Raw genomic sequence first — 144179 nt, forward strand, 5'->3', positions numbered from 1 at the left:
ACCATGATCAAGTGGGCTTCATCCCAGGTATGCAAGGTTGGTTCAACATCAGGAAATCAATAAACGTTATTCACCATATTAATAGACTTAAAGTCAAGAATCACATGATTATTTCAATAGATGCAGAAAAAGCATTTGATAAAATACAGCACCCCTTCATGCTCAAAACACTAGAAAAAATTGGGATAGTGGGAACATTCCTTAACATTGTAAAGGCCATTTATGCTAAGCCCATGGCTAATATCATTCTAAATGGTGAAAAACTGAAAGCATTCCCCCTAAAAACTGGAACAAGGCAGGGATGCCCTCTTTCACCACTTCTATTCAACATCGTTCTTGAGACTCTGGCCAGAGCAATTAGACAAACCAAAGAAATTAAAGGGATACGAATTGGAAAAGAAGAACTCAAACTATCCCTGTTCGCTGATGACATGATTATATATTTAGAGGAACCTGGAAATTCCACCAGAAAACTCTTAGAACTCATAATTGAATTCAGTAAAGTAGCAGGTTACAAGATCAATGCCCATAAATCCAACGCATTTTTATACATAAGTGATGAATCTTCGGAAAGAGAAATTAGGAAAACTACCCCATTCACTATAGCCTCGAAAAAAATAAAATACTTGGGAATCAATCTCACAAAAGAGGTGAAAGACCTCTACAATGAGAACTACACAACACTAAAGAAAGAAATTAAAGAACACCTTAGAAGATGGAAAGATCTTCCATGTTCTTGGATAGGAAGAATTAATATTGTCAAAATGGCCATACTACCTAAAGTGCTATACAAATTCAATGCAATTCCAATTAAAATCCCAATGATGTACCTTACAGAAATAGAGCAAGCAATTATGAAATTCATCTGGAAGAATAAGAAACCCAGAATAGCTAAAGCAATCCTTAGCAGGAAGAGTGAAACAGGGGGTATTGCAATACCAGATCTTAAACTCTACTACAAAGCAATAGTAACAAAAACGGCATGGTATTGGTACCAAAATAGAAAGGTAGATCAATGGTACAGAATAAAGGACACGGACACAAACCCAAATAAATACAATTTTCTCATACTAGACAAAGGTGCCAAAAATATGCAATGGAGAAAAGATAGCCTCTTCAACAAATGGTGCTGGGAGAATTGGAAATCCATATGCAACAGAATGAAACTAAACCCATATCTCTCACCATGCACGAAACTAAACTCAAAATGGATTAAGGACCTCGGAATCAGACCAGAGGCCCTGCATCTTATAGAAGAAAAAGTAGGTCCAAATCTTCACCTTGTTGGTCTAGGATCAGACTTCCTTAACAGGACTCCCATAGCACAAGAAATAAAAGCTAGAATCAACCACTGGGATAGATTCAAACTAAAAAGCTTTCTCTCAGCAAAGGAAACTATCAGCAATGCGAAGAAAGAGCCTACAGAGTGGGAGAATATCTTTGCCAATCATACTTCAGATAGAGCACTAATCTCCAGAATCTATAAAGAACTCAAAAAACTCTACACGAAGAATACAAATAACCCAATCAACAAATGGGCTAAGGAAATGAATAGACACTTCACAGAAGAAGATCTACAGGCAATCAACAAACATATGGAAAAATGTTCAACATCTCTAGTAATAAGAGAAATGCAAATCAAAACTACCCTAAGATTCCATCTCACCCCAATTAGAATGGCGATTATCAAGAATACGAGCAACAACAGGTGTTGGCGAGGATGTGGGGAGAAAGGTACACTCTTACATTGCTGGTGGGGCTGCAAATTAGTGCAGCCACTCTGGAAAGCAGTGTGGAGATTCCTTAGAAAACTCGGAATGGACCCTCCATTTGACCCAGCTATCCCACTCCTTGGCCTATACCCAAAGGACTTAAAATCAGCATACTACAGAGTCACAGCCACATCAATGTTCATAGCTGCTCAATTCACAATATCCAGACTGTGGAACCAACCTAGATGCCCTTCAATTGATGAGTGGATAACGAAACTGTGGTATATATATACAATGGAATATTACTCAGCCATAAAGAATGATAAAATTATGGCATTTGCAGGCAAATGGATGAAATTGGAGAATATCATGCTAAGTGAGATAAGCCAATCTCAAAAAGCCAAAGGACGAATGATATCGCTAATAAGTGGAGGATGACACATAATGGGGGGGAGGGAAGGGTTAGTGTTAGGGTTAGAGTTATAGGTTAGGGAGGGGGGCAAGTATGGAGGAAGGAAGGACTGTATAGAGGGTAAAGAGGGGTGGGAGGGGTGGGGGAAGGGAAAAAATAACAGAATGAATCAAACAACATTACTCTATGTAAATTTATGATTACACAAATGGTATGCCTTTGTGCTGTGTACAAACAGAGAAACAACATGTATCCCATTTGTTTACAATAAAAATAAATAAATAAAAAAGTCTGTCACAGATTATCAGGAAGCAGGTGGTGCTGCATTCCATTGTTTCCCTGTGTCATTCTGGAATATCTCCCCTAAGAGAATTGCTTCCCTAACTCCACTCTATCCTGTCAATCACAGAAGATGCTCCTCCTGGTCTTAAACCCCTTTACCTATGTATTCAGAATAAGAGTTGGGTGAGTAGTAGTTGTTAAGAGGCCAGAGATGGTATGGCCACAGCCGTCATGCCCCCTCTCATTTAAAGAGTACTGGCTCTTGTGTGTTTCTTGAGTACATAAGTTTTTGGAAAATAGACTGAAAAACAGCCAACATCTTCCTCCAGCAGTTAACCCTTTCCTCATCCATGTGGGACATGGCAGAGAGGATCTCCACACTAGGCAGATCCTGAAATGGAATTCAACTCCTTTATCGACATTCTCAATTTAAACTGTTACTGAAACTTAATGTCACTTATTACCATTTCACTTTTTCCTTTCTATATATTTATTATGTTTAATTCTTCAACTATTAGAATCTACTAGTACCCATGTTTTAAATAAACATTATAGCCAATGTTATTTTATAATATGTGGTTTTTACAATCTATAGGTCCTGCTATGCCATGTGTTTCTCTTTGATATGCATCACCAGATAAATGACCAATGCATTTCTAAGGAATATTCAGCGAGATGCCCTGGCAAAATTAATATCAATAATGAGGTGTGTAAATAAAACCAAGAATCAGGAGTTGGAATGGCATCAAATTCAAAACCTTCCCCACACCAATGGAAAGAATTAATAACATAGAAAGTAAGCCTAAAGAATGGGGGAAGATTTTTGCCACCTTATTCTCCAATATGGGATTAATATCCAGAATATGTAAAAAATCTTACAACACTTATCTCCAAATAGCAAATGACTCAAGAGATAAATGGACAAAAGAACTACAGAGATACTTCTTTAAAAGAAAAATGCAAATGACAATAAGTATATGAAAAAAAATATTCAACATGTCTAGCAGTAAGGGAAATACAAATCAAAAGTACATTGAAACTTTATTCCAGTTAGAATGTCAACTATTAATAAAAGTTAACAGGAATGCAAGGAAAAGGTTCACTCATCCCTTGTTGATGGAACTGCAAATTAGCACCATCACCCTGGAAAGCATTATAGAGAAACTTCAAAACAATACTAATGGGACCACTGTATGATCCAGCTATCTGAGTTACTGATACATATTCAAAAGATCTAAAATAAGCATATTATATATTGGTAGAAACATAATGTATATAGCAGCACAATTCAACATAGTCAATGTAATCAGTCAAGGTACCAGATTAATGAACAAACAATATAAATATATATACAAACACACACACACACACATATACATATATGTATATAAAGGAATGTATATATATGTATGTGTTTGTATGATTTTTTTAAGAATATTTTTATTTGTAGATGAACGCAGTATCTTTATTTTGGTTTTATTTAATGTGGTGATGAGGATCAAACCCAGTTCCTCACATGTGTCAGGCAAGTGCTCTATAACCAAGCTACCATCCCAGCCACTATAATGAAGTTTTACTAAGTCATAAATGAGAATGAAATCATGGCATTTGCTGGTAAATGAATAAAACAGGAAAATATATCATGCTAAGTAAAATAGACAAGAGACTTAGAAAGTAAAAGGTTTCCATCATTTGAAGAATGTTCTCTGTCACTTGAAGAAGCTAGACAAAAATAAAGGATAAAAATGGGAAATTTTATGAAAAATAAAAGAGAAAAGATGAGTAGAGGAAATGCATTAAGGCTGGAGAGAGGAGGGAAAGCAAAGAGAGCAAAGGTGGAACGAATCTGAACAAACTTTCCTGTGTACACATGTGAGAAAACCACTGTGACTTTGACCTTTATATATATCTGTAAAGCACAAATTAAGACAACTATAAACAAACAGAAGAATGATCTGTGGAACAGAGGAAGGTAATATCAGGAGGGAGGATGTAAGGGAATGGGAAAGTATTGGGTACTTAATTGGAGAAAGTTTTATTCCATGCTTTATAATTATGTCAAAATTAACCCTGATCTTATGTATAATAATGAACTAAGAAAAAGAATTAAACCACAATAAAAATCTACAAAAACTGTATGAACACTTGCATGTTTGATGGATCACTGATGAACTTGTGGTAAATGTTTAAAAACCTCAGAATGAAATGAGAATAGCAACACGGCATCCGAGAATCAATGGGATACAATAAAAGCAGTCCTTTTTTCCCAGTGTTTTATTTTCTTTTATTGAAGCATATTTATACATAATCTTGGGATTCTTCATGACATATACATAAATTTGCATAGTAGTACCTTTCTTTTCCCTTCCCATCTCTCTCCGCTGACCTAGCAAAAACAGTTGTAAGAGGGAACTTCATAAAAATGACTCTCTACATTTAAAAATACGAGAGATTTAAAATGAAAAACCTAATGTTGCAACCCGAGGTATTAGAAAAACAACAATAAATCAATTTGAACAAGTGGAATAAAAGAAATACTACTTATCAGAGTTTAAACTATAAAATAGAAAATAAAGGAAAAGTACAAAGTAATAAAGGAACAAGGTTTATTTTTGAAAAGGGAATCAAAATTGATAAACCCCTAACTAGGGTAATGAAAGAGAAAGAAGAAACAAATAAATACACCTAGAAACCAAAAAAGAAATATTAAAACAGACATCACTGAAATCCAGAACACTACTGGGAATTATCTGGAAAAACTTATTGTTCAATAAACAGGAATATCTAGAAAAACATTATGAAGACTTACATGGTAAAAAATGGAAAGCCTAGAATATATGTATGAAGTAGTAGATATGAATCTAAACAACTCAAAATATAAATCAAAGGAATGCAAAGTTCCAATGTAATAAGAGGCAATTATATTGAAGCAGCAATAAAAAGCCTCCAGGAACAGAGGTGAACACAGGGCTGAATTTTATCAGATATTCAAAGAAGAACTGATACCAGTGCCCCACCATTATATGTAAGAGAGAAGGAAAGACAGACACTTCCAAAGTAATTCTACAAAGTGAGTATTACACTGATTGAAAAGGAAAATAAGGACACAACAAGGAAAGAAAACTACAGGCCTATATCCTTAAGGGTTGTAGTCTAAAAATCTTTATAAAATACTTGCAAAATATATTCAACATCACATTAGAAACAACAAACACTGCTGGACAAAGTGGTGTATTTTTGCATTCTCAGAAATTCAGGAGGTTGTGTCATGTGATTTGTAGTTTTAGTCAACCTGGGCAATTTAGAGGCCACCTTGGTTAAGTCTCTGGGGTCACTCTCTCTCTCTCTCTCACTCTCACACACACACACACACACACACACACACACACACACACACACACACACACAACCATACACCATGAGCCAGCTGATTTTATTCAAGGGATGCAAGAATGGTTTAATATATGAAAACTAATAAAACTAATACACCAGATAAAGAATCAAGGGCAAAATCATAAGTTAATTTCAACAGCTGCAGGAAGTCTTTGACAATATTCAATGGCCCTTCATTACAAAGCCCTGAGGAATTAGAAAGAGGAGGAACCTACCATAACATACTACAGACCAAGTGTAACTTTTCCTTCATAAAATAATTCTTTTTACTTATATTAATCAAGCTGTGCTTTTGGCTCGCATTCTGATTCTTTTCTTATATGATGACTTACCACAGAATTGACTACTCCCACCACATTCTACAAATGTTGATTCTGTACATAAACCACAAATGTTGCTCTCCTTGTTATTAGGACCCTGAGGCCTTAAACTTATATCTAGGTTGTTTGGCATCATTATGTGCATATGATAGATGATATATAAAAACAACTGACAAAATCATTTCTCTTTTAATTTTACCTTTGGGCAAACTAATGTGAAGAGAAAACGTGGATTGTCCTTTGTGCTGCAACGTTCTACAAGACTGGTTTCAATCACCTTTTATAATCAGTATTACAGTTGTCAGCTAATGTTCTGTTTTCTGGTTCCCTACTGTCAGTAATTGCTTCTATAATAATAAAAAATGTAGAGAGTATATGAAAAAGCTTCATAATTTCAAATCAATGAGCAGCTCAGCAATAGGTAATCTTTAAATAGTTTGCCCTCTTTCCTCAATTCATTAGAAGCTTGATGTGATTCTCCTTCTTCAGGGACATTCTAAAAGGAAAAAATATTTAGGTGTAAATGCACCAAATATGAAAAATTATCATAATATTTTCCTTTACTGCAGGATACAAGAGGAAGATAACACATTTCTGAGTCATTCCAATATAAAATCAAGCTTCAATTCTTCAACTTACTAAGCTATGTCTTCTCATGGGGGTGAGAATGATTAGAGATAAGAGAAAGACCTGAAATATTACTCCCCTTACCTCTAAGATAATTGCACAAAGACATTCATAAAAGTATTTTATTAATCCAAATTACCTAGGATAAATTATAGCCATCTGTAGTTTAGAGTGCTTTTAGAGTGCTTTTAAAAAAGTTAGAAATTTAAATGTGATATTTTAAATGACCTATTGTGACTTATATTGGCACAAATTATATCATGAGGTGAAATCATGAGACCTGAGCTTTAAGAGTACCTTATAAATAAAATCGGTTTGAATCACAAAGAGTGTATGCTCTGTCAATCACGTGTGTCAAACAGCTAACAATAAATATAAATATATATGTTTATCCTTCTGCGAAAGAGAAGAATAATGCCACAATCTTGAGGGGGCAGTGAATGGAAACCACACACAGTTACTAAAATAAAAGATTTACTAAATAACCAAAGAATGGTGACAGAGATTGCTCAAAGAACAGACATTGGAGAGATGTTTTCTGCAATGGAATACTGAGTCTTGGAGTAAATCATTTTAAAAAATTAGCAAATCTTCATCGTAAGTCTAAATATATGCTTCATGATTAGAGGATGCTTGGAGGATATTCTGGTTCCTACTTTCATATTTATGACATTTCTCTAACTTGTTTGCTTATTTTATGGCACCAATTTAACATAACACACCTGAATTATATATCCCAGACATCAAAAGTGAATACAAACTTGAAGCATGATTTTTAGAATTCAGTACAATTAAATGATAGTCATTTCTTGCATGTTATTTAGTACAATTCATTATATAGCAACTTTTTTCTACAAATTTATTCATTTTCAAAAAATTATGTAGTTTTTTACATTTGAAACCTGATTTTAGCTGCTCCAGAAAATATGCAAATATATTTATTAACTTTGAAAAACTCATCAAAATTAAAAAGCTCTAAAGTGAATAGTTACATAACTAAGCAAATAACTTTTAAAATTTGGGATCTCAGAATGTGATGTAAGGGCTTGGATACCTTTAGGCACTATGATACTGAAATTTATGGAAAGAGCCAGAAAGGATGGTGAAATCCCTTTTAAATGCAAATATTTTACAACTTTATTATATTTCATACCTTTATTTATTTACATAGTTTTATGTGATGGTGAAGATTGAACCCAGTGCCTCACACAGACTAGGCAAGTGCTATACTATTGAGTTACAACAGCAGCCCCTACTCCATAAATTAATATACATATTCTAAATTTCTATGTTTCCATAATTTCTAACATCATTTTAGTGTAAAAATGGGGCCAATAGAAATAATGAAAAAGTTCTCCTAGAAACGTATGGTAGTAAAATATAAAGGGTCCAATAAAACAAAAAAACTGCAAGCAATGTGCTTTACTTATTTCAAATTAAACGCATGAGGGAAATTCCATGATTCTACAAAAAATAACTTGAGCATGAATGTTAAAAATCATGTATGATATAAATTTCACACTAACGTACATCTAACAAAAAAATCCTTGACCAAATGTCCTATTTCTTCTGAAATGAGAAATTCATTCCTAATACAGTTTTACTGTCATGTATTTTTCAGCTCCGTTTCCTCCAGTCCCCCTACACTAAAATACTCAATGGAACACTGGCATTTATACATGTTAAAAAATATCAATGTAATTATTTTAATTTTTTTTTTTCCTGAGTGAATCTGCAAAAAATATATCAGGGAAACCATTGCTAAGTTTCAGGTATTAATACCTCAAAACTCAATATTAAGAGCAAGAAAATTAATTGCACAAAAGATCACTTTAACTTTAAATGAGATTGATAGTAGGGCTCATTCAATGTAAGACAGGCACCATGAGGATCAGTTTCAGTGGGATGACTTTAGAGCAAAAATGTATAATAATGTGGGTAGGTAGGTTTTTCTCAATAAATGGGTAAAAATTTGGATTCACCTATATGAAATGCTATTTCTTGACTGATGTGATTAAAATATAAGCTGTTTTATAAAACTCTGCCTCAACTTTTTCAAACTATGAAAGAATCGATGAACATACCCATTTTGTTTGTGGAACTTTAATTCATTTATTTATTTATCTATGTGTGGTGCCAAGAATCTAAATCAGTGTCTCACATGTCAGGCAGTGCTCTACCTGATCCACAACCAAGCACTTCAATGAACACACTCTTAATTCCATTTCAGACTGACAGCCATTATGATGGCAGAAGTTGAGAACAGTTTATTCTCAGAAACTGCCTGTCTTGAAGTCTGAACTTGAAATCCAATTAATAGCTACCATAATATTTTCTTTTTACCTGAAGTGGAACAGACCTTTGATAACCCAAGAGAAGGTAGCAAGATGCAGACTGCCCTCATTCTTGGTTATCCATGGATCAATGACCAAGTAAGCTAGTGTGAAAATTGTGATGCTGGTTATTCAGCATGGCTATCACCTACAGAAAACACCCCATTGTTCAGGGTGTGGTGATGCCTTCCTGTAATCCCAGCAAATTGGGAGGTTGAGGCAGGAGCATTTTAAGCTCAAAGCCAGCCTCAGCAAATTGGTAAGGACCTCTACAACTTGACAACACCCTGTCTCAAAACAGAACATAAAACAAAAGGGCTTGGTATAAGTCTCAGTGGTTAAGCATCCTTGGGTTTAGTCCCCAGTACAAAAAAAGAAAGGAAAAACCAAAACAAAACCAAAAATAACTCAGCACAAGCAAGGTCCTAAGCAACTCAGAGAGACCTTGTCTCTAAATAAAATATAAATAAGACTGGGCATGTGGCTCAGAGTGTGAGTGCACCTGAGTTCAATCCCCAGGACCCATCAAAATAGATAAACAAATAAATAAACCTATTTATTCCCTTTACCCACAAACAGCATAATGAGTTTCATGAAACCTTAAAAAATTTTAAACACTGAAAGTATACATACATGTTGTTATTGGGAATACTATTGTCAGGCACACTGAAATATTATAAATCATAAAATACCTTTTTACCTGTGTAGGTCACACTTTATTCAGATCCACATGAACTAGCAAGTACTTATGTTTATAGGCAAGCAAATAATCAAGAGGAAAGATTGCTACAAAAGCAGAATACTGGTAATTGTGCCTGTGTTTCCCTAAATATTATTGAAATATCATTCTTCCTCTGGGATCCAAATCCCCAGTCTCTCATTTTCATGACTCAGTGGAACTCTCCATCTTTTAAATCTACATCCTGTGAAGATGCAGATTCCTGACACAAGGTTACACTCAAAGGACCAAGGCTCAGAGCTCTTTCTGTTTTTATTTCTGATTCTGGAAAATAAGCCAAATGGGATCTCAATCACAGGCCTTAGTATAAACACATTACCATCTACTGAAATGAAGCTCTTAGATGACTTGCCGATCAGTTATCTCCATGATCTACCACACATAAACATGGGAAGGACATCAGTGAGTTGGGAAAAGTGGAGGAGAATGGACACCTTCTGGAGGCTGTAGATCCATGTATTCAACAGATTCTAGTCCCCAGTGTTTGTCTCTAAGCCACTCTCACATCTCTGTAAACTCTGGAAACTTTTCCTATTGTCTCAAATTATTTTAATATCTTTCAACAGAACCTTGAATTTTGTCACTTATTTTAATTAAACAAACAAGAGTATAATGGAACTATCAGAACTTCCTTCAAATTCTATTTTAATAGGCCTTTCTAGAGAGCATCCCATATTCTATGTCCTGAATATCTGTTTTATGTTAATCAAACTGGTCATAAACCCCAAGGTTTTGGTCTATTTTATATAACCCTTATTTCTAGCCAATGTAGTGATGTTCCTCCTCAGTCTTGCCCTTCCCTTGGTTAGTTTCACTCTGATACTCTACCACTAGGCTCACATAGTAATCCCATTCTTACTCACTTCATTTGATTTCCACAGTCACTCCTACCCTGTTATGTCTGTTGTAAGCACACTCACTACACATTGATAATCAGGAAAAGCACTGAGTTTAGAATTGAGGAGCCTCAGTTCAAATCTCATTGCTAACCTTTTCAATACTCAGAAAAGTCCCTTTAATATCTATAAGTTCAAATTCACCATCATGACCAGCACATCAAACACATATTGAAGGATGAGTGGGTACACTGATTAGCTGCTAAAATTTCTTAAAATTCTGAAATTTTCTGAGCTTTTGATTCAGTCAATAGAAAAAAAGAATATTCAATTGAGAGAATAAAAAAAGAAACAGCAAGAGAGCACAACAGAAAGTAAAAATAAAAATTAAAGATTTTAATCAGAGAAAAAGAAAAAATAGTATAAAGAAAAAATTTCTTCATAAAACTAATTATGAATAGTAGTCTGAAGGGAAATATAACCCTTGATTTATAAAACAGCTTTATAAAAACAGAACTACATGGGAGTAGGGTATTGAAGGAAACCAAACTGGAAAATCACGAAGTAGAGATATCTCTATACAGAGGGTTAATATATCTAATATAATAGTCTACACAAAGGTATTTTTTAGTTCAAGTAAAATAATTCCTCTACAGAACTAACCTGATCTAGTTTATGAAGAAAACATGTGACCACAGCTCTGTGAGATTTTTCCTAAAACTCTTTAAGCAGGCTGCTCAGATAAATAATGAATCATAAATAACATGCAACTGATTTTGCCTTTCTGAACTGATGATATAGACCCGCATCTTGATTCTAGTTCTGCACTGGCATCGACCTATACAGTGGAGGAATACAATGGAGTTGTCAGCCAGTCAAACTTACAGTCTAATTGCAGGTCTGGTACTTATTAATTATGGGAACATGGGACAAAGAGTCAACTTCTATTAATGATAGCTGCTTAATTAGTAAAGAACAGGTTATAATAGCATAGGCACTTTCAAAGTCACCATAATGACTTTAATAAATAAGTGTTAGGAACAACTGTCTGTCCCAGACTGGAACACTCAAAAAATCTTTATTCCTTTAATCTACATTTTCTAATCAGTTAGCATACTATCTTTTAACATATATAAAATCCTACCTGTTTAAAGTGTAATCTGTAGAATTTCCATCCACTATTAAAGAAGAGAATAAAATGTTTATTTAATCAACAATAGAAAATATGAAACATTAAATGTGTATGACTGTGATTCCTTATTACAGAGTATTCCTCTGGGTCCCTATGTGGAGACTTTTCTATAATAGATACTAATTATATTTCTGATAGGCAGTTAATGAATTAAGAATTCCTATGTCCCATACTTTATACTTTTCAAATGCAAGGAAGAAACATAGAATTTATCCAAAATTTGATACCTAAAAGTAAACAGTTGGTCCCATGACTGTAATTTTAACTAAAAATTGCAAGATGGACAGAAAACAATATAAGCAGATTCAGGATCATAAAGAAAGTGTCAAATAGTATAATTTTTCTGGACTAATTGCAGAAGGAACAATTATTGGAGAATACTCTTATGTTGTTATGACACACAACAGCTTCAGATAAAGAGAACACAACATAATAATTTGGAAATATTTTTCTTATTTATACAAAAATGTAAGATTTCAGGGACCAAAATTAAATTAACATAAAATTTCTTTAGACAATATCATTTCAAATTATGAATTTCCAATTATTTGCTTAAAAATCATGAATTCTAGACTATTAAGAAAGTAATGAAGAACAATATGAATGTAACGTGTGTGTGTGTGTGTATGTGTGTGTGTGTGTGTGTGTGTGTGTATAAACTGCTCCTTTGCCATCAGAACATACTTATTCCTATTTATTTATTTTCATACCAGGAACTGAACCCAGGGGAGCTGAACCACTGAAAGATATCCCAGTTCTTTTTTTTTGTAATTTTTGAGGTAGTGTCTTGCTGAGGTGCTTAGGGCCTCAATAAGTTGCTGAGGCTTTAAACTTGCAATCCTCCTGCCTCAGTCTCCTGAGCTACCAAGATTACAGGATTGCTGACACTGCACCCAGCATACTCTTACTTTTGGATATTAGCCATGAACACCAAGAAACATTCACTTTTAGAAATCTTACCTGGATTGATATTTTCAGAGTTTTTAGGTTCTTCTTTTATATATTGAAGAATTAATTCCCTATGACTATGTATGAAAAATTAATAAAATTAGAATTTCAATATTAATATGAAAAACAAAAACCATATTCAATACATAAAAATGTTTTAGACAACATAGATATAATATCAGACTTAATAATATGCAGTTCAAATTTGTAAGCCCATTTTGTTAACTTGACAATTATTTGTAAATTGTTCTATTTTCTTTTGTTTTTGAAATGGGATTTCACAATGATGCCTAGAATGGTTTGGAATTCCTGAGCTCAAGCAATTCTCATGCCTCAGTCTCTCAAATAGCTGGAGTGAACACACACATGCCACTGCCCCCATAAGCTTATATTAAGAAAAAAGAAAGCAAGATGTAATGATCATGCATTGAGGGCAATAAAGTAAGTATATTAAATGATAATAGCTGGAACTCAGAAAATGCCATGTCCCTATAAACAATTGATCTTTCTTCTTCCACATTTAATTTCCCTTAAGATTAAGGGCTTCTTCCAAAAATAAGGGTTGAACCCTAACTTAAAATAATATTGTAACTTTTAAGTCTAAGTGTGTATTACCATGAATACTCAGGGACTGGAATCAATAAGGGCATTTTGTAGTAGAAGGTAATCATCACCAGACTGCAGAGCAACACAACAGCAACAGAATTGACAGAAACAAAAGCATTTTACAAATCCTCTTCACTCTCCTTAGACTTTAAGAAAATCCTCAGGTCCTCAAGAAATTAAAGGATCATGGAAAAGCTAATTTTCAGGGGAGAGTATAAAGATTTTCTGCTCAACTGCGCATTGCAAGACCCAAATAGCTGATTAGGAAAATCCAAGTATGACACAGTTTATACCCCATGGTCAGAAATTGCACTTGGAATGACATAATGCTGGGAACCATGATGATAAAATCTCTGAAACCCTAAGATATTGGCTAGTGATTCATTTCCATGGTACAGCAATTCACTTGCATGTGTAAGGAGATGAGGGAAGAAAAGGAGAGGTGAGGGAAGAAAGGAACCTTGGAGAAAACTCACATTCATCACCGCTTCTCATCTAGACTCTTGCAGGACTGCTGGCTCATGAACTACTCTAATGCACTATTGTTTCATACATTTCTGTACCATGAAATTTCACCTCATGTGTAAAATGTAATAGCTGTTATTATTTTGAGCCTCCAATCAAGGTTGATTAGTATTTTAATGTAAACACTTACCCACTATGACCACTAGCAGCAGCACAAGGTAACGCCATCTGTCCATAGTTATCTGTAGCAGAGACATTAATACCATTCTGGAGAAGCAGCTCAGCTATGTGTTCTGATTAGTGTTCCATAGAAAACATGAGGGCTGCTCTACAATAACAGAGATCATTTCAACCTTAAGTATTTTAATAGAGTTATTTGAACAGCTAATTTATAATACTTTTCCAATTCAACATCTTACTTTACAGATACTAATAAACATAAGCACGTTGGGACAGCGAATGTTCAGTTTTGCAAATCACCTCAAAGTCAAAAAGGAAAAAAAAAAGAAACTTCTTTTCCCAATGAGGGAGAAGTCACAAACTTAAAATCCTTCAATGAACAGTAACTATGATTAAGTCATTTATCAGAAAATGGTAAAGATTTCAATGAAGAAAGTTCCATTTCTTTCCTAGTATGATGCAATGTATTGTAACTCACAATCAGCTAAAGATCAAACAAAACAGGTTATATCCAGGCTGCTAATAAAAATAATAATAATAATAGATCAGGAAATATATTTATATTTAGTCATAAGTATTATTTTCAAGGTAATGCACTACAAAAGCTAGGAAAGAAATCTAGATGTGCATAAATCTAAGGCTTATCTTTTTTCTCTTTATTGACTATATCTTATCTTTATTAAATAAAAGAAACACTTATCTCATTAAAACTATTTTTCTTCTCCCTGCCCCTTCAATTAAAAACAAAAAAATCAAAACATGTTAAAAATTGGCAGCTTCCGGCAATAGAAATTAATAATCACTTAGGAATAATATAACATCAATATTCTAAAGGGAAAGCAATTTAGAACAGTCAACCAGCTGACAAAATAAATTTAAATGCTTATTTATGCTCAATACATCATTTCAAAAAGAACAATATATCAGAAGTTAAAAATACAACAGAAAGTTTTAGATTTTCAACACTGAATCAAAATGTAAATGTCCATACTTTACAAAACTAATAGGAAAACGCTAACAAAATATCACATGACCCCAAACCAAATAACAAACATCTGCCAATACTTTTGAATCATATTCACACTTATTTATATTGCTCAGCTTGAATAATTGATTTTCTACCCTAACTGTGGTTTCTGTTTATATATATCACTCTATTCTAAATAACTATATTTATATTGTCCTTCGTATTGAGCTAATCATTTTTGCTTGAATGATTTTTACTATACCACTAAGGTTTTATAAATGAATAAAGTATTGTACCTTCCCTTCAGGTCAACAGCATGTATATTTTCTTTCCTCTAAATTAAAGTCTCTACCATAAGCTCTTTTTTATACTTTATGGCAAGTAAAAGTGGTGTACGGCCATTCTGGAAAACAACAAAAACAGTAAATTTGCAAAAATTCCACAACTGAACAAAACTCTTACAAAATGCTGTCTGAAGATAAGAATATGATAAATAAGTAAATTAAGGGTAATTTCTTCCTTCTTATTCCATTGCACTTCCATATGTGGTGATACTTCTCTTTGCAATGCTGCTCCTCTGCCTAGAGTTGCCACATAAACTCTAGTCATTTCTTGAGAACACAGACTGCATCTTTTTTCTCAATAGTCCTATACCCTAAAATATATTAGTAAAGGATTTAAGTATTTTATTTAACTAATAAGCCAAATTTTCAACTCTATATCAGGATTTATCAATCTACATTCCAAAGAATATCTACTTTTCTAAAAATACCAAGCCTTATCAGAAAGGTACCTTGATTCACTGTTAGAGAAAGTTTACAAAACTGCATTATGTATCCTGTATTACAGGCATATCTTTGCCACTGCTTAACAGTTGTTTCACATTGATTTTTCATAGCAAACATTTAAACATGAAGAACTAAATTTGCAGGTATAGGCTTTTCAATAACATGGAAGTTTTCTTCATGTTACTCAAGTCCTCTTGATTCTCTTCCATTTATGGTGTCAGAATTCCAGTTATCAGTATCAGACACTCATGCTCCAAATGATTCACAAAGAAATTGGGCTCTGAATTGAAAAGATAAGACTAAGTAGACTTTTGCTTTTCCTCAACTTGTTCTTGTGTTTTCTGTTATTATTAGATGGAAGATATTTACCTTATAATTTAGAAAGCTGAATACAAAAATATATTCTCCCTGGAGAATGGGTGGAAGTCTTTCCTAACTACTCCACCAATAGGGTTAAATATCCAGCATACATAACTCAGAAAACTTCATGCACCCCTAACAAATAAGTGGGTAAATATACTGAGAAGAAATTTTTTAAAAGATGAAACACGAATGGACAACAACCATACAAAAAAAGTTCAACATCTCTAGCAATCAGGGAAATGATACAATAAGATTTAAGATCACTCCAGTTGGAATGGTAATGATCAAGAATACAATGATAAATGCTGGCAAGACTGTGGAGAGAAAGGAAACTTGTGCATTGTTGGAAGCACTTTAGACTAGTACAGTCACTCTGGAAAGCAGTTTAAAGATTCCTCAGAAAACTAGAGATGGAACCACAACATCCCACTCCTATTTATTTTTGTAAAATAACAAAAATCAGCATACTACAGTGATACAGCTCCTTCAATGTTTATAGTAGTCCAATTCACAAGAATTGCATTATAAAATCAATCCAGATGTCCATCAATGGATGAAAGGATTAAGAACTTGTATACATTCACAATGTCATCCTACTTACCATATAGAACAATTAAACTATGTCAACTGCTAGGAATTGGTGGAAATGGAGAACATCATGTTAAGTGAAAGAAGTCAAACTGAGAATCTCAAAGGTCAAATGTATTCTTTCATAATTGGAATCTAGAGTAAAATAAAGGAAAGGAAGAAGAAAGGATATAATTATGAGAAGATATAGGGAAGATCATGGTGTAGAAAAATATTGAGGGACCAACTGGAAGGACTAGAAAGAAAAGGCAATGGAGAATGAACTCTTCAAAAATGATGGTATGTGCATGCATAAATAAAGCACATGGAATTTCACTGTTATGTATAAGTAAAAAGAACCAATAAAAACTAAATAAATACACAAGAGAAAGAAAGTCTATCAGAGAAGAGGAAAGAGAACAAGGGAGGGGAAGAGGGACAGAGGGAAAGAGGACAGGAAAGGGATTGAATTCTGAACTAAAATCAAATTCCATGCATGTGTAATTTTGTTGGGATAAACTTGACAACACTACCGTGTACAACAATGACTATCTATATATTATGTATTCAACTCCTATGTGTAACTATTAAGATCAAATAAAAATAAGGCTATGAAATATGTTCTCAGTCTTAAAGCAATTCTAGGACTCTAATACAGATCTACTTTTCCCAAAATTCTTTTACTCTGATGCCATTTTAGTTGCTACTTAATGTGATTTAGAAATTTAGGCAAAACATAATTCAGAAATTGTGCATATCAATGAGCTTAATACTAATCAATATTGATTAAATATTGTTTGCATAATTAAAGACACTAAATTATTTTTATTTTTAATGGATAAAGCTGAGGAGAACGAGAAGGTGTTGCTTGCAATGGACATAATATTTCAATTTCTAAAAATGTGTAACCTAACAAGGCTTAAAATATTACAATGGGAATATGATATTTGTAGTAAACATGAGGAAAATGTTTCTTAGATGCTAATTTCTGTCACTGGGAAGACAGCAGAGTAGAGGAAGCTGCATTCCAAACTGTAAGACCAAAGCAGTGGGTGTGAAGCTTCTCAGCCTAGGTGGGTGAAGGAGAGATTTCACCAAAATTAAATACTGAACACTCAAAGAGCCTTATAGACTCTTTGAAATTTGAGTATGAAAACCAGGGGGAAAAACACCATAGCCCACCACCAGTGACTGCTGGAGTGAATTTGGCATGGCTTTGTCATTTACAAGTGTGAATAGAGGAGGCTAAATTATAACCTGCGCCTTGGAGTGTCTTGGTATAGAGAAATCTGACACCAAAAACACTTCCTAAACTTACACAACTCAGAGACTGCACTATATAGTGGTGCATAAAAACCATACTTTGGTGCTTAAAAAATCAAGCTCTTTGTCTGAACTGGTCATGAAGAGCTGAGGTGGAGCCATTTGGGGATACATGTGCCACTGTGGCATCTGCAGGACCTGTGACATTAGGAAACACACATTATGCATGTGTGCACACACATACATGAACATGCACACACACACAAACACACACACACACACAAATGCACAACTGCAATATCATAGAGGGTAACTATTAAGGGGCCTAGACTACACTTGACAGAACACAAGAGAAATGGACAGAGTAGACTGTACATAGGGGGATTCAAGTTGAAAGAGGGATGGGGGGGTCTACTCATTTCTCCTTTGTGTTTGGCAGCTCAAAGACCATCTCAAAGGGGCCAACAGTATGAGCAGGTAAGGGTGAATTCACTCAAGGCTTAAATCCAGAGAGACTTCCCAATGGGCTGCAGTGAGTGGTGAATCATCCCCATGAGCCATGACTGGATTTCATGGGAGGCTCCTGAGTACCAGTTCCATAGAATTGACTGGCTGCTGTGTAACCCAGGAGCAGGTTGATTAATTCTCTCCAAATAAGATCCCATCCAGCAAATCCTGATTAGACATGAAGCCAATTAGATCTCACTGCCAGCTGCTGGAACATCCCTTAAATAAACCTGCAGAATAGGTACCCTGGGAGTGCATCAAACTGGTCATAATGGATAATAAGACAACTGACATTAAGCCCTAACACATTCCACTACATGCAGGAGAAGAAAGTCTGTCTTAAATAAAAGACCTTCAGTCTTAGAACACATCAAATGGTAACACAAAAACAGGAAGGAGTTAACACCTCCTTCCCTTGCTCTATCAGTACATAACTCAGGAAAAACTGAAAAGAAATATTATTGGAAATAGAAAAGGACCATCCATTCCAGTCAAATATTTGACCATCTCAGTGGAGAAGTTTTCTTCATTTGTCTCTTAAGACTTTGGATATATTATCCTTTGTGTTATGTCTTATTACTTTTTATTCTGTTCATGTGTGTGGGTGCCTCTGAGTTTCAGCTGTGTTAAGAACATACATAAATACATGTATTTGTCTCTTTTTCTCTCATATATAAGTAATGTAACATAATTATTTGATTTCAGCATTTCTTGTGAGCGATCAGTTTTTTGGATTGTATATCATGATTTTTTGTATTATTTTTGTTGTTTTTCAGCACTCATTCTCTTTTTAAAAGATAATAGTTGTAGATGGACACAATATTTCTATTTAATTCATTCTTATTTGGTACTGAGGATAAAACCCAGTGCCTCACATGTGCTAGACACATTCTTTTTCCCTAATTAACTGTATTTTTATATTGTAACTCCTGCTTCCACCATTAATGATACTACAATCATTACTGTTGGTGATATGGCTGACACCTGCTATTGGCTTTAAAGCCACAGCTACTTCATGGTTATTGGTTTTTCTTTTAACAATTACTGAATTCACTGTTCTAATTTATTGGCACCAACTAATGTTTAAGACATCACTGTAGGATCTCAGAATTTATTTTAAGTCTGTGGTATGTCTGCAACAGTAATCACTATTTTCTATTTCACCCCTATTCCATGACAGCTGGGAACTCATAATGACACCAAGAGTTCATAGGTGGAGAGAATCTGCTGCTGAACTAAACATTCCCTGACATTACTTCAACTCAAAAAAGGGAGGAAACAAAATGATCAAACCATTAGCCATAATCCAAGGAGGAGAAAAAGAGAGGAAAATCAAGGCCAACTCCGTGGCATCTACTCATATTAAAAACAGAGATGTCCCAGAACAAATAAATAATTACACATAAAAGGACATGTGGAAAAAGATAATAAGGAATCCACCATAATTGATACATAAGACCAAGATCTCTGAAAATATGAGAAAACAGACAACTATAATCCCTCCAAATTCACAATCCCCCAACAAAGATCCCACTGATGAGGCAGACTAAAACCCAGGGAAAGAGTGTTTTAATAAACCTTATTCCCAAAATGAGCAAAGAACTAGAAGAAAATATAAGGGAGGAATTAAGAGAAATTACAGGAGATGAAAGACCACTTTAATAAAGAAATACAAATATTGAAAAGAAACCAAACAGAAGTAGAAATGAAAGGAATGATCAATCAAGTTAAAATTTCACTTGAAATCATCACTAACAGATTAAATTGCAAAGAAAATAGAAACTCAGTCCTTGAAGACAGGACTTCAGGCATTGAAGATAAACAGTATGTTCTTGAGGACACAGAAGGAACTACAGGGAAAAACTGTAGAACATGACCATGACATGTAAGAACTCAGGGACAACTTTAAAAGACCAAACATGATAATCATTGAGATAAAAGAGAATATGAAGATACAAACTAAGGCCTAAATAACATTTTCAAAGAGGTAGTTGCAGAAAACTTTTCCCATAGGAGAAATGAGATAGACATCCACAAAAAGAAGACTTACAGAACCCGAAAGAGGGGGCTCACAGTAAAAAGAGAAGCTTGCTGAGAAATATCATAATCAAAATGCCTAGCATATAGAACAAGGAAAGAGTATTAAAAGCCACAAGAGAGAAACATCAGGTCACACATTATAGACAACTCAATAAGGCTCACTTCTGATTTATCAGTTAAGACCTAAATATCAAGAAGTCCTGGCATGAGATATTCCAAGCCCTAGAAGAAAACAACTGTCAGCAAAGGCTACTATAACAGTAAAACACAGTTTAACATTTGAGGGGGAAATAGAAACATTAAATGACAAGAATTTCTGTAGATTAAACACAAGTGAAATATTTTTACAGTAAAAAAGAGAATAAACAAAAAGAATTCATGGGGACCAACCAAGCCAGCATTACAACGGGAACTCAAAGATATACTACACATAGAGGAACTAAAAAACAATTCTCAATGACCATGAACAGAGGAAGTTAAACAGAAGAATAATCCAGTAAATGAGAATCAAACTGGGATAAAATACAACAAAAATTATGACAGGAAACAACAAACACATACCCATAATAACAATAAATGTTAATGGTCTTAATTTCTCAATTAAAAGACAAGGATTAGTAGAATGTGTCAAAACCAGAATACAACTCTGTGATGCTAAGAAAAGACTCAGCGTATAGGCAAAAACAATCCCAGAATAAAGTTAAAAGGATGGCAAAATATATATATCTATTCCGGACATATGGTCAAAGAAAACCAGCAGGAATGGCTACTTCTCAATTCTGATAAAATAAATTTCAAGCAAAAATTAATCAGAAGAAACAAAGAAGGCCACTTTATCACAGTAACATGAACAATCCAACAAGAAGTTACAAGAATAGTTAACATTTATGCCACAAATGTGAACATACACAATTACACAAAAGAAATATTACATAATAACATAATATTACATATTATGCTAAATGAGTTAAATCCAAACCCCAAAACAATGGGTGATTTCAACACATCCCTGTCACCAATAGACAGGTCATGAAAATATCAAACATACTTTAAGCCTAATCAAAACTATAATAAAGTGGACCTGATAACCAACCTAATATTCCAATCTCAAAGAGCTGAATTTATCTTCTCAGCAACACTGAAACTGTTTCCAAAATAGATCATATTCATGGCTAAAAATCAAATATTAGAAAGTCAAAATCTGATGTAATCCCATGTATTCTATTAGAAAAGAAAAAAATGTAAATGACATAAATACAGGGAGGTTGAACAATGCTCACCTAACTGAAGAACTAATCAAAAAAGAAATGAGAATAGAAATTAAGAAATTCTTAGATACTAATGAAACCAAAGAGAGCGTATCTATGTATCTGGGATTGTATAAAAGCAGTCCTAAGAGAAAAACTTATGGCACTATTTGCCTACATTTAATGACTTGACAGATTCCAAATAAATGAGCCTATATTCCACCTTAAGGCCTTGGAAAAAGAACAGACTAAACTCCAAAACCAGTAGAAGACAGAAAATAATGAAGATCAAAGGAAAAAAATCAATCAAATTGAGAATAATTGAACAATAAACAGGATCAATGTAATGAAGAGTTGGTTCTTTAAAAAAGAGAAATAAAGTTGACTAAAGGGAGAGAAAAAAATCAACAATATCAGTAATAGAAAGGAGATCGCACCCTATATCCTTCTGAAATCCAGAGGTTTATCTGAATCGATGTTGAAAATTTATACTTCAATAAATTCCAATATCGAAAAGAATGACAAATTTCTAGACACATACGATCTGCCCAAATTGAAATAGAAAATGTGTAAAATCTAAAGAGATCAATACCAAGTAATAAATTGAAACAGCAATTTAAAATCTTCCACAATATGAAAGCTCAGACCCTAGTGGATTCTAAGTTGAGTTCTACCAAACCTTTACAGAAGAACTAACAGCATTCTTTCTCAAATTATTCCATGAAATTGAAAGGGAGTAAACTTTCCCAAATATATTTTATGATGCTGGTATAACCCTGATACCAAAACACACAAAGACGTATCAAGGAAACAAAACTACAGAGCAATAGCCCTGATAAATATAGATGCAAACATCCTTAAAATATTAGCAAACCATATTCAAAAGGATGATGCACCAAGAACAAGTGGGTTTCATCCCATTTATGCAAGGTCAGTTCAACATACACAAATCTATAAATGTGATTCATCCCTTAAACAAAATTATGGGTAAAAGTCATGCAATCATCTTAATAAATGCAGAAAAGACCTTGGATAAATTCTACCACCCATTCATTTTAAAAACACTGGAGAAGTTAGGGATTGAAGTTACTTACCTCAACATTTTAAAGGCCATTTATGACAAACCCAAAACCAATAAACTAAACAAAGAAAACCTAAAAGCATGTCCACTAAAGTCACAAATGAGACAAGGCTGCACACTCACCATTCATATTTAATACAGTCCTCAAAACATTTACTAGTGACCAGGCAAGAAAAGAAAAAGAATACAAATAGGAGAAGTCCAACTGTTTGCTGAAAACATGATTCTATATCTAGAAGATAAAAAAAGTCTGCACCAGAAGATTTTAGAGCTTATTAAGGAAATTAGCAAAGTAGTAGGACACAAAATCAACACCCATAAATCTGTAGTTTTCCTATACTCCAACAGTGATTCAGTTGAGGAAGGAATTAAGAAAAAACATCTCATTCACATACCCTCAGAAAATTAAATATTTGGGGATTAATTTATTACCAGCAATTAGAGAAATGAAATTAATACTACAATGAGATTTCCTCTCACTGCACTCAGAATGGCAATTATAAAGCCTAGAGTAACAATAGATGTTAGTAAGGATGTGGGGGAAAAGTTATACTCATACATTACTGGTGGGCCTGAAAATTAGTGTAGTTCATTAGCCAGTATGGAGATTCCTTAAAAAACTAGGAATGGATCCAACATTTGACACAATTATCCCACTCTCAGCATAAACCCAGAAGACTTAAAATTGGCCTTCTACAGTGATATGGCCACATTGATTTTACAGCAGTTCAATTCATAATACCTGAGCCTCGATGCCTTTCAACAGATGCATGGATAAAGAAATGTGGTACATAAATACAATGGACAATATTCAGTCAAAAAGAAGAAACAAAATCATGGCATTTGGCAGTAATTGGATAGAATTGGAGACTATCTTGCTAAGTGAAATAAGACAATCCCCAAAATTTTAAGGCTACATGTTCTAACAGTGGATGCTGACTCACAAAAGGCAGAGCAATGGAGGAGAGGAGGTTCACTGGACTGGACTGTGTGGAGTGAGGGAAAGGAGAGAGAATAGGGGTGGGAATGACCATAGAGTGACTCAGACCTAATCTTTCTATGTTCATATATGAAAGTACAACCAGTCTAACTCCACATCAAGTACAACCACAAATATAGGAAGAGACAGTCTATGAAAGTATGATATATGAAAATACATTCTACTCTCATGATAGCTAATAACAACCAAAAATAGGCATATGACCACAACGTAATCCAACTATTTCACTCGTTCCTATTTTCCTGAAAAATCTAAAATTAGCATACTATGGCCACAATATTTACAACAACAAATTCATAATAGCTATATTATGTAATTGACTCAGGTATATTTTACATATATACACATGTAGATGTATATGTACACATATATGTACATGTGTATATATGATATATAATATATATTACATATTTGTTATATAATATGTATTATATACGTAACAATATACAAATTAATATATACTACATATCAAATGATATATACATTCTACATATAAAATGAATAAAATAATTTCATTTGTTGGTAAAAGTGTGGAAACAGAGAATATCCTGCCATGGAAAATTAGCCAAACTCGGAAACTCAAAGGTCAAACATTTCCTCTCAAAAATGGAAATTAGAGTAAAATAAAGCAAGGGCAGAGGGAAAGATAACATGGGTGACCAATCAAATGCAACTCACGGATGAGCAAAACTATGTCCAACAGAGGAGAGGAAGGAGAATGAGGCAGGGGAGGGAGCATGAGAGGCAAAGAGGGAGAACAAGGGGGCAGAACTGAATTTAATTTCCATCCACATCAGTTTGTCAAGATGAAACCATGTCCCATGTATAACTGTAAAAGTATCATAATAATTTAAAATAAATGCCAATTTCTAAATTCTAAACTTTAATCCATTTCAAAGAGAATTATAATTTATTGTATAGGCTAGATTCTTATAAATTAATAGAAACTTTCAAGAGAACCATGAAATCTGTATAAGAATATACTCTGAATCAGGAATTGTATAATTATTTATTGAGAAAAATTAGGTCATCTGAGTGAATGCTACATTTTGACAGCAGCAAACAGAACACTCCTCCAGGCTATGCAGGAGGCACACTGCACACCCTTAACACACAGTAATGGGGCACACTGGTTCTTAAGAGAAGCTTGAATTTCATATTTCTGAATGAGTCTCTTTAATTTAAAATACAGACAACTTTTAAAGGTAAACTAAATATATTCATGCATTTAAAAAATGAAAAAGAGGAAGAGACCTTTCAACAACTGTTTGTATTCTAATTAAAAAAAAAAACTGCATAAAAATCCACATTTGTCAACCAATGTCACAGTCAAAATAAACATAGTTAAAGTATTTTGGAAATAATGATATCTGGTGTATACCTTAGTTTTGGCTTCCAAATTCAAAATTAGTGAAATCAGTTTTTCCACTAAAGATGGTGACCTCAAAGCAACAGCCAGGTGGAGAGTTGTTTCATTCCTGCTCTTGTGAGCATGTGGATTAGCACCATGTTCTAATAGGATATCTGCACACCACTCTTCCATGTACTGTATTGTCTGTTGGTTTTATACCAAGAAATAAACTCTAAATTTTGAGAATCAAAAAAAAATTCGAGTTTTATTAATTAGTCACATTTAAATTGAATTAATCAATTTTTCTCCTAAGTATTTCAATCAAATTTTTTCCTATAGAAACCCATGGCTACCTCTACCTTCATCAATGGTGTGTTGCCATCAAGATCACTTAGGTTGATCTTACAATTCTTCTTTATTAAAAAATCCGCGATTTCTTCTTTGCAAAAGGCACAGGCATAATGTAGAGCACTCCTATGAAAGTAAGAGGATTTGTTAGGACCTCACAAAATATCTCTCAAAAATCTACAATTATTAATGAAATTGTAAACATTAAATAACAGGCAATTCCTCCACTGTCTTTTGAGGAAAGTACAATATTTACTAGCTGTTATTACATACTAAATTAATGAATTAGCAGCCTATTTTATTGACTTTTTCTTTTGCCTTTCTTTTTTTGGTACTTCTAGGATTTGAACCCAGGAGCACTCGATCCAAAAGCCATATCCTTAGTAATTTTTATTATTACTACTTTTAATATTGAGGCAGGGTCTCACTAAATTGCCCAGGCTGGCACTGAACTTGTAATACTTCTGCATCAGTCTCCCAAATCACTAGAATTATAGGCATGAGCTACTGTGCCTGGTCCCACTGATCTTTTATTTTTGTTTATTGTGTTTTAGTGTTGCTAGGGATAGACCCCAGAGCCTGGAGTCTCCTATATAAGAGCTTTACCACTGAACCATATTCTAAGCCCAGAGCATCCCACTTGCCTATAAAGAGCATGGCCCTTGAATCTATTTCAACATTGGCTGGAATTCTACTTTAACCTCTGTGACTCACTAGTTAGCCCTCCTATCACTCAATTTTATCACCAATAAAATAAGGATTAACATTAGTAGTTCCTCCAAGGATAGTACAGTGATGCTTAAATGGGAATCTATGCAAAAATTTGAATAGTTTATAGAACAAGCAACAGTTCAATAATTGTTGCCTTCTTCGCTACTGTAATCATTACTGTTACTATGAATCAACAGAGTATTTCAATTAATAAGATAGTACTATTATAGTGAATTTACAGATATCTTTCAGGACTATGTATTCAGTCAGGCTTTGATGCTCTATTTTTCTATCATTGGAACATCACTGACATTGCGATGCCATTAAAGTTTAGGCCACATCACAAGTACAATTGGGAAAACTCAATTATTTTATTCATACAGCAACATTTCTATGACTGTAATTCCATCAGAAAATTATTAAACTGCAATCAAAACATAGCTTACAAATTAAATTAGCTTACAAATTAATCTTAAAATCCAACAGTATGTAAATGTGGCTTTCCCGCAATACAAAATTGGATATGATCACATTTTAAAGATATTTTAGGGCAGATGTAGAGATGTTAAAATCATAAAATTTCCAAAATGTAACTAGAAAGACAGTTATTTTATTTAAAGCATACATGTAAACCAAATCCATAGCAGTCTTTTTTTCCTGCCCACATTTTAAAAAACACCTTGGGATTGGGATGTAGTTCAGCAGTAGATCACCTGCCCACTGTTCTGAAGATCTAGGTGGAGCACCCAATACTGCAAAAACTTAAATAAAATAAATGCCTTGATGTTTTTCTAACCATAAATCAAGTAAGAAAAAATCAAAACTCTAAAATATTTCACCTGTTCTATCACAGAAAATGCCCTAAAAGAAAACACAGAGTATCTTTACCAACAATATCTGCATTTCTATTTTCATTTAATATTAAAGAGCTTGTTGTTTAATATCAACCATCTTCTCCAGGCATCTTTGGCATCCTGTAATATAGGGTTCAATAAATCTGTGTTCTTCATTATGATAAAAGATCTTGTAAGAAAATCTGACTCTAACTGTGGCATGGTAATAGAGGTATGTCAGCTGACTTCAAAAGATTGAGATACAAAAGGATATTTTATTTTATTGAATCAAAATGGGAAGTCTTGAATAGGTTTCTTTGACTGGAGTGAGGTCCCACTAGCAATTAGGGTGTTGAGGCTTCACTTCCAGACAGCCAGCTTGAGAGGATGCATCATCCGTCTTCATCTAGAATACCACAGAGTCATCTTCAAACTGGCCTAGTTGTTAAGGAACTTATAGTACCTCCTTTCTATGCTACATCTTCACCCTTAAAATAAAAATCTACTAAGTTAAAGAAAAAATAGTAAAGTATGACTTCAAATTTTAACCTTTCAAAAACACAAAGTTCTTTGCAAAAATCAATGGATAGGGGCTAGGGTTGTGGCTCAGTGGCAGAGTGCTTGCCTAGTATGTGTGAGGCCCTGAGTTTCATTCTCAGCACCATGCATTAATAAATCAATAAAAATAAAGATCCACTGGCAACTAAAAATGGATAAATATTATTAGGAGTTTTACTACTGTCATTTTATTTATGCAAAAGATATCATGAGGGCTGAGGGTGTAGGTCAGTGGTAGACTGCTTGCCTAATATACATAAGGCCCTGGGTTTTATTCCCAGTACCACAAAAAAATAAAATAAATAAAAAAACCATGAATCTACTTTTTACCACATTTGCCTTTTTATTTGTTGTATATGATTCTGATGCTTCCTTATTCATTCTATAACTATTATACACTTGAGCTGTTTCTAGTTGTTAATAATATATTATGCCACTATTTTTATAGAAATTTTTTTCCACCTTCAGAATAGATAAATTAAATGAATTGCTCATGCAACAGATAAAATAAAAAAGATTAAAAATCATAATATTAGAATATTACCTGGGCACGGTGACACACACCTGTAAACCCAGTCACTCAGCAGGCTGAGGCAAAAGGATTGCAAGTTCAAGGTCAGCCTCAGAAATTTAGGAAACCCTGCCTCAAAATAAACAAGTAAAAACAGGTAGAGATGTAGCACAGTGGTACATTGTCCCTGGGTTCAATTTCCAATAGTGTAGAAAAAGAGAAGAGACCTCATTAAGAAAATATCAAGTAGGACCCATGCAGTGGCACATGCCTGTAATCCCAGTCACTTAAGAGCCTGAGGAAGAAGACTGAAAATTTGAAGTCTAGCCTCATCAATGTAGTGAGATCCTGTCTCAGAATAAAAAATAAAAAGTGTTGGGGATGTAGCTTAGTGGGAGAGAACCCTGTGTCTAATCCCCAGTACCAAAAAAAAAATAATAATAATAGAACTCAACACTAAAATTGGCACATTATATTCTATATAAGTTTTACTTAGTAAACATGACTTAAAAATGTTTCCAGCTGGTCATGGTGGTACATAGTGGAAATCCCAATGACTCAGGAAGCTGAGGGAGAAGTATTCCAAGTTCAAGGTCAGACTGGGCAATTTAGGGAGCTCCTATCTAAAACAATAATAGAGATCAGGGCTGGGGAAGTAGCTCAGTGGTAGAGTACTGACCTAATTGGTGATTCACCCACTACCCACCTCTGTCTTGCTAGAAGCATAAGCTCCATGAAGGAGCTTTATTAGCTACTTTCCTACTCTTTAGCATTCCTGCAACAGAGACTGATAAATGCCTTCTGAATACACGTGAAGATTCGGCAAGCAGAGTGCATATTGACCAGGCAGCGATTTTATTAAGTTTTGATACTATAATATGGACATCATGTTCCCAAAAAGGCCACAGGCATGTAAAATAGATTATCATTTTCTACAAATGCACAAGGCAGATTTTATATTTTAGATTTGGATGTTATAGTATGGATATCATATTAACATAAAAGGCCACAGGGAAGCAATATTATTAATTTTACATGCTACTGATATCAAAATAGTATTATAACCCAAATAAGTTATATTAATTTTACTTGCTAAACTATGGTTATTTTACTATGTTATTATTAAAGGGCATGTGGCAGCTGTTATATTAGTTTTATATGGTTATTAGCATTAAAAGCCACAGGTCATATATTATATTAGTTTCTTTTCTTATAGTATGGAAATGACATTAATAATTAAGCTCAGTACACATGAAACATGGATTATCATTTTAGTGTGAAAGGCTGCCGGGTAGTTATTTCATTAGTTTTGGAGGCTATGTCATGTATATTATATTAACATTAAAGGCTCCAGGGAATCTAGCATATTAATTTTACATGTTATATCATGGATGTCTTGATAATAGTAAAACTACAGGGCAGTTATTAGCTTTACATGCTATGGTGTGGATATTATTTCAATATTAACAGCCACAATTTAGCTCTTATGTCTCTCTTAGATGCTACAGTATGGATAGTTTATTAATAATAAAGTTCACAGGGCAGCTATAGTATTAGTTTCAGAATTTATAGGATGAATAATATATTAGCATTAAAGACAACAATGCAGTTACTATATTACTTAAGAATATATACATTACATAAGTGTTAATAGCCAGTAGACTGCTATTTTATTAGTTGTAGATGCCATAGTTTGTATATCATGTAAGTATTACAGGTCAAAAGGGAGCAATTACATTTTAGATTGGCTATCATGTAAGATGGTCATAGGCAAGCTATTATATTAACTCTAATTGCCATAGAATGGATGTACTATATAGTATAGTATTAAAAGATCATAGGGAAACTGCTATTTCATGTTCAGGGAGTAAGTTTTGATACATTTTTAATATTAAAGGCCACAGAACAACTGTAATATTAGTTTTAGAGGTCACATTGTGGATATAATATTAATATTTAAAGCCACAGGATAGCAATTATATTTTAGGCTACCTTATGCACATTGCATTAGTCATAAAGGCTACAGGACAGCTATTTTATGAGTTTTAGATGCTACTGTATGGATATTATGTAGCATTAAAAGGCCACAAGGCAGCTATTTCTTCAGCTTTTAAGGTCATAATATGTATTCATACTAATATTAAATGCCACAGGGCATCTCTTACAGTATTTTAAGATGCTATCATACACATAATTCATTAGTATTATAGTCCTACATTCAGTTATTGTGTTTGTTTAAAATGCTATAATGTGGATATTATATTAGTATTTATGTCCACAGGGCAGCTATTATACTAATAATCAATGATATAGTATTGATATCAGGCTAATATAAGGCCCTGGGTACCTATTATATTAATTGTAGATACTATGGTATGAATATACTATATACTATACTATAATATACTATATTCATATACTATTAAAGACTATAGGGCAGCTATCATATCACTATTAGATGGTATAGATTGTATATTATATAAGTATTAAAGGTCACAGTGTGACTATAATATTAGTTTTAAAAGAATACAGCAGAGTTGGATGCAGTGGCACAGGTCTGTAACCCCAGTGGCTCAGGAAGGTAAGGCAGGAGGACCACAAGTTCAAAGTCAGCCTCAGCAACTTAGCTAAGTACTAAGTAACTTCACAAGACCCTGTCTCAAAAAAAAAGAAAAAGAAAAGAAGAAAAAACAAAAAAGAGCAAAAAATGTGGTTCAGAGGTTCAATTCCCGGTAACAAAACTCAAAAATGAACAAAGGAAAACTATTCTTTATTATAGATAGGTATGTTAATATTAAATATCACAGTTCAGCCATGATGATATAGTATAAATGTTACATTAATACTGAAGTCCATATGACAGTTATCACATCAGTTTAAGAAGTATATTACATATTATTTAAGGCCACAGAGCAGATATTGGATCATATGGTTATGCAAGGATTCTATATTAATAGTAAAGGCCACAGGACAGCTAATATGTTAGTACAAGATGCAGTAGTATACATGATATATTAATACTAAAGGCCAAAGTTCAACTATTATATGTGCTATAATATTGCATCAATATTACTTTAATGCAAAGGCCAGAAGACAACCATTATGTTAATTTTCAATGTTATTCTCTGTGTACAATATTAGTTTAAAAAGATATATGGCAGCTATTATATTAATTTTTAGATAGCAAAGTATGGGTGTTACATTGATGTTAAAGGTCAAAGGCAGCTATTTCATCAGTTTGAGGTACTAATGTCTGGCTACATATTACTATTAAAGGCCACAGGACATATATTAATGTAAGATGCTACAGTATGCATACTGTATCTATATTAAAAGGTACAGGGCAGTTGTTATGTTTATGTTATAGTATGGGCATTATATTAGTACTGAAGGTCACAGCACAGCTATTTGATTAGTGTTAGATGTGACAACATGCATGTATTAATGTTAAAGGCCACAGAGCAACTATCAATATTCCATGATGTAATATGGCTATCATATCAAGAATAAGGGCCAGAGGGCAGTTGGTATATTAGATATAGAGGCCAGAGAATGGATATTTGACTAACATTGAAGTCTAGCAGCAATTATATTAGTTTTAGATGCTATTCTATGAAGATTATATTAAAAGGCACCGAGACACAATTACATTAGTTTTACATGCTATAATATGAATATTACATTAGCATTAAAGGCCACAGGGAAGCTATTAGTTTTAGATGCTGAGGTATGGATTTAAATTAATAATGAAAGCCAGAGGACACATATTATGTTACTTTTACACTATATAGTAAACATGTTATATTAATATTAAAGTTCAAAAGTCAGCTATTATGCTAGCCTTGGATACAATAATATGGATATCATATTAGGATATAAGGTTACAGGACATATATTACATTAGTTTAAACTGTTTAAGTAGAGATATTACATTAAATAAAAGCTACATATCACATTTTATGTTAGGTTTTGATTCTATCGTACATTAATATCAAAGGCCCAAGGTATCCACTGTATTAATTTAAGATGCTGTAATACAGATATTATATTACTATTAATAGCCACAGGGCAGCTATTCTATTTGCTTGAGATGATAGGTATGGATATTATTTTTCTACAAAAGGATACAGGTCAGTTATTACAATAGTTTTGGATTTTATAGCATGGATATTATAGGAATATTAATAGTCACAGGACAGCTATTATATTAATTTTAGGTGCTATATTATGGATATTACATAAATATCAGAGGACACAGGACAGGTATAATAGCTATTATATTGTATTAATTTTAAAGAATGCAATACATTTATCATATTAACATTATAGGCCACAAGTCAACCCTTATACTAGTTTTAGATCCTACAGCATGGATATAATATTAGTACTAAGGGCACAGGATATAGACGGTATTAAGATGTCATATTACAGATATTATATTAATGTTTAAGTCCACAGGGCACTTATTATATTAGGTAGACATGCTATTATATTGGATATTAAGTTAACTTTAAAGAACACATGGCATCTATTATGCTAACTTGAGAAGCTGTAGGATACATAGTTTCAAGGTCACAGGCAGCTAATATATTAGTATGAGATTCTGTAGTCTGGCTATTACAGCAATATCAAGGGACACTGGTCAGCTATTACATCAGTTTAGTTATAGAGGCTATGTAATGGATATCACATAAGTATTAAGGGCTGCAGAGTAGTTATTATGTTCACATTAGACACTTTAGTATGGACATCATATTAGTATTAGAGGCAAATATATTGGATGTCTGTGTTATCGATGGACATTACATTAGTAGTAAAGGACACATCTATTAGATTAGATGATATGAGACAGTTTGTATAGTACATTAATTTTAAGGTCCACAGGACCCTAGACTGAAATAGTACATTACATATGTAATACTACTGTAAAAGATAGTAAAGCAGCTATTATATTAGTATTAGATCCTATAGTATGGATATTTAGTTCATATAAATGCCACAACACAGCTCTTATATTAATCTTTGATACTATGGAATGAATACTATAATACTTTTAAAGTCACAGGACAACTATTACATTGGTTTTAAATGGCACAGGATGGACATCTTTAGTATTAAAGACCAAAGAATATAATATCTATTCTATTAACTTTAGATTTTAGAGAATGGATATCATAAGTATCAAAGATCATGGAGCATACATTGTAATATTCCAGTACCACAGTGCATCTCAATTAGTATTGAAGGTCATATGGAAGCTATCATACTAGTTTTAGAGGTCACAATATGCATACTATATTAGTATGAAAGGCCACATAGCAGCTATAACAGCAGTTTTTGATGCTGTAGTATGGATATTATATTACCATTAAAGGCTACAGGACAACTATTATATTAGTTTCTGGGAACACCTTATTGCTATTAAAGTTAAAGGCCTCAGGGAAGTTATTACACTAGTTTTAGATGATATGGTATGGATATCATATGCTTATCATAGGCCACAAGGAAATGATTTTATTAGTTTTAGATGCTACACTATGGATATTATATTAGCACTAAGCCAAAAGCCAGGTATTATATTGAATTTAGATGCTCTAGTATGGACAGTACATTATTATTAAAGTTCACAGACCAGCTGTTAGAATAGTTTAAGATGCTATTACATTAGTTTTAGATTATATATTATAGACATTATATTACTCTGAAAGGCCATGGGGCAGCTATTTTATCAAGTATAAATGCTCTACTATGGAGATTATATTAGTATTAAGTCCACTGGAAAAATATTACATTAGCATTAGCTGCTACAGTATGAATATTATATTAGTGTGAAATGCCACAGGCAGCTATTATATCAGTTTTAGATGCCACATAACAGATATCATATTTATATGAAAGGCCACAGGACAGCAAATATATATGTATAAGATGCTATCGTGTACAGATTACTTCAATAAATTAAAGGCCATGGGATAGCTATTATATTAGTTTAATGTGCAATAGCACTGATATTTCATTGCCACAGAGATGCTATAAATTAGCTTTAGATGCTAGAGTATGGATATCACCTTAGTATTAAGGGCCACTGGGCAGCTAGTATAACAAACCCTTCATCCTTTTCATGGGGTGACACAATTCCCTTGACAGATGTGCTCCACTCGTCAGGTGACTCCCAAACTCTCTTCTAAGTCCATTCCTATTTTCTTTTTCACTTCTGTGTGTTTTCCTCCTCTTGTTCTTTTCTATGAGTAACATTTTCGTTTAGATTTTGAAAACATTTTGAGCCAGGTGTGGTGGTACACACCTATAATATGAGCTACTCTGGGAGGTTAAGGCAGGAGGGTCACATGCTTGAGAAACTTGCCTGGGCAGCTTAATGACAAGTCTCAAAGTAAAAAGGGCTGGGGATGTTGCTCAGTGGTGGAGCACTGGCAGTGTGAGGGAAGCCCTGGGGTCAAAACCCATCACACAAAATAAAGTAAGACACTATTTTAAAATAATTACAATCTTCCATGAAGTTGGTAAAATAATACATTTTGTATACTCTTCACCCAGTTTCCTTAAGTGGCATTGTTTTACATAACTAATACTAAACCAGGATATTGACAGTGCTGTGACTCGTTATAAAACGGAAACGATCTTGTAAAAGCAAACTGGTTTTACCATATGTGTATTGACAGTGATTGGACATGGCCTGGAAGGAAAAGCAGGTCCTGATCTCACAATCTATAGGTAATTGTAATCCTGTTGATGTTATACTTCAGGTACCCTGAGAACGGAGATCTTTGGAAAGGAATAAATTTAAATATGTAGTTGGTACTTAAGCTAGGTTATGGCAATCACATCTTTTAAGCTAAAATATCAGAGGAATGAGACTAACACCTTCATCTTGCAGGTCTCGTGCTAGTTAATAAAATCAGGAGATGAAACACAGAAGAAAAAAAAAACACCCGATGCAATGGGCAGGAGTTGGGGGTGTAGCTCAGTGGCATAGAACTCACCTAGATCCTGTGATGCACCTGTGAGTTTGAGCCTCACCACCTCATGAAAATAAGGGAATCATGTCTGTCCACAGCTAAAAATAAATAAATAAATAAATAAATAAGAATGTAAAAAGTATATATATGTATAAATATATATATATGTACATATATATGTATATATATAAAACATCATTCTAAAAAATGCAATGGGCACATTTAATTGCCAGATGAAAGTTTTTTTTATAGAAATTTGTGTATTATTAATTAATTAATTTATTTTGGTACCAGGGATTGAACCCAGGGGTGCTTAACCACTAAGCCATACCCCAGCACTTTTTGCTACTTTATTTAGAGATAGGGTCCAAGTTGCATAGGGCCTCACTTTGAACTTGTAAGCCTTCTGCCTCAGCCTCCCAAGCCACTGGGATTACAGGTGTGTGCCACCATACCCTGCCAGAAATAAGATTTTGATATCATTCTCTAATCCAAAGAAAGAGTCAGGGCTCTTTGAAGAAGTGGCAGATACTAGAACCAAGAAAGTAAGTATAAAGCCAGGGTAACATTTAAGTATCAGAAAGAACTTTGGAACAAAACAAGAAAATATGCTAAAGAACAACAGGAGATAATGGAAAAAAAGATCCCAGTGGAAAGACCCCAAAGGTTAAACCAAGGATGAATTGAGAAATGAGGAACTACATAATTGGATAATAAATAACAGCATAAGGTAACAACCCAAAGTCCACAGTGATACAAATAAGTAACTGAATACATAAATAAATGGGTTGACTGGAAACCACTTGTGCAGAAGAATTTCAGATAATTGGGGCACACACTCCATCAAGGAGGTGGAGCAAACTCCCTGTTCCTTATGTGCAGGCCATGCTGGGTGACTTCCTTCAGAAGATCACAATGTAGACACACAGAGACAGAAACTTCCCAATGAGAAACCTGAAAGGCCCTGCCTCACGCAGGTGACCATAGTCAGTACTAACAGGATATTCCCCTTTTGGGGCCTGAGATCACAGAGATGCTGTCCACCTCTGTGACAGCATCTAATAGACCCATAGCCCCAGGATAAATATAAAAATAAAAAGTAAACCCCAATAGAGAACAATGTAAAAAGTACCTGAAAGGCCCTTCTCAATGTTATTAAGGTCATCAAAACAAGGAAGGTCTTAGAAACTGTTCACCACAAAGTGAAGTCTATAGGGTCAGGAACTGAATGTCATCTGGTATCCTGGATGGGGTCCTGTAACAGGAAGAGGCAGAACTAATAATCCAAAGGAAACGCAACTGCACTTAGTGATAGCACATTAGTGTTTGTTCTTCATGACACCTTTTCTAGGACATTACCCATCTGAGACAGTGCACATAAATCATATCAAAAGAAAAATGAGGATGAGGCTACCTGGGAAATCTCTGTACTTCCTTTGCAATTTCTGTATAAAGATAAAACTACTCAAAAATAAATCCTTAAGACACAGTTATAAGTTTTCAAACGCCTGGCTGTTATAATTGTTGCTAACTGACATTCTATTGGAATCACAAAAAGCAACTGCTGTCTTGTCTCTTAAATACTATAACGATTTGAGTCCTGAGGAAATTTCATAGTGGTTTTAAATACTATGCCATATAATAGCTGACATTAAACATATCGCCGTTCTGCTTCTATCTTCTAAAAAGGATTTGAAAATTTTTATTAGAATAAAGTCATCTGAACTACAAAGATTTATTGTGGTGTGTGTGTGTGTCTGTGTGAGTGCACGTGTGCGAGAACCAAGCCAGGTTTTCTCACATGTTAAGTGTTCTGCCACAGGAATGTGCGCACAGTTGAGGCACCCTGAGGAGCCTTCTGGTAATGCCCCAAGTCGCTCCACCCTTCCCTGCCACGCCCCAACCCTCCCAACCCACTCTGCCCTGCCCCACTACTCCTTGCCCAGCCTTGCACTGCCTTGTCTCACCCCACCCTGCCTTGCCTGGCCCTGACCCGAGGGTGGCCTGACCCAAGGGCGGGACCTTACCAAGAGAGGGTGCATCACCGATGGCGGTTGCTGCCACAGAATGGGTTAAGAACACGGAGTCCCTGGCCTCCTGTCTGTTTGTGCCCAGTCCCGGAGGACTCCCTGTCCTGGATCCCACACCTCCAGGCCCAGATCCCTGGGGTCGGTCTCAGATCGCGCTTCCACTGCCCCACTACACACCAACCTGAGACCCCATGGAGGGTGGAGGCCTTCCCGGAGGGCTGCCTGACCCAAGAGAGGCAGGCTTTCCCTAGGGCAGTTGCATTGCCCAGGCGGATTTACCTGAGGTTGGTGGTAGGCAGCATTACCCTGGGGCAGCAGACTTACTGGAGAGAAGCTGCCTTTCCCCAGAGCAGACTTCCCTGAGGGCAGGGCGGCGGTCAGGCGACCACAACAGCATATGTCCAGGCAATATGTCTCCATCAGCACTGAAGAAGCCAGACGCCAACACCAGACACAACCAGGAGGCCTCCAAAGCGCAGGCGCAGGAGGAGTGGGCGGGTCAGGACCTGACCTGTGTATCCGCCTGTCCAGCCCCACCTGTCTCAGCAGCCTGAGAGCTGGGCATGCACAAAAAGTAGCTTGGCCTGGGCACACCCCCGCCTGGCTCCGCCCACTGTGGACTCCCTGCAAGTGCCTGAGTCCTAAACCACACTAGGTCTGCTTTAGGGGCTGGAGGCAGCCGGGGGGTAGAGATCTCTCCAAAGCAAAGCACTGCCTCCAGCCCTCCTGCCCTTGTCTGGGCACTGGCAAGCACAAGGTCATGGTGTAGTCTGGAGAGAGTCCCTGCGGAGGTCCTGGGGATGCAGACCCCTCCACGCCCCCACAGCACCCCAGGGATGGGATCTTATTGCTGGGTCTCCAGTAGGACAAAAGGCCAGAAGGACACGAGGGGTCATGACTGTGGAGGCAGGAGTGCCAGGCATAGGCCACCACCCAGGGGAAAGCCGAGCCTCCAGGTGACTCAGGTTGGAGCTGGTCCTGGGTTCAGAACCCAGCTCTGCCATCTCCTAGCTGTGTGACCTTGGATAAGGTACTTAATTTCTCTGGGCCTGAGCACCCCCATCTGCCAACTAGGGATAACAGCAGGACCTTGCTCATGGCACTCCTGTTTGGGTCAAAAGGGTCCCCATGGGTTAAGAGATGGGTCCAGGGTCTGGGGCAGGGAAACCACAAAAAAAAAAAAAAGAAATTAGAAAAAGAGGCTGAGTGAGCATGTGTGGAGACTCTCAAGGTCCAAAGAGGTTTGAAAGGGGGTCTGCAAGGGCAGCGTGATCCTGATCCAGTGCTGAGGCCACAGGAGATGTGGGCAATTGGGAAGTGGCCGAAGGGTGTGAAGGAATGCTGCACTACTTTTGCATACTTGGACTACTTCAAAATAAAACAATACTTAAAGCTTATAGGCAGATTTTGATGAGGAATGGGGCACGGGCAGAAAGCAGAGACTGAATGAAATGAACCAGATCCCAGAGCGGCAGAGCAGCTGAACACTACAGGGAGACACCCTGTGGCTCACTTCAGGGCCTGCAGGGGCCCTTGTGAGGGTGCACATTGGGTCAGGCTTGGTGCTCCCAAAACAGAGTCCTCAAAAGCAGAGCAGGGCCTAGGGAAACACCAGGGGTCTGCCATGGTCGATGGTCCCCTGGAGGAGGAGGGGCAGGGGGCCACTCACCATGGTGCACCCTGGGGCATCTGATCCATGACTCAGGTTTTTGGCCAGAATCTCCACTCTGGGGCCCTGGGAGGAAAGAGCTGTCAGGCCTGGGGCCCCTAGAAGAGCTCGGGACATGCAGGGCCAACTGACTGAGGGGTGCAGTTCTCCAGAAGTTGACACCCTCAACCCCCAGGCAGGCCAGGTCTGGGCTGACGGTGCCCAGTCCCAGGTGGCCTCACCCCACACAGAGTGCATGTAGCTGCCCTCAGCCCGGCCTGGCCTCACCTGCTTTTGCATGATGTCTGTGGCCTGCATCATGCACTTGGGCAGCAGCCTGTGGCTCTGTGCCAGGATAGCTGCCTGCTCCAGGGACACACTTAGGATGCTCCTGTGGGGGGGTGGAGAGGGCATGGGACAGCGGCCACCCCTGCCAGGCCTCACCTCACCTACCCCGCTACAGCTGTGCGGGCCACTGGCCCTGCATCCTCTCTGTGCTGACCTTCCCCACCTGTCTGCTCCTCCCTACCAGCCCCTCCCAGCAGCCTCCAACCCTTGGCCTGCGGGAGGTCTGCACCCAGGATAGCAGCACTGCCAGGTAGGGTCCTGCTCTCCATCAGTTGAATGGAGTGACTCCCGAGGCCTGGCCCCTGCTCAGCGGCCCTGGCACAGCCCCAAGGCTTAGGCTGTTAGTACCCAGCTCTGTGCCAGGCCTGGGATTCCAAGCCACCCTGCACCCTTCTCCCTGCGGCCCTGACAGATGAGTCGACCTCTGGGCACCCTGGTCTCCCTGACAAGAGTGAGGACTGTAGTAGCATTGACCGGGGACCAGAAAGAGGCTGTCCTGTGCACTGTGGGATGCCAAGCACCAGCCCCCAACTAGGTGCCACGGTCCATGGCTGTGATGACCAGAAATGTCTCCAGACACAGCCAACATCCCCTGGGGAGCAAAAATGCCCCTGGCTGCGGACCTCTCAAACAGACCCTTCTGCACCAGCCCACAGCAGGGGACACAAGGCTGGGGGCACAGACACCACAGAGTGCCTGGACACAGGAGCCTGTCCACCACTCGAGGAGATGTGACTGGATGCCTGTCCATCAGACCCATTAGTGCCAGGCACTAGTCTGCTGGGCATGGCAGAGAACAGGCCCCACCTTCACAGGCAGCCCTTGCCAGGGTGGCAGAGCCTGTTGGAGCCCCATGAACAAGTGGCATGAGTGGCAAGCATGATTATGCATAGCCAGGAAGGGCTCCCAGGAAAGGAGCTGTCTTTCCCTGGGGCCAGCAGCCGGGCAGAGGACAGAGGAGGAGTGTCCAGGGAGGCCAGAGGCAGTTCTGCCCTGCAGGTGAGCCATCCCACTTGCAGCAGGGATGAGGCTCAAAGCTCAGTCTCCCTCATGCCCTCTGGCCCAGGAAACAGGAAGCCCGCAGCCCTCCCACCTGCCCAATGCCACAGAGGACCCCATTTCACAAACGACCTGGGGTCCAAAGCGGTGAGGCCCTGTCCAGGTCCAGAAAGCCAGGAGGTCCAGGACATGGGCGCAGCCTTCCCGTCTCCTGTCCTGGGTGCTGGCATGGCCCACCTCTGCATGCCCGTGCTGCACATGGCCATCTGGCAGGCCCCCAGGTGATAGCAGAGCTCAGAGGAGATGGGAGGAGGCCAGCACCCAAACTCCTGCTAGTGCTAGTCTTGGAATGCACGAAGGACTTCATGAGGCGGTAGAGCTCGTCTAGGGCGTTGATGGGGCAGATCAGCTGCAGGCATGGGACAGACACATGGGATGTTTGGGCACAGCCAAGGGCAAGTGCCCTTTCATGAACCCTGCTCAAGTGCAATCTGTGGCTCCAACTACCCTGCAGTTGGCGCTCAATGTTCACCATGTATTTCAGGTCTTGCCTTCTGGCCTGCTTTTTTCACCTGCCCAGTGTGCCCCTGACTAAGCACAAACAGGTCACGCCCTCCAAACCCTTAGGAGAGGAGCCCTCCACTGTCCCTGCTTTCCCAACCACGTGTGGAGGTAAAGGTGGTGGCTCCTTCTTCCTGTGCCCTGTGAGATCCTGCTGGCCACATTAGAGTACCAAAACACGTGCCCACCACCTCTCTCACAGCAGCCAAAGCCCCAAAATCAGCACATCAGCCCAGGGTGAGGCCCGCCTCAACCCTGGAAGGCCACAGTACACTGAGCAGCAGGAGCCAAGGTCAGCAGGGTCCAAGGGACAGCCACGCCCAGTGCAGGCCAAGCACAGCAAGTGGGAAGAAGCCCCAAAGCAGATCTCACATCTCTCCACTTCTCAAAAAAGCTGGAAGCTTCCATTTCTATGAGATCTTTTGATTTCTAAGGGCTAGTAAAAAATGTGAAGAAAGAAACCATGCCTGGCATGGGTCCACAGCTGCCTGCAGAGGCCCCAGCCCCAGAGAAACCCACAATAACCACAGTGCATGGGAGAGAAAGAGGCCACAGTGAGCGTGAACCGCCTCAGGGACTCCCAGGCCTGCAGGTCATGGCCAGTGGGGTGTCTGGAGGAAAGCCTGCCAGCGAAGTCCTGACCCTGGGAGCCCGCCTGGCCAAGCCACAGGCTGGGGACACATCTGGTTGATCTACACAGCAGTGGTGCTGGCATCTGTGGGCAGGTTCAACAGCTCCAGGTAAAATGTCCTGAGGGAGAAAGACAGGCTGAAGGGGGCCCCACCCCCAGCTCCCAGCTGGGCAGCCTGGCCTCCCTGCTCCAAGTAGAATCAAAGGCCCCTGACAGCCCCGTCCAGCTCTCCACCCGGCCTGCTTCTCCTCTCCTCCTCAGAGCCCTGTCCCCACCTGGTGCTGGATGCTGCTCTGTGCTCACTGGCTCCAAGACTGTCCCACTCTACCACAGGAGTTGGCTGACTGTAAAGCCCCAGGCTCTGGGAACCAGGTGGTCTCAAGGACACTGCTTAGCTGTGCTGTGGAATGCAGTATGGGCCACAGACAGGTGGATAGCAGCAAGCCGCCCTCATGCTGATAGGTCTTTATTCACAGCATGGGTGGGCTGGTCTTGGCAGTGCCTGTCCCAGAAGAGGACAGACTCCCACACATGGGGACAGTGTGTGTCCCACACAAGCTCCCAATGAACCCATTCTGGGCCAACAAGTGAATAACCAGAGCCCCTATTTAAAACACTCCACAAACAACACAGAAGAGACTCATGGCCTGGTCCATCCAGAAGAGCACCAAGATGTTCTTGTCAAACAAATGAACAGAAGTGTCAGTCTCCCATTTCCAAATGGCAAAATGAGGCCCGGAGAGGATAGAGTCCCTATCAACCACATTTTGTCACTGAGGCAGGACTGGGAGGGGCTGTGGGCAAGCTGCTGGGGACATGGGAACTACTCCCCTGGACCCATGCTTCCTCCTGGCAAAATCTGTTCCTTCCACTTCTCCCTGTGAATGGGATGAGGTCCAGGGAACTACACCCCTCTCTCAAGGCCCAAGAAGCCCAGGGCCTCATCTCAGCTCCCATGCAGAGTTGACTGGCAGCTCGGCTAAACAGAGAGGACCTGCTTTGAAGCCAGACTATTGGCCGTGTGACCTTGGTCATGCTGTGTATGCTTCTGGGCCTCATCTTCCCCATCTGTAGAATGGGTTAGCATGACCTACTGTGCACACTGCCATCAGACTGTCATGCAGACAAGGTGCTCCAGAAAGAGCGTCTGGCCTGCTCCTCATGCTGAGGGTCTGCCTGCCACCTGCTGTGGTGGCTTTCTGAATCCTGCCCCTGACAGAGGCCCAAGTACACACCTGAGCTTGCGGTAATACTGCTGGATGTTCTCCAGGGATTGGGCATTGATCTCCTGCTGCAAATCCTCTGCTGCCTCTCTGCCAGGAGGAAGAGGCCCTTCCACATTCTCCAGAGCTGTGGAGGAAGAGGAGGAAGGGCAGGGCTGGGTCCCGAGGGCTACCCCATAGTCTCCCACAGCCTGAAGCTCACCTTTTTTGAAAAGTGCGGTGTGCAGTCGGAGGCTGGCCCTGATCTCCTGGCAGGAGGGCAGCTTGGAGAAGTGGTAGCCGTTGAGGTAAAAAACCACCTTCAGCACCTGCTGGCTGCCCTCTATGTGGTAGAAGACGTTGGTGTCTGTGGGGGAAGAGGAGGCAAGGGCCTCAGAGCCCCAACCCCCCGCCACAGCAGCTTTAGATCTCCCTTCCCCAGGTGACAGAGTGGCACCCTAGCACCTCCCTGCTCTTCCCACTCCAGAGGGATAGCCTCAGACGTCCCTGCCCTCCAACCCCACTTCAGAGAGAGAGCCCCAGAACCCCTCTTCCCAGCCTCAGGATGGCACATTGGGACTTCCATGTCCACTGTTGCCAGAGTAGCACCACATGTTCCCTTCAGCCTAGAGGGGCAGCCTCAGACTTCCAGTGCCACCAGGGTAGCCTCAGACTGCCCCACACTCTGTGACCTCCCTCTTGGATGACTTCAACATGTGCTGTTCTTGGCCCTGGCACTGACTACCCAGCAGGGGAGCCAGGAGTGGGTTGCCAGAGCTCCCCAGAGCACTCCAGTCACCCCTTGGCTGGTAGCTCAGGGCCCCAACTAGTGAAAGCTGCCCTCAAACAACATCTGTGTCTTTTTCACCCCATGAGGAAGAGCTTAAGGCAGGGAGGGAAAACATGGTGATCACAGCCCCTGCTGCACCCTGCAGGCATCGCTAGCTGACTGGGGTTCTCCTGAGCTCAGTCCAGCCCCAGACAGGCAGCCACTGCAGTCAGCTCAAACTGGCTCCCAGAAGCTGACACCCATGTAGCAGCCTGCATTTCTGGCAGGACAACACTGCCCCAAGGAGGTGCAAGTTGGTCCTTGAGGGAGGGCAGACCTCACAGAGCCAGACACACAGCACACGGACAAACAGGCCATGGCAGTTCTGCAATTTCAAGGGGGTATGACAGTGAGGAAAAGGGGTCTCAGGGGCTTTTCATGGAGTGAAATGAAAGGAAGGGAAGTGCTGATCTGGCAGCTGACCTGCACATAGGGGGAGACCAAGGTCCCAAGTGGCCCCTTCGGCCTCAGCATCCCAACTCCCATGGTGGGGGTGGGAGGAATCACTCACTGGCCACACAGTCCTCGTCCATCTGCTTAAAGGAGAAGGTGATACTGTCCAGCTCTGACAGGGTCACCCAGATGTCCTCCAGCATGGCCCGTTCCTCCTTTTGCAAGAAACAGTGGAAGGATCTCCCCATCCAATCTAGATAACATGGCCAACACCTTTACAGTGCGATGACGTGCCAAGTGGCCCTTGCGAGAACCTGCAATAATGCACTGTGGTCATCCCTATGTCATAGCCGAGGCCCAGAGAAGTCAGGTTCTCAGTCCACATGGCCCAACTCAAAATGGTGAACCAGGTTTTAATCAAGGAAGTGGACTCGGATCTGGGCTCCTGACCACAGTACACACCACCCTATGCGCCCAGCCCAAAGTCAGGGTATAAACACCCAAATCTAACGACAAGGGCCCCTCTGACCACACCTGACCCAGGTTCACATACACCCAAGGCTGACCACAGCTCTGGATTCCAACCACAAAGATACCAATTAGCCCCACCCAGCCAGGCCAGGTGGCTGAACGCCCCCCATAGTCCTGAACACACACCCATCCTGACCAGTTTCAGGGCTCACAACCTTGCCCACCAAGGGGCCAAGTTCAGTGATTAACTGGGAATTCAATATGTTTCCATGCAACACTTAACATCTGGAACTACCTCCCAAAGACCCAGGTCTCTATTCCTCCAGAAGAGGAACCCTTAGCGGTGGCCACCCTAGGCAAACACTCCCCAGAGGTGATGGTGACGGACAACTGGCTGGGGAGTGGGGAGCCTGGACCTGGCCCATGTAGAAGGCATACCTGAAGGTTTTCCTTGCCCATCAGCTGAATCTGGGGCACAGGGATGCAGGGTCGGGGATGGGCCTGGAGTCAGAATCTGTGCTCCAGGCCAGTGGAAGACCCACTGACTGCTCCCTGGGAGCTGAGGGAAAAGCAGTGGGGGCAAAAGACAGTCAGGTGATGAGTTCTGCATGAGACAGGAGTGAGATATCTACCACACATCCATACCACATCAACAGGAGACCAAGGACCCTCTTCCTGCTCAGCAAACCTGGCAGTGGGGGGCTTTCTGGACCCCGCATCAGATTCCCAAGGTCCTCAAGTGCATGTTCTCGAGCAGCAGGGTCACAGCCTTGCCCAGGAACGTCTACCCACTCCTCAGATGAGGGCATTGGAGCCTGGGAAGCTGAGGCCACTCGCCAGACACACAGGGCCCCTTCCCAGCCCTCAGTGCCCCCAGTTCAGAACCCAGTCTGCCCGCCCATCAGAGCCAGCCCTGGGTTCCCTTCTGCAACCTGTCAGGGGTGTCTGTGGCCAGAAGTTTCCTGACCAGGCTCCAGGGAAAGCAGGCATCCGGGGACATGGCAAGCCCTCCTGCTGGCCTTGACTCCATCACCGCTACTGAAAACCGCTGCTTCCAGCCTGGGTTGCTCCAAGAGGCTCGGCGCCACTGCTTGCTCTTTCGGCCGGACCAGCGGGACAAAAGACATGTACTCTTCAGAGGTTCATGAAGCAGCTTTCCGTTTATTCAGATATATATTCCGTTATTATTCCGTTATTCAGATATAACCCCTCAATATATAAGCAGTCTCATGCATAAGCAATTGTAACCAGATATGTCCATTTAATCCTGTTAAAGGTCAAGCAATCACTCACTCAAGCATACATGTAAAGTATATCTGTCCATGCACTAGGCAGCTGAACTGATTATCATACACCCAATTGTAAATGCTTCCTGCCTTTCTCTAGGCATAATCAGGACGCTGTTTGCTCTCTGCCAGTCACCATCTTTAGATGCACGTGGTGTAACCCTGGGCCCTGGGTTTCGTCCGCCACAACCACCAGCCCCAAGGCACCCAAAGGGCACTCTGTAAAGGTCCAAATGCCCCTCCACGGCAAGCCCTGGCCTGTAGCACCCTGCACAGCCCAGGTGCCCAGTGGCCTGGGGCCACAGGGAGGGCCTGACACACACTCACACATCTCCCATTCACAGATGATGGCATCTAGCCACTTGTGCTTCTCGTCCACCATCTTGGCCATGCACATGAACCACTTGTTTGTGGTCATGTTTTGGATCTTCCAGCCATTGGTCATGGTGTAGCCGTTGCTATGGTAATTGGCTGGCAGGGACCGGAGCAGAGGTGGGTGATGCGAACCCCAAGATCCCCTCCAGTTGGTGGCCCAGGTGGGGATCCATCCTTCCGCACCAGAATGGAGGGGCAGGGTCAGAGCAGGGGCAGGGCCCTGAGCTGAACATCCAACCCTTGGAATGTCCCCTTTCCTGGCTTCTCTCTGGGGGGCAAGAAAGACCTACAAAGACCCCTCCCATCTCCTCAACGACATGGGGCTTCGAGACAGCGTGGGTGGGCACAAAGGCAGTCACCTGTCTGGAGCCCAGGAGGTCTCCCAGCCTCTCCCTGGGCCACTCAGGCATGGGGGTTATCAAGCCCTCAGTGCAGCCGAGGGCATGGCCCCCAAGGTGATCTGGGACACTACTGCAGTGGACACCAGTCAAGGAAGACAGTGAATGCCAAGAGCCAGGGCCAGGGAAAGCAATGGCAAGACCCCCTGGACATCTACAAGTAGAAGCCACACCCGACCACATGCAGCCAGAGCAACTTAAGCATACACAACCACCCACATGAGGTTCAAAGCTGCAGACATTTTAATTACAATGTTCAGTAAAGAACAAAGCAATGGTAACAAAAACGGCATGGTTTTGGTACCAAAATAGACAGGTAGATCAATGGTACAGAATAGAGGAAATGGACACAAACCAAAATAAATGTAATATTCTCATACTAGACAAAGGTGCCAAAAATATGCAATGGAGAAAAGATAGTCTCTTCAACAAATGGTGCTGGGAAAAATGGAAATCCATATGCAACGGAATGAAACTAAACCCCTATCTCTCACCCTGCACAAAATTAAACTCAAAATGGATTAAGGACCTCGGAATCAGACCAGAGACCCTACAGATTATAGGAGAAAAAGTAGGTCCAGATCTTCAACATGTTGGCTTAGGACTAGACTTCCTCAATAGGACTCCCATAGCACAAGAAAAAAAAGCAAGAATCAATAACTGGGATAGATTCAAACTAAAAAGCTTTCTCTCAGCAAAGGAAACTATCAGCAATGTGAAGAAAAAGCCTACAGAGTGGGAGAAAATCTTTGCCAATCATACTTCAGATATAGCACTAATCTCCAGAATCTATAAAGAACCCAAAAAACTCTACAACAAGAATACAAATAACCCAATCGAAAAATGGGCTAAGGAAATCATCAGACACTACACAGAAGAAGATCTACAAGCAATCAACAGATATATAAAAAATGTTCAACATCTCTAGTAATAAGAGAAATGCAAATCAAAACCACCCTAAGATGCCATCTCACCCCAATTAGAATGGCAATTATCAAGATTACAAGCAACAACAGGTGATGGCAATGATGTGGGGGAAAGGTACACTCATACATTGCTGGTGGGGCTGCAAATTGGTGCAGCCACTCTGGAAAGCTGTGTGGAGATTCCTTAGAAAACTTGGAATGGAACCACCATTTGACCCAGCTATCCCACTCCTTGGCCTATACCCAAAGGACTTAAAATCAGTATACTACAGAGATACAGCCACATCAATGTTCATAGCTGCTCAATTCACAATAGCCAGATGGTGGAACCAACCTAGATGCCCTTCAGTTGATGAATGGATAAAGAAACTGTGGTATATATATATATATATATATATACAATGAAATATTACTCAGCCATAAAGAATGGTAAAATTATGGCATTTGCAGGCAAATGGATGAAATTGGAGAATATCATGCTAAGTGAGATAAGCCAATCTCAAAAAACCAAAGGACAAATGATATCGCTAATAAGTGGAGGATGACACATAATGGGGGGTGGGAGGGGTTTAATGTTATGATTAGAGTTAGGGTTAGGGAGGGGCAAGAATGGAGGAAGGAAGGACTGTATAGAGGGAAAAGAGGGATGGGAGGGGTGGGGGGAAGGGAAAAAATAACAGAATGAATCAAACAATATTACCCTATGTAAATTTATGATTACACAAATTATACACCTTTACTCCATGTACAGAGAAAAAACATGTATTCCATTTGTTTACAATAAAAAAATGGCAAACTGGTAGGAGAGAGTATTTTGAAAAAATAATGGTCTTTTTTGAAAAAATAGATGGTCTATTTTGTTTCACATATGCATATGCATGTGGTTGTGGTCCCCCTCTGTCAAAATTTTTTTGACGTTTAGCCTTCACCTAGACCTGTCTTGTTCATCATTGCCTCCCAAGTGCATAGAATAGCACCTGGTATTTGGGAGTAACTCAACAAATACTTACTCTATGAAAAAATCCTTGAACCTGTAAATATGCTTATTTGTGCTTCTATTTCTGGCTCTTCTGATGGCGAGAAGGGGCTGTTAATCCCTAAAAACAACAGTAAGCACAATAGAGCTTCAGGATCAGATAGCCAGACCATACCACAAAAATATTTCCTGCCTGGTTTCTGGCTGTGGGGATATTCCTGTAATGACACAATGAAGACAGTAAAAACAGGTGGTGGAAGGGAAGTAAATATAACTGAAGATTATTTTTCAGATTTTCTAAATTTTACCTTTTGTAAAGCATATTCTGAAATTTAGCTCTGACAATTAAAAACATTTAATCCAAAAAAAAATGTTCAGTAAAGAATACATGGTGGATAACAGCAAGGAAGTGATCATAACAAAATTAAGACAGCAGCTCCTCCTGGGGAGGCGGGCACAATGCAGGGGAGGATGGGAGGCGCTGCCCTCTCTCGGGGACTGTACACCGTGGGTGCTCCCTTCAGTACCCATGCTCCAGGCACCTTTATGGAGGTAGGTCATGTGCTGCAGGAAAGGCAAATGCTTAAGAATGGCAGGGAGTGCAGCAGATGTGGGCCTGGCCTACCTATGCCATCTTCCACATTCTTCACCTCCATGACCTCGGCATTGATTCAGCCCCTGAAGATGTACAGGGAGCCGTTGATGGATTTGGTCCTCTTGGTGGTCTTCTTGCTCCCAGTGAACCTGAAAGACACTGGGAAGTAAGCATCCCCTGAGGGAGAAGGCAACATGGAGGGACACCAGGGACAGGGGAGCATTGGGCTGGGCCGGTATGGATGGTGGGCTGATGTGCAGGCAGTCGGCCAGCCACTTCTCTCCCAGTCATTGTCCTCTCATCTGAAAGGCAGGCACATAGCCTGGTTTGCCTCCCAGAGTCACCAGCCAGCCACTAGGAGGTGTCAAGGGAGGCCAAAGAGAAGTGACAGAAACCCATTCCTGACTAGCAAGGGGGAAGCAGCCCACAGAGTTCCTAATAAGCACTTTCTGAAACAAGACCAGATGGAGGAGAGCTTGGAGTAGGCCATCATCTACCCACCCACCACCTACCCCACCCACCCATCCATTCATCCACCCACCCATCTTACCCACTCACCATCTACCCACAAGTCCACGCACCCACCAAGCTTACCCACCCTTCCATCCACCAATCTGTCCACATGCCAGTCCATTTAAATCTATCTACCCACCAGTCCATTCATCTACCCACCCATCTTACCCACCCGCCATCTACCTACCAGTCCCTCTAACCACCCACCCAGTTTACCCACCCTTCCATCTACCAATCTGTCCACAGACCAGTCCATTTAAATCTACCTACCAGTCCACCCATCTATCCCACCTACCCATCCATCCATCGACCCACCCACCTACCACTCATTCATTCACTCAGGTGAATTCTGCCCACCAGCTTGATCACTGCTATGATCTGCTGGTGTCCCTCCAAATTCATATGCTGAGCCCCAAGCCCTGAACCCTGATGCCATGGTATTAGATTGGGTTCTTCAGGTAGTGTTTAGGATGGGGGCAGAGCCCTCATGAACAGATCAGTGACTCTGTAAAAGAGGCCTCATCCCTTTGGAGGACAGAGGCCTCGTCCTTTCTGCCCTGTGAGGCACAAGAAGGCACTGGCTGGGTAGCAGACAGCAAGTCCTTACCAGGCACAAACCTGGGGCTCTACATGAGCCTCCCCCAGCCCTGGACCCCCTTCGCTGTTTCTCTGAGTGTGTCCCCCACCCGCTGAGCACTCACACACACAAGCCCGACCTCGAGTCCTGATGGAACAAGGCTGAAGACTGAAACAAACGCACACTGCAGTGAGAAGGGGTGAGTGAGGGAGCACTGGCCCAGAGGGACCAGAGCCTGGCTGGGGCTCTTTCCTGCTCAGACTCAGACACAAGAGCTCCTACTGGGTCCCGAGTCAGCTGCTCCAGGAAACTCCATGGGCTCCTCTTGTTCCTCAGCACACCAGCTGCAGGCCTGGGTCCTGCCAGTTGGAGAGCTCAAAGCTCATCCTGGGACAACTTCTGGGGGGTCCACAAGCACCCACAAGAACACCCTGCCTCTCCCCCAGAGCACCTACAGCAGGTTCCTCTGTGGGGATGGGCAAGGCCTGAGGAAGGAAGGGGAAGTTCAGGAGCTGGATGAAGAGGTGCTTCCTTGCACACTTGGGGTGTGCAGTGTGTGCACCCATGAGAAGACAGTCACTAACACTCCCGCCACCCACAGCATGGGCCAGGTGCCATGCGGGCACACCTGCACCCTTGGCATATTCTGCTCACCAACCCTGAGAAAGGAGGACCAGCTGGAAACACGTATGAGCAGTAGCCATGCATGGCCGAGGTAGTGGCTGGCCAGCGACCACTTCCATGCTCTGGACCACAACATGCTAAGCACCCACTGGGGTGTGTGCCACTCAGTTCTTCTGGGCCTCAGTTCCCCCTACACGACTTGCAGGGTGAACTTGGGGTTTTTTGTTTGTTTATTTGGTACCAGGGATTGAACTCTGGGTGCTTGACCTCTGAGCCACATCCTCAGCCCTATTTTGTGTTTTATTTAGAGACAGGGTCTCACTGAGTTGCTCAGTGACTCGCTGTTCTGAGGCTGGCTTGGAACTCTTGATCCTCCTACCTCATTCTCATGAGCCCCTGGGATTACAGGCCTGGGCCTCCATGCTGAGCTGCAGGGTGGACTTTAAAGTGTTCCTGTTCATTTATGATGCCCAAGGAACTCTGCTTCTGGATGAGATAAGAGCACTGTGTCAGAGACCTCCCCTACCCACATCCCAGACAGGCAGCCCCAAGCAGGAACCAAAGTCATCAGGCACTGGCTGTGTCAGTGGCCACACCAGTGGGGCTGGGACTCCACTCAGCATGGCCTAGTCCCTAGGCCTCCAGGCTCAGCTCTGGCTCTCATTTCAGAGGCAGGCACATGGTCTGCTGCCAGGCTCTCAACAGACAAGTGTGCAGTGTCCCTCCAACCAGTCCTGCTCCCCTCAGGACTAAGGCAGGGCCTGGCCTGAAAGGAGCTCCCCACAGCCCAGGGGAGGGCCTGGGCTCACACGGAAGACACTGCAACCAGCAGCCATTCTCATAGTAAGAGGAGGATGGGCCACACCAGGGAGGCCAGAGGCTGAGTTCAGTCACAGGTTGGGACCAGGTCCCAGAAACCCAACGGACAGTCCAAAACCCCAATGTTCTGGGAAAAGTGTCTGCTTCCGACAGCCCAGTGGGATGGCAGGAAGGGCTGGGGAAAGACAGCCTTGCAACCACCAAGGGAGAACTCAGTGGCCCCAGGAAAAGCAGAAGGTGTCAGGGAGGTAGGAGGGAGCTAGCAGGGTGGAGGGGGGATGGGAGTACTTGAGATGGTAAGAGAAATACACTAAGGAGTAAGAGAAAGACCCTAAGGAGCAGGCGGGAAGAACAGAGCAAATGAGGCAGGCAGACCTGGGGCAGTCCCTGGGAGACCATGGAGCGAGGAGACCAAGGTCTCCTGGCCCCAGAGCACCAAGGAAAGGGTGAGTGCCTGGGGCCATGGCTAGGAGCCTCCTGCATCAGGGCTCACTCACAAAGCCACTGAACAAGACCCCAAAGAGGCTGCAGAGGTCGACAGTGACAGTGATAGTCCAAGCCCTGTGCACTTACTATGCACCAGGCTGGGCACAGTCATCTTCACAGTGACCTGTAGGGCACGTATGATCATGCACCCTGCTTTACGGATGAGGAAGCAGACAGCAAGAGGCAAAGCCAGGGGCTAGAAACCCCCTGGATGAGGAGGGACCCAGCTCTAAAACAGCTGATGCCCCCTCCACAGAAGAGAAAACCGAGGCTCAGGCAGGCCCCTGGGGACAGTGGGAAGAATGCCCACGGCCAGATCTCTCACCACAGCCTTAGGTGGTGAAACAGACAGTAAGTGACCAGGCCAGCACCACAGGGAAAGCCAAAGGCAGGGCCAAAGGAGATCGGGGTCTGCACCAGCCTGCACCCCAGCCTCAGCAAGCCAAGGAAGGAAGTCCCTGGGAAGTCACTTCTACCTCGAAGACAAAGTAGCAGGGAAGAGAATTTGGAAAGGCCACGCTGGTCACTGAGATCACCTTATACGCTGAGCAGGAAACAGAAAGGCAGGACATCTGCAGGGTCACCTGGGACCCCAGCAGCTCAGGGGGCTGAGGCAGGGAGGACTGCAAATCTGAGTCTAGCGTTGGCCACTTAGCAAGATCCTGTCTCAACATAAAAAATAAAAAGGGTGGGAGTGTAGCTCAGCAGTAGAGCACCCTGGGTTCAATCCCTGATACTAAAAAGAAGAAGAGCACAAAAAGGCAGAAATCTCCATCCACCAACCCCACAGTGACAGCCACCCATTCATGCCCCTGTCCCTCCCACCCAGCCTCCTTCCATTCATGGTCAGTGTCCCACCCACCACCCTACCCCCCTACCCTACCTTTCCAGAGTCAGCTGCCTCTTCCACCACCAGCAACCACCCACCCATCCATCAGTATGCCGTCACCTGGCCATCTGTCCTCTAACCTCCAGACCTCCATCCATAGCCGCCACCCACTTGCCCGCTCACCTAGCAGTCACATACCAGGGCGCCAGCCCCCACATCTAGAGGTACCCCTGCAGGCCCCCTTATACCCTTTCACTGCCACAGCCATGTCTCCCATCCCCTCCCTGTGGCCACCTCCCAGACCTGAAGCCACCTGACCACACCCACATGCCATTCACACTGCCACTCACAAACACCATGGCTGCATCCCCTCTCACCTGGGCTCTAGGAAGACCAGGGAGCTCCAGGGACAGGGCAAAGTTGCTGAAGACCCTATTCTTTCCCTCCTGAAGCTCACCAGGAAAGAGCTTCCCTCCCCTGGGACCCTCGACCTTTGATCTTAGAATCACAGAACGCTGGTGTCACCTCCAGCTTCATGACCATCTAGAGCCACACTGCCTGACAGGCCGTTCATTTGTGAGCCATGTGGAGCTACTGAGCACTTACCATGCAACTGCATACACCAGTGGTGCTGAGGATGACCCACAGCCCAGGTGTCCAAACTGACTATTGTTACACACTCACACACACACACAGTTTCAATTAAATATAACAATTGTAGCTGCATTAGGTTAAATAAAATACACTGTTTAAATTCATTTTGCCTGTTTCTAAGTTTCTTAAATCTAGCTCCTGGAGAATTTATAATAGCAAATGTGGCTCTCACTACATATGGATTTAGAACAAACCCCTCAAGTCATGGAAGATAAGAGGGGCCCAGAGAGGGAAGCAACAAGCCCAAGACACCCCTTGGGGGAAGCAGCGGGTCAGCCCCGCCCCGCCTCCTGGCCTACAGAGGCAGCCAAGGCACCAGCCTCCCCAGCAAGTCACCTGGATTTCCACTTGCAGTAGACCAGGAGGTTGTTGAACATGAAGAAGGCCCTCTCCTGGATGTTCCCACAGAGATTTTTAACAAAGTCCCTTGCAGGAGGAGCTGGGTGCAGATGTCTGTGAGGTTGAACCCCTAAGAGAGGAGGGAGGGGGTGGAGGATGAGCAGGCCAATCCAGAGGAGCAGCTGGCACAACCCTCCCCTTCTCACACCCCTCAGTACCCCAAAAGAGCCTGATGCATCCCACAGGCAACTCTCAGCAGATAACCAGCATCTTCAAGAGGCTGGCTTCCACCTGTGGTGAGCACAAGCCATAGTGAGCCATGAGACCGAGCAGGGGGACGGGGCTGGGAGCTGAGGCCTTGCCAGCTCCTGGTGGATGCGGGAGGCTAGCTGCAGGGTCCCAGATTCACACCCGCCTTCTGCCATCTTGGGGATGGGGTTTTAGCTGCACTTGGGTGCTGGCCGCAGCCTTCCTCCCCCCGCAGCACAGCACCTGACAGAGGTAAGACCATCATGCTCACTGGCCTCACCTCCTGAAGACACCTCCCTCCTTTCCAAGGTGGGAAGGCAGCCCTTGCAGTGGAGGAGCGCTGTGGCAGGCAGGGGCTGGATGACCCATCCATCTGGAGGACAGCAGAGGCCCCTGACATCTAGGCCCAGCAGATTCCTCAAAGAGAAGAACAAAGGGACACCCTGCTGTCCCTGCCTGGAAATGAGCTTGGGAAAGGAGCGGGGTTACTCATAAGATCTCCCTCCACAAACACTCAACAAGGAACCAAGGAGGAGCTCATATCCCAGGGAGACCTGCTGACAGGGCCTGAGACCCAGTTAGGGGACTGGCTTTACCAATGCCAGCCATGGGATCCCACCATGGCTGGGGCTGCTCTGTCTCCCTCTGCACCTAGTCCAGTCACTGTGGGCAAACCTGTTCACCAGTGCAGTCAGAAGCCTATTGGGTCCTGGGAATCACTGGCTCATGGGTCAGGCTGTGTGATCCAGACAGGGGCCTGCAGACTCCTGATCTCGGAGGCCACCGAGGCCTGGATGCACACACAATCAGTCAGATATGTTTTCCTGAACTTCTGGTTTTATTTTTGATTTTTATCTATTTGCATTTCTGGGGATTGAACCCAGGGGCAATTTACCCCTGATTTATATCCACAGCCCTTGTAATTTTTTATTTCAAGACAAGGTCTCACTAAGTTGCCCAGGTTGGCCTTGAACTTGCCATCCTCCTGCTTCAGCCTCCAGGTCACAGGGATAACAGGCATGCCTCACTGCACCCAGCTTGTAAGCTGATCTCTGATGGCCACCAGCAAGACAGGGAGCTGCTGCATTTCACTCAGAGCTGCCATGAAGGATGCTGGGACCCCTGTCCTCACTAATGGTGGCTCCCTGGGTGTCGAGGCTCCGTCAACCAGCTCAGGGCAGACAGCAGCCTCCTCCTCCTCTGGCCCTGCCTCACTCACACCAGCTGGGTCCCTTCCAGGCTCCAGAGGACCTGGTATCTGGCCCAATCGCAGAGCCCCAGGGTCATGCAGCCATGGACCTGACCCTGTGGCCATGCCGTCCAGGGGGCCTGGGAGAGAAGCACACTTAGCTTGGGAAGCTGCCCCTTGGCGTGGCCAAGCACATCAGCAAAGTGCATCCAAAATGCCAAGACACTCCTGGGGCAGAGTAGCCCCTCTATGCCAGCCCTACCGTCTCCCTGGAGAGCTGAGCCCAAACCATGGGTGGTCCTAAGGGTCAGGTGGACAGGTGGAGGCCAAGCGCTGAGATGTCCACCAACCAGAGCAGCATCCATCAGGAGGCATCCACCCAGACACACAGCCTCAGCCACACAGCAGCGGTCACGCTTATAGGTGACCAAGCCAACCTTAAAGGTCAATGAGGTAGCCAATGAGGCTCAGTCGAGAGGGAAGTGAACATGAGCAGCTGTCCTCATGCCCTTCCCTGACCATGTTTCACGAGAACAGGTCAGCCGACTGCCCCCTGCCCAGGGCTAGCAAGGTGGGCGCCCTCTTCCTTCTCACTAAGAACACACATGCCCCTTTTATGACCATGACCCTCCTCCAACGGTCCCTCCAGGGCTTGTGTCTGGAGGTCCCTCTGCAGGAGGAGACTAAGAGGGGATGGGCAGCAGCTCCAGGCAAAGTGGCAGGAGGCTGCTCATACACGAAGAGGGAGCCCAGTATGCCGGCCACCCATGAGGGAGGCCGCCCATGAGGGAGGCACACCACTGTCCAGGCCTTCCCTGTGCGGGGAGCCTGCTGCCCCTCTGAAGCAGCCTAACATGCTTCGCTCCCACATCCATCAGCCAGATGGATCTGTGGACTGAGGCATCTGGTCTTAACTAAGCCAGTCTCAACAATAAAGGGCAGTGGCCTAGGCAGGGAGGGGGACAAAGCAACAGGGACAGAGACCCAACCAACAGCAGCTGCCAGCCCACACACACACTGAAGGAAGGGGGCCAGGAGGGAACCCCACACTCCTGCTGGCCAGATTCCAAAAGAGCCCACCAGCACCTAATCAGAGCAGCAAGAGGCAGACATAAGATCATCAGGCATCAGGGGGTGGCAGCAGGAACTCGCAACCTCCGCTGCCCACTGTGGACCACGGCTGCACCAGGCTGTCCCCAGACGGGGCAGCAGTGCCAGCACAATCACAGCAAGCAGCTTCACAGCCAGTGCAACCCTGTCGAGAGCGCCTGTCATTTTCACGACTCTCCATGAGGATTAAACAGTGTAGAAAGCCTTCCTGCCTCGCAGGAGCCACTCCACATCTTCCAAGAGCACCCAGTTTCCCCACCTCAGTCCACCCGTGAAGGGACACCAAGAGATCGCTTCAGCTGGCATGCAACTCCTGCCTCAGGTCTCCAAGGCGAGTGAACTCTGCATATGCATAACTCAAGTGAATGTCCCAGTTTGCCTCTAATATCTCCCCTCACGTGCACCTGCCTCAGGTCTCCAAGACCAGTGAACTCTGCATCTGCACAGCTCAAGTGAATGTCCCAGTTTGCCTCTAAACATCTCCCCTCACGTCCACCTGCCTCAGGTCTCCAAGACCAGTGAAGTCTGCATCTGCACAGCTCAAGTGAATGTCCCAGTTTGCCTCTAATATCTCCCCTTGCCTCCATCTCTTGAAAATGCCCATGGTTTTCCAGGGTATGTGCATTCTGAAAGCAATACTTGGTCATTCCCAATTATGACTGCTGCTGGTGATCTCTAGTTCCTGGTGGTACCACAATCCTGTCCTTCACTGCTTTGATACTTTCCAGGAGAGCTTTGCATTGTGAGAACTGTCCTATTCCAGCTTGCTGTACACGTCTGTAAGCATATTTACATGTGCCTCAACGCTCTGCTCACTCATAGGTCCCTAGGTGGATACAGACACATTCGACCAGTCATTGTGAGGCAAAACCTGAGGCAGCTATTGTTTTAAGCAAAACCAACTGCATTTCTTTATTACACTGTGACATCTTTAAACCATTTTACATATAAAACTCGAAACTTTAGAAAATTTATTCAAGGAATGTCAATAAAGAAATTTAAAATACTCATTGATATGGTCCCTCCTCCAAAGGTTTATCTATATTGATAAAAAATGTAAAATAATTTTTTAGAAATTCTAAATAGGTTTAGATTTTGGAAATAAGGATGCTTTGCTCACTTCTGTGGTTTTTGTGCAGTGTGAGAACTAATGTTATGCATACTTCTGTATGGAAAAACTGCCAGGTTTATTGGAAATTAAACTTTTTTATAGCTCTTGAGTTGTGGAGATAATGCAAAAGCTCAGATTTTTAAGAAATGAAAACATATATTTGGAAATATATTTCAGTGAGGATATTTTGTCCTCTAAATGTCATATTACATTATAAAACAAGCTTCAAATAAACCTTCATCTTTAAATGCCCTTGACCTTTAAGAATATCCTTAGCTTTTGTATAATTTAAACCAATGTATTGACCACCTTTCCATCGGGGAGATTACTGGGAGTTAAGACCATGGTGAAATCACGAGATCTCTGTGATTGCTGACAGATATCTTCACAGTGCAATCCTGCTAACTGGCAGCCCCTGAATAACTGTGTGTTGACCCTTGGAACACTTGCAAAAGAGGAGGAAAGTTCTGGTCTTTGACTTACCATCAGTGGAGGCTGGATGTTGCCACAGCTTGAAGTGAGTATGACTCAGATCTTTTAGTTCCTTCAGACTTCCATCATTCTGTCCTGTGAGTTTGTTCCTTTCCTCTATTGCCTTTGGAGCTGGTCTCCACAGATGTGATCCAAAATGGAAACAAAACAGGAACACAAGAAGTGGAGTTTGGAGGTGAACAGAAGGTCTGTCTCTCAGGAAGATGCATGGCAGTTTATAGAAACACACGTCATGACTCTGGGGCTCCAAATTGCACCCCCATCATACTGCTCTAGATGTCGGAATAATAATAATTATAATGATGATACTTAAGAACTGTATAATTATCAAATAATAATTACTTAATGATACTAATAATTATTACATAATTAGTCATCATCAATAACTTAAATGATAGTAATTATTATATAAGAATATAATTCAGAGAGCGTGAACGGGAGGTGGAGCTGGAGGAGCTGCTCTCATAGCTCCCTCTGGCCCCAGGCCCAGCTGCTTGAGGAGGAGGAGTTACCACCGCTCTTCAGTTCATCCCGATAAAAATCAACATCCCCAGGCTGAAGAGGCCTTCAAGGTTTTGTGGGCAGCTTGGGACATTGTCAGCAACCCTGAAAGGCGGAAGGAATATGAGATGAAACGGATGGCAGAAAATGAGTTGAGCCAGTCTGTGAATGAGTTTCTGTCCAAGCTGCAAGATGACCTCAAGGAGGCGATGAATACTATGATGTGTAGCCAATGCCAAGGAAAGCACAGGAGGTTTGAAATGGACCGGGAACCTAAAAGTGCCAGATATTGTGCTGAATGTAATAGGCTCCACCCTGCTGAAGAAGGAGACTTTTGGGCAGAATCAAGCATGTTGGGCCTCAAGATTACCTACCTTGCACTGATGGATGGAAAGGTGTATGACATCACAGAGTGGGCTGGATGCCAGCATGTCGGAATCTCCCCAGATACCCACAGAGTTCCCTATCACATCTCATTTGGTTCTCGGATCCCAGGCACCAGTGGTCGCCAGAGGGCCACCCCAGATGTCCCTCCCGCTGACCTTCAGGATTTCTTGAGTCGGATCTTTCAAGTACCCCCTGGCCAGATGTCCAATGGGAACTTCTTTGCAGCTCCTCAGCCTGGCCCTGGGGTCACTGCAGCCTTCAAGCCCAACAGCACAGTACCCAAGGGAGAAGCCAAACCGAAGCAGCGGAAGAAAGTGAGAAGGCCCTTCCAACGTTGAAGCCCCTTCTCTTTTTTCCTCAACTCAATGTCAGGGAGTCAAAAGGGCTGTGTACAGCACAGGATGGAGTTTGATTTTATTATTTTTAAATATTTTAAAAAGGGAAAATGTTAAGCTTAAATTGTTCACTCAGTACTCATAGGAAGTCCCTGAACCACTCGCCTTCCTCCCCCAGCACCCAGGAACTGAATCTTGTCTTCTGACAATACCAAAGAAATAGGGGGTGGTTAGAGCAAAGAATCTAAGGCCTGGACCTAGGCTGGACAATGTATCCCTTTGAGGTATGGGGACTGGATATTTCCCTGGGGTATGTATGCCTTTGTCTTGTCATTTGCTTTTATAGCAGATGATATTACCCCACCCCTGCTTTTTAAACTGAGTCTATCTTATTTCTTGACCCATTTCAAGGGGAAACCCCCTCCTTTACTCTGATATACTAGTTAAGACAGAACAAGAAAGCATGTAGCCCTAATTTTGAAGATGCATAGAGTTCAAAGAGTGTAAACTGAACTTTTCCTTTGACTTTCGCCTTGTGGGAAAATCACCCTACTTCAGGCTTATTGCTGCAAGGATGGCCAAAATTAATAATTTTTAAGAAGCAGACTCATGCCCTCTGCCTTTGGGTGAGGAGAAAGGATAAGAGGGTTCCTAGAAGCCCTCTTGTGATCCAAGGGTTTGTATTTTTTTAAGTTTGTTCATATTTGTATGTACATATCTATTTAAAGCCAGGGACTATCTTTCTATAAATATATAACTGGCAACCTGTAAAAAAAAAAAAAAAAGAATATAATTCAGTCTACATTTCTCCATAGATTGCAGATCCAGTGTCTGCACATGATTATATGTAAAATATCTCAAACTCAATTTGCCTCAAAGCAAATCTTTGCATTTTCTCCAAACATGCTTTATCTAGTCCTCTTCTTTCCAGCGGATGGGAATCCCAATGATGTTTCGACTTCGAGGTGTCCCCAGAACTCTCCTTCAAACTTTGAATCCATTGGGCACCTCCTTTAAAATCCACAGAATGGAACACCATCCACACCTACACTGCTGCTGCCATGCTGCTGTCACCTGTTTGGCAACAGTTTTCTGATAGGGTGGCCCTACATCTGCCTTCACCCCTATATAGACCTAGGTCCTTCCTCAACTTTGCCACCAGAACAAGTCTCTTCAAATGCAAGTCAGAATCTAAACCAAGTAAGACCACGCTACCCCATAGCTCAAAACCCTACAAGTGCTCTCTACTCACTCAGAATAAAAACTAAAATCATCAAAATGGCCTAGGATGCTCCATGTGAATGACCCTGGGTCATCCCTGATCCTGTGACCTGCCTCTGTTCAGCTCACTTACCTGCAAACACACTACCTCTTTACTATTTCTCAAATCTCTTTGTGCCCTTGGCACTTGGTATATTTTTCTGTCTGAAATAGTCTCCTCCATGAATATTTGGCTAACTCCATCATACCTCATCTTGCCCAAATCTCCTTCTTCCTGATTCTGGTTGTCCCATTTAATATTGACATCCAGCTGCCCAATCCTTTCCTCCCTCCTTAAAGCAGATTTTATCGTGTATAATTATTTTTTGGCTACTTTCTGCCTTCCCACAGGGCAGAGACCTGTGCAGTTTTTGTTAATGGCTCCAAGAGAAGCTCCAATGATTTCTGAACCAAAGCATTAATTATTCTGTGGACCTGACTCCCATCAGGGGAGATTCTTGCAATCTTCACAATGCATGAGGAAACTAAAATGGCATTTCAGATGGATTATGATGGCCTTACACCACTTGAGCTGAGAACACTGAGAGTCCATAACCATGGTGGCATAAAACGCTGCATTTCAGGAAAGGAGAGGAGAGGAGGGAAGGGGAAAGGACTCTCCAGTCTCCAATGGGGCTCTTCTGACTTGTTGTAATTGTTATTAGTCAGTATGGAAGAGCTGGAAATGCCGTGAAGTGTGGGCTAAAACCAGAATTCTGGGAATTACATGACAATATCAATTATAATCATTCCAACATTGATTATTAATGTTTAAAAAAACTCGGTCTGAAATTTTCACTTGGAAATATTTAATCATGGGGTGGGGCAGGCATTATGGAGAATGAAAAATTGAAAAACCACTTGGATTTCTAGATAAAGCATTTGTTCAGGAAGATCTGTTTCTATCAAACACTCATACATGTAGAGATATTCTAGAAAAATGAAACAGTCATGATGTTTCATTTTAATTTTGAATAAATCTAAGGACACTGAACCCTCTTATCCTGAGTTTTCTGAAGCACCATCTGCTCTGCAGAACTCTCTGACTATAGCATTATCTGCTGCTTGATTTGTTTTTGAAGCTACAGAATCAATGGAGCTCTTGGATGATCCACACATTCAGGACTTTACAACAATTGTGTAGTCAAGAGAGGCTCAGTGTATTCCCTATAAGATGTCAGGGTATTTCCAGACTCAAGGCTTGGGAAGATCCGTATTTTGCTTCCACCAAAGATCATATTTTATTTTAAAGATAACCAATATGTTTTATTTTTACCTGAGTCCAAAGTTTCATCTTATATGATTCACTTTTAAGGTGGGATTCACCGAGTTCCTTCAGTACTTCAATTGAATGCATAATGTGTTCATCATCTTCAATACCTATGAAGAGTTCAGACTTAGTTCACACTGAAAATCTGAGGTAGGGGCAACTGTGAGTCATATTACATTTAACTTGCCATTTGATCATTGAACATGAGGCTCTAGTTTGAGCATCTCCATCCAAACCCACATAGGAAGGATTTTGAAAATGTGGTAAAGCGGAGTTAACTGTTGGTTCAGCAGAAGTTACACTTCCTGCCACCTCTGGGGCATGTCCCATTATTCCCTTTCATACACAAAGAGGAAGGATTTTAGAGCAGTGGAAAGAGGTCACAGTGATCACTAGTACAAGTTAAATGACCTCAGGGTTAATTCTGAGACAGAGCTGGTCTAAACTCCAGTGAGTTCTTGTCTACCTGGGATGCCAAGGCATGAATGATGCTGAGTGACTGACAGCTGTTGAGCTAAGTAGAACATCACCCAGGACTGGAGGCAGAGCTAGGGTGATACCAGGTGAGTCAGAGTTCAGGGACACACAGTAGGGTTCTCTGTATGGACTCAGTGAGAAGCTCATGTCATTTAGGGGAAAGATCATGAAGTTGACCCATGTCCTAGGATACCAGCAACTTACTTAGCTTCTTTTTGCTTCTGTTTCCTCTTCCATAAACAGGTGTGGTATCTATGCACTGAGAATGAAGGCCATAATGTAAAGCCCTGAATCAGAGCAGACTTTCACTTGAGGGGCGTTACCTCCATAATTGATTCTTATGTTGTTTGTCTGTCTCTGTGGGGTGCTGGGGACTGAACCTGGGACCCTGCACATGCTGGGCAAGTACTCTACCACTGGGCTACACCCCAGCATTTGTACGTTTAATTTGACATACAGTTTTGCTAAGGTACCAATGCTGGACTCCAGCTTGAGATCCTCCTGCCTCAGCCTAAGTGCCCCTGGGAAGCTGCACCAGCATGCCTGGCTCCCATCAGTGTTTTACAGCAACATGAACCAGAGAAGCTGGTAAAGGGTAGTTAATATCATGGATGCCACCAATAGTATTAAAGGCGATTTCAACCATGCAGAAGAGTGAGTTTAAAGCAGTGTTTACAACCAAGAGGGATAAATGTAAACATCAGCAGTTCAATTTAATATGAATGATTTCATGAGAGCAGGATGTGTACCTGGGGCTTAGTGTGATTTGCTGGCAGAGATCTACTTTGGAAGATAGTCTATAACTTACTACTATGGCTTGGATGTGCCCCTAAAATTCCTGTGTTGGAAACTTAATTTCCAAAGTCATAGATAATGGTATTTAGAGGTGAGACCTGTGGGAGGTAATTAGGAACAGATGAAGTCATGAAGACAAGATTAGTGTCTTTATGTATGAAGAGGAAAAGACTCTTGTTCTTCTTGCCCTGCGATGCCTTCTTCCATTTATGTTGCAGCATGGAAGTTTTCAACAGATACTATGGAGATGCCAGAGACCTGCTTCTGAACTTCCCAGCCCAGAACCATGAAGCAAATAGACTTCTTTATAAATTTCACAGTCTTAAGGCATTTTGGTAAAACAACAGTAAATGGACTAAAATCCTTAATCCTTCACCTTAAAAGATGAAAGTTCATATTCTCCACAGGAATTTCTCCGAGAAATTCCATCCACAGGTATGCACTCAACACAGATGGGTGAACATATGCAGCACAACACATGCAAAAAACATGCATAGCAGTACTATTCACAAACTCTGACCTGGAAACAGGCTGTATGCCCCCCAAAACAATGTGGAGGACTCTTCATGATACTATGTGAGGAGAAAAATCAATTCCTGAAAGTTTACAAATAATGTGAAATAACAGGTGGCTATTTTGCAAGTCATTATTACTTTATTAAAGAGTAACTACCTAAATAAAAATGGAGGATGTACAGGCCAAATAAGAGAATATGTTCCAAGACTGGTCCCATTCTAGGCTCTGAGATTCAATTAAAAAATAAAAATAAAATCCAACCCAACAACTGAGATGTATGTATTTTACTAACTGGATCAATTGAAAATGAGCCAACAGCCTAACACAGCTATTAAGAAAACCCAGAGAGCAGATAAGGTAGCTCTGTGGAAAAGCACTTACCTAGTAAGCATGACACCCTAGAGCCAATCCTCAGAACTGCAAAGCAAAAACAAGACAAAACAAACAAAATAGACAGAGTTACCTGGGAGCAAACTATCCTATCCCAGAGGATTACTACTGAATCTGAATTCAATAATTCTAATTTTTTTTACTCAATAATTCTAATTTTTCTTAGTGATAATCTGTGCCTAATCTGTGGAGTCAGCAATTATGTAATTTATAATAACATTTTCTTTGTATTACATATACTTGTACAAGGGATGCATATGCCTATATGTAGCAGATATACACAATTTACAAGGGGGATTAAGTTTTTATCTTTTCCTATTATACAAACAACATAATTCAATCCTATTTCAAACAAATTCCATTATATTTCTTGATTGAACCTTTATTTTTATATTGATTTTACAGAATAAATTTTGCTTTTTTTATTTAGGAAAAAATGTGTTAATGTGAATTTTACCCCTTTTGTCATTGAAGGTTTGAGAGATTTAATATCCACAGAAGAATCAGGGGAAGAGTTAGAAGGATCTATTCAGTGCAGAATATGTGCATGGGTCAGCCCTCCTAATTTTCCCTTAGTTGGTGCCCTCAAAGCACAGAAGGGCTAGTGTTGTTTCTTGTGCAGATGTCTAAATTTGATGATGGAGGATGACTAGTGGTCTTTACATAAAGTAGCATAGCAACAATTATGGCAAGGACAGAGAACCAATAACACATTAATACTTCTGAAATAAATGTGAGCTTTCTTTTTGGCACAGGCCTTTCATGTGCAAACTGGCAGTATTCTCTTAAAACATTATTGAACTCATGTAATAGCATGAATGACTTTTACCTAGATTAGCTTAACACTGTAGGCAAAGCTAAACTCATATGTACCTTATATTTTAGTGCAATTTGAATTTTCTTTTTTTTTTTTTTTTTGCTTCATCATAATTTGGTGTAATGCCACAGGCTTCATGTACTATTTTGATCTTTATTAGGAGTAGTGCTGTGATTTGTATTTGGACAATAGGTGTTATTTCTCTTCTCATAATAACGGCTCATAGGAAATATGTCTTCATGTTTTCAGTTTTAGATTTAGAAAGAGATTTGCTCTGAATTAACTTACTGTTGTGTGGTTCTTATGGTGATCATATTCTTCTTTTGCTTTTGATCTTAAACACGGAGTAAGACTTGAGCTCCTTATTTACTGAGTGTGAAATGGTTTGGGAAGCACGTTTTTTGGCTTCCTCAGGATTGCTCTATCTTGTCTTATCTTTGATTTTCCTTTGTACCACAGTTTCAATTAATTTTCAAGCAGCTTTTTTTCTGCAGCTTTGCTCTCCTTATCCTTTAAATACTGACTGAATTAAAGTGCTATAGAAATAAATAAGTATATATCAAATTGTCCCAAGCTTGAAAATGTACTGAGCTGATTGACAGTGTATTTCCTAGGGAAACACAACACATGGGGATGCTCCTCCACTGACCCTCTGGATGATGGACACAGTAGGGGACTAAAGATTGTCCAGGGCACTTACTCTTACTCTAGTGAGTATTGCCTGGTCTCTTAAATGTCCACTTTCAATAAAGCAGATGAAGGTCTCAATAGGAAGGAAACCAATGAGAATTACAGAGTCCTTCCAAGAGGGAAGCTCTCCTCCCATTGATACTGCATACCTCTGTGTAAAGCCTCATGTTCACATTAAAACAGTCAGCAGGCTTTCAAGGAAATGAAATGATACCAGGCATGCATCCTCAGCTGGAGATAGAGGTGCCACTAAGGGGTAGAGCCTGGGTTTAACCTGTAAGAGGCTCTGGGTGCAATCTCTATCAAAATCACACACACAGAAAAGGATCTAGCTCACTCTGATCATGTGCCAAAGACATCAAATAAAATCTGTGATGCTAAATAAATGTTTTGCCATCATCCACAGATGCCTTAGAAGGATTTTTGTGGGAAAGTACTGCAGTCCTGAGACAATGCAGATTAGAAATCTCAGAAAAGCACTCAAGGACCAGAGAACAACAGGAAGATTCAAATTAGAACTCATAGTCTATATATTGCAATTCTGATGAGTGACTGACACTAGGGAAATGGAGACAGAGATATACATGTTAAGCCTAAGGCATTCAGAATCACTGTGAACATATCTTGAGTAGATAAGAATGACATTTAAGGGTTCAAATACAGACTCTAGAAATTGTGTTTCCTGAAAGTTGATAGGAGACATATCAGGAAAACACACACACATATACAAACACACACACACACATACACACACACCCGTAGTGAGAGAGAACCACCATCATTATGCACACTAACAGTCACAACTTCAGTGTATGCCTGTTGATCCACTGAATACCATTTCCTGACTTTTCTTGCAGAATTAAAAATAAAATAAGAGAGAGGTTGGGAATGTAGCTCAGGAGTAGAACCCTTGCCTAGTGCATGTAAGGCCCTGGGCTCCATCCCCAGCACAGGAAAGGATAAAGTAATAAATAAATAAAATAAGGGAGAGACTAAAGAATTGTTGCTCAGATACTTATATTTTTCCCCAAATTCGACCTTTCTTTTCATATGTTAAAACTGTAGTTCACATCCAGTGCACACTTCCACATGCAGAACCCCTCGGGGGCTACCATCTAGATCCCAGTGGAGGTGGTGACTTACCCCCAATGACTTTGTGCTTGATGGTCATTAGTTCCTTTGGGACCTTGTCCTTTATGATAGTTTGTGCATTGAGCAGATTTCCAGAGAAGCTGTGAAAACAGAATTCAGAGTAATGTGTGAAAGAAACATTATTTTTTTAAAAAATAAAGAGTTGTATTCATTACCTACTACTGATGTTTTATTTACTTAAATCATTATTTTTTTTTTACTAGTTATGTTTTGCACTGCCCACTAATTATATCACAGCCCACAGTTTCTTTGTACAAAGTAATCAATAAATAGCTATTAAAGCAAAGGCAAAAATGCCCTCAAGAGTGAATTTTTAAATTTTTTTCTTTTGGCCGTGCTGGGTGTGGGTCCCAGGGGTTCTTGCAAACCAGGCAAGCACTCTACCTCTGAGATTCAAATCCAGTCACAGAAAAAGTTTTGTGTTATTTTAAAATTTTCTTTACATCAATGTTCAACTAGTCATTGCTGCTACATAAGCGTGATTTAGTTCATTATGTTCTCTGCTGCACTGATGCAGTGATAGCTACCTTATTTTTCCATCAACACAATATTGTACATGTAGATTATGGACAGCAATTGTTTCTAACTGACTAAAATTCCATAAAAAATAAAGCAGCATCTAGTTCTTGTTTGTATAGAAAGTGTGCTCTGATCTTTGTAGGATGACTTGAATGAATAAAAACTTTTCCTATGGCAAATTCACTCCAGTTATGGGAAAGTTTCTGATTTTTCACTTTAACTGTTAAAATATTATTTTTTTCATTTTACAAGTCTCTACCCTTAAAGGAGAATAAAGGGAGCTGCACCACATGTATTCAGATGCTGTCCTGGCTGAGGGGTGCTTTCTGTGGCAGTGTCTGTAATCCCTCCCACAGAAGAGCGGCACTCCTCAGCAATACTCCTCCCCTTTAACATCACTGGTTTTATTTACATTGCATTAATATGATAATGGCAACTTTGAACTAAGCCCATTTTCACCATTTATGATTTGACAATTCTGTTGTTCCAAGCAGCCAGTAATTCTTTTCCAGTTTTGTTGCATCACTGTGGGAACAATTTTTAGATCAAAATAAAAATGACCCTAACCCGTAATTTTAAATATTTTTCATTCATAGCAATGTGGTTACAATTCATCTATAAAACGATCATTTTCAACCTGAAGTTTTCAACCATGTGAAAAGTAGAAGAAAATGTTTCTGGAACAAAGCCCTTCATAAATGTGATTTACTGTATTTTTAAAGAATAGTAAATTAAAACAGACATTATCACCTCATGTACATACATGACTACATAACCAATGTGATCCTACAATATATAGAATCAGAAAAATGAAAGACAACACTCCATGTAGGTATGATCTATCAAAATGTATACATGCATTCTACTGTCATGTGTAACTAATTAGAACAAATAAAAAATTAAATAAGAATAGTGTTCTAAATTAAGATTCTATGAAGTATGAAAAATATCAATACATGAAAACACATTAATAAAAAGGATCATTAACATCATATACAAAATGAAGGTTATGTGGTTTGCTCAAATTTGATAAAAGACAAATTATTTTACAGGGGAAAATAAAATAATAAGAGACACAAAGTGAACATGGAACCATGAATTTCCATTCTGGAAGCTTCTCATGTCAACCATGACCAAGATATGCTTTCTTATTATTTCTTTTTCTGGAGAGTGTGTGCAAGTTTGTCTTGTTTTATTGCTAAATGTTGTGTTCTCAAAAACTGATTATGAGGGCTGGGGAGATAAGTCAGTTGGCAGAGTGCTTGCCTCACAAGCATAAGGCCCTGGGTTCAATCCCCAGCACCACAAAAAAAAAAAAAAAACTGATCATGAAAGAGATGAATATTTAGTTGGTAGACTGCATATTTAGAGGTGCTTGTATTAAGTCTCCTTGTAACATAATGGATAGTAACATGTCCTCTGAGGCCCTTTGACATTCTTTCCTGAAGGATAAATTTTTTTAGATATTTTGTAAGAAATTTCCTGGGTGATATGGTGTTGTAAAAATGTTGATGAAGCGCCCATCCATAATCATCCATAATGGCTTAGAATTGAAGCATAAGGTTGTGAAAGTGAGGCTTTGGTTTAAAAAATACCACACAATAATTTATTCTGTATCTTTTAAGACATTAAAAAATAAAAATTGTGTAGGAATAATGTTTTAGAAGTTCTTTATCCTTTAGAAGATGAAGTTTGGCAGGTCTGTGGTACAGCCCTCTGTTTTTGGAGCTCCTTAATGAACAGGCAGGAAAAAAGTGTGCTTACAGGGCTTTGACCAAATCTGAAACCCTCTTAAGGTATACCACATAATGTGAGTGAGATCTTCATCTACTTCTTAGAACCAAATGGACAGGGACACACTTAATGGCACACTTGACTTGTGACAGCTGCGCCTAACCACACATTAATGATCCAAACTCAGAATTAAACAAGATGAGCTATGGTGGACCTTAGCCTGCATTTTAAGGATATTAAAACAAAACAGAAAAACCCCAAAACCCACAAAAATTCAAGTTTTCTCAGTAAGCAGGTTTACTGACAACCTGGAAACAAGTCCTTTCTAGAAGTCTTCATTTTCTGAGTCCTTTGATCCACTTTCTAAAAACTGAACAGTGTCATGATGCTCCAAATTTGCTGGGTTTCTACACTGCTTAAAAACAAAGGTTCCTGGACTTTACTGGGTTTTAAATCAGCACTGGGCACAGTGGCTCCCAAGACTAGAATGGGGACTCATCACACAGTTTGGAGAAATATGTCATACATCTTCTCGCTCTTTTCCTTTAGGTAGAAAGCAAACCCAAAAGCTGGACAAAGATTGCGCTTGTCCAACAAAGGGCTCAGATGAAACAACAGGACACTTGGTGATAAAAGACTTAAGTCATTGTGAAACTATAAAAGGGTTTTAAATCTCTCCTCATCCTGCTGTACACTTGGCAGTTGTTAAGTCATTTCTTTCTGGCTGCTGGAGATGAGTCACATCTTCCTCAAAGCAAAATAATTACCATGTTGGCCAGAAATTTGAGCCAATGCATGAGAGGGAGGGAATGGTATAAATATGCAAAGTGAGAGTTTACAATCACATCACATAATAGAGTAGATAACAACTCCAGGAACTGAAGTGAAACATTAACAATCTGAACCATCTTAAAATAGCAGCATATGTGATATTTTAGAATACAAAAAACAAGTGCACAGTTTCTAGGGCACTAACTGTAGTGAATTTTCAGAAATATAGAAAATAGCATTTTTTTAGACTAGTCAAATATCTACCTAGCATGGTAATGTTATGACATCTAAAGGGCATTAATTAATGACATTTGGAGGGGTTCTGCCTCCTCCCCCAAGCATCCCAGATGACAACCAATTATAGTAACAGAACAGAAAGGTAGGAAACAAAAAGTTACCTTCTGTGAGTGACAGAATCAGTATTTTCATGGCCCAGTCCTTTGCAGCCCAGGAAGGGACAAGGGGGCACCTCTTGCTTGCTCAGTTTCCAGGAGAGAGAGGCCTCCTTGAGAAGACTCTCCCTCTGTCTCTTGGCATCCAGGGGGCAGCCAGAAGCAATGTGGTGTGCTGTATTTTTACCTAATATGTGACCTTGGCCATTACACCCCATTATAGGACATCTAGAGAGACAAAAGACACACATTACCAGCTTGGGAGAAGGAAGAAATGGTTCCACACCATTCTGGAGGAAATTCATGAAACTGTATACCTGCATAACAGCCACACCTGGTAGCAAGCAGCATTGTATTAGTAGTGATAGCTGTCAGGCTTAGATCTAAGCATTTTAAATGCATTATCTCTTAATTTTTGCTGCAAACCCACAGGATAGAGAGTGTTATGATCCCATTTTATAGGTGGAAAAATGAGGCTTACAGATTTCAGCTGACTTCTCACCTATTCTATAAGCAGTGGAGTCACATTCAAGCCTGTGCTTTCCAGTGCTAGAGCCAACCAAGTAAGCACTGAATTATGGATTCTAAACAAAGGTTCCTGCTCTGATTGATGCTACATAGCACATTGCTCCTAACACTGGGATTTACATTTGCAAATGTTTAAATACAGTATTTAGAAATCTTGTAGAAAAAACAATCTAAATATCGATAACTAGGCCTGGTAGCATATTTCTTAGAGAAGGAAATTCAACAGACTGAATTTTACCTTAAGCAAAACTAAAATCTCAGGAGAAAATGGCTGTATTTGTCATTCTGGAGAACTTCTACAATGCTGTTTTCCTTTAGAAAAACTGCTATTTCTTTCACATTGTCAAATAAATATGGAGATTTAGTTCTGAATGGGAAAAAGTACTCAAACCTCCAAACGATCTGACTCTTGCTTCAGTAGTCAGCAGGTATTCAGCAGGGTGCCTTTCCTCAAAGGGACTCTGCTGAAGTTCACCTGTGTCCCAACTAAGGCTCTTCCAATGAGGCCAACCAGAAACAGCTGACCCCAATGCTGTCTCCATTGCACTTACGTAAGTTCAGGGTCTTCTTTGTCTTCCTTGGTAGTGGGCATTTCGATGCCCCTTTTTCTTGCATGAGGATAGCTATACAAGCTAAAATATATAATTAACATTAACAACATGAAAACCAGTGGTCTCACTCAGTCATACTGCACACCCATGCTCTCATCTCAGAAAAAAAAGAAAAGGATCAGTCCTACCTCTTGTGGGATGCATAGTTTCTCATCACATGCCCAGACCCATCGCAGACTGGGGTCAGACACCTGGAAAATGCAGGACAGGGTCCTGAGGTAGCGGGCGGGGGGACGGGGATTGTGGCACATTCAAATATAACTGAGCAGAAAGAGCTGCTTTGGGTGAAATTCTTTCTGCTTAAATATTTGTTAATTGTTTAAGAATTCACTTTTAAAGAAAAAGTTAAGAGGTCACGACTGAATGGTGCTGGGTACACAATGGCATTAGCTGTTAGCTATTGTAACATTATTTTTTTAAAACCTTATATTGAAAATAACTTGAATTGGAGCGTACAACTTATGGATGAGCTTCTGTCTACACCATGCAAAGATCTTATCTTTCATGTAAGAAGAGCAGCTTTCCAAAGTGGGTTTTGTCAATGATTTATTTTTTCTGCCATGATAACCCTTTTATTCCACATGAACAACAGTGGTACATGTGAATTCTAGAGACTTAGAGCATTACTATTATCACCAGAGAACTTGAATAACCTGCATCTGGTCCATCCTGCCTCATGACCCAAGTTCACTATTATCAACAATCAACCATTAATTAAGGAGACAGGTGAAAGTGGGAAGGGAATTCATTTCTATTTGAAATCCTGATTAGGAATAAGTTTCAAAATACACTAGAATAAATACAGATCTTCATCTTTATGTTGACCTTTAAAAAATACCCAATAAAAATGAAAACAGAGAGACTATTACAAAATAATTATTTTCCTCAACATTCTTGTACAGACTCTCTTTATATTTCATTCCATATTTATGCTCTCTCTGGTTAAGATCTCAACCCAAACAAGAGTTTTATTTGAGACAAAGCAATATTCTAAAGAAAAGTATGAATACTCTTTTTTAAAATTATATCTCAATGATCTTTCATGAAATGTCAATTTCCAATATTGAGCCACAAAATAGGGAATACTTTTTTATATTCCAATGAAATTTTTAAAAATTAACACATCTTTTCCAGGTAACTAAAAAAACTGACACAAGTCTTTCATCAATAACTTAAAGAGATAATATGTATTCTGTATTATAAACAAGGTTTGTATGCTTAACTTTTTATATTAACAATTTCAGTGAAACACTGCTTTAAGAGTTGCTTCTAACCACCAGGTACAGGGGCTACTTTACAGCAGTCTCTGGGAAAAAAGCCATCGGTTCCAACTTCCACAACAGAGAACAATATGAAAAAGGAAAATCTTGATATGCTCAAATTAAACTGATCTAAGCCTCAGTCTCAAAAACTTTTCTAGAACTGTTTTGTGCATGGCTCCCAAAATTTTAGGTAAGGAAAAACTGAAATGACAGTTGCAGAGTCACAAAATGCCTATTTTAGTAAGTTTTCCACCTCCTCCTTATCAAACCTTTTATTATACCATGTAAATTACTAAGAGTAACAAAATCATCTCAGTATCAGTTTTACTTTTAATCTTCATCAGCACTGAAATGACCAAAGAAGTGCAGTGGATAGTAAGACAATATATAAGAACAGTAAATTCATCTCTAAAAAGATGGGCAAATGACCAACAGACAAGTCAGAACCAGCATTTTCACTTTACAGTAAACATCTATTGAACTATACAAGTCACTGAAAATAGAGATGTTCTCATGGCCTCCACCCTCATGAGGCTTTAATCACTGTCTTATGGAGAAGTCCAAGGGTGATCCCAGCAGTGCAGAGCACTAGGAGGAAACCCAGGCTGCTGTGACACAGGCATGGCCTATCTGGGCTGCAGAGAAGGTATTAAGAGGCTGCCCAAGAAACTGACATCCATTAAGGTCAGATGCCAAGGACAGCATGAGCTGAACAGAAAGGGAGGAGGGAGGTGTGAAGGCAGAAAAAAAGAGCACCAGGTGTCCTTACAGAACACATGGTACACAGACATGAAGAGAAGGAAAGAAAGATGGGAGGGAAGGCAGGACACACTGTGCAGAGCTACAGCAAGACTGGGGAGCAGGATGGTGACTGGATCCTATCTGTATCCTACAGCACGGGAATCCAAGGGTGACCAGTAGGAGGGAGGCAACCACCTCCTGCAGTGCTTGCTGAAAGCTGGAGGCTGGAACCAGGTAGTAGGTAGGGCACACACCCAGTAGTTTCCAGTAGTGGATCCTGGCTTCAGAAAACTTTTCCGGTCAAAACAGCTCTCCTTTCCACATGTCTCATACATAAGTCATTTAATCTATGAGGGTCTCAGTTTCATTACATGTGCATGACTAAAATCTTCCCTCAGTAGCCTGGAAAATCACCGTAGGAATCAAAACACATTGACCTAAATATTTGCACATCTTACTTAGACCCTGCTTTTCATTCTCTAAAACTCTTAGCTCCATTTTAACTCCTAACTAAAGAGGATCATGTGATTCTATGTTAATCTTTGTGATTTAAAAAAAAAAAAAATTCCGGCACATCTGGTATAATGAGCAGTAAAGAACAGCTACATTTGAACTAATAGGGAGAATTTTGTGAGGTTGTTTGGAAAAAAGCAACTGCCTGCTTAGCATAGAACAACTGTAACAATGCAACTTTCAAAGATATGATAAAAATGGCCACCTAGAAATACATCTATGAGAAGATGTGAAGAAAACTTAAAGAATATTAAATAATAATATGCCTACTTATGTCAATCTTCCCCAGATGGGATCAATGAAATTTCAATAAATATCTAGAGGGTTCTTCACAGAATCAAAGTTAATCCTAAAATGTATCATCTACAATCAAAAAATAAAATGTTGAATGAACACAATAAGTTGTTGCAAAAGGAAATGCTAGTATTGTAAAGCATTCTAAAGCATACAACATAATAGTGTATGTTGTCATGGATTCACACATATATCATAACAGTACAAAATATGCACAAGAATGATAAATATCAAATTCAGAGTAGAGGTCAGAGAAACAAGGACAAGGGTTTCAGTTGTGTGTAGACTGTTATCAAACAGGGTGGTAAATAGAAAGGAGTTTATAAATTATTCCCCATTCTTTAAATACTCTTTATATACTTTTTTAAAAACAATATTTCTGACTACCTTTTATCTAAAAATCATGTTATTACATGATTTGGCTCAGTAATTTCCAAACACCATTCCAATGACTATGCCAGCAATACCTGAAGTACTTGTTAAAACAGATTACCAGCTTTCCCAGGGTCAGGAATTCTAGGAGGGGAACCCTCTGATTCTACTGCACATTTACCTTTAGGAACCATTACTGAACATTAGCTATTAAAAGCCATTCCATCACCAAAACTGGCCCAATCTGACAATGAGATACTTAAATGCTTCAATATCATATCTCTTTTGATTGATCCAATTGTCCAGAACATGGCTTCTAACTTGAGGGCAAAACTATAAAAAGATAGTCAGAGCTTCATCAGGACCCTGGCCCACCTGCACCCCACACAGAGTCCACCGATCTACCAATGCATTCAGAATCTGATACAGCTCTCTTGGATTATCCCCAAAGCATAAACCACTGCCTTTAGGTGGGGTAGCTCCCACCCTGAGACACCTGCTGGAAACTACAAGCTCACTGTTAGATGAGGTATTGGACGTTTGCAGGGTCACTGTAAACCTATAGCAGGGAAACTGCAATACCTAAGATCTGAACTGATAGAGGGAAGGGACATGAACAACATGAAGAAACAGGGAAGAATAGTGCCCCAAACAATCCAAGATGCTATATTAACAGAATCCAATGACAGCATGGTAGAAGAAATGTCAGAAAAAGGAGTTCAGAATGTACATAATTAAAATCATCTGTAAAGCAAAGGATGAGTTAAGAGAGCAAATGCAGGCTCCAAAAAACAGTTAAAAGAGCAAATGTAGGAAGCAAAAGATCATTTCAACAAAGAGACAGAGATTGTGAAAGAAAAAAGAAACCTTGAAAGAAGGAAACAATAAACCAAATTAAAAACTCAATAGAGAGCATCACCAACAGACTAGATCACTTGGAAGAAAGAACCTCAGACAATGAAGACGAAATACTTAATCTTGAAAATAAAGTTGACTAACAGAGACAATGGTAAGAAATCATGAACAGAACCTCCAAGAATTATGGAATATCATGAAAAGTCCAAATTTAAAATTTTTTGGAATTGAGGAAGGTATAGAGAAACAAATCAAAGGAATGAATAACCTTTCCAATGAAATAATATCAGAAAATTTACCAAACCTGAAGAATGAAATGAAAAGTCATACACAAGAGGCTTACAGAACACCAAATGTACAAAATTATAACAGATCCACACCAAGATACATTATAATGAAAATGTCTAACATCCAAAATAAAGATAGAATTTTAAAGGCTGCAAGAGAAATGCACCAGTTTACATATAGGGGGGAACCAATATAGATATCAGCAGATTGTTCAGCCAAGACCCTAAAAGCTAGAAGGGCCTGGAAACAATATATTTCAAGGTCTGAAAGAATATGGATGTCAACCAAGAATCTTTTACCCAGAAAAACTAAATTTCATATTTAATGACAAAATAAAATCTTTCCATGATAAACAAAAGTTAAAAGAATTTATAAAAAGAAAGCCTGCACTCAGAACATTCTCAGCCAAATATTCCATGAGGTAGAAATGAAGTTCTATGGTTTCTTTGTCCAGTCTTTGTTTGGAAGATATATCCAGTGCTGAGAGTGATGTGTTAAAGTCACCTAGTATTATTGTGTTGTGGTCTGTTTGGTTCCTGGAATTGAGAAGGATTTGTTTGACATACATTGATACTCCATTGTTTGGGGCATAAATATTTATGATTGTTATGTCTTGCTGGTTTGTAGTTCCCTTAAGCAGTGAGAAATGTTTTCTTTATCCCTCTGACTAACTTTGGCTTGAAGTCTACCTTATCTCATACAAGGGTAGATACCTCTACTTTTATACTGATTCCATATGCATGGTATATTTTTCCCCATCTTTTTACCTTTTGTCTGCAGATGTCTTTTCCTATGTGATGAGTCTCTTGAGGGTGGCATATTGCCGAGTCTTTAATTTAATCTGCCAGTCTGTGTCTTTTGATTATTGAGTTTAGGCCATTTATATTCAGGGTTATTATTGAGATATGATTTATATTCTTGGTCATTTTAGCTTATTTTTGGTTTTGAACTCATCTTGGTTTCTCCTTTGATTAGTGTTTCCTTTAGGGTAGTTCCTCCCTTTGCTGACTGACAAAGCAGCCCTTAGTAAATGCAGAAAACCAGAGATACTACCTTGTATTCTATCAGATTATACTGGAAAGAAATAAGAAATCAATGACATAATGAAAAAAGAAACTATCCCAATAACTGGAGACTAAATAATATGCTGCTGAATGAAGCATGGATAACGTAAGACATCAGGAAGGAGATAAAAAATTCTTAGAGGTAAACAAGAACAACAAAATGACAAATCAAAATCTGTGGGACACTATGAAACCAGTAATAAGTGGAAAATTCTTTGCATGGAACACATTCAATAAAAGAATAAAAAGTCAAAAAATAAATGACCTAACATTACACCTCAAAGCCCTAGAAAAACAAAAACTAAAAGTACCAAAAGTAGTACAAGACAGGAAAAAAATAAAATCACAGCTGAAATCAAACTGAAACAAAGAAACAATTCAAAAAATTGAAAAAACCAAAAGTAGGTTATTTGAAAAAGTCAACAAAACTGATATAAACACTTAGCCACACAATGATGAGAGAAAACTCAAATTACTAAAATTTGAGATGAAAAAGGAAATATGATAGACACCACTGAAATACATCACAGAATTAGAAGCTATTTTGAAAATCTGTACTCCAACAAAATAGAAGATCTCAAAGATATCAACAAATTTCTAGAGACACATGATCCTCCCAAACTCAATCAAGAGGACATACACATTTTCAGTGGATCAATTTCAAGCAATGCAACAGAAGAAGTCACCAAAAGCCTATGAACCAAGAAAAGTATGGGGCCAGATGGATTCTCAGCTGAATTTTACAAGAACTATAAAGAAGAAATAATATCAATATTCCTCAAAGTATTCCATGGAATGGAAAAGAAGGGAAGCCTTCCAAATTCATTCTATGAAGCTAGAATCAATGTGTTATCAAAACCAAAGACCCATCAAGGAAAGAAAACTTCAGAACAATATCCCTGATGAACATAGATGCAAAAACCCTTAACAAAATTCTGGCAAACTGCATACAAAAGCAAATTAAGAAGATAGTGTACCACGACCAAGTAGGGTTCATCTGGGGATGCAAGGCTGGATCAACACCCAGAAATCAATAGATGTAATTCATTACATCAATAGACTTAAAATTAAGAATCATATGATTATTTCATTAGGTGCAGAAAAAGTCTGTAGTGAAATAAAGCACCTCTTATCCTCAAAAAACTAGAAAAAATAAGGACAGTAGGAACATACCTCAACATTGTAAAGGCTATATATGCTAAGCCCACAGCCAACATCATTCTAAATGGAGAAAAACTGAAAGCATTACCTCTAAAAACTGGAACAAGGCAGGTATGCCCTCTTTCACCATTTCTATTCAACATTGCCCTTGAAATACTAGTGAGTCAGACCAAAGAAATTAAAAGGATATGAAGAGGAAAAGAAAAACTCAAGCTATCACTATTTGCTGATGACATGATTCTATATTTAGAGGATCCAAAACACCCCACCAGAAAACTTCTAGAACTAATGAATTCAGCAAGGTAGCATTTCTAATGCTAAATTGAATGCATTTCTATTCAAAAGTGATGAATCCTCTGAAAGAGAAATTAGGAAAACTACTCCATTCACAATAGCCTTAAACAAAGTAAAATAATTTGGAATCAATCTAACCAAAGAGGTGAGAGACCTCTGTAATAAGAATTACAGAACTCTAAAAGAAATTAAAGAACACCTTAAAAGATGGAATGATCTTGGATAGGCAGAATTAACATTGTCAAAATGGTCATACTGCCAAAGGTGCTATACAGATTCAATTGAATTCTGATTAAAATACCAATGACATACCTCATAGAAATAGAGAAAGGAATCATGGAATTCATCTGGAAAAATAAGAGAACCCGAATAACCAAAGCAGTTCTCAGCAGGAAGAGTGATGCAGGAGGTATCACAATACACAAACCATATAGAGCAGTAGTAACAAAAACAGCATGGTACTGGCAATGAAACAGACAGGCAGACAAATGGTACAGAATAGAAGACACAGAGACAAACCCATAAATACAATTATCTCATACTAGACAAAGGTGCCAAAAACTTACAATGAAGAAAAGATAACTCTTTCAACAAATGGTGTGGAAATCCCTATGCAGTAAAATGAAATTAAACCCCTCTCTCTCACCCTGCACAAAATGCAACTCAAAATGGATCAAGGACCTAGGTATTAGACTGGAGACCTTTCACCAAATAGAAGAAACAGTAGGTCCGAATCTTCTTCATGTTGGCTTAGGAACAGACTTCCTTAACAAGACCCCCAGAGCACAAGAAATGAAAGCAAGAATCACTAAATGGGATAGATTCAAATAAAAAGGTTTTCTCAGCAAAGGAAACAATTAATAATGTGAATAGAGAAAATCTTTTTCCACACACACTTCAGACACAGCACTAATCTCCAAAATTTATGAAGAACTTAAAAAGCATTATACTAAAAATACAAAGAATCCAATCAGTAAATGGGCCAAGGAACTGGGCAGACACTTCACAGAAGATATATGTGATCAACAAATATATGAAAAAGTTTCTCTAGCAATTAGATAAATGCAAATCAAAAACACCCTAAGAGTTCATCTCATTTCAATTAGAATGACTATTACCACGAACATAAGCAATGATAGGTGTTGGCATGAATGTGGATAAAAAGCCACACTCATCCATGCTGATGGAGTTGCAAAATGGTGCAGCTACTCTAGAAAGCAGTACAGAGATTCCTCAGAAAACCTGGAATGGACCCACAATTTGACCCAGTTATTCCACCCCTATGTTAATACCCACTTAAAATCAGCATACTACAGTAATGCAGCCACATTAATGTTTACAGCAGCTCAATTCACAATAACTAGATTATGGAACCAATATAGATGCCCTTCAATGGATGAATGCATAAAGAATCTGTGGTATATATACACAATGGAATATTACTCAGCCATAAAGAAGAATAAAATTACGGCATTTGCAGGTAAATGCATGGAGTTGGAGAATATCATGCAAAGTGAAATAAACCAATCCCAAAAATCCAAAGGCCAAATATTTTCTCTGATAAGTGCATGGTGATACATAATGGGGCTTAGGGTAGCATGTGGGTAAGAGAAGAATAGAGAAACTTTGGATTGTGTAGAGGAAAATGAGAGTAGGGGAGGGGGTGGGAGAAGGAAAGATAGCAGAATGAGAACAACAGTATTACCCTATGTATATGTATGATTACCTGAATGGAGTGAACCTACATTGTGTACAACCATAGAAATTAAAATTTGTACCCCTTTGTGTACAATTAATCAAAGTACAGTCTGCAAAATTTTTTAAAAATTAAAAAATAAAACAATAAAGATGGTCATCTATCCTGGTGCCAGGACTCTCCTCAGAATCTATAATCTGTGGATGTTCAAGTCCCTTATATAAAATGGTGTAGGATTTGCACATAACTTACATAGATCCTCCTCCACACTGTAAATCATCTCTGAATCTCTTATAAATCCTAATACCATGCAAATGCTATGCAGATAATTGTTATACTCTACTGTTTAGAGAATAATTGGAAGAAAATTATCTATTCGTGTTCAGTAGAGATGTATTTTTTTCTGAATATTTCCAATCCCCAGCTGGTTCTAGATATGAATGCAGAATCCACATGTATGGAAGATCAACTGGATATACTTTACCTCCAAAACAGAACACGTGTAAAAACTAGGAATATCTTACAATACTAAGAAATGATGTCACAGCCTAATTCCTTCATATCCTCCACTAGAGATGATAAGTGCTGTTCTCATAGACAAAGTGTTAAGTCCCAACTGCCACCATCATGTACTTCCCTCGTGTACGTCAATGGCAAGCAACAGCATATTATTTCCTAATTTTCTTCTCTTGTGATATATATCATAGCTAAATTTGTCTTTAGAAAAGTAGAGAACAAAGTGAAACAAAAAATAAATCCAGAAATGCAACATTTACTAAAAATTAATGGTACTGGTATTGCAGTGACAATTTTCACAGCCTGTTTCCAACAGAGCTGATTAAAGAGTTCTAAGCTGTTAAAATGTATGGAACAGTCATGGGCTGCTACAGTTTGGATTGGGAATGTACCCCAAAGGCCACATATTAAAAGCTGTTCCCCAGAGTGGCATTATTGGCAGGTGGTGGGACCTTTAAAAGGTGGTCCTACTGAAGGTCTTCCAGTCCTTGAGGGTATGCCCTTGAGGGGCAGAGTGGAACCCCAGCTTCTGTACTCAAGATGAGCTTTGATCTGCCACGCATGCCAAGCCATTATGCACTGCCTTGCCACAGGCCCAAACACAAGGAATCCAACTGATCATGGACTGAAACTCCTTAAACTGTAGCCCAAACACACCTTCTCTCCTTAAAAGTTGATTATCTCAGGTGTTTGTTTCAATGAGAGAGCCAGTGGACTAACACATGGGCTCACGTTGTCTTTCTCTCACACAAACACATACACACAAGTTGCCTCAATACTTTGGAATTACAACCAGAGAGAGAAATTCTGTTCTTTCAAAGACCATGAATCTGCTGCTTGGCACATAAAGTGATCAACACAGAAAGACACACTCACCAGGGCTTTCTATGCACTTATAGTGGTAGGGATTGATGCAGACTTTCTTCTTCTTGAAGCCAAAAGGAAATTTGCAGCACTCCAGGGGCTTCAGCTCATGCTGGCTTTGAAGATCTGGCCAGCACCACATGCAGCAGTAAAGGACGTGAGGCAGTGCCTTCCGGTTGGAGACCTGCAGCCTGCCATCCAGCGGGTGGAGGATGGTGACTGAGCTTCCTTGGGCAGCTCATGGCCTTCTCCAGCTCCTCCATGGCTCCCTTCCTCTTCTTCAGTTTCTTCACCAATGCAGCAACCCTAGCCGTCTCTGACCATTTTTCTTCTCCATCACACTGTTTCCACTCAAGAAGTCTCTTCATGGCTGGACTTGTGAAGAAAAACAAACTCATCACACTCATAATGATGGTGCTCGATATACACTCCTGAATGTGCTGAAATACAGGGGTCTCCCCAGGTAAAGGGGCAGCAAAGGAGATCACAGTTCATTTACATAGGATTCTCTGTAGCTTCTTAGCAGTCCTGATGGGGAGATATCACTATTCCTGCTGTTCTAAAATGTAATCCAAAGTCAGTACCTAGAAAAGAAAAAAAGGGGGAAATGTTTAGAAACACACAACCATAATTAATTTAATTACTATGTGACAGGTTGTTGGGGGCTGTGCCATGTTGACGGCGCCAGAATGGCACCTGATCACATCGGCAGCGAGGAGGTTAATTAACATAAGCACACTCAGGTGATTTATCATCCACACACACAATGTATGTGCATGTGTTCTCAAGCACTCCTAATTGTGCCTGCTCGGACATCTAGCGTCTTGCTAATCTTTGCATAAGAGGCGTGGCCCTGCTCTCCACCTCCTGCAGGTGATATAAGCATAGGCGGAGTGAGACAGCGCAGCACAGCAGCTAGTAGAAAGAAGAGCACAGCAGCTAGCAGGAATAGGGCAAGAAGAAAGAAAAGACAGCAGAAACAAGCAGCAAGAAGAAAGAAAAGACAGCAGAGCAGCAGCTAGCAGAAAGAAGCACAGAGAAGCCATTAGCAGAAAAAATAGCAGAACAGCAGCTAGCAGAAAGCAGTGGAAGGCAGATCGTAGAGTGGAGAACTGAGACGCATCACTAAAGCACCTTAGGCAGACGTACCCTTAGTTCACAGGATGCAGGACACACCAGTAAGAAGCAACAGACCTTAAGTAAGGCGTAGCAAGTCTCTCTTCCTCTAAGCTCTAAGTAAAGCCTTCCTTCTCTCAAAGTCTCTCTCTTAAGCAAAGTCTCTCTCTCCTCTCAAAGCAAGTAAGCCTCATTTCCTCTATCCTTTATAAACAAGCAAGCAAGGAAGCAGCCCAGAGATAGAAGTAGCTCAGTTTCTAGTCCACCACCCATAAGACCCATGCAAATTGTTGCTGCAGGCGGTAACAAACATCCGCGGATTTGGTACCGCAAAGATCCAGCGACAACAGGTGACTATTTTAAGTACCTTTATGTACAGAAGGTACCTGGCTTACAGTGATTCAACTATACAACTTTTCTACTATTCAATGGTTTTACTGGGACAGAGCCCATTCTAAGTCATGGCTCCTGTCTCAGTTTGCCAAGGACTCAATGGCATTCCCCTGAAATTTACATACTAAAGCCCCAGCCCCTGGTGGGACTCTGGATGTGGGCCTCCAAGGAAGTATTTAGGGGCAAATAAAGTCACAATGGTGGCACCATACTCCAACAGGATTGATGGTCTTATAAGAGGAATAAGGAGATCCCCAACACCTGTGCCCAAGAACTGCAGAAGGGCTTTGTTAGCAAAGAGCAAGAAGGCAGTCATCTGCAAGCCAGGTAGACAGCCCTCACCAGAAGCCTGTCCAGACCCTCCATCCTGGACTTTCCAGCCTCCAGAAGTGAGAGAAAATAAATTTCTGTTTAAACCACCCTGTTTAAGGTATAGATACCAATGCAGAACTGTACACAATATTTAATCCTTTTAACAATCCATTGAGATAGGTGATGGAACTGCTGTCATTTTACAGATGAGTAAACTAATGCAGTGTAAAAGTAGTGTGTTGATTTCTTTATGTAAGCATTGGGATAGAAACAAATAACGCCTTAGTATAGTAAGTCCAAACTCTCAACTGATACTATGATGTCTCTACTGAGATTCATTTATAACCCCTAAAAATATACATACCTCAATCAGTAAAAACTGAACTCAATAGAAAGCAGTAAAAATACATCAATCTTAACACCTCTGATTTATTTCTTAAGCTAAAAGAGAAGTTAATTACACTTCTGCTATATAAACTTAGCCTGTTAGGCTGCTTTCAGTAAACAAGTCTCTGTCTACAGGCAATAGGGCAAGTGACATAGAAAATTAATCCTTGCTTTCACATTGACATTGAAACGGCACTGCCATGAGAAAGAATGAAGCATATGCCGACATGCTATGCCAAAGTCTTCAGTCAAATTGTCTCACTGAACTTTCCATCTAAGCTGCTCCAGATGAATGATAGAAAAGTTGAGGTAGGTAAGAGACTCACTTTGGTTAAAATGGGTACCAGCTAGTACCAGACTCACCATTTCTCAAAACACTACCAGATCAGAAAACAAAATGTTCAGCTTTTTAAAGGCACCACAGAAAAACTAAGAAAAATTTTAAAAGTTAAGAAATGTTTAAAAAATTTAAAGAGCTAAGATCCTAGAGAGAAGGAATAAGCAAAGAAGTGAGCTGAATACCTTCTCTACTTTTCTTCTCCCGGCATTTGCTAAAGCCTGTTAGAAGCTAGCAGAGAAGCAGAAAGCATCTATAAACAAGCTAAGAAACTAAGCAGGGCCCCCAACAGCCCAGTAATGCTGAGAAGATTAAAAAACCTGTGGGTGAGTGTCCACCAGAAAAGAGGAGCCCTGGTGAATACTCTGGCTTCCAGCAGAGTCTCCTGCAGGTGAAGGCTCAGTTCAAAGCCAAAACTGAACAGGAACGGTCTGCACAACACCAGAAGCCCAGAATGATCCTCATCCCTGACAGGGTCAAGGCGATCAACGTCACCCTCTAACAGCTGGACAAAGAAATGCAATACACCCTCCTGAGGGAGAAGACATCATTTTCAGCCTCTACAATGTTTTAGTCAGTGTACAGCATCAATCAAAAGCTACCCCGGCATCCAGGAGGCAGGAACAGATGACCAAAACGAAACAGAAAAGAAACTGATCTGCAAGGCCAACAAACAATTTTCAGACAGTGGAACTGCCAAATATAGACTCTAAAATATCAACAATTATTGCCAAAGAAATAGAAGACAAGAGTGAGGATTCTAGCAGAGAACTCCAATTCACAAAAAATGAATCAATTAAAAATTCTGGAACTGAAAAACAACCAGTGAAGACTTTAAACAGGAAGACTTAAGGTTAGTTACCAAAGAAAAAAGGGTTAGTGATCTGAGAGATCAATAAAAAATGTCTTGAGTTTAAGAGGGAAAACAAGAAAATAAAGATATATAATGAATGCATTAAAAAGGTCTAGCACTCCAAGGGTTTTCCAAAATTGATAGTAGACTCTAGTCACAGATGCATGAAACAAAAATACAAATCCATATGTTTCGATGTGTCATCTCACAGTAAAATACCTAAAAATCTAAGATAAAACTCTTTAAAATGAATTTCAAATAAGGTTGACAGCTATCATTTAACAGAAACAATGGAAACAAGAAGACAATGAAATGATATCTTTAGCATGGCAAATGTAAATAAATAGTAGGTGACTTAAAAGTGGTTTCCAGCAGACTAGCTCTAAAAGAAACACAGAAGTTCTTGGGGCAGAAGAAAAAAGAATTCAGAAATAAGTAAGGAACTACTGAAAAGAATGAGGAGCTCCAGAAGGGTAAATAAAGGTGAAGTCTAAAGGAATTCTGATTTCACACAACAATAATATAAATATTTTGTGTTATTTAAAATATATGTAGAATTAATATGCAAAAAAGCAAAACAAACAAGAAAGCAAAATGAGGTCAGTAAAGTCAGTGCTCTAAGCTTCTTGTATTATGCAGACCATGGTAAAGTATTATTTATTACTGCTACTAAAAGTTAAAAATTCATGTCATAATACAGCAACAACTAAAAGAATAAGCTAAAACACAAGGTAACAGTAGAAACAAAAACAGAATTTTAAAAAATACTGTGATTGCTGTATATGCTGACACAAACCTGTAATTCCGCAATTCATGAGGCTGAGGGAGAATCACAGATTACAGGCCAGTCTCAGCAACTTAACAACTTAGACCCTGCCACAAAATAAAAAATAAGAAGGGCCAGGAAACTACAGTGATGCAGTCATATCCATTTTTATAGTAGCTCAATTCACAATAGTTAAGCTATGGAGACAACCCAGGTGCCCTCCAATGGATGAATGGATAAAGAAAATGTGATATATATGTTACACACACACACACACACACACACACACACACACACACAATGTAGTATTACTCAGCCATTAAGAAATGACTTTATGATATTTGTCAGATCATGGATCTGGAAGCTACTGTGGGCCCCATTCTGGAAGGAGGCCTATGTGGCATTCTCTCAGGAGACATGCCAAACAGGCCACTTGGGGACTAGGTTTCCGCCCTGCCCCTGGAAGGAGGCCAACATGGCATACACCTTTCAGGCCCCTTGGGGACTTGGGTCCCATCACCCTTTTCCTGTGTTCTGTGAACAAAATGTCCTTCTATGGGCTATAAGACAGCTCTTCTGTGGTCTGAGAAACTGTCACCTTCTGTGTTCACATGGCTGTGTTTTACCTTCTATTACAAATATATAATCTGCCAAAAAATAGACTAGTAACTTCTTACACAAGGCTTAGCCTTTAAGGTGTGTGGCTCACTTAACTGCATGCATGTAAGACAGTGTTATATGCAATAAAGACAGAAGCAGCTTCCTATATGACAGATGTTCCATCTCTCCTGAATAAAGTTTTTCCTCAGATCTTGGCATGTGAGTCATTGACTGAGTCCCCCATAGTTGCTAGTATCAGCTGTGGGTCCCCTCCATAGTTACAGACCCTGTGCAACAGACTGTCATGGTAAGTTCAATAAGCCAGTCCCAAAAAGCCAAAGGCCTGATGTTTTTGCTGGTTTGCAGAAGTTAATGTAAAACAAGGAGGGGAGAGAACAGAACAGTTTAAGCAGAGGAGAATGGAGGAAAGGGAGGGAGGATAGGAAAGGAAAGACAGTGGACTGCATCTGACCTAACTTTACTATGTACATATATGAATATACCACAGTGGATCTCACCACTGTGTACATCCAAAAGATGGGGACCTAATTAGAATAAGATATATTCCACCCTTGTATAATCATTGTCAAAATGGATTCTACTGTCATGTAACTAAAAAAAAAAACAATTAAAAGAAGGGAGGGTTGGAGTTGTGGCTCAGGGGTAGAGCACTTGCCTAATGTGGAAGGCACTAGGTTTGATTCTCAGTGCTGCATATAAACAAATGAATAAAATAAAGGTCCATCAACAACTAGAAAAAAATTTTTAAAATACAAAAATATAAAAATGAGGGAGCTAGGGATGCAGTTCAGTGGCAAAGTGTCTCCAGGTTCAATCTCCAGCACCATAAATAAATAAACAATAATAATAATAATCCAAGCAAATAAGAGAAAAAGGGAACAAATAATAGATGACAAATAGAAAATAATACAATTGGGGTCCAATTCCCAAAGTACCAATAATTACTTAAGTACAAACAGACTAAAAAGCAACTGAAAGGTGGAGCTGGGTGGGGAATACCACTTCACGGTGTTGTCCTTACAAGAGACACAGATTAAACATAAGGACACAGGAAGATTAAAAGCCAAAGGATGGAAAAAGCTACACAATGTATATTATAACCAAAAAGCTAGCACAGCCAGTTATACATTCAGAGAAAATAAAACTTTAAGGCATCTCACCCAAGACTGAAAGGGGGAGGGTATGATATTTCATATGTTAAGGGTTGACTCACCATGTAGTCATGTAGTCATCTCAACCTCCAATTTATATGCAAGTGATAATGGCCTCCATAAACATAAAGCAAAACCTGAAAGATTCAAAATGACAAGCCCACAATCCAGGAGGGAGATTAAAATACTAACTGAGAAAACAAGCAAACAAAAACTGATACATATAGAAGAGAGACATGATTGAAAACTTGATCAACTTCATGTACATAGATCACTGTTAGGGTTTAGATAACAGATGTCCTCCACAAAAACTGATGTGTGAGACAGTACAAGACAGTTTAGAGGTGAAATGACTGGGTAATGAGAGCTTTGACCCAATTAGTGCATTAATCTGCTGATAGGGATTAATTTGGTGGTTAACTGTTGGCAGGTAGGTTGTGGCTTGAGGAGGTGGGTCACTGGGGGTGCGCCTCCGAGTTATATTCTGTCCTTGGTGATCAAACTTTGTCCCTCTCTGCCTCCTGGCTGTTATGTTCTGAGCTGCTTTCCTTCTCCACACCTTTCCACCATGATGCTCTGCATCACCTTAGGCCCAAGGAATAGAATTAGTCATCTATGAACTGAGGTTTCTGAAACCCTGAGCACCAAATAAGGTTTTCCTCTTCTAAAATTGTTTTTGTAAAGATTTTGGTCTCAGTGATAATAAAGTTGACAAAACCAATCATTGTACCCCATAACTATAGAATAAAAAATATTTTCAAATACACACGGAATACCACCCAAGTTGACCACATATCAAGCAAATCTCAACATGCATCAAAGAAGTAAAATCATTTAATTACTAAGATTCTTTAATTTTTTTTTTTTTTTTTGGTATCAAGAATTGAACCCAGGGACACTTACCAACTGAGGCACATCACCATCCTTTTTTATATTTTATTTAGAGACAGAGTCTTACTAAGTTGCTTAGGGGTTCCCTAAGTTGCTGAGACTTGTTTTGAACTCACAATCCTCCTCCCTCAGGCTCCCAAGTTACTGGGATTACAGGCGTGTACAACTGCACAAGGCTCCTTTAATCTTAATTTAAGAAATCAACAAAAATATTATCATTGAAAACAACCACACTTTTTAAGCAATGAGTCAAGGAAGAAATTACAGTGTAGACAAAATATTTTTAACTGAATGAGTATAAAAATGACACATCAAAAATTGTAGGATGTGAATTGAGGTGTTATTAGAAGGAAATTACAGCTTAAATGCATACATTAGGGGAAAAAACAGTATTCTATGTATCTTCCACAAGGGGAGAAAAGGAATACTAAATCAAACCTAAAGAAAGTACAAGTAAATGAGAACAGAAACTTTTCTTTTAAAGTAGACTACAAAAAAACACTGTTAAAATCAAAGTTGGTTCTTTGAAAACACTAATAAAATTGGATAAATCCTTAGAAAGACTAATTAATAAAAGAGAAGACACAGATTACCAATAACAGGAATAAAATGGCAGAAATCATTACTGAGTCCCAATTTAACAAGCTGATGATGAACAACCGTAAATGGCATAATTGTGTAGGCTTGCAACCCTGTGTCTGTTACAGAGTGACAATCTACACATCCCTTCCTTACTGGAGAAGGTGACTGAGGGACTCTTCCAATTCCCCTTTCTTTGGAGTCTGGAAGTATACCTGGCACAAAGCAGATTCTCAATAAATGTCTGATGAACTATTTTAGCCCTCTAAAGAACTAATAAAGCAAGATGTGAATGCCCAACTTTATTCAGTAGTTTACAAGAGGCAAGTTTTCTATTTTAAAGAATAGAATTTTACCAAATTTATGAATTATTCTGAGGTTGGTATTGTTGCTTTTAACAGGAAAGAGAAAAAAATCAGTCTACTATCAAAAGTCACACTTGGTCAGAGTGTACCTACTGGTATGGTACTTTAATTTTTACTATAGATTGGTTGTGCACAAGAACTAGAAAGACAACTTCTCTTCAGACACCAGTAACAATTCATAGAGGTTCTATATTTCTTCCTGTACTGTACCTTGTTTTTTACTCCCCAAACAGCTTTTTAACCAATGATTTTCAAATAAAGGGGGTAAATTATCAAAATCACTTAGGGCAATGTCCAATTCTGATGGGAGTTTGTTATTATATGAGGGGAGTCTATTGGAGATGTGATGTATTAAGAACCAATATTTCAGTCCCTTATTTTAAGTATTCTAATTGACAATCACAAAGCTGTGTTAAGTGCATGTCAGACACAGAGACAAAGAGATCCAACATCCTAAAGAAGCTAACTAATGATTCAGTGGAAGAGCCACTGTGTAAACAGTCATCTTCCACAAAGCAAACTGCTAACTTGCCTGCTGACTCCAAAGCACTGTACTGAAATGTTTCATCAGGTCATCTCTAGGACCTTGGTCAGAAGACCTTGTTTGTACCAAGGTCAACTGCAGGCCGAGAAACAAAAAAGAAAGGTCCATGTACTGTACATTTGTACGCTGCTCACCATGATACAGTGTGATAAACATTGTAAAACAAGTACAAACAATGATGAGGTCTGTGCATTTGTGCCCCCATCCCCACGATATCTATGCTGAAATTCTAACTCCTGAGTTGATAGTCTTGGAGGTGGGGTCTCTGGGAGGGCTTAAGTTATGAAAGAAGAGTCCTCTTAGATAGGATGACTACCCTTACAAAAGACCCCAGAGAAATGTCTCCGTTCTCCCACTTGGTGAGGTTGCAATGGGAAGAGGACATCTGTCGAGAAGGAAGAAAGGGTGCCTAACCAGACAACCACTCAGCCAGAGCATTGATCTTGGACATCCACCTCAAGAATTGTAAGAAGTAAAGTTCTGTTGTTTGTGAGTCACCCAGTCTACAGTATTTTGTTACAGCAGGCCACATGGACTAAGGCAAATCGAATACAGTGCAGAAAAGAAAAGAACAATTCTAGGAAGTTTTTGCAAAGGGGAAATATCAGGTAGGCCTTAAGCGATGAGCAGAATTTTGCAAAAATGACAGAACTCACAGCGTGAGCACACATTCCACAATGGACACAGTTTCATACCTCATATCTACTGACTACTTTGGCCTCACCAATAAACTCTGAAGTAAATGCTGTTGTTGTCCCTATTTTATAGGTAAATAAAGTGAAATATTAAAAAGTTAAATATCTGGTTCAAAGTTAAATACAGAGTTGTAAGTGGCAGAGCCAGTATCTGAATCCATTTTGCCTGCTCTAGAACCTGGGGTTTTAAACCACCTTTCTAACCCACTACATTCCAGCAAACATATGATAACAATGACAGGCTTAATCTGGGTGGAGATGATACAAAGCTAATATGAAGGACAGGTGCATTCTTTTTCAAGTCTTTCTATGCCAACGTTTACTAAATATAAAATACACACACAAAGCAATTCGTGAGCTAAAGCCACATATACACTACCCAGAAGTCAGGTTAACTTCCCCTGTGCTCCAGTTCTGGAAGTAATAATGATACAGTTTAAGGCTGGGTTCTAATTCAGAAGCCTTTCCCATGGAGTCTCATGCAAGAGTAGGATTTCTATTAGGTTTGCTAAAAGACATCCTTATAATACCTAGAAAATGTCCTTATAATGCTCCTCCTTAGATATGGTATTCCTTATTGTTAAAAAGAAAAAAAAATCAAGGAATTTTTAAATACTTCTAAGAGCTGTGTAACCAGCTTCATATTTCAAAGAACACCTAATTAGCCATGGCATTCTCTCCACCATGGCCTCATCAAATAAAGAAGCATGTAATTATCCAACTGTGTGAGTGACAATGATACACTCTCTGCCATTCCACACCTTACAGATCCCAGCTTTCCACAGGAAGTTCTAAAGGACAATTATTTTAGCTTGTGTATGAAGGTACACTTGGCTGTCAATGCCCATGGGATCTGTACTTGTGGACTCAACCAACAGTAGATAGAAAAGAAAAAACTGTACATGTGTTCAACATATATATGTTCCCTAAACAATACAATTATTTGCACAGCACTTACACTGAATGAGGTATTACAGAGAAGACTTAAAGCATAGGGAAGGAGATGCATGGGTTACATGCAAAATCTAGGCCGTTTTATATAAGGGACTCAGGCATGCATATTTTGGTATCCTTGGGGATCCTGGATCCAACCATTCACAGATGCCAGGGGAAGACTGAAGCTTTAAGATAAAGATGAGGGGAGAGAAAGGCAAAAAATGGCCAACACTCTATCAGCTTCATTAAGAGGTTATTTTACGATTCTTGCACTGGCATGGAAACCAGGCAACTACACAGAATGAATGAGTCCATTAAATACTAAGTACACAATTATTCAGTAAGATAAAACTTAGATCCAAAATATGACTAGGGAACAAAAACCAGACCCCTACCTTATAAAAAAGACAACTGACCAAAGATAAGTGGCCTACAGTCACTGAGGCAAAGGGCTCGCCTTTCCCCTCACTTGTTCTTTGGTTCACTACTCTGACTTAAGTAAGAGTAAAATATCATGGCATAAAGATCCAAAGATGACACAAAAACACATGTTATCAATTTACTTTGCTTTGAAACTGTTTAGCAGCTGGATAAGTTATTCAAGAAAAAAGACAACTTCATACTAACTCAATAAACCAATTGTAAACATATGCTCAGGCTTATGCCAGGGAGCTACCTTCTTAAACAGATAGACTGATCTTACAACTACCTAGAAAAAGCAAGACCTGAGCCTCCTACAGCAGATGCACAAGGGGGCTTTCACAGTGCTAAGGAGCCAACTATTGAATTTTGAGTTCAGTGTTTTTACTACCTAAAACCATTCTGCTGTATGCTCACTAGATGCCATACAGATGTTAAATACCTCGGAGGTAGGAGGTAAGTTGCACAAAGTGATCAGTGGTGATATTAATTAGCACTGTGGAAAGATATATGTGATCTAGCCTAGCATCCAATTTTAGACAGGGTTCAAGGACTGATGAAGTTAATTCCTGCCTCCTAAGATACTTAGATTAAAACATCAAAAAGGGTCAAAGAGGAACATATCAAGGGACCTGTAATGCAACTTCCATTACTGCTTGATTTCACTTAGGTACTGAAGTCAGCTGTGTATTTCTAACAAAAGCAGAATTGTCAAAACAGATTATGATTCCCAAGGAAGTTTTTTCCAGAGACATCCTAAAATTCCTGACACTCACAGAAACCACACACTAACAGAAGACAAGACTACAATGAGGATTCTCACAGGACTGCATCCTATACCCAGTGGTGGAACATGTGACCCAATTCTGGGTACATGGGATAATGGATGGGAGTGTACTCTTTCATTAAGCAGTTCAGCTACATGATCAAAAACGTCATTTAACAAAAGAGAAAAAATAAAGTTTCCTTCCCATTCAGGTCCTCTTTCTGCTAAAAATTCAAATGTCCATTGAAATCCTTAATGCATACATTTCTAAGAAAAAACATTCTGTATTATTCAAATATCTCCAAGAGTAATTTGATCATAATTCTTTTCTAGTATGCAAATCGGCACTTGGAAAAATAAAATGTCTATAAATCAACATTTATATAGCCTCTGGGGGGAGGGGACATTAAGATCAGCCAAATATCACCCTATGTGACAATCAATGACACCCAGTTTTCAACCAGCCAAAAATTGGAGTGGACTAACAATTGTTCACTTGACCACCTCCAAAGGAGCCCTCTTCCTGAGTAGTAAGAGCTCCCTCGAGCTAAGAACTAAAAGAAGAAAGTTCTCCCCTGCTTTTAGAGAAATAACCTTTCAGATATAGGTAAGCACTGTCCACAGAACCAGGTGGACCTGTAACATAAATCTAGGCCTTTGGTACCTTTGATGTCAAGTTCAATCCACTCTTATCCCATAACTTTCCTACGGTGACAGACTTACCAATCAGAACTGAAACAACAATGCACTGCTCTGCAAAGGCCTGAGAATCCATGTTCTCCTTTTGTATGGGTTTGACATCTAAGATACCAACTATAACTGAAAATATATAAGTGCTTACTACCAATATAAAGGTGTACAGAATGAAGAGGAGAATGATACCGTTCCTACCACAATCATGCTCACAGAAATAGTATGTGCATGAGAGGCATGGGGAAACATCTAGTAGGGTGCCCTGTGGTAAGATCACAGCAGTATAATTGGGCTGCTCATCTATGGAGGAACACATGTTCAGGCACAATGACCAACAGACTGTGCTGTTTCCTTTGCTACCACTGCATCTCCCATGCATTCCCAGCTTCATGTTGCTCACCTTGCAATGGAAATCTAAATGAGTTCAATTAACTATCAACCAATCACACCATGGGATATGAAATGGATATTACCAAGAAGCTGCAGCAAAAATCAATTGCTGCTTTGGAATGCATTATGATTTAACAAAGAAATCTTTTAACTACTTCTATTTGTCTTAGAATGATGATAAAACTACTATGTAGACTGAGAAGATAGTAAATTTGACAGAACTGCCTGTTGGAGATTCAAAACTTGTTGTGGAAAATATGTAAGTGGATGACAGTTAACCCTCACAGTGTTCTCATATTATGAAAACCTTTAACGCGTGATTCACTCTATCCTTTTGGAATTTACAGTATCGGCAAGAAACAGGCCTTTTTAGAGAGTATCTGAAACATCCCGGCTTGAGAAAACACTTTTGTCACTCTTGCCACTAATTTTGAAGGGAAAGAGGGTTGTGCAGATGGGTCTATGGGAAACATCACCAGGGCCAGTGCTGGGTCCCATCAATCTTGAACACAGCTCAAGTATTTAAAAAGAATGAAAATCCCTGCATCCTCCCCACCATCACCACCATGCAGGCACTTGACCTGTGCCACCTCTGTCCATCCTAATGAGGCTCCTGTGAGCACTACTTTAGAGACGACAAAAGTGAGGGTCAGATACGCTAAGAATTGTGCCTAGGCCCTTCCACCACCCCTCCTTCCTAGCAACCTTCTTTCCTGATGATAAAGCTAAAGGACCCACAAGCAAAGATTCACTTCTAGTTTTGTTTTCATCCCTCTAATGCTTCCCTTCCGAAACCATTTTTGTATTTTTGTTTTTGTTTTGTCATTTTCCTTCATGACACCTTCCCACTTTTCTAGAACATGCAAAAACCAAGAATGTTACCAGGGCAGCAATGACAAAATTAAATTCATTTTCATCTAAAGAGTTTAGAATAAACAAGTTATAATTTGATAAGTGGAAATTGGACCTCGCTTCACATCAACAGCTCATGCCTGTGCTGAACTCTTAATATCCTTTCCTTATGATGAGTCTGTAGAACGTTGAAATTAAACTCTTTATAAGAAATTCAATTTATTTACATTCTCATGGATTATTTTTAATGTCCTTTATGAAAAACAAACAAAATAATACAAAAAATTAGTGGCTCATTTTCCCCTTTGGGTAATATTTATCAAACATCCCTTTTCAATAAAACAAAACACTACAGTATCCCCTGCGATGCCTGGTGTACCGCTGTAAATCACAGTGCTCCCAGGACTCTGGAGGTCTGGGGCTGAGGGGTAAGGAGTGCAGGGAGAGAAAGTGAACATGTAAGCTATGGCAACCACAAGGTCAGCTATACACCTGCCTCCCGACCCTTCTCCATCCTCCACCCCAGCTCTATCAGATTCAGCATCATGAGGAGACCAGCTAGCCTCACAGGCTCCTACCTACCACATGCCAGCAGTGAGGCCCCTCCTCCTACCCACTCACCCCCAGTATGACAGTCAGAACCTTTCCTGTGCTCTGCTGGGCACACATGGCTCTATTCCACATCTCCTTCTCCTCTCTCTGTAACCTCAGCAGCTTTGTGTAGCTGCACTTCTAGACTCAGAATCAAAGAAGTGCTGGCTTCTTTCAGGGAAAAGGGGAACATGTCAAAGACACAGAGCTGTTCTCTCTTCTCCTCAAAGGAAAAAGAGGGAGCAAATGTCAGACTGGCTCTTAAATGCATGCCTGAGCACATAGGACGGGCTCCTCTGTCTCTCAAGTGCTCCTGTGAGAAGACCTGAATGGCTCATACCCACAACACTCACAGGCACCAGAGCACATTTCTGTGCATATAACATCAAAATGGAAACATGCAAGCTGTGAGCAACTAGTGTAGTGTAGTCCTGGGGGACTTTTTAAAAGCTTCCCAATATAACCCTGTAAGAGGGTCCTCTCAGGGTGGGGGACTGTTCATGAGATTCTGACATGCAGATGTGGGCAGCACTGTGCTCCACTTCGTACCAACACCAGGATCAGAAGACTCTACCCATACCCTCAGGGAACTCGGTCCAGAGTTAGTGCAATAGCTGGAATCGAGGTGTCCCAGCAGAAGCCAGACTAGACAAGCAGGTTTGTACTGTTCCTCAGAGTTACAAGATCCTACATTTACACTCTGTATCCCAACTTTATCAAGCTGTATACATGATATGCTATGAATACAACTATAAACATATAGACACTCAAAAACTTGCTGAGAATGAACTTAGGAAGAAAAGCAGGCAGGAAGATAAAGTTCTACCAATTATATCAAACTTCTTTCCCAATCCCTTGATCAGAAGACCCTATCCCACCTGGAACTGAAATACCTTCAATCTAAGACCAAGTAATATCATAACAAAGGCTTGTCATTTAACTTTTTTATATTGCTATCATCTCTTCTTACCAGTTAGATTGCTTCTATAAAGTAGAGATTAGTATTGCACTGCCTTCTCCTCTACCACCACGGCCCCATGATGGATGCATGGTACTAACACGTGAAGTACTTGCTGAATTGTTTACTGCTAGCTTCAAAAGCAAAACCCCATGCTAAGGATGTGCTCTTTTTAAATACTTTCCCAGACAGAGAAATATCTGGGCCACACCATTTGACTACTTTCCACTACTTAAATGCAAATAAATGCTATACCATTTTTCCTGCCGATCCTTTAAATGATAATTGATTCAGTTAACAGAAAAAACATTTAAAATCAATCAAATGTTCCCTCACGCTTGAACTAACTAATGTCCTGAATACATAAACTTGAATACAGGGGAAATAAGGAGGTTGTTATTAATTATGCCAGACTGTGAAGCCAGTAATGGGCAAAAAGCAAAACAGTAAGTTATAACTGAGGACATAGTGAGCTATATACCATCAGCTGTCCTGAGTTTCAAAAGGGCTAAATGTACAATTCTTACAGTAACATTCACTTCACTGTTACTACCTTTAACACAAAGGTATTGTCTATAATATAATTAAAATACTGGCATTTACCCTTCCTCTCCAACTTAGCTTAGAGAGTTTGAGTGACAGGTTGGACCAGTGCACACTAGTTCAGGGCCTGCACTCCCAGTCACTCATCATTCAGAACACACTTATGGTTGGATAGCCAGCCAACGATGAGCCTGTAGGTGAGATTTTCAAGCTTCGCATCCATCATCCCCCAAAACCTTGAAATATTTGCAGGTAATTAAAAGAAAGGTGATGTGGTGAGGCTGAAGATGCAGAAAAATTCTGATTCTGTCTAGTAGTGAGCTAAGAGCCCAGTTAATGCTGAGGTAAGACAATCTGACTCATTAAATAAGGACCTTACTAGTCACCAGCAGACTCCTTCCTTATGGGCAGCACATGAAAAGACTTTTAGACTCATGACCACGAACTGTTACCCATAAGAGAAAAATCTGGAAAATCAAATTTTGATGCCTAACTTTCTTTTTTAAGAGATTTTACTACATGTGGGAATTTTTCTCTTTATTTTAATACCTCATAAACCAGTCCATCTCAATAATCAAAACCATATTCCAAGACATCACTGTGCCTCATGTGAATCAGTAAATGCCACTATAAAATCTCAAACTGAAACACAGATAGATGGGAAAATGCTCTAGGGAGAACTGGTGTCTTGAAGGCTCATCAATCATGCCAGTTGATTGAGAAATATGCGTATAACTGACAGCCCAAAAAGGGTTAGAAATACCTCACATTCTAATAAGGACATTACAAGACCAAAATCATGTCATGAGGGAAGCAGGGTAATATCAAGGAAACAGGACGGAGAAGGCCTGCTTCTCAGAAGTAATATAAGTCCAATATGTATACACACACAACATACACAATCTGTGTGTGTGTGTATGCATACATATGGTTAGCTATGTATAGATATAGCTACAACCTGTCACTCCTTGTAATTCCAGAGTCTCTTAGGATTTGCCTTTTCTTCAGTGAGGGAAGTCCAGCATTCCCAGATTGACACTTTCTGATCCATACAGAAAAATAAAATAAAAGAGAAGATACCATTCCCATGCCAGTGAGTAGTCTTATGCAGAACACAGCAAAACAGTTTATGTTTAGTAATTTGTATTTTATTTAATTTATTGAATTACTTGTTCATATCCTTTTCCTATATTTTTCTATTAGAGTAGTATTTCCTATTATTTTTTTAAAGTTTCTTACAAAGAACAATAACTGGTTTCAATCTGCTGTCTTTCAGGCTGTTTGTGAGTTTGGTCACATAAAAGCTGTCAAATCTATAAAAATTTATCCTTTATGGTTTCTGCCTTTGGAGCACAGGGAAAAGTACTCTGTAGTTGGCTACTAATAATGCCCCCAAAGTGATGAAAATCAACTTCTCCCTTTCCATCTCCCACTAGGGTAAGTATTCATGCCAGAATTTTCCTTCACAAAGCATGTATTGTTATAATGAAGAAAAATTAACATTAATGGATGCAGTAAGAAAAGTAATAAAAAATTAAAATAGTAATTTTAGTTATTTAAAAAGTCCTTAATTTTAAATAACATCATTAAATTATTAAAGGGATTCTTCCCTTGGCTCAGTTACTATACTTTTCTTTAAGAACTTTATCTAGGCATTATCAGGAAAATGCTCTAACTACAAATTCCCAAACTTGATATCTCACAGTTTCATTACCAGGACACCCACTTCATAATTCCTCTCAATTCATTTAGTCCATTAGGCTACCTTATCTAGATGGACTCAATATTGCCCTCATTAATATTTTAATTCTAGACTCTAAAAAACAGTGATTTTTATAAATAGTTTACAAATATGAATGTTTATTATGTGCCAAGACCTATGCTGTCTTTCACATATTCTGCATTTCACTGACTGTGAGATGCACCTCTAACATTTTAACACCACTGAAGCCATGAAAATTTACAATTTGTGATACATTTGTGTTTACTGACAGTTTTTCCTCTCAGTGGTACAGGAAATAATGTCTCACAATTAGCACCACCTCAAATTAGATAAAATATGAAAGATTACTAATTTCACCTCTGTAGCAATTCTGAGACTGATATTATTATCTCTCTTCTTTCTGATAAGGGAGAAGCAAAAGCTAATTGTAGCTTTGCAAATGCAAGTGCTGGACCTGGATTTAAGCCTGGCAACCTGACTGTAGGGTCCCACCTCTGAGCCTGTTTGCTATCCCCAGGTCCACCATGCCAGAGTGACCCTAGAAGGCAGTGATTACCTCTGCTCACCCCAGGGTTTCATCCACTATTTAGAACTTGAATCCTCTCTCAACTCTCTGAAATACTATCTACAACAGTTCTTCAAAAACTTCTCCAGATTCTTAAACTCCACTGCTATTTGCTGATTTCCTCACCTCTCCACCCTGACACAGGAACTTTCTTGCCTCCTGGGACAGTGGTAGCTGGCATGAGCCTTGCAGTGTACATTCCTCTGACCTGGACCCCCATTCTGCTGCTTCTGCAGACTTGTCAACGCATTCATTTGATCATGTGACCTTCACTCCTTCACCCTGAATCTCAAACTTCCCTCTCTAGACCTACTCTGGAGTTTCTTCCCACAGCTTCCTGGTTTCACCTCTCCTTGGACTCTCTACCTTTCTTCCAGTTCCTTCTTTTTTGTCTATTTCACACATGTCTCTTCCTTCTCCTAACTCCTTTGGGCTCCAATGCAGTCCAAGCACTGGCTGTTTCTTTATTCATGGGTCCCTCAGAATAAGAAGCAGGCAGCTGCCAAGGGAACCCACACAAAGCTCAGAACTCTTCCCTAAACTTCAGGTATGCCCCTGCAATGTACCTGAAGAACACTCCTTCTTAAGGTGGGGTGAAGTCACCCCACCTTAAATTCAACATGTCTAATCAACCCCAACTTATCATTCATACAAGCCTTTCTCCTTCCACAACCTAAGCTTTCTCCCCTACTAAGGTTGGAAATTTAAGATCTACCTCTGACTTCTCTTGTTACTCTACAGACAATCACCAGTCTCTGCCATTTTGCCTGCAAAACTCATTTTTCCACTTCTACTTTCACCAGAAATTTAATACCACACAGATAATTCAATAGCTTTCTTTTAAATCTCCTGGTATCCAAGTTCTACCTGCTCCAATCCCAACTGCAAGCCCAGCACTTTCAGTGACTTCCCAGTGCTTCCTATTCTAACACATCAAGGCCTTCAAACTGTCATCCCAACCCATCCATTCTGAACATCTCCTCTGCCTCACCCTGCTGGATTCCACTGGGAACAACAGAGAGGTCAGGTGGAGATGCTCACCAGTCACCATACCTGGGCTGCTTCATGACAGCCATCATGGCTACTGAAACAGAAGTAAGTTAGGACAAAAAAAATACAGCTCCCAGTTTTCCTGGCCACTTTTGAAGTGCTTAGTAGCCTCCTGTAGCCATAGCACAGACACAGAACATCTGCTTCTACTGGAGAGGGTTGCTCCAGCCTATTCAGCACCAGTGCTGATCTCCCAAGCACTCTGTGCCCAGCAGTGTCTCCATCCTACCTGTGCAAAACCATGTGTCCCTCTATATCAGAGTGATCTTCTCATGAGCTGCAGCACAGTTCACTTCTACATTACCTTGTTATAATTCTTACAATGTTGTTGCATTTAAGTTTTCATTATTGTATCTTAAATTATTGGGCCTCTTAGAACCAACAAATATTCATTGAATAAATTAAGAACATGTACTTATTACAATACCACACCAAAATTACCAAAATGGGTGAATTTAATATTTCTCCTTCATTACAAATGATGTTTTCCTTTGCTCTAAACAAATAATCTTGCATTTAGCTAAATGAATAATTTAATGCCCAATTATAATAGTTCAAAGATAGTTAGTTCTTTTTTTGTGGTGTTTGAAATTGAAAGGAAAAAGCTATACAAGTTCTGAAATATTTCCATTTTACATAAGTGTACCACAAAGAAAGCACAAAAGATAGACCAGGACAGAAAAATGAATGAATAGTATGAGTAACTATATCTGAAATTGTAGGAAAAAATATCAATAGTAGACTAGCCCTAAAATTAGGAGAAACTATAAATATTGCTTTGAAAATTTTGTATAAAATATATTTTCAAAATATATAATAAGCATTTATATTTATAAATATGTATATATAAACATACATAAATAAAATATATTTTCGAATCAATAGACTCTTATATCCCACTTCTCAAATATGACTGAATATTTACATCTTGAGATCAAAAACACACATATGCATAATTTATACTTGTATGTATATGTGCTCTCTCTTTAAATTCAGGTCTCTTGTCCAAAAAAAAAGTTAAGAAACCAATCCACTATACCACAGATATGGGTTCTTGAAAAAGGATAAAGCTCCTTTTCCAAACACCAAGAACCAAGCAGAAGAGATTTGGGAGAATCACACCAGGTAGACTCCTCAGACCTTAAGAGGATAGGAAGCTTTATTTTCAAGAGAGTCTTCTCTGAAGTTTTTAGTTGATGAGAAAACTGGCAGAGATGCTCAATTATTCCAATACTGCACTTCCAGTGACTTCTGAGGTACCATTTACAAAAGCTTTTGCTCTTTCTATCCAAAAGATCTAAGTCCATTATGCAATTGAATATTCTACAGCCTGCTTATTTCTGCAAGTCAGTCAGCAACAGAAGTAAATGTTACGTTTTGCCTATAAAACTAACTGCTATAAAACTGAAATTACCTTAATTCATACATCAATGAAGAATTTAACTTAGATGGTAAGCAGTACATGCTATTTACGGCTATCTTTCTTTTCTTTTTAAAGGATGCTATAGGTTTTAAGTGTCAAAAATACTTTAGGTATTTTTCCCTCAAATCAAATAAGAGATCACCTCATCAGACTGAGTATTTGTCTACCAAATAACAGCAGAAAAGGCAGATATGGAGTCAAGAACTTTCAGTTTGAGGCCCAGAGGCAATGGCCCTGTTTTCAAAGCACACCCTGCCATCATGGTACCAACAATTAAAGCCACATACAGAGAAGTACCAGAACACTTCTACCTCACAGTTGCTTTATGACTTCATACCAATTTTCTCTACCATTTTACAATTAAATTATCCTTTTTCTTCTCACACATTTCCAACTCTCTCCCTAGTGCCCCCTAGCCCTTCTCTAAAGACCCCAAACTTCAGCTTTTGGTGAGAGAATGTGATCTGCTTGGGGAGTCTGCAGGAGTTTCATGTATCCCTATGTCAGAACTGTCTGGTTTAATCTGAAGTTTGTACATCCTTGGAACTCCCATTTTCTAATAAGGTCCCATTGATTAAATTAGACATAGGGTTTTTCTTTTCCATTTATAGAATGAAAGAAAAATGCCAATTTCAACATGGAGAAACAAATATCTCTCTGTCAGAGGTGATTTCTATTTAGCTCAAAGAGTAGGTATAAACTGTCAGTATCATGCCAAATAAAAACTCATCTATCCTCCCTTAACCCAAGCTCTACTGGACATGCTCAGTCCAAAGCCTCAGAAATTTAGGGAGTGTGGAAGAAAAAAACAAACAAGAGGATCACCCTGTCCTCATATATAAACATACCACCAAGGTAACCACACAATGCCTATCTGGGTGCATTAGATGCAAACCAAAATCATGCACAACTGCAATTATGGAATCCTAATTGGAACAAGTTATTGTTTCAATAACAAGTTCCAATAACAAGTCTATGTATGTATAATATTTCAAAATATACTCTACTATCATGTAAATTATAATAATTATAATAATAATAAAGAATGCTCAACAACACTAGGTGGATCCAGGGTTCACTTTCCTGCTTGTAAACACTACATGGGTAACTTTAGACAAGCAGGTCATCTTCTCTCAGCCTCACACTGCTCATCTAGACATGAGCCATCTGGATTAGAAAGCCTTTAAAGCAACTTTAAACATCAAACATTTCTAAATAGGCAGTCATGAGTCAGTGTTTATGAAAGCGCCTGGCAAGACAGTCCCATGGATGTACTTCACCTGAAGTATCATGCACTGGGGCTGCATAAGTATATACACAAACTCACCAGGACATGGACATTTTTAGATGGAAGAGAAGATTCAGGACTCTTGGTTTTGCCAGATTCTTAAATGGTCCACCGCTCCATTCAAAAAGCTGAGAACAAGAGAAAGGTAAGACATTAAAAAAAGAATACTCAAACATTTACCCAAAAAATCCCCAAGGAATTTGCAATGAACTAGTCTTACCTCAAGATGCATGTTTAACCACTCAGGAAAAACAGGGTAATGTCAATGAGATAAACTGAACTACTAGAACTTTCTTCATAAGTACCCATTACCTTATGATTATACAATAAAATTCAAGAAAAGCAGCAGGAATTATACAGAAAAGGTGAAAAAAAAAAAAACTGGGCTTTGAAGTATGTTACTTCTATGTCAGATTTTCTTCAAATTACGTGTTGCTTAGATAAATATTAAAATTACTTTTCCGTTTTAAACATTTACAAAGGGACAATAGAAGACAAAAAAGAACAAGAGGGAAAATATGTCTAGAGGCCTAAAAAGTAAGACAAGTCATGTCTACACAGGCATAGTAAAGCACCGCCACACAATGCCTAACTGGGTGCTCTAGATGCAAACCAAAAGCACAGCTAAGGCTGTGGGTCTGGAGTCAGGCTACCTTGTCTGGATCCCAGCTAAGATGATACATCATAATCACTCACTAGTTATGAACCTAAGGGAAGACAACCAACTGCTCTGGCCTCAGTTTATCTGTAAAATGTGACAATAGTTCTTAGGGGAAGTTTTGAGGCTTAAAACTATTAAAAATAATGCCTAGCATGGCACATGATAAAAATTCTATGAAAAAGTACAATTATTTCTTTTACCCCATGCTGTAAATCAAATTACAATCCATGGCATTAATAACAAATAAGATCTACAGAAAAGTCAACTTCATTTTATCCACTAGCTTCGACTGTCACTTCCAAACTGTGTTTTAACTAGAGCACTTAAATTAAACAATATATGTCCGTCTCCTTCAACCTCCCAAATTCACTAGTAGAGGAGACAAGTGAGAAGAGAGGGGAAGGTCCTCGGGAAGCACTATCTAGACCTTTCTATGACGATGGAACTATCCTATATACACACTGCTCAATATGGAAGACACGTGTCATGTGTGGCTATTGAGCACTTAAAATATCAGCAGTGCTGAGAAAAAATTAAATTTAATTTTAATTCATTTAAACAAATAACCATATGTAACTATGAGGCTACTTTACTAGACTACATGGCTACAGATGATCCATAAACTAAAAAAGGAACCTAAGAAATTTGAGCAAAAGCTAGGCTCTTCTTTTCCTGAATTGCTTATATGTTCAATATAAATATCTTTGTGTTTAATGGCAATCTGGTCACTGATGAGTTAGACAAATAACAAGTCAACTCATTCATCAATACAGTACAAACTCAGTGCTAATGAAAGGATCAGAGATAAAGAAGTATGTGGACCTTTGATATTGTAGAAGGTCCCTAAGGCCAAGTTAAATTCAAGCTCATGTAAAGCATGATTCAATACACAGACCAGATCTGCAAAGGGCCAGCACCAAAGCACTTGTTTCTATACCACCAAGGGGAAGCTACTTGATCAATGCACACTGAACATCTCTGCATTTATCTTCAGTTTTTCCCTCAGAAATTCATAGTTCTGTAAGGCTTTCCCTCCTTTAGAAACACTAGTGTTCTTGGCTATCTTGGCCTTTCCATTATGAATAAAAAAAAAACATACCACACATGTCTGAAGTATAATGCCACACTCCTGCTTAGCTGCCCCTCTAATATGGTTTAATTATGATGACTGAACTAATAGGCTGACATCATACAGCTTCACAGGCTGACCCCATGTCATCCTGATGTATCAGTTTGTACCACTTCAGTGCTGAAAATCAGTTAAGATCTCAAGCAAATTGAAAAGGCTGGTAATGATGATTTCTCTGCCATCTTTGTAGACTCTACATTATACACAACTTACATTATTTATAAAGCTTTAGCGATGCCTCCATTAGTCTTGTAAGACTACACAAATGAGTTCTTTTATACACACACAACTTGGCCTTAATTATGTAGGCTACTGCAGCTTAAATATGCTCCTTTAATTACACTCATTTATTCTTTTTCCAACTTACCAAGTTATTAAAGTTTACCTCAAACCCAGAATTGCTAAAAATAAAAATTACAAACTGAATTTTTATTTTCAACTAAAAATGTAGTAAATTTTGTTTGAAAAATGAGACTTATTTCCTCTAATTCTTTAATGAACTTTGCAGAAAAAAATTACTTGTCTCAAGAGGTCTAAGAGGTTAACCTTGTTAATTGCCTAAAAACTGTCATTTCTCTAAAACACAAAGATCATCAGCTCTGCAAGGAAAGGAAAATACAAAAGGAAAAATGTGTTTGGTTACATACCTATGGTAATAAGGGTCAAAACTAAATCAAGGACAAATCCCTACCCTCAGAAGAAATCTGATCCTGTCTAGGCCCTATGGATACTTTGGCATCAACATCTCCAGAAAATGACCTCTCAAGATCCTGGTTACAGTTTCCTAAGAATTGCACTATTATACTGAATGGTATACCACCTGCACAGAAATACCAAATAACTGCAAATGGAAATGACAGAGGGAGACTGGAGAACAAACTCTTTGATCAGTACATCATATTCAGGCCTGGCACCTACATTGGAGCAACGCTGATGCAAAAACATTTACACCCATTGAAAATGCTGGGCAGTGAACACAAAATCTGCCTTGATTCTTTTTAAAAAAACACTCGTTCCAATACAGCTCACCTGCCACCAATACAATGTTAGGTTGTAGTTATAAACAACAGGTAAAATCAACCTGGGCCAGAAAGTTTTCTCCTGGTGTTCCTGAGGTGTGGGTACATTATCCAACATAGGCAATTTGAGCGAAAGATGTTCTTTCAGAAAAAAGGACATTCTGTGATTCAGCCACTGAGAGCTTCAGCAACAGGAAGACAGAACAGGAATCATGCACCTTTTCTATCATTCCATATTTTGGGGGGAACCAAGGAAAGAGAAAGGGCAGGCTGTCAGTACTCACGAAAAGGATGCTTTCTCCAGGGATGGTGTCTCACTGGTTATCTTCAGGGAGTATTTTGCAAAATCGCTTGTGCCTCAAAACAAAAGCCTCCGCTACAGTAGTTTTGAGATCTGGCCTGCTCTGTTCCTGCTGCCTCCCTGAAAAACATCAAGGAAACGTGCTCCCTTTAAGCCTGCACAGGCATTCAGCAACCAGAAAAGCAGGTCCCCATAGGTCTCTCACACCCACCGCCCCACCTTCCTCCAGAAACAACCAAAGAAGCACTAAGACGGGCGCAGAGTAAAGAAACTCCTGGACACAGATGCAGTGAGGCCAAAGAATCCAGTAAAGGGGAAGGGATGAGAGGACTAGGAGACTCTGGGGGTTGTTGGTGGAAGAGGGGGGAATTACACACCGCCGCCAACCCTTTGGATAAATCGAGAATTTCATTGCAAGCTTTCCCCAACAGGGACCCCAAAGAGGCCGGTGGGCACGGAAGGGAAACCGTGCAGGAAGCCAGGGATCAGGGCACCAGGCGTCCCCCTGCTGGGCACACCGTTTGACGAGGGCAGAAAGGGCAGTGCCCACAGAGGTCCTCCCACCCCCGCGAGGGTCGACGGACCGGCGCGGGACACCATTGGCTGCAGACAGCGCACGGGCCTCCGCAGGGCTGCAGAAAGGGAAAGGGAATGAGAGACACAGAACGGGAGGGATGCACCCAACAAAGTGGCGCGGGGAGCCGGCTGCGGGGCACGAAGGGAGGCAAGTTGGCAGGTCTGTACCTGGAGCAGCCTGGAGGCCTCTTCATAGGGAAGCACCCCTCGCGCGCAGCCAGCGTCCGCCAGAGGGAAGACCGTGGCACTGGGAGGCCCAGCCCCCGAGTAGAGGGCACGAACACGCCAGGGGAAAGCAGGGTTCGGGTCCTTTCGCTCTTACCGGTGTGGGGGCGCGCCGTGAATGCAGGAGTGGTCAAGCAAGCGGGGTCCCTCCCCTCGCCTGGGCCCTGGATCAGCCGCTGAGTCTCTCCTCTGCGGGGTCCAGAGCCTGGATTGATCTGTTTGCGCAGGCGTCTGGGGGTTGCAGCCGCCCACTGCGCCTTCACTTGCGCACTCGCGCATGCGTGCAGGTCGCTCCACCAGGGATCATCTGCAAATTCCGGGCCCAGTGGGCAGACAGCGCAGGGGAGCGGCGGGAACCAAGGCCCCCAGTCCCCAGGCCTAGGCTCCTCCTGCCCAGCTCCTTCCAAGGGGTAGAAAAAGCACATTGGCTTTCTGGCTTTCCCAGCCTCTACTCTAGTCCGGGTGGAGCAGGTTTGGTGCAGTATGTGAAAATCAGGCTCGCTGTGCTGTGTATTTTTTTCTGACATGGTCCTTAACACATCACATCCACCTTGAGCACTAATCTTCCTTAGAATGCAGATCACATTTTCTCACTCCCCTTTTATGTCTAGTTTTCATTTCTCCTCATTCTCTCCGCAAAGATTTGCAGCCCCAAAAGTTGGTTGTGTTCAGAATTGGATAGCCTGTTGACTATTGCAAACTTGAAGTCCATAGATGCATTTTCTACTCAGGATTCAATAGTGTGAGTAGGGCCCCATTGCTTCAAATAATGACAGAAGCCACAAGGAGATAGCGGTTCATACTCTAGTTGTTTGGTCCATAATTTACGACATTTTAGATGTCACAAACACCTTCAGAAGATAAATAAACTTCTGTCTACCTGATTTGCATAGGCATTGGAAAGATGTTTGTCTAAGTATCAACTTTTTCATGGCCAGTCTCTGAAAGATGGAATGGAATCTTGAATAATTACCATAAATGTTGTGTTGTGTTTAGAGAAGGATTATTCTGAGGAGTAAATTTTATATGAACCAAAAGAACCATTCCAGCAACATTAATATCAAAAACCATGGTAAATGAATGTTCCTGCAATTATCCCTGTACCTGTATGCATCAAGCATCCCATTTAAAATTATTGCTTATTAACCAATTATTATATATTTCATATTTAATTATTCAGTTAATGCAACAAATCATATAAAACCCATAAAATGTCATTTATAAGTTATATTTCAGAATATGTCTCCTAAGTAAATTTCAAATTCCTTATTTGTTAAACTATTTGAGCACTTACAGGTCAATTCTTGGATCTCATATTATTTTTCCTAAAAGCAGCATTTATCAAAGTTGCTCATTTTCTGCTTCTTAGAGCAAGAGCTGGAGTTAGCCTTGTAGAATGCCACTGAGATCAGGTCACTCTTCTGTTCAGAACCCTCCTTCGGTAAATAATATAAAATATATCTAGTCAAGGGAACATTATTTAGTCATAAAAAGGAGCAGAGTACTGACATATGTTACTTAGATGACCCTTTAAATTATTGTAAGTGACAGAAAGTAGACATAAAAGACCACATTTTGTTTACTTCATTTATTTGAAATAACCAGAAGAAACAAATCTATAGAAACAGAAAGTAATTGGGGATTGAGCGACCTGGGGGTGATAGCCGAAGGTTTTAGGATGATGAAATTATTCTTTTAAAATCAGTTTCCAGTAGTGGTTGCACAACTTTGTGAGTATAGTCATCACATTTTATGCCTTAAATGAGTGGATTATATGGCATGTGAATTTTATCTCAACAAAGCTGTTAAAGGAAAAATGGAAGATATAACTAAATGTAGTATATGATCCTTGATTGGATCCTGATGAAGAAAAGGTATAAATTGGCATTATAAAGTTGTAACACTTGAGAGGCATCTTCTGCTTATAGTCCCTGAACCTTCCAATAAGGTTTACACCATCATCCTCATTGTTAGATGATAGCAGTGCTTATTGAATTAGGGCTTCTATGGGATGATGATTGTAGTGATGGTGTTATCTAATACTTGGGTTTGCAATTTGTGAGTAATTGTTTTGAGCCTTATGCATATGTTATTAACCTCTTATCCTTCAAACAATCCAATGAGAGATTAGAAAACTTGGAGGGCCTAAGGAAGAGGAGACTAAGGGAGAGTCATTGGGGGGGAATTAATATAATCAAAGTATGTTATATGCAAGTACAGATATGCCCCAATGAAACCTACTATTCTGTGTAATTAATATACACTGATAAAAAGTACCGTGAGATAGACACTATTTTCTCTACAGATGCAGAAATGGAAGCACCAACATGTAACGTGACTTCACCAAGGTCACACAGCAAGTATGCTGGTGCCTAGAAAGTACTGGATGTGACAAATGGCATCTTGTATGTGTCACAAACGTTACTGATATTCTTCTCTTTGAATGTTTGTAGTGCTGTGCTGAGAATAAAATTTCTGTTTCCAAGCCAAATATCTTGGATAAACTTATACCAACAGAATAATTAATGGAGTAGTCAGTTTTTGAAGTGACGACATGATTTCCAGAAAAAAAATCTTCAATTGTTTTACTTCTGTTAGCAAGTTCTCCCCACTAGACATACATCCATTGTCAAATTTCCCACAATGAGGGACTGATTTTGGCTGCAATTCACACAGAACCTAAATAATAATGGTTAAGCACAATAGGAACTTATTTAATCTCTTATAAAAAGAGGGTTAGAAATAAGAATTCCAGAGGTGGTGAGATAATATGAATGTGTAAGGGCCAAGGTCTCTGCAATCCTCTTATCTTCTACCTCAATGTTGATTATAAAATGCCTGCTGCAGCTTCAGTCATCCTATCTGCATTTCAGAGAGAAGAAAAGAAAGGACAAGGCAAAAAGAAGTGAAATGGCCTGAAGCTCCTGGGAGGAAGATGCCACTCACCATCACCATCTGTGGCAAGCATTGACCGCTGCTACATCTCCCACACCTCTTGGGTGAAAACACTCCTGTGGTCTTTACTGTTTGCAAGGATGGCTGGGAAATATCATTTTAAATTGTTTAATCTGGACAAATTGTCACTCCAACAAATGCCACTCTGACAAAATGAGGAAGTGAAGAACAAGGTAAGGCTAAGTGCAGTATTGTGCTTCAGCCAGCTAGCCACGGCTTGGGAAAGCTCATGACTCAAAACTCAGGTCTATGCAAAGTTGTTCTTTAATGCACTGGTCATCTGAAATTAGCCATGGTGGTTTTATCTGCAACACAAAAACTGAAGAACACCATTAATAAGGTCCTGCCTCCTTCTTTAGAGGACCAGTTTAACATTGCCAGCATACCACTGAATACCTCAAGATGTAAAGATTTTATTTTTAAATATTAGGAAAAAATTCAGTCCTGTAGGAATCAGACATGTTCTAACAGCATCTGAGTTTGTGTTTGAAGCAATTGTTACATCAAACTGTTGCTGCAATGATCAACTTTTCTAAGATGTATTTTTAATAAAAATATAAAACATCTTTTGGGATAACTTCTTCTAAAATTTATTCAGGGAAAAGAAGTAAAGTAGAATATTGTCTTTCCTGGTTATAAGGAAGAACATATTTTTTTAGTGCTTGGAGTGGAACCCAGGCTCTTGTGCATACAGGCAGGTGTTCTACCCCTGGGCCACGCTTGCCTGAATGATTTTCACTCTTACTGAGGAGAGCCTTCCTTCCCGCTTCCATTTGGGATAAAAACAGGTACTTCAGACACAGCACTGACATGGACAAAGAAAGTCTTCCCTTTGGCTCGAGAAGAGTCAACAAGAGTGATTTCAGGATCTGAGCCAGGAACAGAGAAGTAGGCCTCCAGGTTCTGTGAACATGGTCCCACTCCACCTGGGAGGTTTCACCTCCAAGCTAAAAGTGTATTTAGGGTATTTAGAAATGAGTACCTGAAACCAAGCCGCATATCAATGTTGTGAAATGTACTTTAGATATTTCTTTTAAAACTCGTGCTGTTTGATTGACTTAATGTTGCCGGACTGTAGCCAGAATGATGAAGAATCATATTTGAAAATAAAGCAATCAATAGTGACCTCTCTAAAAGGCCTGTGTATCCAACTGACTCATACATCTGTTGGGGATTTTTGGTGGATGGTCAAAAAATAACACCTACTTCTAAGTACAAGGTCATATGAGATCCAATAAGAAGTCAGAGAGATGGAAATCTAAATAGGATTTTTATTACCTATAAAGTGTATTGGAAGGTTTCATCTTGGATCTGTGGTCAAATTGACTTGCCAATATTGTACTTGCAAATGCAATAAAATTATCAATGTTCTGAAATTCATGGCCCTAGTATAAAGGTAGTGTCACAGGCTGCAATTTACTGTACAACTGTGCATCAAACAAGACATCTCCCAGGATGCAGTTGTGTGCACCTGTAACTCTAGTGACTTGGGAGGCTGAGGCAGGAGGATGATGAATTCAAAGCCAGACTCAACAACTTAGCAAGGCACTAAGCAACTCAGTGAGATGCTGTCTCTAAATAAAATGTAGAAAATGGCTGGGGATGTGGCTCAGTGGTAAAGCATCCTGGGTTCAATTCCTCATACAAAAAAGAAAAAAACATAAAAGACATCTTACTCTCAAGGGAAAGTTTTTCTGGTTTCCTGAAGGATTCTTCCAGTCCGCATCAGTGTGTTCCTTAAGTTAGCTCATCTTTCAAAAGCAAAGCTAATGTTGCACTTATCAATTTGAGACAAGGTGATCAGGTTTGCTTGACCAGTTAACAAAGGGATGCTCCACTTTGCCTAATAAAACTCCCCTTAAATTTGCATTTTGTGCATGCCTGGCAGAAACCAAGTTGTATCCATTTCAAATTTGCTACAGTTATGTTGACACCCTGCCCCACAAACCATGGTTATTAAATAAGAGTACTTGTAAAACCATAGGACTGAGAACACGGAACACTAGCTAGAGAAGGTATTGACAAGTGAAAGAATATTAACTAAGCCAGTGTTTATTGAGCACCTACAGTGTGCTGGGAACAGTTCTTCGTACTAAGATGACTGTAGCAAATAGGACCTTTCATTTTAGGTTGACAATTAATTTTCAATGGGGAGGCAGCACAGGAGCACAAGAAAAGATGTGAAGACAGTAAAATAGGGTAAGGTGACAGGGATGGTAGGAACCAGGCAGGATTATAATTTAGACCAGATGGCCACAGAAAGCATCTGTGAGGAGACCTTTGAGCTGAGATGAGGACAATAGGAAAGATGCTGGGGAGTTAGGTCCCATCTGTTACTCTCGCCAGCACATTACATTTTATTCTGACTGCAATAGAAAGTCATAGAATGGATCCAAGTAGGGCAAAGGCCAGATGGGGATTGCCTTTTCCTGGCTTCTCAGTAGAAAAATGGGAGCTAGAGGAGGATCTAGAGGGAAAGCAGGTGAACCAGAGAGGAGGTGACTACAGTGGTCACAAGAGAAGATTGTGGCTTTGACAGGGCTTCTATTGAGACAATGGACCAAAGAGGAAAGGCTGCTTCTTTGACCATGAGCTTCAAGAGGACAAGCCAAGGGAAGGGTGGTCCCTTTCCTATAGTACTGAGGTCCCATGAACTTCAGGAAATATGTATTTTAAAACATGCTTGTCTCATATTTGTATTTCTCAACACTGCTCCCAACAACTGCAGGTATCTTCAAAAATAAAGAATTGCAGAATTTCCCCACCAGCAGTAACTCTTGGTTTCCTGTGGTCCTAACTAGAGTTGGTTTTGTCACCCAAATAATGAATATGCTCCAATATCTTCAATCGTCAAAATACAAATACATGAATATTCATAAGCATATAGAGACACAAAAATAGAGCCACTCCTGGCCCTAAATATTTCTCTAGTTACACCAATTTTCTCAGTGTCTTTATCATCTTCATTTCCCCCAAAATTAGTTTACACCCCTGGCTATCTCATTTGCATAAATCTCATTGACAACATCACCCACTCAACTCCATGCCTAGCTCTCCAAGGCACATTGAGAGGATTCCAGGTCTGCTCCCTTGGCTTGCTTCCTTACATATTCAGTAGGTGTCTGGAGACAACACGATGCCAGAGGTATGGAGAGACAACACAATGCCAGAGATCATCTAAATTTTGCACAGGCAAAATCAACAGAAATTTTTAACTGCTGGCCTGGATGGGTTCCAGGAGCCCCATAGATATCAAAACCCAGGGATGCTTAAGTGATTCATAGCAAATGGCATAGCATTTGTATATCATGCATGCACATTCTCCTGCATGTTCTAACCATCAGAACATTCCATAGAATACCCAGTAGAACATAAACACTGTAAAATTTAGGCAGTAATAACAAGGAAAATGTACCTATTTATATAGTACACATGGGATTGTTTCTAATTGTTCTGCAGCTAAGATTGTTTGAATATGAGGATGCAGAATCAGCATATATGGAGGACCAGCTGCAACCTAAGCCCCTGAGAGACATAAATATCTAAACATTTAAGCTCAGTAAAAGCAGGAGGCTGACCCATAATAAAGAAAATGGTCCTGATTTCCCTCGCATCCCAGTGCTGGAGCTGAGTCCCATGGTTGCAGACTCTGAGACATCTGTACAATCTGTCTGCAGCTGAGGTGTGTGATGAGGTCAGGTGGACCCAGCCCATCCTTTCCTAGAGACTGGTCTTCTGCATACCCACAAAGAATTTGCAACTGGACAAGACTGGCATTTTGTTGGAGTGTAGGTAACATTTAGCCATGAACATCTGGTTTCTGTCACTATGTGCTGCCTGATCCTGTGCCCCTAATTTTGTTCTCTTGTGTTCCTAGATTGTGAATCATTCTTCTTCTAAACTTGTACAATAAACTGCTTTGTTTGACTTGTGGAAGGCTCTTCATTTAAGAATGACTTTGGGATCTAAACTAAAATTTTATTAATTTAAATATAATTACTGGTCAATTATATATCCTTGATGTTTATAACTAATGTTTAAAATAAAACTTGCTTATCTGAGTGTTTGTGAAGCATACTATGATTTTGAAGATTTTTGCCTTTTAAAATTGAGCAATATTTTATTTGAACAAATAATTCAAAAATCTAACATCATCCAAATCTTATGAAAATAATCTAAATCTTACAAAGATTAAAAATTTAACTATTCACTTTTACAAATTCTGAGGGGAAAATAAATTTGAAACTGGAAATTACAGAAAATAATGTTGAAACTAGTCTTTGCCTTTTGAGACCCTGTTACTGACTTTGGCAAGTTTCATGTTAAATGCCATGCTAGTAGCATTTTCATTGTATGATTCATCATTTTACATGCTTTGTGATGGGAATTGGACCCAGGTCTGCATGCATGCTAGGTGATCTAACACTGAGGTCTACCTCAGTTCCTAAAGTTATCTTTTAAATCAGATTTTGTGCATTTCACCTAATATTGGTTTACAAATCCTAGGTACTTTCCAGATTCCTATGTTTAAGAGCTTAAGTTATAGCACATAAGCCCCAACAGTGCAATAGAAACAACTTATAAGTTCATGAAACAAAAAAGGAAGGAATGGAGATTACAAAGGCAGTCTTGAAGTAGAATCCATGATTAAATCAGCTTTAGTATTAATTACATATAATAAGATCACCTGCTTGATGCTCTAATTATTAAATGTTGGACAAAGGGTGTTTGGTAGACATCTGGATTAACAATGTACACAAACGCATCTTTACTTTTTTCCTCATCCTATTTCTTGTTGTTTCACTTCAGTTAGTTTAATTTGGAATCACTTTGTAATTAGCACCTCTCTTCAAATTGTATTTGTAACACTTCCTTTTTTCTAGGTTAACTTTGCACAGTTCCAATAAAATTATAAATACCAAATTTTAAATTGTGTTTTATTGAGAAACCTATTTTGCTGGTTATGTAATTTCATTTAAGTAATTATAACTAATATATCCATGTAAAGTTATTTTTGACACTCTAGCTAATCATAAATTATTCTATTTAAAGATATTTTATTGAGTAATGTCAGAAGAATTTAAATCTTGTTTAAATCATGATCATGTGCACAACTCCCTGGAGTCTACAGGTGAGGCCTGCAAAGGAAGGATGGTCTGCACTACCCAGAAACTTCAGGGTGCCTTGTGAACATGAGGATTGCTGGTCCCAAGAGCATCTGGGTGAGGGCTACAGATAAAGTATAGGGTGCATTATCCAGAAACATATGGAATTGTGGAGGTATGTGGCCTGCTGCCACATCTTCTGAGTGAGGCTTGCCCAGGAAGGATGGGTTATACTGCCCACAATCCTAAGTGGTACCTTATGAGCATGTGGCCTGCAGCTCCCAGAAGCCTCTACATGAGGACCCCACAGGAGGAATGGGCTGCACTACACAGAATCCTTGGGGGCATATGGTTAGCATATTCCCTGCAGATTCCAGAATCCATTGATTATGGTTGCAAAGGAAGAATTAACTGCACTACCCCAAATCCTAAATCTTCCAGGTAAGAATGTGAACTGCAGTTCCTAGGAAACTCTTGTTGAGAGCTGCCAAAAAGATTTGGTTTCACAATGTAGAATCTACAGGGGTGTGTAGTGATTATGTGGCCTTCAGCTCCCAGTACCACCTGGGTGAGGTTTGCAATAACCAGAATTCTTTGGGTTTCTGGTGAGCATCTGTCCTTAAGTTCCCAGCATCCTCTGAGTGAGGCTGAAAAGCAAGGATGGGTTACATTGCCCAGAATCCTCAGGGGTGTGTGGTGAGCATCTGGCCTAAAGATCCCTAGAACTGCTAGGTGAAGGCCTCAGGAAAAAGGGGAAACTACCCAGAATCCTCAGTGTGCCTGTTAAGACTGTGTCCTGCAGCTCTCTGGAGCAGAAAAAAATATAGGCTACAATATAAACATCAGGGTTTTCTGGGGGCTATGAGGCCTGCAGCTCCATGGATTTTCTGGGTGATATTTGCCCAGGAAGGATGGTTTACATTGGCCATAATCCTCAGGGGTGCCTTATGAGCATGTGGTCTGAGTTTGCAGAAACTTCTGCATGAGAGCAGCAGAGGAGAGATGGACCACACTACCCAGAATCCTGAGGGCAGTGTATTGAGCATGTGGCCTGCAGCAGAGATGGGTATAGTCCATCTTATCATGAAATATGGTTATATTTTATTTTTTCCACATCTTTCATAAGATTTTCATTGGCTTCCTCTGTTCTGAAATATTCCTCATGGTGGAAGAGCCAGGATGCATTTAGCTTTTCTCTCCATTACACATTTAGGGTATATGTAGTTTTTCAGCATCTTGGATCATATTGATGCCAACAGCTGGCCAACAGGCAATTTCCTGTCCCTCCTGCCTTCTTGCTTTCCCTGCTCTATTTCTCCTTGCCTTCCTGCTTCCTTCCTACTACCACCCACATCTACTTATCATCCACCATCAACGGGCTCTACCATAGGCACTGGGCAAACGTCTGTATAAGGCCCAGCACAGCCTTAATAAAGTTTATTTTCTGGAGAAAATGAGACAGTTTCTAAGTCTTTAGGTTTAGACCCAGCCAGTATGCTAGAGATGTTTGGGGAAATCCAGGCTATGGCAGGGCTGTGCTCCCAAATTGGGCCTGTTTTCACTTCAGACCAGCTTCTGGGCCACCATACCCTGTGTCAGAATAGAACCTCCCTTGGCAGGCAGGCCATGGTGCCCCCTTCATCCCAGAAGAGACTCCAGGTACACTCCAACTGGGGTTTTAATCCTGTGGTTGTGTGGAGCTCCAAGGTGATCTGCACCCCCTTCTTGCTATGTAGGACCTACTTCTGGTTCTATATTATTTTCTCATAGTTAAGTGATGGTACCTTATTGCTCACGACTTTTGAAGGAGAATGTAAATCACAACTGAAGCACAGCTCCAGGGCTCTCCTCAGTCAGACCTTTCAGAACCTAGAAACAGGGCAACCTGATGTTCACCTGGGACTCAGTGATCCAGGTGGACCTTCCTACACTCCTTGTGATGGGCAAGAAACCCAGAAAATGCCTGAAATTACCTTGACTCGCCCTCAGTATTTATACTCAGAGTGTGACCAGTCTTCTGAGACCCTTGCCTTTTCCTTGCCCCACCCTCCAACCCCCACCCTCCATTCTTACAGCTGAGCCCCTGGAATTCCTCCATCATGCAGCAGGCCTCTGGGCTTCTCCCATGGTGTCCTTTGGAATATTCCTTTTCCCATTCTCCCCACTTTGCTTTGCCATCTTCTAAAAGTTCTTCAGAATGCAGCCCAGCTGATCAAGTGCAAGGAACCCTGCCCTGAGTCTGCACAGCATCCTGTCCTCTTTCTGCTTAGCATGCTGGATTACATTTGCCTGGTAGTCCTCCTTCTCCTCTGATAGCTTTTGGCTCCTGAGGACTCACACTTCTTGGTGGTGTAGGCTCCTACTTATGGTAGAAGTTCAATAACTATTTGAGAAAGAAAACTTCAGCAGGAATTTAAGAAAGAGATGTATCTCCAATTCCATGTTCAAACTTGAAGAGGCATCTTGTGATGACAATTTTCTGGGGATAATCCCTGGGCAGAGGGATGGCTCAAGAGCAGGGAAAACCTCCTAACAGAGGACAGAAGGTGAAAGACTCACTCCCTGTGGGCTCCTCTCCAGGGATCATGGACCCCATTTGCTGAAGGCATTGACCCCAGACCTGCAGGGCTCCCAGATGTTGTCCACTGAATGAAAGAAACTTTTACAGGTGAGGGATGTTTACTGACAGCACAGTACAGGTGACCAGCCACACACAGGTGCTGCAGGTAGCTGTAGGAAGTGTCATGTTCTCAGGTTGGCTGAACCTGTGACTGCTCAACAGAAGAGCTCTGCCCCTGTGGGACAGAGGCACAGAGTGGAGGGAAGAAATTGCTAAGGACACTGGCCTGAGGTCAGTTTGCTTCCAACCTCAGAATACATCTCAAAGGTTCAGCATGTAACTCACAGATCAGCCTGTCTCTGGAGAAGCGTCTAAACTGTGCTTGGGTGGCAGGAAGCCTCCTAGGCCATGGGACTTCTGCCTTTCACTGAGGTGCTGGGAGAAGGTCACTGTGCTCATTCTGACAGCGTACTGTGTCCTGAAATTCCACAGTATGGATGCACCCTCTCTCTGTCTGTTTTCCCTGCTAGAACACAGTGGTCTGGCAGGCTTTGCCTAAAATCCATCAGTCATCTGTACTTATGCATTGAAAAGTTGCACTCTTAACCTCAGATTAGTCCCTGAGTTCAGGGAGTAAGGAGACTGTAAAGAGGATTTCAAGTCCTAAATCAAAGTCATCACCTCCCCCATCTAAGTGTTCCGCTGCACCGAGTCTAGATCCATGGCAACTCCAAAGTTCAGTGATCCTCTTCATATGATTCTTCTTTACTTTTTCTTTCTCCAATATTGTACTTTTATTGCTCCAATTTTTTCCTCTTTTTTTCATGCAGTTTCTTGTTTCTTTTTCTACTCCACTGCTGCTGAGCCTGCAGGAGAATGTCAATGTTCATGGGCTTCTTTAACATAAAGCAGTGTGGCACTTGATAAACAGGACAAAGACAAACACAATAAATACCTTACTTTGAATCTCTCCCTCTGCCCCCTAGCCCTTCTCTAAAGACCCCAAACTTCAGCTTTTGGTGAGAGAATGTGATCTGCTTGGGGAGTCTGCAGGAGTTTCATGTATCCCTATGTCAGAACTGTCTGGTTTAATCTGAAGTTTGTACATCCTTGGAACTCCCATTTTCTAATAAGGTCCCATTGATTAAATTAGACATAGGGTTTTTCTTTTCCATTTATAGAATGAAAGAAAAATACCAATTTCAACATGGAGAAACAAATATCTCTCTGTCACACTTGATTTCTATTTAGCTCAAAGAGTAGGTATAAACTGTCAGTATCATGCCAAATAAAAACTCATCTACCCTCCCTTCACCCAAGCTCTACTGGACATGCTCAGTCCAAAGCCTCAGAAATTTAGGGAGTGTGGAAGAAAAAAACAAACAAGAGGATCACCCTGTCCTCATATATAAACATACCACCAAGGTAACCACACAATGCCTATCTGGGTGCATTAGATGCAAACCAAAATCATGCACAACTGCAATTATGGAATCCTAATTGGAACAAGTTATTGTTTCAATAACAAGTTCCAATAACAAGTCTATGTATGTATAATATTTCAAAATATACTCTACTATCATGTAAATTATAATAATTATAATAATAATAAAGAATGCTCAACAACACTAGGTGGATCCAGGGTTCACTTTCCTGCTTGTAAACACTACATGGGTAACTTTAGACAAGCAGGTCATCTTCTCTCAGCCTCACACTGCTCATCTAGACATGAGCCATCTGGATTAGAAAGCCTTTAAAGCAACTTTAAACATCAAACATTTCTAAATAGGCAGTCATGAGTCAGTGTTTATGAAAGCGCCTGGCAAGACAGTCCCATGGATGTACTTCACCTGAAGTATCATGCACTGGGGCTGCATAAGTATATACACAAACTCACCAGGACATGGACATTTTTAGATGGAAGAGAAGATTCAGGACTCTTGGTTTTGCCAGATTCTTAAATGGTCCACCGCTCCATTCAAAAAGCTGAGAACAAGAGAAAGGTAAGACATTAAACAAAAGAATACTCAAACATTTACCCAAAAAATCCCCAAGGAATTTGCAATGAACTAGTCTTACCTCCAGATGCATGTTTAACCACTCAGGAAAAACAGGGTAATGTCAATGAGATAAACTGAACTACTAGAACTTTCTTCATAAGTACCCATTACCTTGTGATTATACAATAAAATTCAAGAAAAGCAGCAGGAATTATACAGAAAAGGTGAAAAAAAAACTGGGCTTTGAAATACATTACTTATATGTCAGATTTTCTTCAAATTACGTGTTGCTTAGATAAATATTAAAATTACTTTTCCGTTTTAAACATTTACAAAGGGACAATAGAAGACAAAAAAGAACAAGAGGGAAAATATGTCTAGAGGCCTAAAAAGTAAGACAAGTCATGTCTACACAGGCATAGTAAAGCACCGCCACACAATGCCTAACTGGGTGCTCTAGATGCAAACCAAAAGAACAGCTAAGGCTGTGGGTCTGGAGTCAGGCTACCTTGTCTGGATCCCAGCTAAGATGATACATCATAATCACTCACTAGTTATGAACCTAAGGGAAGACAACCAACTGCTCTGGCCTCAGTTTATCTGTAAAATGTGACAATAGTTCTTAGGGGAAGTTTTGAGGCTTAAAACTATTAAAAATAATGCCTAGCATGGCACATGATAAAAATTCTATGGCAAAGTACAATTATTTCTTTTACCCCATGCTGTAAATCAAATTAGAATCCATGGCATTAATAACAAATAAGATCTACAGAAAAGTCAACTTCATTTTATCCACTAGCTTCGACTGTCACTTCCAAACTGTGTTTTAACTAGAGCACTTAAATTAACCAATATATGTCCGTCTCCTTCAACCTCCCAAATTCACTAGTAGAGGAGACAAGTAGAGGAGAGAAGAGAGGGGAAGGTCCTCAGGAAGCACTATCTAGACCTATGACGATGGAACTATCCTATATACACACTGCTCAATATGGAAGACACGTGTCATGTGTGGCTATTGAGCACTTAAAATATTGGCAGTGCTGAGAAAAAAATTTAATTTAATTTAAATTCATTTAAACAAATAACCATATATAACTATGAGGCTACTTTACTAGACTACATGGCTACAGATGATCCATAAACTAAAAAAGGAACCTAAGAAATTTGAGCAAAAACAAGGATCTTCTTTTCCTGAATTGCTTATATGTTCAATATAAATATCTTTGTGTTTAATGGCAATCTGGTCACTGATGAGTTAAGACAAATAACAAGTCAACTCATGCATCAATACAGTACAAACTCAGTGCTAATGAAAGGATCAGAGATAAAGAAGTATGTGGACCTTTGATATTGTAGAAGGTCCCTAAGGCCAAGTTAAATTCAAGCTCATGTAAAGCATGATTCAATACACAGACCAGATCTGCAAAGGGGCAGCACCAAAGCACTTGTTTCTATACCACCAAGGGGAAGCTACTTGATCAATGCACACTGAACATCTCTGCATTTATCTTCAGTTTTTCCCTCAGAAATTCATAGTTCTGTAAGGCTTTCCCTCCTTTAGAAACACTAGTGTTCTTGGCTATCTTGGCCTTTCCATTATGAATAAAAAAAAACATACCACACATGTCTGAAGTATAATGCCACACTCCTGCTTAGCTGCCCCTCTAATATGGTTTAATTATGATGACTGAACTAATAGGCTGACATCATACAGCTTCACAGGCTGACCCCATGTCATCCTGATGTATCAGTTTGTACCACTTCAGTGCTGAAAATCAGTTAAGATCTCAAGCAAATTGAAAAGGCTGGTAATGATGCTTTCTCTGCCATCTTTGTAGACTCTACATTATACACAACTTACATTATTTATAAAGCTTTAGCGATGCCTCCATTAGTCTTGTAAGACTACACAAATGAGTTCTTTTATACACACACAACTTGGCCTTAATTATGTAGGCTACTGCAGCTTAAATATGCTCCTTTAATTACACTCATTTATTCTTTTTCCAACTTACCAAGTTATTAAAGTTTACCTCAAACCCAGAATTGCTAAAAATAAAAATTACAAACTGAATTTTTATTTTCAACTAAAAATGTAGTAAATTTTGTTTGAAAAATGAGACTTATTTCCTCTAATTCTTTAATGAACTTTGCAGAAAAAAATTACTTAAGTCTCAAGAGGTCTAAGAGGTTAACCTTGTTAATTGCCTAAAAACTGTCATTTCTCTAAAACACAAAGATCATCAGCTCTGCAAGGAAAGGAAAATACAAAAGGAAAAATGTGTTTGGTTACATACCTATGGTAATAAGGGTCAAAACTAAATCAAGGACAAATCCCTACCCTCAGAAGAAATCTGATCCTGTCTAGGCCCTCTGGATACTTTGGCATCAACATCTCCAGAAAATCACCTCTCAAGATCCTGGTTACAGTTTCCTAAGAATTGCACTATTATACTGAATGGTACACCACCTGCACAGAAATACCAAATAACTGCAAATGGTAATGACAGAGGGAGACTGGAGAACAAACTCTTTGATCAGTACATCATATTCAGGCCTGGCACCTACATTGGAGCAACACTGATGCAAAAACATTTATACCCATTGAAAATGCTGGGCAGTGAACACAAAATCTGCCTTGATTCTTTTTAAAAAAAACACTCGTTCCAATACAGCTCACCTGCCACCAATACAATGTTAGGTTGTAGTTATAAACAACAGGTAAAATCAACCTGGGCCAGAAAGTTTTCTCCTGGTGTTCCTGAGGTGTGGGTACATTATCCAACATAGGCAATTTGAGCGAAACGTGTTCTTTCAGAAAAAAGGACATTCTGTGATTCAGCCACTGAGAGCTTCAGCAACAGGAAGACAGAACAGGAATCATGCACCTTTTCTATCATTCCATATTTTGGGGGGAACCAAGGAAAGAGAAAGGGCAGGCTGTCAGTACTCACGAAAAGGATGCTTTCTCCAGAGATGGTGTCTCACTGGTTATCTTCAGGGAGTATTTTGCAAAATCGCTTGTGCCTCAAAACAAAAGCCTCCGCTACAGTAGTTTTGAGATCTGGCCTGCTCTGTTCCTGCTGCCTCCCTGAAAAACATCAAGGAAACGTGCTCCCTTTAAGCCTGCACAGGCATTCAGCAACCAGAAAAGCAGGTCCCCATAGGTCTCTCACACCCACCGCCCCACCTTCCTCCAGAAACAACCAAAGAAGCACTAAGACGGGCGCAGAGTAAAGAAACTCCTGGACACAGGTGCAGTGAGGCCAAAGAATCCAGTAAAGGGGAAGGGATGAGAGGACTAGGAGACTCTGGGGGTTGTTGGTGGAAGAGGGGGGAATTACACACCGCCGCCAACCCTTTGGATAAATCGAGAATTTCATCGCAAGCTTTCCCCAACAGGGACCCCAAAGAGGCCGGTGGGCACGGAAGGGAAACCGTGCAGGAAGCCAGGGATCAGGGCACCAGGCGTCCCCCTGCTGGGCACACCGTTTGACGAGGGCAGAAAGGGCAGTGCCCACAGAGGTCCTCCCACCCCCGCGAGGGTCGACGGACCGGCGCGGGACACCATTGGCTGCAGACAGCGCACGGGCCTCCGCAGGGCTGCAGAAAGGGAAAGGGAATGAGAGACACAGAACGGGAGGGATGCACCCAACAAAGTGGCGAGGGGAGCCGGCTGCGGGGCACGAAGGGAGGCAAGTTGGCAGGTCTGTACCTGGAGCAGCCTGGAGGCCTCTTCATAGGGAAGCACCCCTCGCGCGCAGCCAGCGTCCGCCAGAGGGAAGACCGTGGCACTGGGAGGCCCAGCCCCCGAGTAGAGGGCACGAACACGCCAGGGGAAAGCAGGGTTCGGGTCCTTTCGCTCTTACCGGTGTGGGGGCGCGCCGTGAATGCAGGAGTGGTCAAGCAAGCGGGGTCCCTCCCCTCGCCTGGGCCCTGGATCAGCCGCTGAGTCTCTCCTCTGCGGGGTCCAGAGCCTGGATTGATCTGTTTGCGCAGGCGTCTGGGGGTTGCAGCCGCCCACTGCGCCTTCACTTGCGCACTCGCGCATGCGTGCAGGTCGCTCCACCAGGGATCATCTGCAAATTCCGGGCCCAGTGGGCAGACAGCGCAGGAGAGCGGTGGGAACCACGACCCCCAGTCCCCAGGCCTAGGCTCCTCCTGCCCAGCTCCTTCCAAGGGGTAGAAAAAGCACATTGGCTTTCTGGCTTTCCCAGCCTCTACTCTAGTCGGGGTGGAGCAGGTTTGGTGCAGTATGTGAAAATCAGGCTCGCTGTGCTGTGTATTTTTTTCTGACATGGTCCTTAACACATCACATCCACCTTGAGCACTAATCTTCCTTAGAATGCAGATCACATTTTCTCACTTCCCTTTTATGTCTAGTTTTCATTTCCCCTCATTCTCTCTGCAAAGATTTGCAGCCCCAAAAGTTGGTTGTGTTCAGAATTGGATAGCCTGTTGACTATTGCAAACTTGAAGTCCATAGATGCAGTTTCTACTCAGGATTCAATAGTTTGAGTAGGGCCCCATTGCTTCAAATAATGACAGAAGCCACAAGGAGATAGCAGTTCATACTCTAGTTGTTTGGTCCATAATTTACGACATTTTAGATGTCACAAACACCTTCAGAAGATAAATAAACTTCTGTCTACCTGATTTGCATAGGCATTGGAAAGATGTTTTCCTAAGAATCAACTTTTTTCATGGCCAGTCTCTGAAAAGTGGAATGGAATCTTGAATAATTACCATAAATGTTGAGTTGTGTTTAGAGAAGGATTATTCTGAGGAGTAAATTTTATATGAACCAAAAGAACCATTCCAGCAACATTAATATCAAAAACCATGGTAAATGAATGTTCCTGCAATTATCCCTGTACCTGTATGCATCAAGCATCCCATTTAAAATTATTGCTTATTAACCAATTATTATATATTTCATATTTAATTATTCAAAGTTAATGCAACAAATCATATAAAACCCATAAAATGTCATTTATAAGTTATATTTCAGAATATGTCTCCTAAGTAAATTTCAAATTCCTTATTTGTTAAACTATTTGAGCACTTACAGGTCAATTCTTGGATCTCATATTATTTTTCCTAAAAGCAGCATTTATCAAAGTTGCTCATTTTCTGCTTCTTGGAGCAAGAGCTGGAGTTAGCCTTGTAGAATGCCACTGAGATCAGGTCACTCTTCTGTTCAGAACCCTCCTTCGGTAAATAAAATAAAATATATCTAGTCAAGGGAACATTATTTAGTCATAGAAAGGAGCAGAGTACTGACATATGTTACTTAGATGACCCTTTAAATTATTGTAAGTGACAGAAAGTAGACATAAAAGACCACATTTTGTTTGCTTCATTTATTTGAAATATCCAGAAGAAACAAATCTATAGAAACAGAAAGTAATTGGGGATTGAGCGACCTGGGGGTGATAGCCAAAAGTTTTAGGATGATGAAATTATTCTAAAATCAGTTTCCAGTAGTGGTTGCACAACTTTGTGAGTATAGTCATTGCATTTTATGCCTTAAATGAGTGGATTATATGGCATGTAAATTTTATCTCAACAAAGCTGTTAAAGGAAAAATGGAAGATATAACTAAATGTAGTATATGATCCTTGATTGGATCCTGATGAAGAAAAGGTATAAATTGGCATTATAAAGTTGTAACAATGCTAAACACTTGAGAGGCATCTTCCACTTATAGTCTCAGAACCTTCCAATAAGGTTTACACCATCATCCTCATTGTTAGATGATAGCAGTGCTTATTGAATTAGGGCTTCTATGGGATGATGATTGTAGTGGTAGTGATGATGTTATCTAATACTTGGGTTTGCAATTTGTGAGTAATTGTTTTGAGCCTTGTGCATATGTTATTAACCTCTTATCCTTCAAACAATCCAATGAGGGATTAGAAAACTTGGAGGGCCTAAGGAAGGGGAGACTAAGAGAGAGTCATTGGGGGGAATTAATATAATCAAAGTATGTTATATGCAAGTACAGATATGCCCCAATGAAACCCACTATTCTGTGTAATTAATATACACTGATAAAAAATACTGTGAGATAGACACTATTTTCTCTACAGATGCAGAAATGGAAGCACCAACATGTTAAGTGACTTCACCAAGGTCACATAGCAAGTATGCTGGTGCCTAGAAAGTACTGGATGTGACAAATGGCATCTTGTATGTGTCACAAAGGTTACTGATATTCTTCTCTTTGAATGTTTGTAGTGCTGTGCTGAGAATAAAATTTCTGTTTCCAAGCCAAATATCTTGGATAAACTTATACCAACAGAATAATTAATGGAGTAGTCAGTTTTTGAAAGTGACGACATGATTTCCAGAAAAAAAATCTTCAATTGTTTTACTTCTGTTAGCAAGTTCTCCCCACTAGACATACATCCATTGTCAAATTTCCCACAATGAGGGACTGATTTTGGCTGCAATTCACACAGAACCTAAATAACAATGATTAAGCACAATAGGAACTTATTTAATCTCTTATAAAAAGAAGGTTAGAAATAAGAATTCCAGAGGTGGTGAGATAATATAAATGTGTAAGGGCCAAGGTCTCTGCAATCCTCTTATCTTCTACCTCAATGTTGATTATAAAATGCCTGCTGCAGCTTCAGTCATTCTATCTGCATTTCAGAGAGAAGAAAAGAAAGGACAAGGCAAAAAGAAGTGAATGGCCTGAAGCTCCTGGGAGGAAGATGCCACTCACCATCACCATCTGTGGCAAGCATTGACCGCTGCTACATCTCCCACACCTCTTGGGTGAAAACACTCCTGTGGTCTTTACTGTTTGCAAGGATGGCTGGGAAATATCATTTTAAATTGTTTAATCTGGACAAATTGTCACTCCAACAAATGTCACTCTGACAAAATGAGGAAGTGAAGAACAAGGTAAAGGCTAAGTGCAGTAGTGTGCTTCAGCCAGCTAGCCACGGCTTGGGAAAGCTCATGACTCAAAACTCAGGTCTTTGCAAAGTTGTTGTTTAATGCACTGGTCACCTGAAATTAGCCATGGTGGTTTTATCTGCAACACAAAAACTGAAGAACACCATAAGGTCCTGCCTTCTTTTTTAGAGGACCAGTTTAACTGCCAGCATACCACTGAATATCTCAAGATGTAAAGATTTTATTTTTAAATATTAGGAAAAAGTTCAGTCCTGTAGGAATCAGACATGTTCTAACAGCTTCTGAGTTTGTGTTTGAAGCAATTGTTACATCAAACTGTTGCTGCAATGATCAACTTTTCTAAGATGTAATTTTAATAAAAATATAAAACATCTTTTGGGATAACTTCTTCTAAAATTTATTCAGGGAAAAGAAGTAAAGTAGAATATTGTCTTTCCTGGTTATAAGGAAGAACATATTTTTTCAGTGCTTGGAGTGGAACCCAGGCTCTTGTGCATACAGGCAGGTGTTCTACCACTGGGCCACGCTTGCCTGAATGATTTTCACTCTTACTGAGGAGAGCCTTCCTTCCCGCTTCCATTTGGGATAAAAACAGGTACTTCAGACACAGCACTGACATGGACAAAGAAAGTCTTCCCTTTGGCTTGAGAAGAGTCAACAAGAGTGATTTCAGGATCTGAGCCAGGAACAGAGAAGTAGGCCTCCAGGTTCTGTGAACATGGTCCCACTCCACCTGGGAGGTTTCACCTCCAAGCTAAAAGTGTATTTAGGGTATTTAGAAATGAGTACCTGAAACCAAGCCGCATATCAATGTTGTGAAATGTACTTTAGATATTTCTTTTAAAACTCGTGCTGTTTGATTGACTTAATGTTGCCGGACTGTAGCCAGAATGATGAAGAATCATATTTGAAAATAAAGCAATCAATAGTGACCTGTCTAAAAGGCCTGTGTATCCAACTGACTCATACATCTGTTGGGGATTTTTGGTGGATGGTCAAAAAATAACACCTACTTCTAAGTACAAGGTCATATGAGATCCAATAAGAAGTCAGAGAGATGGAAATCTAAATAAGATTTTTATTACCTGTAAAGTGTATTGGAAGGTTTCATCTTGGATCTGTGGTCAAATTGACTTGCCAATATTGTACTTGCAAATGCAATAAAATTATCAATGTTCTGAAATTCATGGCCCTAGTATAAAGGTAGTGTCACAGGCTGCAATTTACTGTAAAACTGTGCATCAAACAAGACGTCTCCCAGGATGCAGTTGTTTGCACCTGTAACTCTAGTGACTTGGGAGGCTGAGGCAGGAGGATGATGAATTCAAAGCCAGACTCAACAACTTAGCAAGGCACTAAGCAACTCAGTGAGATGCTGTCTCTAAATAAAATGTAGAAAATGGCTGGGGATGTGGCTCAGTGGTAAAGCATCCTGGGTTCAATTCCTCATACAAAAAAAGAAAAATAAATAAAAGACATCTCACTCTCAAGGAAGGGAAAGTTTTTCTGGTTTCCTGAAGGATTCTTCCAGTCCGCATCAGTGTGTTCCTTAAGTTAGCTCATCTTTCAAAAGCAAAGCTAATGTTGCACTTATCAATTTGAGACAAGGTGATCAGGTTTGCTTGACCAGTTAACAAAGGGATGCTCCACTTTGCCTAATAAAACTCCCCTTAAATATGCATTTTGTGCATGCCTGGCAGAAACCAAGTTGTATCCATTTCAAATTTACTGCAGTTATGTTGACACCCTGCCCCACAAACCATGGTTTTTAAATAAGAGTACTTGTAAAACCATAGGACTGAGAACACGGAACACTAGCTAGAGAAGGTATTGACAAGTGAAAGAATATTAACTAAGCCAGTGTTTATTGAGCACCTACAGTGTGCTGGGAACAGTTCTTGGTATTAAGATGACTGTAGCAAATAGGACCTTTCATTTTAGGTTGACAAGTAATTTTCAATGGGGAGGCAGCACAGGAGCACAAGATAAGATGTGATCATTGAAGCTGTGAAGACAGTAAAATAGGGTAAGGTGACAGGGATGGTAGGAACCAGGCAGGGTTCTAATTTAGACCAGATGGCCACAGAAAGCATCTGTGAGGAGACCTTTGAGCTGAGATGAGGACAATAGGAAAGATGCTGGGGAGTTAGGTCCCATCTGTTACTCTCGCCAGCACTTTACATTTTATTCTGACTGCAATAGAAAGTCATAGAATGGATCCAAGTAGGGCAAAGGCCAGATGGGGATTGCCTTTTCCTGGCTTCTCAGTAGAAAAATGGGAGCTAGAGGAGGATCTAGAGGGAAAGCAGGTGAACCAGAGAGGAGGTGACTACAGTGGTCACGAGAGAAGATTGTGGCTTTGACAGGGCTTCTATTGAGACAATGGACCAAAGAGGAAAGGCTGCTTCTTTGACCATGAGCTTCAAGAGGACAAGCCAAGGGAAGGGTGGTCCCTTTCCTATAGTACTGAGGTCCCATGAACTTCAGGAAATATGTATTTTAAAACATGCTTGTCTCATATTTATATTTCTCAACACTGCTCTCAACAACTGCAGGTATCTTCAAAAATAAAGAATTGCAGAATTTCCCCACCAGCAGTAACTTTTGGTTTCCTGTGGTCCTAACTAGAGTTGGTTTTGTCACCCAAATAATGAATATGCTCCAATATCTTCAATCATCAAAATACAAATGCATGAATATTCATAAGCATATAGAGACACAAAAATAGAGCCACTCCTGGCCCTAAATATTTCTCTAGTTACACCAATTTTCTCAGTGTCTTTATCACCTTCATTTCCCCCAAAATTAGTTTACACCCCTGGCTATCTCATTTGCATAAATCTCATTGACAATATCACCCACTCAACTCCATGCCTAGCTCTCCAAGGCACATTGAGAGGATTCCAGGTCTGCTCCCTTGGCTTGCTTCCTTACATATTCAGTAGGTGGCTGGAGACAACACGATGCCAGAGGTATGGAGAGACAACACAATGCCAGAGATCATCTAAATTTTGCACAGGCAAAATCAACAGAAATTTTTAACTGCTGGCCTGGATGGGTTCCAGGAGCCCCATAGATATCAAAACCCAGGGATGCTTAAGTGATTCATAGCAAATGGCAGAGCATTTGTATATCATGCATGCACATTCTCCTGCATGTTCTAACCATCAGAACATTCCATAGAATACCCAGTAGAACATAAACACTCTGTAAAATTTAGGCAGTAATAACAAGGAAAATGTACCTATTTATATAGTACACATGGGATTGTTTCTAATTGTTCTGCAGCTAAGATTGTTTGAATATGAGGATGCAGAATCAGCATATATGGAGGACCAGCTGCAACCTAAGCCCCTGAGAGACATAAATATCTAAACATTTAAGCTCAGTAAAAGCAGGAGGCTGACCCATAATAAAGAAAGTGGTCCTGACTTACCTCGCATCCCAGTGCTGGAGCTGAGTCCCATGGTTGCAGACTCTGAGACATCTGTACAATCTGTCTGCAGCTGAGGTGTGTGATGAGGTCAGGTGGACCCAGCCCATCCTTTCCTAGAGACTGGTCTTCTGCATACCCACAAAGATTTTGCAACTGGACGGGATTGGCATTTTGTTGGGGTGTAGGTAACATTTAGCCATGAACATCTGGTTTCTGTCACTATGTGCTGCCTGATCCTGTGCCCCTAATTTTGTTCTCTTGTGTTCCTAGATTGTGAATCATTCTTCTTCTAAACTTGTACAATAAACTGCTTTGTTTGACTTGTGGAAGGCTCTTCATTTAAGAATGACTTTGGGATCTAAACTAAAATTTTATTAATTTAAATATAATTACTGGTCAATTATATATCCTTGATGTTTATAACTAACGTTTAAAATAAAACTTGCTTATCTGAGTGTTTGTGAAGCATACTATGATTTTGAAGATTTTTGCCTTTTAAAAATGAGCAATATTTTATTTGAACAAATAATTCAAAAATCTAACATCATCCAAATCTTATGAAAATAATCCAAATCTTACAAAGATTAAAAATTTAACTATTCACTTTTACAAATTCTGAGGGGAAAATAAATTTGAAACCAGAAATTACAGAAAATAATGTTGAAACTAGTCTTTGCCTTTTGAGACCCTGTTACTGACTTTGGCAAGTTTCATGTTAAATGCCATGCTAGTAGCATTTTCATTGTATGATTCATCATTTTACATGCTTTGTGATGGACATTGGACCCAGGTCTGCATGCATGCTAGGTGATCTAACACTGAGGTCTACCTCAGTTCCTAAAGTTTTCTTTTAAATCAGATTTGTGCATTTCACCTAATATTGGTTTACAAAACCTAGGTACTTTCCAGATTCCTATGTTTAAGAGCTTAAGTTATAGCACATAAGCACCAACAGTGCGATAGAAACAACTTATAAGTTCATGAAACAAAAAAGGAAGGAATGGAGATTACAAAGGCAGTCTTGAAGTAGAATCCATGATTAAATCAGCTTTAGTATTAATTACATATAATAAGATCACCTGCTTGATGCTCTAATTATTAAATGTTGGACAAAGGGTGTTTGGTAGACATCTGGATTAACAATGTACACAAACGCATCTTTACTTTTTTCCTCAACCTATTTCTTGTTGTTTCACTTCAGTTAGTTTAATTTGGAATCACTTTGTAATTAACACCTCTCTTCAAATTGTATTTGTAACACCTCCTTTTTTCTAGGTTAACTTTGCACAATTCCAATAAAATTATAAATACCAAATTTTAAATTGTGTTTTATTGAGAAACCTATTTTGCTGGTTATGTAATTTCATTTAAGTAATTATAACTAATATATCCATGTAAAGTTATTTTTGACATTCTAGCTAATCATAAATTATTCTATTTAAAGATATTTTATTGAGTAATGTCAGAAGAATTTAAATCTTGTTTAAATCATGATCATGTGCACAACTCCCTGGAGTCTACAGGTGAGGCCTGCAAAGGAAGGATGGTCTGCACTACCCAGAAACTTCAGGGTGCCTTGTGAACATGAGGATTGCTGGTACCAAGAACATCTGGGTGAGGGCTACAGATAAAGTATAGGGTGCATTATCCAGAAACATATGGAATTGTGGAGGTATGTGGCCTGCTGCTCCCTTGATCTTCTGAGTGAGGCTTGCCCAGGAAGGATGGGTTATACTGCCCACAATCCTAAGTGGTACCTTATGAGCATGTGGCCTGCAGCTCCCAGAAGCCTCTACATGAGGACCCCACAGGAGGAATGGGCTGCACTACACAGAATCCTTGGGGGCATATGGTTAGCATATTCCCTGCAGATTCCAGAATCCATTGATTATGGTTGCAAAGGAAGAATTAACTGCACTACCCCAAATCCTAAATCTTCCAGGTAAGAATATGAACTGCAGTTCCTAGGAAACTCTTGTTGAGAGCTGCCAAGAAGATTTGGTTTCACAATGTAGAATCTACAGGGGTGTGTAGTGATTATGGGGCCTTCAGCTCCCAGTACCACCTGGGTGAGGTTTGCAATAACCAGAATTCTTTGGGTTTCTGGTGAGCATCTGTCCTGAAGTTCCCAGCATCCTCTGAGTGAGGCTGAAAAGTAAGGATGGGTTACATTGCCCAGAATCCTCAGGGGTGTGTGGTGAGCATCTGGCCTAAAGATCCCTAGAACTGCTAGGTGAAGGCCTCAGGAAAAAGGGGAAACTACCCAGAATCCTCAGTGTGCCTGTTAAGACTGTGTCCTGCAGCTCTCTGGAGCAGAAAAAAATATAGGCTACAATATAAACATCAGGGTTTTCTGGGGGCTATGGGGCCTGCAGCTCCATGGATTTTCTGGGTGATATTTGCCCAGGAAGGATGGTTTACATTGGCCATAATCCTCAGGGGTGCCTTATGAGCATGTGGTCTGAGTTTGCAGAAACCTCTGCATGAGAGCAGCAGAGGAGAGATGGACCACACTACCCAGAATCCTGAGGGCAGTGTATTGAGCATGTGGCCTGCAGCAGAGATGGGTATAGTCCATCTTATCATGAAATATGGTTATATTTTATTTTTTCCACATCTTTCATGAGATTTTCATTGGCTTCCTCTGTTCTGAAATATTCCTCATGGTGGAAGAGCCAGGATGCATTTAGCTTTTCTCTCCATTGCACATTTAGGGTATATGTAGTTTTTCAGCATCTTGGATCATATTGATGCCAACAGCTGGCCAACAGGCAATTTCCTGTCCCTCCTGCCTTCTTGCTTTCCCTGCTCTATTTCTCCTTGCCTTCCTGCTTCCTTCCTACTACCACCCACATCTACTTATCATCCACCATCAATGGGCTCTACCATAGGCACTGGGCAAAGGTCTGTATAAGGCCCAGTACAGCCTTAATAAAGTTTATTTTCTGGAGAAATGAGACAGTTTCTAAGTCTTTAGGTTTAGACCCAGCCAGTATGCTAGAGATGTTTGGGGAAATCCAGGCTATGGCAGGGCTGTGCTCCCAAATTGGGCCTGTTTTCACTTCAGACCAGCTTCTGGGCCACCATACCCTGTGTCAGAATAGAACCTCCCTTGACAGGCAGGCCATGGTGCCCCCTTCATCCCAGAAGAGACTCCAGGTATACTCCAACTGGGGTTTTAATCCTGTGGTTGTGTGGAGCTCCAAGGTGATCTACACCCCTTCTTGCTATGTAGGACCTACTTCTGGTTCTATATTATTTTCTCATAGTTAAGTGATGGTACTTCATTGCTCACGACTTTTGAAGGAGAATGTAAATCACAACTGAAGCAGAGCTCCAGGGCTCTCCTCAGTCAGACCTTTCAGAACCTAGAAACAGGGCAACCTGATGTTCACCTGGGACTCAGTGATCCAGGTGGACCTTCCTACACTCCTTGTGATGGGCAAGAAACCCAGAAAATGCCTGAAATTACCTTGACTCGCCCTCAGGATTTATACTCAGAGTGTGACCAGTCTTCTGAGACCCTTGCCTTTTCCCTGCCCCACCCTCCAACCCCCACCCTCCATTCTTACAGCTGAGCCCCTGGAATTCCTCCATCATGCAGCAGGCCCCTGGGCTTCTCCCATGGTGTCCTTTGGAATATTCCTTTTCCCATTCTCCCCACTTTGCTTTGCCATCTTCTAAAAGTTCTTCAGAATGCAGCCCAGCTGATCAAGTGCAAGGAACACTGCCCTGAGTCTGCACAGCATCCTGTCCTCTTTCTGCTTAGCATGCTGGATTACATTTGCCTGGTAGTCCTCCTTCTCCTCTGATAGCTTTTGGCTCCTGAGGACTCACACTTCTTGGTGGTGTAGGCTCCTACTTATGGTAGAAGTTCAATAACTATTTGAGAAAGAAAACTTCAGCAGGAATTTAAGAAAGAGATGTGTCTCCAATTCCATGTTCAAACTTGAAGAGGCATCTTGTGATGACAATTTTCTGGGGATAATCCCTGGGCAGAGGGATGGCTCAAGAGCAGGGAAAACCTCCTAACAGAGGACAGAAGGTGAAAGACTCACTCCCTGTGGGCTCCTCTCAGGGATCATGGACCCCATTTGCTGAAGGCATTGACCCCAGACCTGCAGGGCTCCCAGATGTTGTCCACTGAATGAAAGAAACTTTTACAGGTGAGGGATGTTTACTGACAGCACAGTACAGGTGACCAGCCACACACAGGTGCTGCAGGTAGCTGTAGGAAGTGTCATGTTCTCAGGTTGGCTGAACCTGTGACTGCTCAACAGAAGAGCTCTACCCCTGTGGGACAGAGGCACAGAGTGGAGGGAAGAAATTGCTAAGGACACTGGCCTGAGGTCAGTTTGCTTCCAACCTCAGAATACATCTCAAAGGTTCAGCATGTAACTCACAGATCAGCCTGTCTCTGGAGAAGCGTCTAACCTGTGCTTGGGTGGCAGGAAGCCTCCTAGGCCATGGGACTTCTGCCTTTCACTGAGGTGCTGTGAGAAGGTCACTGTGCCCATTCTGACAGTGTACTGTGTCCTGAAATTCCACAGTATGGATGCACCCTCTGTCTCTGTCTGTTTTCCCTGCTAGAACACAGTGGTCTGGCAGGCTTTGCCTAAAATCCATCAGTCATCTGTACTTATGCATTGAAAAGTTGCACTCTTAACCTCAGATTAGTCCCTGAGTTCAGGAAGTAAGGAGACTGTAAAGAGGATTTCAAGTCCTAAATCAAAGTCATCACCTCCCCCATCTAAGTGTTCCGCTGCACCGAGTCTAGATCCATGGCAACTCCAAAGTTCAGTGATCCTCTTCATATGATTCTTCTTTACTTTTTCTTTCTCCAAATATTGTACTTTTATTGCTCCAATTTTTTCCTCTTTTTTTCATGCAGTTTCTTGTTTCTTTTTCTACTCCACTGCTGCTGAGCCTGCAGGAGAATGTCAATGTTCATGGGCTTCTTTAACATAAAGCAGTGTGGCACTCGATAAACAGGACAAAGACAAACACAATAAATACCTTACTTTGAATCTCCCTCTGTTCAGTAGCTGCACAACTCTGAGGAGGTCACAGCCCTGTCATCCCTATTTAGAAAAATGGAATCTGCCAACCAATAAGGGAGCCATGGAAAGCAAAATCATATCACCAGTATGTCTGGACCTGGAGGTCTGCCCTACAGCCCCTCTCCAAGGGTCTGTGGGGAGCAGATAGCAGTCCATGCAGATGCTTCGCTGTACAGATTACACTCTAAATTTTTCACTCCAGACTGTCTTAGCATTTTCCTTTTCCCTGGCTTTAATTTTGCCCCTAGAACAGTGATCTCAATTGAATTGCAAGGAGTCTGTCTGATTAGCATGCTGATCTTGAAAATACAAGTGCTCTTTCTGATCAATTTGTGAAAGTTCAATGGAAATCCTACAACTTTAGAGCAAGTCTTCTCCAAAACTTGGAGTCTGGTTCCAATGCACCATTATCTCCAGGACCATTATCACCATTATCTCAAGTTTCTTGAGACAGTTTCTTGGTTCCTGTTGCAGAGCTCCTCAAGAGATATGGGGATATGGCCTGGAATCCAAGTGTTCTCCCTGTACTCCATGTGACAAGATAGGAAAGCACTCATCAGCTCCATTCACAATAGTAGGATCACAATTCTCTTTGGCCATTGAGACCCTATGAAGTTACTTTCCTGAATGCCCATCACTGGTCACTGATAGAGACAGAATGAAACCCAAATTGGATGTGCCAAGGCCCAGTCCTCTCTCTGGTGCACTCGGACTCTCCATTCAAATAGTTTCCACAGACTAACAATTGTCCCCAACAGTCCCAGAATCTATAGGCAACAGAGTAAAATAAGTGTGTGTGTGTGTGTGTGTGTGTGTGTGTGTGTGCGTGTGTGAAAGAGAGAGAAAGACAAAGACAAAGACACAGAGACAGATAGTGACACAGAGGCAGGGATGTCCCCCTCTTCTCTGTCCTGTGCTCATTATATACTCTCCTATTTTAAAATTCACCCTAGTGCTGAAATGCCTGATATGTTCTCCCTAAGTTCCTAACAATGCAGCTCAGGTGAGTGTAATCATAATTAAATTCCATCATAGAGAAGGAATTCAGATGGCTAGCAGCATTATTTCTTAATACTGAGACAAACTTGTCTTGAGCCAGGTGCTCATTCACCATGGAAGATGTGGATGGCTGTAGGATTATACACTCCTGTGCAGGCTGCTCACTTCTCTCCCCAAGAATCCCCTCCCCTGCAGTCTTCCCAGATGACTTCTCTGCAGCCCACTCCATGAGATCTCTCTTTGGGACCTCTCTATTCTGAATGCTTCAGGGACCCTTCACTGGTTGCTGTGTCAGACCTCTGCAGCCCCTTCACATGCCTGCACTTGCTCCTTCCTCCCTCAGATTGACAACTTCCAAATCTCATGACCAGGGCTACGTTATGAAAATGAAATTGCTTTTGATTATTCAGTTACCCAATGACTACTTGGGAATAGAATTAATTATTCCTGAGTCAGGAATGTCCAGGAAGTTCTGAGACATGGAAAACTATACCTCATGATGCCTTTGTACAGATGAAAATATCTGGACCCCAGGAGAGAAATCCAGGGTCAGATTCCTGCCTCTCTGCACCCCTCCATCACATCAGGCCTCCTCTGCATCCTGTGCATGTTTTATTGCTCTGTGTCCACCCTCTGTTATCCACAACAATATCTCAACTTTCCAAGTCTTGCCCTTGACTCTTGCTTTGTGCTCTTGGCCACACTGCTATCAGTCCTGATTTTTCTGCATTTGGAGACCACAATCCAACCCACCACCCTTCCATGAACTGGGAATTTCACTGTCTGTGCTCAGTCTGCATTCCTGCACATCCAGGACATGAAACATACAAACCCTCCCCAGTTAATTTTTTTTTTTTACCATACATCCTTCCACTTTGATGTCAGTAGGATATTTGAAAAAAAAGAATTGAATGTGACCTGTTACCTTGTAATATCAAGAAAATTATTACCATGGTGGTGGAGCATGGAGAGTGGATGGAGGAACTGGACTGACTTGTCAATAGTGGGTTTGTTTTCTGAAATCCTGATCCTCTGAGGGTTGACCCAGGTCATTCTGAAAGCTTCAAGGAGCTCCAACTTACTGAACTCAGTTTCCCATGACCCATTCCTTAAATGGAGTGGTGCATCCCTCCAGTCCCTGAAGCTCCTGGCAATGCTCCAGGGAACCCAGACACTTCCCAGACAAAAGGGGTACACAAGGCCACCTGCCACTCTATGCATGGTGGTGGTGTGGGTGGGTGGGAGTGAGGAAGTTGGCCAGATTGCTGCAGAGTGATGCTGCAGGAATCATGGGGTTCCCAGCTGTTGTTCCCAGCCTGCAACACCAACCTCTCCCCAGCATGGCTCTCACAGCTGGCCCTGTTGCAGGGGACCAGAGTTGTGGGTGCTGAAGGCCAAGATGGGCCTCAAGGGCTATGTTCTGTTGTCCCCACTGTGGACCTGACCTGACCCTGCACCCTCCTTCTTCTTCTTCAGATGCTGGATGCTATTCCCTCTCACTCACTTGGTGGTCCATAAGCTAAGTCACTTCCTGACTCAGCAGGAGGGTGAGGCAGGGCAGGAGCTTAGACAGCAACCTCATGTGAGCTGATACCCTGCCTCCTTGCCACACTGAACTTAACACTCTGAGATAATGCCAGTCGACCTGCAGAGACTCTAAAGGCACGTCACCCCCACCACATGGGCACGCTGGCACCATGCACACACCCCTGAGTGCATCTGTGTCAGCTTACTCACCCCTTCTCTCCATGCCTGTCTTTATGCACTCCTCTGGAAAGTCTTTCTTGTCCCTCTATTAAAGAGGAGTGCCCTCCCCATGCAAAGGCACCCCTTCTCCCCATACCTTCTGTGATTTTCCTCATCATATGCTCCACCTAAAGCAGGATTCCTTCTCTGTGCGTCTCTCTGTTTTCCTATTCTTTTCCAAGAATATCAACTTCAGGAGAGCAGGAATTCTGCCACTCATTGCCTGACCCCAAGCCCACGAAAAACCTGGCTTGTAGCAGGAGCTGAGTACAGTATGCATATATAAGCAGTCACTAAGAAACTTCAAGCTCTGGTGTAGATTCATAAGGAAGAACCTTCTATGGACCAGAGAGCTTTCACTGCTGGATCTCTCCCCTCCCATGTTGCCCTCTGATTTTATTGCAGTGGGTCAGAGTTTCAGTAGACCTTCTGTTCCAGCAGCTACTGCAGACCTGAGATTCCCCATATCCAGGTCCCTGTGATCATGCTAGAGAGCCTCTGCAGAGCTTGTATGAAAGAGGGGCTCACTGTGGGTGACCACAGGAACCAGGATGTGAACACACAACTGAAGTCAAAGGCAATGCTGATGAGTGAGATGCCTTCCATGTGTCATACCTGAAATCCCACTGCTTATGTAAGTACTACTGCTGACCTGTGTAAGCCACTTAGCAATATGGCAGGAGCTATGAACCCGAGAGAAGGAACTGTCCTCTGGCAGGAAGACTTGACAGCAGTGCATTTGCTCAGATGTCTTTCTTGCCCACTGGAAATCTCCATTTTCAGTGACCATCCAGTGAGAGGTGAAGGACTCAGAAGGCATGGTAATTCTGTAGAGAACTGCCCCATTGGTGGCTGCATGGTGTTACCAAGGAGAACCTGGCTGCTAGACAGTCCTGTGTGGCAGTGGATCTCTGCCACCCAGATGATGCTAAGTCCTTACATCATGTGCATGTTGGTCATGATTACTGAGGCCTCTCATTCTCGTCTTCTGAAAACTTGCCCTCAAAGTTGAATGTGCCCTTTGACTTGCTCTAGCTGATACATGTGAATGGCATGATGTGTTACTTCTGGGGAGAACACTGCAGAGCTGGTGTGTGGTTCTCCAACATTCTCTTCCCTGTCACTGTGAACCTGAAACCTGATGCTCCATTTGTGATGCAGACTCTGAAGCTTGATTCTCAGGGCCAACTATCAACCAATCCCACTTAAAGCCCCTACTCCAACATCTAATGTGTGGGAGAAATGAAGCCTTGGTTTGTGGAGAGCTGGGGAGTGTTTGTTACAGCAGCAACCTTACCTCTCCTGACTATCATACAGAAAATATTCTACCTATGATAACAGAGCAGGTGCCTTCCCATCTATTAACTCAAGTGATCACCCCTGCCAACTGGGAGCCTTATTTCACAGGTGAGTAAAAGTCCAGCAAGGCCAGGATCCAACACTCATATGCAAAAACTGGCTGCATGCCCACCTCCTGCTTCCAAAGTAGATTTCTTTCCACGAGAGTGTGTCTTCTTCTACCCTGGAAGAAATTTGACTTCTCTGTTTCTCTAGAGCCTGTGGGGGGCCCTCAGCCTTGTTCAGGAACTGTGGGCTACAGCATTGTAGGCCTATCATCCAATTATGAAACCAGAGTGATGAACACTTTTCTCCCATGCAAAGCAGGTTAGAGATCAGGCACCTATGAGCACACAGGAGAGTTCAGCACCTGTGGCCTGGTGAGGATGGAAGCCCAGGGACCTTGGGGTGGGTGGGGCAGCCTTGTCCCAGAATACTGACAGTCATTGGGGGTAATGTAAGATTGGACAGCCATCTGGAAGGCTTGGGATCCAGACCTGGCTCCATTGGCCTTGGTGAGTCACCTTCCTGGCCCACTTCCCAGATGAGGAGTCTTCTGAGCTCCAGTGCTACTGTATATCAGCATCACCTGGGGAATTTCACAAAGACAAATATCCATTTACCTTCAGAAATCCTGATTCAGTGACTTGGGGCAGCACAAAGCTTTTGGAAGGAGGTAACAAGGTGACTCACAGGCCACAGTGTGGTTAATTCTGGAACACTGTTCTCTTTATCAGTGGTGGGTCATACCCCATGGATGCTCCTGCTCCTCTCAAGGGGATGTAGCCATTCCCAGCCCAGGTATCTCTCTGGAGAAACATGTCTGAGGTCTAGAACCTTCCTGAGTACAGATGTTGCGCTGCAGCTTGGAGAACTGCACCAAGAAAGGTAGGAGCACTGGACAGTGTCTTCTGCAGTCAGGGAGTCCAGCAACCCACTGGCCTCTGGTCTCCCTTCACCCAACACCTGCTCAGTGGATGGTCCAAGAAATCTTTTCTTTCCAAATTTAAGGGTCTCATCCAACCTGCACCCAGCCCTGTCCTCCCACATAGCTGCTGGTAATGTGCAGGAGGAAACTGGAATCCTAAGAGGTCTCTGTCCACCCTCTTGAAGCTCTGGAGTCCTTTTAGTTGAGGGGCACACAAGTCATGCTGTGAATCAAAGGACACTTGAGTTTCAGCAGGGGAGAAACTGAGCAAGCTAAATCCACAGTCAAGGAGCACAGGCAGGCTGAGGTCCCTGCCTCTGGAATGGCATGTCCACAACCTCACTTTCAGGAAAGTGTTCTTTGGAATTGAGTTAGGTGGCAGTGAGTAAGATGTTCTATCTGAAAATCCAACACCAGCAAGCTGCCCCAGTACCCAGGTAGGGAGCTCCTTCTTTAGTAAGTGTGCTCTGCAGTAAAAGCATTGTTCCAGAAAACTTCTATCGTTCTAGGGGGCTGGTGTTGGCAGAAGCTGTGTGTCTGCTATGAAAAGGAAGCCCAGGACATCTGGTGTACCAGAGGTCACACCAGGAGTGAGAGGAAAGTTCTCGGCACCTTGAGGAGAAGGGATGAGGGAAACATGATGACTGGGGTGGGCCTGTTAATGAGTGCAGGGGAGAGGGGAGGCTCAGGCCCAGGTAGATGGTTGCAGACAGCACTGAGCTCAGTGCTTTGCACACTGACCCTGTGGCTAAGGATGCAACCAATGGGGTGTTCGGAAGGAAAATCTATGTGGTTGTGATGTAGGTCTCCTCTCTCAAGTAAGCTCTTACTGTCCTACTGTGCAGGTGAATGGGACTCTGTGCTCTATACTCTGGACTCTGGGCTTTGTGAAACAAGCTCTGGTCTGGTCAGTGTGCTCTATGCTCTGTGCTCTTCTCTGTTCTGGTTCTGTCTCTGAGCTCTGGGCTCTGGGCTCTGTGTTCTGTCTATGTATTCTGGGTCTGAGTTCTGAGTTCTATGCTCTGTGCTTTCATCTCTGTGCTCTGTGCTCTCTGCTCAGTGCTCTGCGCTCTGATCTCTGTGCTCTGGCTTTGTGTTCTGGCTCTGTTTTCTGTGCTCTGCTGGGCTGTGGGCTCTGAGGTCTGTTCCTGTACTCAGAATCTGGGCTCTGGGCTCTGTGCTCTGGTCTCTGTGCACTGTGCAATATGCAGTATGCTCTATGGTCTGTTCTCTGTGCTCTGTGCTCTGCAATCAGTTCTCTGGGATTTCTGCTCTGGGCTCTGGCAATGGACTCTGTCTCCATACTCTGGATCTGTGCTCTTTGCTCTGTCTCTGAACTCTTGGTCCTGTTTCAGTGCTCTGTGCTCTGTGTTCTGTTCTCTGTGCTCTGTGCTCTGTGTGCTGGCTCTGTGCTATGTGCTCTGGGTTCTGCATTCTGAGCTCTTGGCTCTGGATCTGGATGCTGTGCTTTGTGCACTGTGCTCTGTGCACTGGCTCTGTGCTCTGTGCTCTGTGTGCTCCTGGATCTGTTCTCTGGGCTCTGGCTCTGGGCTTTATCTCAATATTCTGGGTCAGGACTCTGTGCTCTGTCTCTGTACTCTGGGTCTTGGCACTGTGCTCCATGCTTTGTGCTCTGCCTTCTGTGCTCTGTGATCTTCACTCTGTGCTTTGTGCTCTGTACTTGGGACTCTGGCTATGGGCACTGTCTTGGACTGTGGGTCTGGGCTCTGTGCTTTGTGCACTGTATTTGACTCTTTGCTCTGCACTCTGCACTCGGGGCTCTGTGTTCTGTGCTCTGGTTCTGTGCTGTGCACTCTGTGCTCTGGCTCTGCACTCTGTGCTTTGCACTCTGCAGTCTGGGCTCTGTGTCCTGCACTCTGTGCTCTGGGCTCTGGCTTTGGCCTCTGTCTCTGTGCTCTGCGTCCTGCACTCTGCCCTCTGGGCTCTGGCTCTGGGCTCTGTCTCTGTGCTCTGGGCTTTGTGCTCTGTACTCTGTGCTCTTGGCTCTGGTAACTGTGCTATATGTTCTGGGCTCTTTCTCACTACTCTGGTTCTGGGCTCTGGGCTCAGGCTCTGGCCTCTGGCTCTGTGCTCTATACTCTGTGCTCTGCACTCTGCATTCTGGACTCTGACTCTGGGCTATGTGTCAATGCCCTGAGTCTGGGCTCTGAACTCTGTCTTTGTACACTGGGTTCTGGTTTTGTGCTCTGTGCCCTGTGCTCTGCACTCTGCACTCTGGGCTCTGGATCTGAGCTCCTGCTCTTTTCGTCTGTGCTCTCTACTCTGCATTCTGTGCTCTGGCGCTGTGCTCTGCACTGTGCTCTCTGGGGTCTGGGTCTGTACTCTGGCTCTGTGCTCTGGTCTCTAGTCACTGTGCTCTATGCTCTGTCTCTGTACTTTGTCTCTGGCTATGAGCACTGGGCTCTCTGCTTTGTGCTCTGGACTCTGTGCTTTGTGCTCTCCACTCTGGGCTCTGGGCTCTGGAGCTGGGCTCCTGCTCTGTGCTCTGTACTCTGTGTTCTGGGCTCTGCACTCTGCGCTCTGTGCTCTGAGCTCTATGCTCTGGTCTCTGGGCTCTGGCTCTGTGCTCTGTCTCCATACTCTGGGTATGGCATCTGTGCTCTGTGCTCCAGCTCTGTGTTCTGTCCTCTGTGCTCTACACTTTGTGCTATGGGCTCTGGCTCAGGACTTCTGATCTGTGCTCTGTGCTCTGTGCTTTGTATTCTGAGTTCTGTGCTCTGTGCTCTGGCTATGTGCCCTGAGCTCTGTCTCTGGGTTCTGGCTTTCTGCTCTCTACTCTGTCTTCTGCACTCTGTGCTCTGTGTTCTGTGCTCTGGCTCTGTGCTCTGCACTCTGTGCTTTATGCTTTGTGCTCTGGGCTCTGGTTCTGGACTCTGTCTCAAATCTCTGGGTCTGGGCTCTGAACTTTGTCTCTGTTGTCTGGGCCCTGGCTTGGTGCTCTGTGCTCCATTTTCTGCACTCTGTGCTCTGAGCACTGGCTCTAGGCACGTGCTCTGCTCTCTAGGTTCTGTGCTTTGTGCATTGTGCCCTGGGTTCTGGGCTCTATGCTCTGCACCTGAACTATGTGATCTGGCTCTGTGCTCTCCACTGTGCGCTCTGGGCTCTGGATCACTGCTCTGTCTCTCTGGTCTGTGCACTGTTCTCTGAACTCTGCTCTTTGGGCTCTGGATCAGTGCTCTGGCTCTGTGCTCTTTGCTCTGCACTCTGCACTCTGCTCTGTGCTCTGTTCTCTGTGCTCTGTCTCTGTGCTCTCTGCTCTGTGCTCTGCACTGTGTTCTCTGGGCTTGTGCACTGGGCTCTGGCTCTGGGATTTGTCTCAATACTGTGTCTGGTCTCTCTGCTCTTTCTCTGTACTGTGAGACTTGGCTCAGTGATCTTTGCTCTGTGCTTTGTGCACTGTGCTCTGTGCTCTGTGCACTGCGCTCTGTGATTTGTGCTCTGGTCTTTGTGCTCTGTGCTGTCTCTGTACTTTGGTCTGTGCTCTGTGCTCTGTACTCCATTCACTGGGCTATGTCTCTGGGCTATGTCTTTGTACTCTGGGTCTGAGTTCTGTTTTCTGTGGACTGTGCTTTGTCTCTGGGCCCTGGGCTCTATCTCTGGGTTCTGGCTATGAGTTCTATACTCTGTTCTGCACTTTGCACTCTGGGCTCTGGGCTCTGTCTCAATATTCTGGTTCTGGGCTCAGTGCTGTGCCTCTGTACTCTGGGTCTGTGCACTGTGCTGTGTCTCTGTGCTCTGAGCTCTGGCTCTGTGCTCTGTGCACTGTGCACTGTGCTCTTTGCTCTTGGCTCTGTGCTCTGTGCTCTGGCTATGTGATCTCGTTCTGTGCTCTCCACCGAGTGCTCTCATTTCTGGATCAGTGCTCTGGCTCTCTGCTCTGTGCTCTGTGCTCTGCACTATGTGCTTTGGGCTAACGGATCAGTGCTCTGGCTCTATGCTCTGTGCTCTGTGCTCTACTCTCTGTGCTCTGTGCTGTGTGATCTGTGCTCTGTGCACTGGCTCTCTGCTCTCTGCTCTTTGCTCTGCACTCTGTGCTCTGGGTTTGGTGCTCTGTGCTCTGGCTCTGTGCTCTGTGATCTGTAACCTGTGTTCTGTGCTTTGTGCTTGTGCTCTGTGCTTTGTGCTCTGGCTATGTGCTGTGTGTGCTGTACTCTGTGCTCTGCACTCTGCACTCTGGGCCCTGACTGTGTGCTCTGTGCACTGTGCTCTTTGCTCTTTGCTCTGGACACTGTGCTCTGGTCTTTGTCCTCTGGGCTCTGGCTCTGGGCTATGACTCTGCTCTGTGCACTATGCTCTGGGCTCTGTGATCTAAGCTCTGGTTTCTGGTCACTCCGCTCTGTGATCTACACTCTCTCTCTGTACTCTGGCTCTGTCTCTGAGCTTTGGGCTCTGGACTCTGTGTTCTGTGTCAGTACCCTGGGTTGAGCTCTGGGCTCTGTGCTCTGTGCTCTGGTTTCAGGTCACTGTTCTCTGTGCTCTGTGTTCTGGTCTCTGGGCTCTGGCTCTCTGCTCTGTCTCTGTACTCTAGGTCTGTGCACTGTGCTTGGTGCTCCATGCTCTGTCATCTGGCTCTGTGCTCTGTGCTCTGGCTATATACTCAGTGTGCTGTTCTCTGAGCTCTGTACTCTGCACACTGGGCCCTGGCTCTGTGCTTTGTTCTCTGTACACTATGGACTCGTGGCTCTCGCTCTCTGCTCTGTCTGTGTACTCGGGCTCTGGCTCTGAGCTCTGGACTCTGGGCTCTGTGTTCTCTCTCTGTACTCTGGCTCTGTGCTCTGTGATCTGTGCTCTCTGCTCTGGGCTTTTGCTCTGTGCTCTGTGCTCTAGTCTCGGGGCTCTGGGCTCTGTGATCTGTGCACTGTACTTTCTCTGTGTACTCTGTCTCTGTCTCCGAGCCTTGGCCTCTGGGCTCTAAGTTTTGTGTTGGTACTCTGGGTCTGAGCTCTGGGCTCTGTCTCTGTGCCCTGTGCTCTGTGCTCTGTGCTCTGCCTCTGGGCTCTGATTCTGTACTCTGGGTCTTGTCTCTGCTTTCTGCTGTCTCTTCTATCTCAGTGTCTGTGCTCTGCGCCCTCTGTGTCCTGGGCTATGGCTCTGGGCCCC

The 144179-nt window shown here is 41.0% G+C and overlaps 3 protein-coding genes across 7 annotated transcripts; 1 reads left to right on the top strand and 2 right to left on the bottom strand.

Annotated features, from left to right (window-relative positions):
* Positions 1–25211: 25211 nt before the first annotated feature.
* Positions 25212–106061, bottom strand: LOC306646614 (suppression of tumorigenicity 18 protein-like). 5 transcript variants are annotated; one of them, XM_079115250.1, is made up of 11 exons: positions 105945–106061; positions 105184–105320; positions 102130–102218; positions 80895–81466; positions 71091–71153; positions 70903–70983; positions 69830–70051; positions 66399–66487; positions 57809–57928; positions 53664–53796; positions 35221–35255 (listed from the first exon to the last, which is right to left on the bottom strand). In XM_079115250.1, exons 5-11 carry the CDS (start codon positions 71114–71116, stop codon positions 35240–35242), a joined length of 687 nt encoding a protein of 228 aa, XP_078971376.1. In that variant the 5' UTR covers positions 71117–71153; positions 80895–81466; positions 102130–102218; positions 105184–105320; positions 105945–106061; the 3' UTR covers positions 35221–35239. The 5 variants fall into 5 exon arrangements, 2 of the variants coding, with proteins under 2 accessions (XP_078971376.1, XP_078971377.1); XR_013759892.1 differs by lacking the exons at positions 35221–35255; positions 53664–53796; positions 69830–70051; positions 70903–70983; positions 71091–71153 and adding exons at positions 25212–25693; positions 48265–48351; positions 48856–48974; positions 61577–61680 and having other exon boundaries at positions 57809–58089; XM_079115251.1 differs by lacking the exons at positions 35221–35255; positions 53664–53796 and adding exons at positions 48168–48351; positions 48856–48974 and having other exon boundaries at positions 70903–71153.
* LOC306646617 (phosphatidylinositol 3,4,5-trisphosphate-dependent Rac exchanger 1 protein-like) lies at positions 35379–44014 on the bottom strand. Its single transcript, XM_079115254.1, has 5 exons — positions 43917–44014; positions 42610–42943; positions 39124–39226; positions 38857–38922; positions 35379–36412 (listed from the first exon to the last, which is right to left on the bottom strand). The coding sequence occupies exons 1-5, from the start codon at positions 43999–44001 to the stop codon at positions 36389–36391; spliced, it is 612 nt and encodes a 203-aa protein (XP_078971380.1). The 5' UTR covers positions 44002–44014; the 3' UTR covers positions 35379–36388.
* LOC306646620 (dnaJ homolog subfamily C member 14-like) lies at positions 58348–59398 on the top strand. Its single transcript, XM_079115256.1, has one exon. The coding sequence runs from the start codon at positions 58447–58449 to the stop codon at positions 59041–59043; it is 597 nt and encodes a 198-aa protein (XP_078971382.1). The 5' UTR covers positions 58348–58446; the 3' UTR covers positions 59044–59398.
* Positions 106062–144179: the final 38118 nt, after the last annotated feature.

This window comes from Sciurus vulgaris (genome assembly GCF_902686455.1).
Source record: "Sciurus vulgaris genome assembly, chromosome: 16".
Lineage (NCBI taxonomy): Eukaryota > Metazoa > Chordata > Mammalia > Rodentia > Sciuridae > Sciurus > Sciurus vulgaris.

Coding starts and splice junctions, on each gene's coding strand:
- LOC306646617 (XM_079115254.1), bottom strand. CDS start 44,001: ATGCTGGAGGACATCTGGGTGACCCTGTCAGAGCTGGACAGTATCACC. Junction 42,944..43,916: donor GGACGAGGACTGTGTGGCCA/GTGAGTGATTCC, acceptor CTTCCCCCACAG/ACACCAACGTCTTCTACCAC. Junction 38,923..39,123: donor CAGACATCATGCAAAAGCAG/GTGAGGCCAGGC, acceptor CTTTCCTCCCAG/GGCCCCAGAGTGGAGATTCT.
- LOC306646620 (XM_079115256.1), top strand. CDS start 58,447: ATGAAACGGATGGCAGAAAATGAGTTGAGCCAGTCTGTGAATGAGTTT.
- LOC306646614 (XM_079115250.1), bottom strand. CDS start 71,116: ATGAGAAACTATGCATCCCACAAGAG. Junction 70,984..71,090: donor AACTATGCATCCCACAAGAG/GTAGGACTGATC, acceptor TATATATTTTAG/CTTGTATAGCTATCCTCATG. Junction 70,052..70,902: donor AAAGAAGACCCTGAACTTAC/GTAAGTGCAATG, acceptor TTGTCTCTCTAG/ATGTCCTATAATGGGGTGTA.